This window comes from Aotus nancymaae, unplaced genomic scaffold (genome assembly GCF_030222135.1).
Source record: "Aotus nancymaae isolate 86718 unplaced genomic scaffold, 86718_ANA_hifiasm-v0.15.2.pri h1tg000015l_1, whole genome shotgun sequence".
Lineage (NCBI taxonomy): Eukaryota > Metazoa > Chordata > Mammalia > Primates > Aotidae > Aotus > Aotus nancymaae.
Genome location: NW_026988427.1, coordinates 7,361,882 through 7,503,526, shown reverse-complemented (window position 1 = coordinate 7,503,526; position 141,645 = coordinate 7,361,882). Strand labels below are relative to the sequence as shown.

Sequence of the window (141,645 nt, the reverse complement as noted above, 5' to 3'; positions counted from 1 at the left end):
CAAAAGAACAATTCAACTTCCACTTAGCTGACAGTTACTCCTCACCCATTCCGTGCTGGAGCCCTGAGGAGCTGAACAGGACACAGAGCTGGGTAAGGGGGTACACACGGCTCCTGGGGGTCACGAGTAATTGCACAAGAGGGTGGGGAATACTGTATGATATTCTGGGATACCCCAGAAGTGAGACCTTCCATAAGTGCCTAGGGAAGTGGAGGAAGCAGAGGAGGGCTTCCCAGAGGAGCCCTTATGACTTATGACCTGGACCTTGGAGAATAAATGGATCCAAAAAAGCGCTCTTTAAGACAGGGTTTCACCGTGTTGGCCAGGCTGGTCTTGAACTCCTGACCTCAGGTGATCTGCCCGCCTTGGCCTCCAAAGTGCTTGGATTACAGGTGTGAGCCACCACACCCAGCCCAAAAAAGTGTTCTTTAGAGAGGGAAGCAGGAAGAAAGCATGAGGATGAGGGTGGTGTGTTTGGGAAAGGAGGAAACCAGAATTTAGGGTTTGTGGGATGGGCTGATGAGAAGTGAGTCAGGGATGGGCAGGGCCAGATTGTAGAGATCCTCATGATCCAGGGTTAGATATATTCATCTGGCAAATATTTATTGAGTCCCTGTTACGTGCCAGGGAATGCACCATAGCAGGCTGAGTGAGTGTGCTTAACACTGCTGGAGGAATAGGAAGGGGTGTCCAAGGGGTGGATCTGGGGTATGGTCAGGGAGGCCTTTAATTAGGCAGCATCTAAGCAGAAGCTGAAGGGAGGGAGGGAGCAGCCTTCCAGGCAGAAGGAACAGCACCTGCAAAGTCCCCAAGGCAGGAGCAGGTGTTATAGGCCACTGTGGTCCATGGGAAGTGGATTTCTTTGGGGTTTTTTTTCATGACATTTTGAGTCAGAGGAGAGGCACTGGTAAGTGCATGTTTTACAGACTGTCAGCCCTGGCAGTTGGTTTGAAAGAGGGATGGGAGAGGCTGGAGTCAAGGGGGCCTGTGAATGGGTGAAAGCCATGCATTCATTGTCTTTCTTTCATGCATTTATTTACTTGTTTATTCAAACAAAGAGTTATTGAGCACGTGCAAAGTCACAGGTACCACGCAGGTGTCTGGGAAAGACACAGAGGAGAAGAGAAAGAGACACGGTTATACCTTCCCAGGTGTTTGCCCCTAGCAGGCAAAGCAGTGGTGCAGGCGCAGGGTGGTGAGGGCCTGGCTGGGGCTGAGCTGCAGGAGAGAGTGGAGGCCAACTGTGAATGTCACTGTTGCAGCAGAAGCCCCAGGAATTTGTGACTAATCAAATGTCAGGGAAAGGGACTGGGAGGAGTCACTGCTGAGGGCAAGATTGAATTAATTTTCTGGGAGGGGCACAAAGAGAAAAAATATGCCAGGTGCTGTCTGGTGGCACTGCAACTCCTGCTTACTCAGGAGGAGCAGTTGCTCAAGGCGCCGCAGGGACAGGCAGAGACGCGTAGGCCCCTCTCTTCCTTATCCCATATGGCCCCGCCCTGAGCTTATGGCTGTGAGAGGCTTTGTAAACAGGAATGGGATTGAGCCTAAGTTCAAGTGTGTGTGTATGTGTGTGTGTTTGTGTATATATATATATATATATCCATTATGTCTGTTTGCATGTTGGTCAATATATACATGGGTGTACACAGAGTTTGGCTTGAGGGGCTAATGTAGGATCGTTTCCTGCTTGCTAGAAGCTGAACAGTGAGTAATGCTATCTCCTTGTTCTCTTTCCAGCTGGTTCTGAGGAAATGGGGACCACAGTCAATGGAGATATGTTTCAGGTAAGCAGGGCTCTGTCTCAACTGTGGTGAGGACCAATAGCCCTGGTCTCGGTAGCTTACAGCCTCATCGTTGTAGGCTTATGGCTCCAAGTTCTCCTGTTCATTATGTCTGTTGCATTGGCGTGGGAACATAGAGAAGGGTTTTTGACATGTTTTCTTGTCATGTAGAGGGTGGGGAAGAAGAATAAGGATCACTAGAGATTGAGATTGATGGGGAGTAGCCTCAAGTTGCCCATGGTGATGTCTGGTTTTGGGAGGGAGAGGTAAAGTGGCCCACAGTGGCATGGGACGAAGGCAGCATAAGGCCCTGCCTGACCACACACCACTGCTGGGAGGCTGAACTGAGACCATCTCCACACACAGGAGCATTTTAACTGGGCGAGCCCTTTGATCCAGAGATTGTGCTTCTAGAATTTTCCCAAAGGAAATAATTGGACAAGGCCACCCAGATTCTTTGGAGGATTATTTATAATGGCAGACAAATTGGAGACAACCTCAGTATCCAGCATCGGGGGACTGAATAGATAGATTAGAAAACCATGCTGTTGTTAAAAAGGGTAATCAAGGCTGGGCACGGTAGCTCACGCCTGTAATCCCAGCACTTTGGGAGGCCGAAGCAGGTGGATCATATGAGGTTAGGAGTTCAAGACCAGCTTGGCCAACATAGTGAAACCCCATCTCTACTAAAAATAGAAAAAATTAGCCGGGCATGGTGGCAGGCGCCTGTAATTCTAGCTACTCGGGAGGCTAAGGCAGGAGAATCGCTTGAACCCGGGAGGTAGAGGTTGCAGTGAGCTGAGATTGCACCATTGTACTCCAGCCTGGGTGATAAGAGTGAAACTCCATCTCAAAAAAAAAAAAAAAAAAGCAATCAGTGCCTCCTGTATTGACATGAAAAGATGCCCACAATATATTAAGTGGAAAAAGCAACTTATAGAATATTATGCACAGTATGGTCCTGTTTTCTTTTTTTTAAATATGTCTGCACAATATATCTGAAAGGATGTACATCAGCTGTTAGCAATGGTTAGCCCCCAGGGTGGGGTGGGATGGGGATAACAAAAGGGCATTCACTTTCCCTTGGTTGTTTAAAAACTCTTTAAGTGTTTTTATACTACCAAAAAGGAAGAAAATCCAGCTGGGCACAGTGGCTTACGCCTGTGATCCCAGACTTTTGGAGGCTGAAGTGGGAGGATAGCTTGAGTCCAGGAGTTTGAGGCCAAACTGGGCAACATGGTGAGACCCTGTTTCTGCAAAAAGTGAAAAATTAGCTGGGGCAATAGTGTGTGCCTGTAGTCCCAGCTACTCAGTAGTCTGAGGTGGGAGGATTGCTTGAGCTGGGGAGGTCAAGGCTGCAGTGAACTATGATTACACTCCTACACTTAGCCTGGGTGACAGTCTTTTAAAAAAAAGGAGTAAAACCCTAGTAAGTATATTTCTAGTTAAGACTGCTTCTGTCTGCACCCACCTAACTCTCTTCCCCTTGCATACACACAAATCCATTTGAGTACTTTGAGGGAACTCAGACCACAGAGGGATGGTCCTCACCCCGGTACCCCAACCAGATGCCTGGTGGGGCTAAACCTCTCCTCAGAGAGCATTCATTCCCACTTAGACTGGTCCAAAGGCCCTTCGTCTCAGGGGCTGCGGCTGTGGGATCTTCTGAGTCCCGCCCTGAAGGGGCTGGCTTCTTAAATCCTCTGGGGGAATAAACAGTACTTATTTTCTTACGTAAGAGGGATGGGCTGGTACCTTATGCAGGGAAACCGGCCAAGTCCTGTTTCTGGAAAATTACTCAACTATCAGCAAGCTGGAAAAGTCGATCTCTAGGACTTCAGCAGCTTCATGTCTAGTTGGGCCCCAGAGAGTCAAAGAATGAGGATTTGCTTCTGTACAGTTTGGTAGATCGTTGAGACTTAGGCTACCCAGGCTCTGGGCACATTCAGCAGGACTTTGCTTGACCCTACAGTTCTGTGTCCTAAAGTGGACCTGGAGCTGAAAATGTGCTTGGAACCACAGAAGTACCTAGAACATGGTGGGGTGCAGTGGCTCATGCCTGTAATCCCAGCACTGGGAGGCTGAGTGGGTAGATTGCTTGAGCTCAGGAGTTTGAGACCAGCCTAGCCAACATGGAGAAATGCTGTCTCCACTAAAAATACAAAAATTGGCCAGGCGAGGTGGCGTGCGCCTGTAATCTCAGCTACTTGGGAGGCTGAGGCAGAAGAACTGCCTGAACCCGGAGGGAGAGGTCGCAGTGAGCCGAGATCACACCACTGCACTCCAGCCTGGGTGACAAAGCGAGACTCTGTCTCAAAGAAAAAAAAAAAGTAAGTACCAGCCGGGCATGGTGGCTCACGCCTGTAATTCCAGCACTTCAGGAGGCCGAGGTGGGTGGATCACCTGAGGTCAGGAGTTCAAAACCAGCCTAGCCAATATGATGAAACCCCATCTCTTAAAAAAAAAAAAAGAGAAAGTACCTAGAATACTCTGAGCAGGATAATTTACCTTTTAAAGATTAGCATTGTGAAGCTCAGAGAGGTGAAATGGTGAAGGCAAAGTCACCCAGGAAATCAGCTAGTTCTGGCGTGCACCCTATTTGGCTGACTTGGCCCCCTGCCTTCTCCCTCCCCACCCCTCAGCCTTGGGTGAGCCCTGGGTGAATCTGAGGAGCCCTGGGCCTCCTTTCCAATCTCAGTGAGAACCCTTATCCTTACTGTTACTAAGAATCACTGCAGGTGTGTTTATTTGTAAATGATATCACATCAGTGCCATCCTAGAATCCTTACAAGCAGGGCAGGGTCACAGATGAGCTGAATCACTCAGAAGCTTAGTGGCAAAGCCCCAGCTCGCCTATATCTCTTGACCTCTGACCCAGTATGCTTTGCATTACTGCTCTGTTGCTGGAACTGGCCGGCCACAGCACCTGGGTCACAGGGGAAAAGCCCCAGCTCTTTAGGATTGAGCATAGCAGGTCTGGCCTGCACCTGCAGGGGGAGGAGGAACCTCGGCCTGTGCACGCTTAATATTTTCAAGGATCCTGGACAGACCTTTTGTGCTTCCTTTCTTAGTCCTTCCTACAGCTTGTGTACCACTAGGGGGTCCAGCTATAAACCTGATTGCCAACACGGCCTAAGGACAAGCCTGCCCACACCTATTCCAGCTCCATTTGGCACAGTCAGGGGCAGGGACAGCAGGTCCCTGCAGGATTCCACCTCCCCACCTCTACACAGATTCTCCTTTTCCCCTAATACTCCCATCATCCTCCTTTGAGCTACTTAAAGGAATCAGCAGCTCAGCTTAGCTTAGATTTAGCCGATCAATCCCAAAGAAGGATGTGGCTCAGCCTCTTGGCCATTCCTGGAGTGGCAGCACATGCTTGGCTGGCGTGGGTCCACAGAGGCTCTCATGAGTGGGCCCAGCAGAGAGGTCCCTTGGGAGAGGGATTCTGGGGGGCTAGACTGAGATAAACCTGGCCCTGACTGTTGCCTCCTGCCTTGTGGTCCTGGCCATTCCTGCCCCCTTCTCTCTCCAGAGCTTGAGAGGGGTCAGAGCATTGCTGTAGCCACTGGTGAGCTCTCCTGGTTGCCATCCCTCCTGGCTATGACCTGATCTCCCCACTGAGATGCTCAGGTGATTAAAGGAGAGCCCAGTTGTGGCCCATGACATTCCCTGTCACTAACAGAGGTTGGGGTGGGGGCAAGGTCAGGCAAATAAGTTCTGAGCAGCCCAGAAATAATGAGTGGCCAACTGCTTCTCAGGGCTTTGCCTGCCGGCGTCACCACTGTGCTCTCCTGGCTGTGGTGCACCGAGGCCCAGCAGATATGGGGCAGCGGGCCACAGCAGCCATGCTGTCCCTCACACACACATACCTTCTGTGGGCTGCAGAGTGTGTCCATAGCATCTCATGTGAGCCTCATTTCCCACCTGGAGTAGGATGTTGTCACTCCCTTAACAGTTTCTAAAGCCAAGCTGTGGCCAGGTGTGGTGGTTCACACTTGTAATCCCAGCACTTTGGGAGGGCAAGGCGGGTGGATCACCTGAGGTCAGGAGTTTGAGACCAGCCTGGCCAACCTGGTGAAACCTGTCTCTACTAAAAGTACAAAAATTATATAACTTGATCAAGACAGTTGCAGGTGGAAAAAAAAAAAAAGTACAAAAATTAGCCAGGTGTGGTGGCAGGCACCTGTAATCCCAGCTACTCGGGAGGCTGACGCAGGAGAATCGGTTGAACCCAGGAGGCAGAGGTTGCAGTGAGCTGAGATCATGCCACTTCATTCCAGCCTGGGCGACAGAGCAAAACTCCATCTCAAAAAAAAAAAATGCCAAGCTGCCCAGGGAAGGGACTTCTAAAAGGTCACAAGTCCAGTGAGTGGCAGAAGGGGGATGTAAAGCCCAGCCACTCGTTTATTCATTTGGGTTACACATTTGGTCATTTATTCATTTGGTCAATGCACATTCTTTACGTGCACGCACCGTGCTAGGGCATAAATGGATATGGAGGCAAGTCCACCGGGGAGTTTGTCCCCAGAGAGCGCCCTTCTTTTTCTTTTTTTCTTTTCTTTTCTTTCTTTCTTGCTTTCTTTTCTTTTTTTTGAGAGACAGGGTCTTGCTCTGTAGTTGAGACTGGAGTGCAGTGGTGTGATCATGACTCACTGCAGCCCTGAGCTCTTGGGCTCAAGTGATCCTCCTGCCTCAGCTTCCGAGTACCTGGGACTAAAGGAGGGCTACCATGCCTGGCTAATGTTTAAATTTTTTATAGAGATATAGTCTTGCTACATTGTCCAGGCTGGTCTTGAACTCCTGTGCTCAAACGATCCTCCTGCCTCAGCCTCCCAAAGTGCTGAAATTACAGGTGTGAGCCACTGCACCTGGTCCCAAACTTGCTTCTGATAGAAGACAGGGACCCGGAAAGAAGCAGTGGGAGCCCAGGAGGGTGAGGGCTTGGCTCTGGGGAAGCATTAGGAGCTAACAGATTGAATTCCTCCTCTGTGGAGGCACCGTCCAAGAGCTTTGCATGCTTGATCTTACTGAGTCCTCCCGACTCCCTGTGGTGTTGGTTGTCATTATTCTTGTTTTATACAGAAGGTTTAACAGCTCGCTCGAGTTACATAGCTAGTAAGAGGTAAAACTTGAATCCAGGATGAAGTGCCAGAGCCTACACTAAAGTCAAGGAACTCAACTGTGAGGGGACGCTGGCAGGGGGTTCCGAGGCTGCCTGGGGGGATGTGGGTGGTCTTGGCCAAGGGAACGGCACGCGCAAAGCCACAGAGGGTCAGCCATTCAGTCCGGGGTTCACCTGAGCATGGGACTTACTGCATGAAAGGATGTGCCAGGAGAGCCAGGAGAGAGGCCAAAGGTTTCTGGTGAGCCCTGCACAGCCCCCACCAGAGCGCATCAGTGGGCCCTACAGCTGATGGCAGGTGGCAGAGATGTGGGCCCAGTTTGGCCAGGCTTGGCACCTTGGGTCTGGGGCAGGACACCGTGGGGGCTGAAAGTTTCCTTAAGGCTGTTCCCACCCCCAGACACAAGCAGCAGCGGAGGTTTAGATGGAGTCAGAAGACCTGGACTTCGCTTTCTGCTTTTTCCCAGCTGGCTGGCTGTGGGTAATCACTTAACTGCTCTGAGCCTGGTTTCTCTTTTGTAAAAGGGGAATTAGAGGACCCGCTCCGCTGCCCCACAGGGCTGTGGAGAAAAATGCTCTGCAGCCCTGGACGCCTCTCACAAATTCCTGACCCAGTCCCTCGGTGAGCTGAGGGTGGTGTGTGGGGGTGTGTCCCAGAGGAAGGCTGCATGAGGCATGCGGCAACCCGAGCGGGGGACCGAGTCTCTAGCTTGGGAGGGAGACAAGCAGGCATACAAATGCGTCACAGAAGTGACTTTGGGCCCTATTAGCTACCATGTGGAGAGTCACACCTAGCAATTCAGTTTGAATCCTGGCTCTGCCACTTCCTGGCTGGGCGACCTTGGCTCTTTGGAGATAAAGTTTCACTACCTGTATAATAAAAATAATAAAGCTTGACTGGGCACAGTGGCTCACGCCTGTAATCCCAGCACTTTGGGAGGCTGAGGCAGGTGGATCATTTGAGTTCAGGAGTTTGAAACCAGCCTGGACAACATGGTGAAACCCTGTCCCTACTAAAAATACAAAAATGAACTGGGCATAGTGGCGGGCACCTGTAATCCCAGTTACTTGGGAGGCTGAGGCAGGAGAATGACTGGAGTCTGGGAGGCGGAGGTTGCAGTGAGCCAAGATCAAGTCATTGTATTCCAGCCTGGGTGACAGAGCGAGACTCGGTCTCAGAAAAACAAAGAAACAAACAAACAAAAAACTTGCCATGTAGGGTTGTGAAGATTAAAGAAAGGTGTTTAACTGCAAGTCCTCTGGAGTCTTAATTTAGGGCAGGCTTTATAGAGATGGTGAGCCCTGAAGGATATAGATGAAGAGAGACTCCTGCCCAGGGCCCCTCTCCACCCCTCTCCTCCCACATCTGGGGGCATCTGTGTATCCATTTCCCAAAGGCTCCAGGCCCACGTGATTCTTACACGTGCTGGCTCTTGGCTGGAAATGCCCTTCCCCATCTCTCCTCACTCTACTCTGCCTCCAGGCAAGAATGGTGCCTTCCCTTGCCCACTCTCTTTACCTGACTTGTGTTATAGCTAGGTTGACATTTCCTCAGCCATGGTTCTCAATTGTGAGGGATTCCTTGTCCCAAGCTTCTGGAATCTTCCTGACCCAATCTTGCTTGTCCCTGTCTCCAAGGCTGAACATCTATGAATTCATTCAATATTCTTGAAAGGCTCCTGCAGCCAGGCCCTCCCGGTGCTGGGTGCTGAATGGAAACAGGCAGCCTTTGCCCGCACGGAGCTTGCTTACGTTTTTGAGGGAGGGAAGAGGGAGGACACACACAGATAATAAACATGTAAACAAGCTGAGGCCTCAATCAGGAGGCAGGGGAAGCTCTAGGAAGATGTAGACCCTTGATTCTAGGGGAAGAATGTTCCAGACAGAGCCTCTGAGGGGATATAAGATGAGCTTGCATGAAGGCCAGTATAGCAAGAGTGCTTGGATAGAGGACAGAAATCAGAGGCCCAGGGAGAGACCAGATCACTTAAATTTTGTTCTAGCCATAGTAGGGAGCCTTCAGATATTTTATTTTAATTAATTTATTTATTTTATTTATTTATTTTTTGAGACAGAGTCTCGCTCTGTCACCCAGGCTGGAGTGCAGTGGTACGATCTCCGCTCACTGCAACCTCCGTCTCCTGGATTCAAGTGATTCTCCTGCCTCAGCCTCCGAAAGTGCTAGGATTACAGGTGCGAGCCACCGCACCCGGCTGCCTTCGAATATTTTAAAGTGTGACATGATAAATCGGGTTTAGGCTCTGAACAGGTCATTCAGGCGTTTTGTGGAGATGCGGCTGCAGGAAGCAGAGAGACCAGCAGCGGCCCAGGCCAGGGCGGCGAGGGCCAGAGGGAGAGTTTTAGAGATTGCGATGACAGGCGCTGCTGATGACTCGTACATGGGATGGGAAAGAAGGAGAAATCAAGGCTGAGCATAAGCCTGGGGCCTCAGCACCCTCGGTACATTGTTCAGTGTCCCTAGGCTTTCGTTTTAACATCTGTAACAAAAGTCCAAGAAAGCAAAGGAGGCTTTGTAAAAATGCTGTGCGCTGCAAGGCGAGTGAGTGAGGGGTGACTGGAGAGGGCAGCCCCAGTGCCCTTTCTGACAGACTAAAGGCTGAGGTCTCCATGCCACGTGGGTGTCACCCTAAAGACAACTCTCGGGATACGGCCCTCTCTTCCCCTCCCTCTCCCCCACAAGGGCATTTTGGTGTCTTTTTCTCAGACGGAGGGTAGGGAAAGTTTCAGGAATGAAAAGTCAAGTGACATCCAGGATTCCTGTTAAACGCCCACGTGGGCCGGCTCAGAGAAACGTTCCAGTACATGTGTGCTCAAGGAGTGGGGATTGAGTGGTGGTCAGATGGATGCCTTCGTTGTGTTTTTATTTTCATTTCTAACTTCTCTGACCTTACAAGTCATTTCAGATAGACGTAAGTGCTGGGAAGAAAATCAAATAGGGCACCTGGAGAAACCCATATACACAGGCACAGTGCAGATGGGAGGCTCTGTAGGTCTGGGCAGTGGTGCTGGGGGAGTCCCTGGTAGCCTGGCCTCAGAACAGGGTTGTTCCCAGAAAGGAGCAGCAGTGAGCTTGTGTTCTCCAGATAAGGGCCCCGGAAGGGCCTACTGGGATGTTGGGAGTCTCTGAATTGAAATGCAGTGCTGTGCCTGAGGAGGAGTAAGGGTGGCGCCCAGCTGCCCCGATGATCCCAGGTGCCAGGCTCCACCCCGTCCTGGCCCTGCCCTTCCCTCACTCTCCAGGTGGCTGGAAACAGTAGCCCTGATGTCACATCTATGTGCTCCTCCCCCAGAGCTCCTCCTCTGAACCTTGTGCCTGCTGGCTCCAGGGATCTGTGCTCCTTTAGCCACTGCTTAGGGAGCGCCTGCCAGGCGCTGAGGCTAGGTGGGCGCAGTATGACAGAGGACGTGCCAGACACTCCTGTGGGGAGAAGATGTCAAACAACACAGGCAGTCAGTTTTGCTAAGTGCTTGAAGGAGGCGGGAGGGGAGACAATTGCAGGCCAGCAGCACCAGGAGACAAAGGCGGGGTGACTGGAGTGGGATGCCTGCAGACAGGAATGCAGAGGGTGCGGGTGCCAGAGCGGGTGTGGCTGGACCTGGATCGGAAAGGCTTTGCCAGGCCAGAGGGTGCCACACCCTCGTGGGCTGAGCTCATGGGTCCCCAGCTCTGACAAGCGGTGGGGAGACATGATCAGAGCCCCTGCCTGGGAGTCAGGGACCTGGACTCTAGCCCTGGCTCTGCTACTACATTGTGCTATGTCTCTGGGCCTCAGTTTCCTCCCCTATAAAATGGGAATGAATAATATAATAATAGTAGTAATTTTAGCTACTATTCACTGAGTCATCACTCTAGCCAAGTACTCTTCTAAATGTCTCACAAATATTATAGCATTAAATCACAACAGCTCTTAAAGGTATTCTTAATATTATTCCCTCTTTTTTTTTAGACAGAGTCTCACTCTCATTGCCCAGGCAGTAGTGCAATGGCATGATCTCAGCTCACTACAGCCTCCACCTCCAGAGTTCAACTATTCTCCTGCCTCAGCCTCCCAAGTAGCTGGGATTACAGGCACATGCCACCATGCATGGCTAATTTTGTATTTTTAATAGAGATGGGGTTTCACCATGTTGGTAATGCTGGTCTTGAACTTCTGACCTCATGTGATCCACCTGCCTTGGCCTCCCAAAGTGCTGGGATTACAGGCATGAGCCACTGGGCCCAGCGTATCCCCATTTTTCTTTCCTTTTTTTAGGGGGGTAGGAGGGGACAGAGTCTTGCTCTGTGGCCCAGGCTGGTACAGTGGTGTGATCTCAGCTCATTGCAACCTCTGCCTCCCCTGCTCAAGTGATTCTCCCAAGTCCCAGCTTCCTAAGCAGATACCACGCCCGGCTAATTTTTTGTAGTTTTAGTAGAGATGGGGTTTTGCCACGTTGGCCAGGCTGGTCTTGAACTCCTGGCCTCAAGTGATCTGACTGCTTTGGCTTCCCAACGTGCTGGAATTATAGGCATGAGCCACTGTGCCTGGCCCTTTTTTCCGTAATTAAAATTTTTTTTTTGAAAATAGAGAAGGGGTCTTGCTGTGTTGCCCAGGCTGGTCTTGAACTCCTGGCCTGAAGCGGTCCTCCAGCAAGGGCAGCAGAGACAGCAGGGCAGGTGTGCCGGCTGGGTAGACTGCTGCGTGTTTGTGTTCTAGGAGGCCAGTGGTTCTGCCAACAGCTACACAGTCACTGCCCAGGCTGACAGGCTGACCCAGGAGCCCGAGAGCATCCGCACGTGGTGAGAAGAGCAGAGGAAACTGCTGCAAGAGCTGGGGCCCTTGGCCTCCTGAAGGTGCTGGGATTATAGGCATGAGCTACCATGCCTTGGCCTCCTGAAGGTGCTGGGATTACAGGCATGAGCTACCATGCCTTGGCCTCCTGAAGGTGCTGGGATTACAGGCATGAGCTACCATGCCTTGGCCTCCTGAAGGTGCTGGGATTACAGGCATGAGCTACCATGCCTTGGCCTCCTGAAGGTGCTGGGATTACAGGCATGAGCTACCATGCCTTGGCCTCCTGAAGGTGCTGGGATTACAGGCATGAGCTACCATGCCTGGCCCCATTTTTCAAATGAGAAAACTAAAGTCAGACAAGGTTAAGCAATTTCTCCCAGGCCTTACACACATCTCGTAGTATCAGAGGTGGCATCTGAACCGAGACAGCCAGGCCGCAGAGGCCAGGTTCTTCCCTGTGGTTTGCTCCGAGCTGTGATATGCCACACATCTCAAGACTGCTTCTCTACTCAACAGACATCTACTGAGCATCTGCTGTGCAGGCATCGTGTTGGGCTCTGGGGATGTAGCAGTGAACAGGACAGAGATGATGTTCTGATGGCAGAGACAGACAGATAAACACATTATAAAGTCAGGTCCTCTTAGGCCGGGCGCGGTGGCTCAGGCCTGTAATCCCAGCACTTGTCGGGGGTGGGGGCAGGCAGATCACCTTCGGTCAGGAGTTTGAGACCAGCCTGGCCAACATGGTGAAACCCTATCTCTACTAAAAATACAAAAAATTAGCTGGGTGTCGTGACGGGCCCTGTAATCTCAGCTACTTGGGAGGCTGAGGCAGGAGAATCACTTGAACCTGGGAGGTGGAGGTTGCAGCGAGCTGAGATTGCGCCATCGCACTCCAGCCTGGGCAACAGAGCGAGACTCCGTCTCAAAAAAGAAAAAAAGAAAGGACCTAGAAATAGAGATTCCATTTGACCCAGCAATCCCATTACTGGGTGTATATCCAAAGGATTATAAATCATTCTACTATAAGGACACATGCACACGAACGTTCATTGCAGCACAGTTTCCAATAGCAAAGACCTGGAACCAACCCAAATGCCCATCGATGATAGACTGGACAGGGAAAATGTGGCACATATACACCATGGAATACTATGCAGCCATCAAAAACGATGCGTTCGTGTCCTTTGTAGGGACATGGATGAACCTGGAAACCATCATTCTCAGCAAACTGACACAAGAACAGAAAATCAAACACCGCATGTTCTCACTCATAGGCGGGTGTTGAACAATGGGAACACATGGACACAGGGAGGGGAGCATCTCACACTGGGGTCTGTTGGGCAGAAATAGGGGAGGGACAGCTGGGGGTGGGGAGTTGGGGAGAGAGAGCATGGGGAGAAATGCCAGATATAGGTGAAGGGGAGGAAGGCAGCAAATCACACTGCCATGTGTGTACCTATGCAACAATCTTGCATGTTCTTCACATGTACCCCAAAACCTAAAATGCAATTAAAAAAAGAAAAAGAAAAAATATAAAAATGTAAAAAAAAAATTAAAAGAAAAAGAAAAGATAAAGTGAGGACTAAGTGTTAGGAGTTAACACAACCACAATAGAGAGTGATTTTAATGAGTGTAGAACAAGGGACTCACTATGCCAAGCAGTGTTCTAAGCTCTTTATAATTTTTAACTCATTTATTCCTTATGTCCTCCCTTTGGCGTGCTTACTGTTATTTAGCCCATTTTATGGCAAAGAAAGTGGCTAGCACACGGTTTCTTGAACCTCCTGCTTGGGGGGTATCAAAACCTATGACTGGGCTGAGGGCAATGATCAGGCACAGAGAGGGTGAGTAACTTGCCCGCAGTCACACAGGTGGAGGAGTGTTGCTGGCAGAGGGAACAGCAAGGGCAAAGGGAGGTGTAGTCACCGGAGACAGTGGGCATGAGGTTGTTTGAGGCTGAGTTATCCAGACGTGAGCAGGTCCCCAGCAGGGGCAGCAGAGACACGGGGCGGATGTGCCAGCTGGGTAGACCACTGCGTGTTTGTGTTCTAGGAGGCCAACGGTCCTGCCGACGGCTACGCAGCCATTGCCCAGGCTGACAGGCTGACCCAGGAGCCCGAGAGCATCCGCAAATGGCGAGAAGAGCAGAGGAAACGGCTGCAAGAGCTGGGTGAGGGCAGGGCTGAGGTGGGGTGGGCTGTGTGTGGGGTGAAGTGTGTGAGGAGGCCTTGGAGTGCATGGAACCCTGCATGCCTTAACGTGGGACTGGGCCAGGGTGGCCCTGAGGCACCTGGCAGGGGCCAGGGGAGGAGCAGCCAGGGCGGCCGGGCCTGCGCATCCCAGCTGGAAAGCAGCCACTCATTCTCCTGTGGGGTCCCAGATGCTGCGTCTAAGGTGACAGAACAGGAGTGGCGGGAGAAGGCCAAGAAGGACCTGGAGGAGTGGAACCAGCGCCAGAGTGAACAAGTAGAGAAGAACAAGATCAACAACCGGTGAGAGGGCCGTGGGGACGTGAGAGGAATGGTGGGGACGTGAGGGGGCCAGAGGGACATGAGGGGGCCTTGAGGACATGAGGGGGCCAGCTGTGGGGATGTGAGGAGACCGTGGGGACATGAGAGGGCTGTGGGGACATGAGGAGGCTGTGGAGATGTGAGGGGGCCATGAGGAGGTGAAGTGAGGGGGGCAACTGTGGGGACATGAGGGGGCTGTGGAGATGTGAGGGGGCCGTGGGGAGGTGAGGGGCTGAGGGGATGTAAGGGTGCCATGGGGATGTGAGGGGTCCGTGGGGATATGGGGGGCAGCTGATGGGATGTGAGGGGTCCGTGGGGATATGGGGGGCAGCTGATGGGATGTGAGGGGTCCGTGGGGATATGGGGGGGCAGCTGATGGGATGTGAGGGGTCCGTGGGGATATGGGGGGGCAGCTGATGGGATGTGAGGGGTCCGTGGGGATATGGGGGGGCAGCTGATGGGATGTGAGGGGTCTGTGGGGATATGAGGGGCAGCTGATGGGATGTGAGGGGTCTGTGGGGATATGGGGGGCAGCTGATGGGATGTGAGGGGTCCGTGGGGATATGGGGGGGCAGCTGATGGGATGTGAGGGGTCCGTGGGGATATGGGGGGCAGCTGATGGGATGTGAGGGGTCCGTGGGGATATGGGGGGCAGCTGATGGGATGTGAGGGGTCCGTGGGGATATGGGGGAGAGCTGATGGGATGTGAGGGGTCTGTGGGGATATGGGGGGGCAGCTGATGGGACGTGAGGGGGCTGTGGTATGGGGGATGGTCTGGAGGGGCTGGTTTGGTGATGGGAGCAGGGAAGGAGAGGGGAAACCCCAGCTGCTTCCTCATTTGCTCGTGGAGTTCAGGGCCCCCTGGAGCTGCTCCACCATGGAGGCCTGACCTGCTTTCAAGAGGAAGCTGAGTCTGAGAGGCAGCTAAAGGGGCCCAGGGCCCTGGAATGCCAGCCAGGCTGTCCAGGCCCCAGCAGCCAACAGTGAGGTGTGGCCCTCTGTGGCCAGAGTTAGGGTCAGAGGCAGCACAAGCCGCACTGAGGGTGAAGAGGCGACTTGTGCATGGGATTTTACTGCTGGAGAAATGCCACCCCTAGTGGCTAAAGGATAAAAAAATCACAGGCTGTATAACTACAAAGGCCAGGGTGGGCACTGGGGCGCGAGGGGCCCCAGCGAAGTCCGAAGTCCCTCCACGCTCACTCACCGCGCCCGCTGCCCTTTCCTCCAGCTGTGCTTCACTCTCGGGCCCGCTCCCTGGTGTGGAGGGAAAGATGGCCAGCAGCAACTCCAGGCTTCTGCCCTATTCTCTTGGCAGCCCTAGTGAAAATAGCATCTTGTGCCCCAGAGCTCCAGCTCCGTCCTTGGCCCAACCCTCACTGGCTTGGATCATGCCAGGCCCAGTGACTAGCCGGGGGGCCATAGCCTGGGTGATAGTCCCATTCCTTGGGTTGTGCATAGGGATCAGTCCCACTCAAACCACAGGGACTGAAGCTGGGCAACCTGATCCAGCAGAGGACAGTCAGGGTGCCCTTCCTGGAAGAAGAGGCATGGATGCTGGGCAGGTGAAGACAGCAGATGCCCAGCAGAGAAAACCTTTGTGGAAATGGTCTCAGACTGAATACTGCCCAGTGCTCCCTGCCTTTGAGGCTACCCGCTTCAGGGTCCAAGGTCTTCCAGGATGGGAAAGGCCTGCTCTAGGAAACAGCTACCCTTCTGTCCAGAAAACTGCTGCATGCCAGGCTCTGGGGTAGGCACTAAGGAGATGGAGATAAGGAAGACCCAGTCTTATGTCCTCAAAGGGCGCAGAGAGAAAAACACACGTGTTCAACTGAGTTCAAATACAGTAGGGCCCTCTGCACGAAGGCCATGGAAGCAAGGAAATGGGTCAGGGAGGGACCTCTGTGTCTGGGGACTTGGGCTTTGGAGGATGACTAGGAGGTCATCAGGAAAAAAGGGAAGGGAGTAGGGGAGGGCATTCTAGACCTGGGTACGAAAGAAAAAATGTGATGTATTGGGCAACAGGGGCTGGGGGTGGAGGGAGAGAAGGCAGGAGGCTATGGACTCACATTGTAAGGGCCTCTGCTGATGAGTCAGGCAGTGACGGGCAGTGGGGAGCCTCTGAAGGTGTTTGAGAAGGCGCTGGGGCCAGGGCGGAGGTCCCCATCCTCTTGTTTGGGGCTGTGGATCATTGCTGAGCCTTCCAGAACTATGCTTCCTAACACCTCTGCCACTGGAGGTACTAATGCCGTCTCTCTCTCTCTTTAACCCTCTGCCTGCCTGTCTGTCTTGCCATCTGTCTTTCCCCACCTAACCCCTTCCCTCAACCTTTCCCTCAAGGATCGCTGACAAAGCATTCTACCAGCAGCCAGATGCTGATATCATCGGCTACGTGTACGTGTCTCTTTTGCTTCTCTGTCGGGGGAGCTGGAGAGGGAATGGATGTGGCGGCCACAGTTTCTTGAGTTCCTTGCTTGTGGGATATAAATGAGTATGGCTGGGCTCCGAGCAGTGGTCAGAGCAGGAGGCAAATGCCTTGGCAGGTGCAGGCACCAACCATCTCTTCCCTCCAGCAAACTGGAGGCTGCTTGGCTAAATCAGAGCCCTGCAGGGTAAAGGCAGAGAAGGGAATGCGCTGGCCACTCATTCCCACGTGGGAGGGACAAATGGCAAAGCAGCCCTGACTCCCTCCCTCTGAGATGCCTGTTGTAGGGTGTGTGGGGTGAAGGGTTTTTCTGTTGTTGTTAAGACAAGGGTTCCGCTCTCGTCCCTGACTGGAGTGCAGTGGCGCGATCTCGGCTCACTGCAACCTCCGCCTCCTGTGTTCAGAGATTCTCCTGCCTCAGCCTCCGAGTAGCTGGGGTTATAGGTGTGCGCCACCACGCCCAGGTAATTTTTGTATTTTTAGTGGAGGCAGGGTTTCACCATGTTGACAAGGCTGGTCTCCAAGTCCTGGCCTCAGGTGATCCACCTACCTCGGCCTCTCAAAGTGTTGGGATTACAGGCGTGAGCCACTGTGCCTGGCCGAAGGGGTCTTTAATTGAACAAAACAGACACTAAACATGGGCTGCTGGAGGCATATAAAGGACAAGACCTGCTCCTTCGTGTCATCCATCCCTTCCTCCTGCCCCAGTGCGCTGACTTTGGCCAGCAGCCCCTGCGCAGACCACCACAGGCCCCCTCGCATGTTTCAGGTTTGGGGTCTACTTGGTGTGGTGAGTAATCAAGACCAGGGTTGGCAAACAGGTTTTACCTCATGCCAACCTCAGTTGGTTGGTAGAGACATCCTGGAGGGTGGCGGTGGGAATTCCGGAGCTGAAGAGAAAGTATTTGCCGTTCTTCACTCTAGGTGTGCCCTGGCAGCCTGTGATGTGTCGAGGCTAAGCCTCCTCTCACAGGGCACAGAACACACCAGGGCCTTCGTCTCCTTCCTTACGCTCTCCCGCATTTAGTGCTCATTGGCACTCGCCTGTGCCAGATTGGTAAGACACACACAGGCCTCCTCCCCACCCCCCACGGTGCTTATGGTCTGGAGTGTGTTGTGGTAAGAGCCTCGTGGAAGGGCACAGCAAGCTCTGGAAGCCACTCTCTGCTGGGGGGTCCCGGGCAGACTTCAGAGAAGCAAGGCCTTCAGCTGACCTTAAAGCGTGAGAAGGAGTTTGCTGGATAGGGAGGGTGGGGAGAGAAGGTGGGAGGAGCAGCTGGGGCCAAGGCATCCAGAGAGAAAAGGCCCAGCTGACTGCAGCTGCAGAAGCTCTAGAAGCTCTACGGGGGCTGGGACAGTGGGATGGGTAGGAGCTGAGGCTGGGAAGTGGTTGGCTTAGGGCTGGCTACAAAGCTCCTGTTGTGCCAAGGCTGAGCTCAGACGTGATCCAGAGGCAGTGGGGAGCCACGGGAGGCTTCCACAGGGGATGGGGATGTCAGCTGGGCATGGGTGCTGTGGAATACCACAGGGGGCTTGATGCTTGAAATGGCCCGGAGAGCACCCAGGAGAGCCCTGAAGAGAGTTGGAGTGTAGACCAGGGCTGCTGCTGCTGCTGCTTCTTCTTTTTTTTTTTAAGACAGAGTCTCGCTCTGTCACCCAGGCTGGAGTGCAGTGGCATGATCTTGGCTCACTGCAACCTCCACCTCCTGGGTTCAAGTGACTCTTCTGCCTCAGCCTCCCAAGTAGCTGGAATTACAGGCATCTGCCACCATACCCGGCTAATTTTTTCCATTTTTGGTGGAGATGGGGTTTCACCATGTTGGCCAGACTGGTCTTGAACTCCTGACCTGAAGTGATCCACCCACCTCAGCCTCCCAAAGTGCTGGGATTACAGGTGTGAGCCACTGCGCCCAGGCTCAAACTTTCATGTGCCTACAAATTACCAGGCAGTCTGGTGAAAACCCCAATTCTGACTCAGCAGGACTGTGGGGAGGCCCAAGGGTCCGCATTTCTTTTTTATTTTTTTTATATTTTTTCCTTTTTGTTTGTTTGTTTCTTTGGGTCCGCATTTCTGACAAGCTCTATGGTCACACTGATGCTGTTGGATCATGGACACTTTGAGCTGCAGGGACAGAGAGGAGCCTCTGGACCCTGAAGGGACAGCTCCTAGCATAGCTCCCCTCATCCCCGCTTGCCACCCAGCTCCACGCAGCACTTTCCTTTTTTCCAGGCCTGCTTGCTACCTCATTGAATTCTCAGGCCAGTGAAATTGTTGGTAGGGCAAAGCTATGATCCTTATTTTACAGGCTAGGAAATAGGCATGGAGCCAGCATCGCTAGAGAGGGGCCAGGTCACCTGTTCCCAGGGTCAGCTGTTCCATGGAGAGCTCCTGCCATCAGTCACGTCTGGCATCGGCAGAACTGGTCCTGCTTGAGATGCAGAGGGGGCTTCCAGGAAATTTGAGGGACCCTCGCTGGCCAAACAGGACATAGACCCAGCTCTCCTCACCTAAGAATACCTTATCGTCTCTCTCTTGAGTCCCACGTTTAGATTTTGTCCACTATACTGTATTTACTCGTCTCCCCACTGTCCCTTAGTCAGTGGCTTCTGTAACTGTCACCCTGAACTTCTGATGAGGGGCCGCCAGTTTTCATCCTAACCTGATTTACAGCCAAACTCAGACTCCAGTGGAGCATTCATGCCCCAGGCTGTGGCTCCATAGTGATGATGGTTGTTCGTGACTACAAAGGGCTCTGTAGTCAAATATGCTTGGGATGTGGTGGATTCCATATCGATCACACACCCACCCTGGAGGGTCCCAATGCACACAGCACATTAAAGGCTTTGAAAGTCTTGCTATAAAGATCCTCTTTAGCTGAGTTTTCCATACGCATTTGACCAGTCTTTCTGGAGAATACTTACACAGAACATTCGGGCAATGCTGAGCTAGGTGCTTCTGTTAGGTGGTTAGTCAATATCCTACTTCTGCCAAGTTTTTGGAAATGGTGAAAATAGCTAAGGTGCTGCATTAGGTCCTCCAGGGGTCTTTGGGTGTCAGGAACCCCAGGTTGGGAACTCCTGATGGGGAGGTAATGAACAGAGTGCCTAGGCTGGGAAGACCTTTCTGAGGAGGTGAGGCCTGCACCGAGAACCGAATGACAAGAAGCAGCAAGCCAGGAGCAGGTCTGGGGGAAGCATGTCCCAGGAAGAGGTGATAGCAAGTGCCAAGGTCCTGAGGCAGGACCAAGCTAGGCTTCCTCTTGCACCAAGGCTGCTTTCCTCTGAAGTCAGAGGGGCACAGGGCTGGGGAGGAGACTTCTAGATGAAAGTGCCCCAGAGTAGGCTGGGAAAAGCAGCTTTGCTCAAGGGAGAGGCTGGGGAAAGGCGGGCAGCTATGAAACCCCCTCTCCTATCTCCACCTGCAGGGCATCCGAGGAGGCTTTCGTGAAGGAATCCAAGGAGGAGACCCCAGGCACAGAGTGGGAGAAGGTGGCCCAGCTATGTGACTTCAACCCCAAGAGCAGCAAGCAGTGCAAAGATGTGTCCCGCCTGCGCTCGGTGCTCATGTCCCTGAAGCAGACGCCACTGTCCCGCTAGGTGCCTGCTATAGCATGACCACAGAGCATGGGCGGGGCCTGGGCAGAGGAGGAACAGCTGCTTCGGTCGGTCGGGGCAGAGACTCCCAGCAGCTGCTCCCCACAGCCTATTCCGCTCCTCCCATCTCCAGGGGCTGGGAGGGGACCCTCACGCCTCTCGCCCCTCACTCCCTCCCAGCCCTACGGTCCAGTCCCTCACGCCTCCTCTCAGTTCACTCAATTGTGACTGTCCCTCCTGATGTATTTTTTTCTTGGCTTAAAGGGTGTGTTGTTAACTCTTTTTACACTTATTTATTATCATTCTCATTTCTCTGGAAGCCACAACTGGTGTCAGGGCTCAGTTTGTGCTTAGAACTTTCCCAGCTTCATGGCCTTGAGAGAAGCGTGAGACTGTTTCCCCATTTCCCAGCCAAGTGGGAGCCCCAAGCTGTCTGTGATCCCCAGGAGGAAAGACAGCCTCTCACAGAACGATTTTGTAACCTCGATCCTTAAACAAGTCTGTGAGGTAAATTCTGTTATTCTCATCATCTAGCCAAGGACACCAAGGTTCCCAGAGGGGAAGTGGCTTGTAGTGGGAGGGAGAAAGCAAGACTGGAGGTTCCTGGTGGGAGCTTCCTCCTGAGCCTGGGTAACAGTCTCGAAGACCCACGAGACTCCCTTCCTCAGGGTTGGCTGGGACCCCTCTGGATGTGGAGGCAGAGGGTCCCAGCATATTTTGCTTCCTCCTTCAGCTGGGCCCATTTGTGGATTTGGGATAAACAACCAATGACCACACCTTCTTCCCCTTCAGCAGAGTTTGCAAACAGGACATTCCTGACCTGCATGGTGTTTAAAAAGATTTGAGTAATTGCCAGTAAATATTAGCTTCCCAGGGCTTCTGTAACAAAGTATACAAACTAGCTAGCTTACAACAGAAGTTTATTGTTTCATAGTCCTTGAGGCCAGAAATCTGAAATCAAGGTGTGGCAGGGCCGTGCTCCCTCTGAAGCAGCTGGGGAAGGGTCTGTTCTACTTGCTTCTGGCTTTTGGTAGCCTCAGGCATCCTTTAGCTAGCAGATGCATCACTCCAGTCTTGCCACCATCAGACAGCTGTTTGCACATTACCTTCTATGCATGTCTTTGTGTCCAAATCTTTTTTTTTTTTTTTTTTTTGTGAAACGGTCTCGCTTTGTCACTGAGGCTGGAGTGTGGCGGCACAATCTCGGCTCACTGCAGCCTCAACTTCCTTGGGTTAGGTGATCTTTCCACCTTAGCCTCCCAAGTAGCTGGGACTAGAGCCATGTGCCACCACACCTGGCTAATCTTTGTATTTTTAGTAGAGATGGGGCTTTGCCGTGTCACCTAGGCTGGGCTCAAACTCCTGGGCTCAAGTGATTTACCCACTTTGGCCTCCCAAAGTGCTGGGATTACAGGGATGAGCCACAGCACCCAGCCTACGGTCACATGCCAAGGAAATGAAACGACTTCAGCAGCTTTGGAAGGGGGACACCATGACACCACTTACAAACAGTGGCCATCCTCTTTAAAAGTATCACAGTCCTCACCATTCCACGTCCTTGTATCTGGAGGCCAAGGGTCACCACGGTGTACTGCTCTACATCTACCATCTCTGTCTCACAGTTGAGAGAACGTGGTGGAGGCAAGAAACTTAGCTGGCCCTAGTGTAGCCTCCACTCTGAAATCTAGACTGTCTGGGGGTTCAAGAAGGGGTGTATCTTCACTCCCCCTTTTTCCTTCTGCTAGCTTGAAGCTGGTGTTGAAAACAGTAGAATTACACAAGGGAAAAACCTGGGTCCTCAAATCCAGCATTTGAGGAGAGCTGACCACAGACCAGGAATACATGTGTAAGACTTGACCTGAAGGAGGAACTCACAGGTCACCTGTCTTTTGGAGTTTGCTCAGGTCCTCAACCTCCTCTTCCAAAACCCTAAAACACCACATACACAAATTGCTGGACAGCTTTGGGACTGTGTTCTTCCCACTGTACCAGACTGCTTCTCTGAGCCTGTTTCCCGTTCTGTACTGTGTCAAGAACCAGGATGGTCTAGATCAGTGGTGCCCCATAGGCTCTTGGGAGGTGGTAGCAGGGTGAGGAGCTGGTGCTAAGTGGAAGGCAGAACCCTCTGCCTCTGACCGGACTATGAGAGGTCTCATCTGAAGGAAGGTTGTCCTACTGAAAGTTTCAAAAACTGCTGGCTAGATCAGTATTTTTCAAATAGCATTACTCTAGGCCCACTGAACTAGAATCTCAAGGAGTGACCTGGGAATCTCTACTTTCAAAGTGCCCCAGGTGGCTGTTACTAGGAAAGTTAGGGAATCACTAGATTACAAGATTTTCTAAGTGCCACTCCAGTCTAAAGTCTGTTTCCTCCAAAATCGAAGACCAGAAACCATTGGGGTGAGATTGAATTCACCATACTACAAGTGGATTTTTAAGAGTTTATTAAGCAGACTGGAGGGGAGATGTGGCACAAATAGAAGTATGTAACATTTAAACAACAGAATCTGGGATTTTTGAAAAAATTTTTCAGTTAGGGTTACACAAAGGGTCACTTCCTCCCCCAACGACACAGGGCGCGCTCAAAGGAGAGGAAGGAGTAAGTCCCATGGTAGGGCCAGTGGTTGCTCCTGGATTTTGGAATGATTTCTGCGGAGCTTTCAAGGCCAGACCCTGGGCTCACGGTCGAGACTTCATAGAGGTGACAACTAGACCCACCAAGATGGCTGCGATTGTGAAGCCCTGGGCGGCGATCCGGGTGCGCATCATGAGCTGAGAGCGCCGGCTGTGGCCCTTGTGGAAGCAGTAGAGGCCGTAGCCGAGGGCGGTCGCCGTGGCCAGGCAACCTGAGGAGGGGACAAAGCAACTGGGAAACAGCAGGTCGGGCCCCGCAAGTCATTCCCCGCTTTGGGTCTCTCTTGCCCAAAGCCAAGATCTCTGGACTACAGCGGAGGGAGGGCGGAGAGGGTTGGTCGAGGTAAGGTCCTCCTAGTTAGAGTTCTCCCAGTTTCAGGCCCCAAATCCCGCCCCCTAAACTTGCTGCTCCCGCTCCAATCAGTTTCGCCCGTCACCGCCCCGCCCCCTTGTCACTACTCCCGTCCGTGCTCATTCCGCTCCCCGCTGGCGCCCTGATCCTCCTCTACTTCCTTCCCCCCGACATCACTGTCCTCTCCGTGTGCAGTTCCTACAGCACCCACTTACCTATGGGTACCACCGGGTTCTCGCGGACCTTGCGAATGAACTTTTCCTTGAAACTCTCTGGCTTGCTGTAAAGAGTGGGGCTAAATCCCTCAATGACGGGAGCCTTCGATGGTTCTAAGGAGGCCTCCGAGGTCACAGGGCCGGGAGTCGCCATGACCAGGCCACACAGCTGCAGGAGAAAGTCGGGACTCCGAGCTCCGCCTCCCGGTGAAGGTCATGAAAGGGGCGGGGCAACGACTAGATTGAGCGTTGTACGCAGGCGCAGGTGCTCGTTGCATTCTGGGCGTTGTAGTGCTCACGAAGTGCTACGAAAGGACTACATTTCCCCAAATGCCCGCAAAGCCTTGTGCACGCCCCCCGGAAGGGGTTTGTTACACGAGGTCTAAGAGTGAGAGGCACCGCGTGTGAGCTGCTGGTGGGGTGGTCAGCGCAATGCCCAAGGCCAAGGGCAAGACCCGGAGGCAGAAGTTTGGTTACAATGTCAACCGAAAGCGCCTGAACCGGAATGCTCGACGGAAGGCAGCGCCGCGGATCGAGTGGTGAGGGGACTGGGGTTCCGGGTGGCGGGACGCCTCGGCCGGGACGGCCCGCGAGATGACGGATCCGCGATGTCTCTCTTGCCGGTAGCTCCCACATCCGACATGCCTGGGACCACGCTAAATCGGTGCGGCAGAACCTGGCCGAGATGGGGTTGGCTGTGGACCCCAACAAGGCGGTGCCCCTCCGTAAGAGAAAGGTACTGACATGGCAGGGTCTCGGCCTCTGTCTTCTTTATTCTTCCCCCGCCATACTGACCTGGGTTTCAGAACTTGGTCCTGCCCATTCCTTCCCTCAGGCCCTTCCCGAATTTTCGACTCCCCACAGTCAAAACGCTCAACTGACGGTGATCAAGGGTCTCCTTACGACCTTAGTCACACTCCCTCCCCAGCACACATTCCCCATACTCCCTCCACTCTGTCTTTTTTCTCTGAAATTAACCCGTTGGCATCTCAATGGTATTTTCCATAGTTTATCTTTTTCTACTCGTCACTCTCCTAATTAGTACTCCCTAACAGTTGGCGATCTTTACTTACACCTTTTCTTAGTTATTCAATCATCCTTGGTCTGAGGCTTCCCTGACTGCAACCTCCTCCCTGGGTTCAAGCCATCTCCCCCCTCAGCGTCCCAAGTAGCTGGGATTACAAGCGTGTGCCACCACCCCCGGCTAATTTTTGTGTTTTTAGTAGAGACAGGGTTTCATCATCTTGGCTAGGCTGGTCTCGAACTTCTGGCCTCAAGTGGAGGCTTCAACAACTGTTAAAAGAATCCAGGTTCCCAAAAGGAACACAGGCAAGCAATTAATCTTTCTCTGCCTATGTATAGAATGGGTATAACGCTCCTTGCCTTAGGGACTAACTGTGTGGCTGTAGCCTCACATTTATGCAAGAAATGGTAGTGTCATTTTCCTCTGGCATGAAGGAATAAAAAGAAACTTGCCTAAGGCAATGGGACAGATTCATTCAGCAAGCCCATTTATTAGTTTAACTACTTATTGATAACATGTCACATCCTAAGCACCCTGGGGATTTAGTAGAGAACAAAACACAAAGTCCTTGTCACCAAGATTATGTTGGGGGTAAAAGGCACAGTGGGAGCCATAATTCCAACACTTTGGGAGGCTGAGAGTGGGCAGATCACCTGAGGTTGGGAGTTCAAGACCAGCCTGGCCAATATGGCGAAACCATCTCTACTAAAAAAAAAATACAAAAGGCTGGGCATGGTGGCTCACGCCTGTAATCCCAGCGCTTTGGGGGTCTGAGGCGGGTGGATCACTTGAGGTCGGAAGTTCGAGACCAGCCTGACCAACATGGAGACGCCTCGTCTCTACTAAAAATACAAAAAATTAGCTGGGTGTGGTGGCACACGCCTGTAATCCCAGCTACTCGGGAGGCTGAGGCAGGAGAATCGCTTGAACCCAGGAGGCAGAGGTTACAGTGAGCCAAGGTCGCACCACTGCACTCCAGCCTGGGCAACAGAGCGAGACTCCATCTCAAAAAAAAAAGGCACAGAGGGATCACTTGAGGCCAGGAGTTTGAGACTGGCCTGGCCAACATGGCAAAACACAAAATGTAGCTGGGCACAGTGGCGCACAATTTTAATCCCAGCTACTTGGGAGGCTGAGGCAGAAGATTGCCTGAACCCGGGAGGAGGTTTCAGTCAACCGAGACTGTGCCACTGCATTTGAACCTGGGCAAGAGAATGAGACTCTGTCTCAAAAAGAAAAAAAGAGAGAAAGAAGCTTCCAGGGCATTAGTTCTCATTGTTACCTACTTCTGCCTAACGTTGGGCAGGGATTCTTATGGGTTATGTAGTTGTGTTGGGATAAGCAGGAGTCTATAACTTTCCTTCATCAAAAATCCTTCTGGTCCTGGTCTCAAGGGCTTTGTTCTCTGCAGGTGAAGGTCATGGAGGTGGACATAGAGGAGAGGCCTAAGGAGCTTGTGCGGAAGCCCTATGTGCTGAATGGTGGGTGTGGTCCCTATATTCCTTTAGGTCACTGTCCTGCACTGTTGGAGCTGGGAAGGGCCCTAAGATATCCTCATTTTGCAGATGGAGAAACCAAGGTTAAGAGGGAATAAGTGAGCTGGTCCAAAGTTCACAGAGTTAGGACTGGGTCCCAGCTGGGTCATTTTTCATTCTACTGACTAAACTCTGACCTTACTGTGTGAACTAAGGTCAGAGATGTTCAGGAAGGACGTAGCCAGGTGCCTGGGAGAATAGAAGAGAAACTAGTAAATCAGGCATGTGTACGGCTTCTCATGAATTTAAGGATGAACTGATTTTTAGAGATTCTACCATCTCAATAAATGTTTCCAATGACAAAATCAATTTTATGTATATTAAGGCTACAGAGAGTGGATGCTAAAACAGAGGAGAGTAAACCCTACAGGAAAGTGGGAATACTCTAGAATTCTTCATTCATCCTTCTCCTTACCTGTCAGGGAGTTGACACAGCTCCTGAAGATAAAGGATTTGAATGGCCACACATTTGATACAGAATTCCTTGAGTTCCTGTCTTTATCTCAGTGGTTCTCATAATTACTTGGCCAGGTGTGGTGGCTCATGCCTGTAATCCCAGCACTTTGGGCCAAGGCAGGTAGATCACCCGAGGTCGGGAGTTCAAGACCAGCCTGACCAACATGGAGAAACCCCATCTCTACTAAAAATACAAAATTAGCCAGGTGTGGTGACGCATGCTTGTAATCCCAGCTACTTGGGAGGCTGAGGCAGGAGAATCACTTGAACCCAGGAGGCAGAGGTCACGGTGAGCTGAGATTGTGCCATTGCACTCCAGCTTGGATAACATGATTGAAACTCCGTCTCAAAAAAAAAAAAAAAAAAAAAGGAATTACTGCACAGGATTGTATATAAAAAAAGCCATGTGCACTTACTGTAGTCAAATTGAAACATTTTTTAAAAATAAATTTTAAATTGTGGTTAAAAAATACATGGAAGTTATCATTCTAACCATTTTTAAGTGTACTGTTGAATAAAGTACATTCACTTTGTGGTGCAACAGGTCTCTAAAACCTTTGCATTTTGCAAAACTGATACTATACTTATTAACTCCCCATCTTCCCCTACAGCTAACCCCTGGCAACCATGTCAAAGATAATTTTGACTATACACAATATTAGGACCTAATCCCTGGATATGATTTGATGACTTCATTTTTCTGAGTTAGCTCTTTCTCTTCCTTCCTAGATGAGAAATGGAGTAGGATTTGCCTGCCTATTTTAAAAGCGAAGCCATTAGTTGGCTCCACATCCTGGCTTTCTTTCTCCCATAGAGCACTAGTAAGGTGCTGGGGCCAGCTTCAGGCCCCAGTCCTGGCAGCTCTAAATCTAATTTGTTTAGACTGTCCCATTTCACGGGTTGCAATAATACATCAGGAGCTTCTCTGAGAGACTTATGGCTGGAAGGGAGCCCTGTCCGGTGGGCAGGTATTGCCTTCATTTCTGTCCTGAGACCTACCACTAAGTAGAAGTTATTAATTTGGTACCTTCCTTAAAAACCCACCTGAGACCCAGAGAGAAGTGACTTGCCTTTCAGGAATTTGGCATACTGGTAGATGATTGGGTTATAGGAGACAGAGTCTGAGATCCAAGGGGCTGAAGAAGGTTCCAGCAATGAATTTGGGAATGGGGTGGCAAAGACCCCCAGGTGGTTGGCGTAGTGAGTCTTGTGGCTTGGGAGTGGGTAAAGGGGTGATTGGACAGCTCAAAGAGCGCAGAGAGCAAAGCCTCATTCCCTGTCTCCCCACTTCTGTCATCACTCCAGACCTGGAGGCAGAAGCCAGCCTTCCAGAAAAGAAAGGAAATACTCTGTCTCGGGACCTCATTGATTACGTACGCTACATGGTGGAGAACCACGGGGAGGACTATAAGGTGAGCAGCTCAGGCCACTTGGGCTGGCTGGGAAGGCGCCCTGGACCATTCGCGGCTTGATCTGCTTGTGCAGCAACTGTTTCCTGAAACAGTGCAAAGAAAGGGGGGAAAAGAGACTAGGAAATGGATCCCATTGACAGTGATCAAACTTGAACGAATGGCTTACGGCAAGGATAGACTGAGTGGCCTTGGTTCCTATCTCACTCTCAGATAAATGTTTTGCTTGCATGATGTTTTTTTGGTTTGTTTTTGAGAGTCTCACTCTGTCACCCAGGCTGGAAGTCAGTATTTTTAGCTTCCTTTAACAGTGTAAAGATCCAGCTACACTGGACCCCTGGGCCCAGGTGGGATTAGTTGGCTATGATGGGTCATGAGCCCCTCAGCTGGCCCCAACTCCTCCCTGACCCCCTGGACTCTCAGGCCTCCCTGGTCTTTTTTTGAGACCGAGTCTTGCTTTGTCACCCAGGGTGGAATGCAGTGGTGTGATCATGGCTTACCATAGCCTCAACCTCCTGGGCTGATGAAACAGTCCTCCTGCCTCAGCCTCCCAAGTAGCTGGGACCACAGGATGGTTAATTTATTGTTTTTAGAGAGAGAGGTTGCCCAGGATGCCCTGGAACTCCTGGGCTGATTTGGTGGCGATCCTCCCACCTCTGTCTCCCAGAGTGTTGGGATTATAGGCATGAGCCACTGTGCCTGGTGCACCATAGCATTTGAGGTCAGGATTCTGGACCTCAGGGATAGTTAGCAAATGGCTTGCCCAATTCAGGATGAGCTAGGATCTGAGTCTTTGCCCGTCTAGCCCTCTTTAAAGTAGCCCTTCTCTTTTCTTAGGCCATGGCTCGCGATGAGAAGAATTACTATCAAGATACCCCAAAACAGATTCGGAATAAGATCAATGTCTATAAACGCTTTTACCCAGCAGAGTGGCAAGACTTCCTCGATTCTTTGCAGAAGAATAAGATGGAGGTTGAGTGACTGGTTTACATCACACCTGCCCCAGGCTGAGGCCTCTCCCTGGACCAGGGAAGAGGCCTGAAGCTGGAGCCAGGGTGTAAGGCAAGGAGGGCTGTGTGGCTCCAGAGGGGCTGGCCAGATCCCGTGGCATCAGAAGGTTTTACACACACACACACACACACACACACGAACGCATACTCCCCACTCTGGGGAAGGAACTGTTATCAGAGGCTCTAATTTATATTCTTCTGGGGGTTCATGGAAAAGCCAGAACCTGCTGTTTTCAGGGTGGGTGGTTTATTTGAATATAGTGTGTACATAAGAAAATAAAGATATTTTACTTCTCTGATGATTTTGTATTTTCTGCTCTTAGCCAAACCCTGGGTCTGCCCAGCAAAAACCACCTCTACCGGGGCTGAGAGGCCATCCTGCTTGTCAGCAAGTGCTACATTCACATGCCCTTCTAAGCACAGCCTCTGGCCTCTTCCCAATTGCCCTCTGCCTCTGTTCCCACACAGCAGTTCCTCTCACCCTCTACAGAAGCTCGCTGGGAACCCTGGGCTGCTTGGAAGGGGCCTGCCTTGCCCATGCTAGTCCCACCCCTAGGCTGGGGGCTGGTGGGTCCCTAGCCTGAAGCCTGTGGCTTGACTGGCAGAGGGTAAGGAGCTCAACTCCTGGCCTGCCCTCTGAGTGACCTGCCTTTGCTTTTCTTTGGATTGCTTATGTTGGCCTTGGTCTGAAGTGAATCCGAGGTCCCCAACCTGGCTTCTGGGACTGGTGGGCTGCCGAATCCCACTCTGTTGTGTGCGAAGCACTGGGCTACACATGGCATGGCCATTCTTTGGGGCCAGGCTTGCCTGATTCAGTGGCATGAAGTGATGTCCACAATGTACCAGGATCACAAGCAGGGTATGGAGTGGGCACTGGGCATTTTCTTACGTCCAACTATTAGTCATACAAAAACCTCTCATTCCCAGGATTTCTCAGAATCACCTATAATCTGTCTCTTGTCACTGTTCTTGAAAAGGAGGTCGTGGTTTTTGTGCACAGATCATTTCATGTGAAATCTTATATGGTGCATGGTTTTATCCTCATCTTACGGGTGAGGAAACAGGCTACAAGGTGTCAAAGTGGGGTCTGAAGTCTGTCTGTCTAGGCTTTCTGCTTGTCTTCCCCTTTAAGGACCCCTGAAGGCTGCCCATCAGTCCCATACCATTAAGGCAGGCTGGGAAAGTCTCAGAACCCCCCTTACTGGACCCAGCTGTAGACTCCAGCAGTGACTGGCCCTCGGAAGCACACAGCAGTGTTTGGTCTGCAGCAGAGCTCCTGAGGGCCTATTGGTCCCATCTTATGTCCTCCACAGGATTCCAAATTCAGGCCTTTGACTGGGGTAGCCCCTTAAGATGTGTCTTTACCCAGCTGAGGGAAGAATTTTAGGAAGCCTTCCCTACCACTATCCTCCACCCCCAGGCTATGTGAGTGTTCTGTAGGTATTTTGAGACAAGGTCTTGCTCTTGCATCCAGGCTGGAGTACAATGGCAGGATCATGGCTCACTGCAGAGGCAACCTCAACCTTCTGGGCTCAAGTGATCCCCCCTCCTCAACCCATCCCAGGAAGCCATCTCTGGTGGCCGCTCTTCGAAGGGATGGTAATAGGTCAGAGAACGGAAAATGAGAAGCCACAGCTTTATCTGAGTTACTTAAGAACAAAAGCCCCCAGTGCCAGGTGAGTGACCAGGCACAGGTTCAACAAGTAAGTGTAATGAAGACTTCTATGAGAGGAGTGGACACTCGGCATGGTCTGTGCCACCCACTCCCTCAGGTCCACAGCCTTCCCTCCATCCATCTTTGTTGGAACATGAGGACTGCCCAAACATTTAACTCTGTTCCCAAGCTCAGCTAGGTTGGCAGCTGTTGGGTTGAGGCTGTGGGGGGAACACAGTATCACCCAGGCTAGATCATTCTGAGATGAGCAGCTCCAGGTAACTGGACTGGTTCCCAAGAGCAGGTGATCTTGGCTCCTGAATCACAAGCAGGTGGCTAAGAGCACCACAAAGCCAGGCAGTTAGGTGAGGTTCGTAAGGCCTTTTCACCCACTTTGCCCAGTCTACATGTGGTAGAAACCAAAGCAGATGAGCACCATGGCACTGTGACTGAGGGACAGGCCAGCAGCCCCACCACAGGAGCGCAGCTGTTGACCACCAACCCACAGGCTCTAGGACGCTTACATTCTGTACCAGTATTGGAGAGCAGTGGCACGCTGGACCTTTAGTGCCCTCAGTGTGCTGCTGGGACCTGAAGTTTTGAGAGTGGTCTTGATAAAAGCAGCTCAAGTTGACATAATGAAACTTTATTCTTCAAGTTCACCTCACACAATTGACTTTAAAAACTGTTCTACATAAAAATATTCATTAGACACAGGCAGGTCTTAATTGGGTAAAAAAGGACCCCCTCAACAATTAATGCTGGTTCCAAAGGTGACCTTTGTTAAATTGAATTAAGTCTGGTCTAAAGCTGCCTCTGTACATAGTAAATTATAACCTAACTTAATGTGTAAACATCCTGCAACCTAATCTAACAGTATACTCTTGTAATAAGTAGCCAATTCTTAGCCAATCATAGGCTGAAGGCTGCCAAAACATTTCCAAAGAAGGAAAATGCCAGCCTGCAGCCAATCAGGCTATCTCTATGTCTTTTCCATTTCTTTGCCTATAAATATAGCCTGTACATGTTCTGAACCACTGCTCTTGGTCCTGAGTGCTACCTGGTTCGTGAACCCTTTTCTGTTCAATTAAACTGTTAACTTGTCCATAAAATTTTTCTTTTAACAAATTGGTGTCAGAAGTGAGATCCAAAGTAGAACTTCAGTGACCTCCAGGAGCAGTGAGTGACCACATAGAGGTATCTGCCAGGGCCTATTGTGCTCACTGATCCCTCACAGCAACTGGAGGTCATAGTGAGTTCTTTCTAGGATTCTGAGCTCCATGAATTTGTGTTTTGAGCTCTCCAAGTTTATCTGAGCAATTTTTACTGGACTGGGTCCTGGATTGGACTGAATCCCTTAGTTAACTGGATGGATACAGTTAGAGGCATTAATCTTTTTATAATGGGCTTGTTTCAATCCAAGAAGTCTGGGACTCCACCTTCTGGGACTCCAGCTAATTTTATATATAAAAATTATGGGGTTGGTTGTGGTGGCTCATGCCTGTAATCCCAGCACTTTTGGAGGCCGAGGCAGGAAGATCTCTTGAGCTCACAAATTTGAGACCAGCCTGGGCAACATGGCAAAATCCCATCCCTACAAAAAAAATACAAAAATTAGTTGGGCATGGTGGTATGTGCCTGTAGTCCCAGCTACTTGAGAGGCTGAGGTGGGAGGATCTCTTGAGCCCAGGAGGCTGAGGTTGCAGTGAGCCGATATCGCACCACTGCACTCCAGCCTGGGTGACAGAGCAACACTCTATCTCAAAAAACAAAACAAGGCCAGGCGTGGTGGCTCACACCTATAATCCCAACGCTTTGGGAGGCCGAGGCGGGCAGAACACCTCACCTGCCTGGCCAACGTGGCGAAACCCCCTCTACTAAAAATACAAAAATTAGCTGGGCGTGGTGGTGCACACCTGTGATTGCAGCTACTCAGGAGGCTGAGGCATGAGAATTGCTTGAACCTGGGGGTGGTGGCAGAGTAAGACTGTTAAAAAAAAAGAGAGGGGGGAAGGAAGGAAGGTAGGGAGGGAGGGAGGGGAAAGAAAAGAAAATAAAAAGAAAGAAAAAAAGATCCTCATTGAGGCATGAGAATTGCTTGAACCTGGGGGTGGTGACAGAGTAAGACTCTAAAAAAAAAGAGAGGAAGGAAGGGAGGGAGGGAGGGAGGGAAAAGAAAGAAAAAAGATTCCCAAAATTATGAACCCAGAACTTGTTTTTAGAAAAACGGGCTAACCTTACTAGAAACAACTTAGAATTAAAATGGCCACAATGAGGAAATTTTAATTTAAATAAAACTGTTTATTTGTGGGGCACATTAGAAAAGAAAGGATCCAAAACTCCACAAAAGCAGTGGGATGCATTTTAAATTGGTATGCAGAGGCATCTAAAAGATTATACAAATCTAAAACTGCCTCCCTAAAAGATTCTTTACAAAACGCAAATCAAAGGCTCATGCAGAGCACTAACCCCAGCTGCTCCTTCTCTTTCTCTTCTTTACCCTTTTGCTCAATTACCTTTTCTCCTTGAGGCTAATGAAAAAGGGGAAGTTGGTAAATGCCTTACAAAGTGAGATTCTCTAGTCAAGGAGACCTGCCTGCTGTAACCACTTTTACTCCAAGGTCTATAAAGCTGAGCTTAGAGCCATCATAAAGACTTAACTAATCCAAGAGAAAATACTCAAAAAACGTACGGAGAAATTGAGAATCCTCATAGGAGCTTATGATCCAGGACTCCCTAATCTTTACCAATTTCTTCACATGATACTGGGACCTGGTGAAGCTCGAAAATGGATGGCAGGAGCAGAATGGAAACAAGCTGAGGATATTAAAGACCACTCCAAAACCTCAGAGGAGGGCCAAAAGGAACTAGAAGAATTGCTGAAAATCTTTTTAATTCAATCCGTAAGGTTTTTCCACAAAAAATGGATTGGTCAATCACATAATCTTGCGAGCGAAAGAAAGATGAAGCAGTTTCAGATTATAGAGCTCATTTACAAACACTCCTTGTGAAAACCTGCAGGGACAGAAATGGCAGTAACTGCTCTATTTAAAAAGGACTTCATTCAGAACTTCGTAGTTTAATTAAGAAACATAAACCAGGATGGAAAGTAACAGATACGGTTGCTCTAGGATTTCCAAATTATACTGAACCCTCCACCTTGTTTGTTCATAAACAATCAGGCATTAGGAGTTCTTACTCAACAACCAAGTTGGCCCAGCACTTTGGGAGGCCAAGGCAGGCGGATCGCCTGAGGTCAGGAGTTTGAGATCGGCCTGACCAACATGGTGAAACCCCATCTCTACTAAACACCAAAAACTATCTCGGCATGGTGGCAAACGTCTAATCCCAGCTATGTGGGAAGCTGAGGCAGGAGAATCACTTGAACCCGGGAGGTGGAGATCGCAGCGAGCTGAGATTGCACCATTGGACTCCAGCTTGGGCAACAAGAGCAAAACTCCACCCCCACCAAAAAAAAAAAAAAAAAAAAGAACATAGCTGGGAAAACATAGGCACATCACATATTATGGCCTGCAATAGCTAAGGCATATCCTAATTGTTTAAAGGCAGTGGCAGCAACCACCAGATTGGCAAAGGGTTCATTTGAGCTGGTTTTAGAGAATGAACTTTTTTCTCCAAGTTCCACATTTTGTGGAAAGTCCACTAAATTCCAGTCAAACCCAGCATTTTTCAGCAAGTAGACTAACATCATTTGAAATTATTCTTTGGCAAGATATGTCATTACCACCCAAAGTGAGTTAATAAAAAAGCGGACTCTTCCCAGTTTAAGTCTGCTCCAACTGCAGAGCTATTGCTCTCGCCTGGGCTTGTCATACAGCTGAAGGGAAATCAGTAAATGTTATTTACATAGCAGATACGCCTTTGGAGCAGTCCACAGTTGTGGCATGTTATGGAAGCAAAGAGGGTTTCTCACTTCTAGTGGAGCCTCCATTAAAAACAGACTCAATTGGATGAACCCGCTACTATCCTGTTGCCATCACAAATTGCTCTAAGTTCCAAGCTATCTTGAATAAAGGTGAAAAATAATAAATAACAAATTCTTCTAAGATTGAAGCCCATACCTGCAAAGCTGAACCTGAATCTCAAGGGAATGCCCTGGCAGATTTTCATGCTAAATCAGACAGTGCTGAAACAGGATGTGCAATGATAACACCATTAGACTGAGGACCTTTTTGATGACCCATCTAACAGTGCAATGCACCTGATCTGGAAAACCAAAATTGTTGTCTGACAGATGTAAACATAATGTTAAGTGTGAACTCATGGAGAGCCCAGATGGCTCCCTGGTCCTTCCTGAGCCTTTGAAACTTCCACTGTTAAAAGCTTTGCACTTGGCCAGACGTAGTGGCTCATCCCTATAATCCCAGCACTTTGGCAAGCTGAGCTGGACAGATGGCTTGAGCCCAGGAGTTCAAGACCTCCTGGGCAAGAGGGTAGAACTCTCTCTACAAAAATTAGCTGGGGATGGTGGTGCACACCGGTAGTCCCAGCTACTCAGGAGGCTGAGGTGGGAGGACTGCTTGAGCCCTGGAGGTGGAGGTTGCAGTGAGCCATGATTGCACCACTGCATTCCAGCCTGGGTGACAGAGTAAGACCCTGTGTCCAAAAAAAAAAAAAAAAAAAAAACAACTGCACTTCACAATTCCTCATGAAATGAGCAAAATGATTCAAATTATAAAACATATTGGTAGTGTGACTACTCTAAATTGCTAAAATGGGTTATAACCAGTATTTAGTTTGTCAAACTCATAATCCTGGGAAGATAATAAAAATTCCAAGTGGTATATTTCCACCACCACCTGATGTACCATTTGAACATTTACAGATGGACTTCATTCAACTGCCACCCTCAGTGTCAGTATGTTCTTGTAGCCACCCTCAGTGTCAGTATGTTCTTGTAACAGCTGGTGTGTTTTCTGGTTGGATAGACGCTTTCCTGTGTAAGAAAGCTGATGCTATGACAGTAGCTAAGGAGTTATAAGAAAATGTGTTTCCTGGCTGGGCTCAGTGGCTCACACCTGTAATCCCAGCACTTTGGGAGGCTGAGGCAGGCAGATCACAAGGTAAGGAATTCAAGACCAGCCTGTCCAATATGGTGAAACCCCGTCTCTACTAAAAACTACAAAAATTAGCCGGTGCGGTGGTGTGTGCCTGTAGTACCAGCTACTTGGGAGGCGGAAGGTGCAGTGAGCCAAGATCACACCACTGCACTTCAGCCTGGGTGACAGAGTGAGACTCTGTCTCAAAAAAAAAAAAAAAAGAAAATGTGTTTCCTTTATGGGGCATCTCTAGAAGAATCTCCAGTGACAGAGGAACTCATTTGACTGGAAAAACTATAAAGCAGCTAAATAAAGTGATAGAAACACAATGACACTACCATTGTCCCTTTCACCCTTAGTCTTCTGGAAAGGACAGTAACATTTTAAAATTAAAATTGGCAAAATTAACTGAATCGATTATATTATCTTGGCCAAAGGTACTACCATTGGCTTTGAATTTAATTTTTATTTTTCTGATCTCTTAAAAAGAAAGTTAATCATTGGCTTTGATCAGCAGATCAGAGCTGCTCCTACAAGAGACAGATGGAGGCCTTATGAAATAGTTACTGAAAAGTTTGTACTCCTAATAGAACTTTATGTAGTTCCTACTCTCCTAAATGCTGACATGACTAAATACTACTAAGCTATAATGCATTATGTCACACTGTATTTTGACAAAATAAACTTCCCATGACCCACAGAGTATAATCAAACCCTTCACAATCTGGAACCTGAGACTGGATCTTCTTGAGATGACATCAGAGAAGTGTCCTTAAACCTCATTCAAAGATACACCAAGTTCTTTCATTCCCCACACTGTGGTAACACTTCAGGGCTTCAAACCTTGGGTCCACATCCCACAACTCAAAAGGACCTCTCCAGACTCCTGGAACTACATGGACGCTATTCGGTAAAGCCAAGCAGGGAAGTTTTTCCCCAGAAGCAAATGACATCCTAGACATGAACAGCTTTCCCTGGATTGTGGATCAGGACTTCACTGCAATAATAAAAAATCATCTTTTCCCCTCTCTTTCCTATTTTCTGCCACCCAAATCCTTTCCCTCTCTTTATGGGAAAATCCATGGGACCATAATCTGGGGCTGGCTTTAGCAAAGGCTAATGCTCTAGCAAGAAACTGGAGTAACTGTTGAGTTTGCGAGTCAATGTCCAAATCAGGAAACGATTCCATTAATGCCAGTATCTCTTTCCCAATGAGTCACCCTGAAACCCCAAAGGAAGAGTGGAATGCTAACCTTGATATTGTAAACACCACTCCTACTTGCTTCCCTATACTCACTGGAAGTGGTACCCTGACCTTTACAATTAATAACTAAGAAATGCTAATTTATTACTTACAGTTATTACCTGTCCAGGTGATGCCTATGCAAGGAATACTGCCTATGCCTATGCTTCCAGGCATCACATATTCAAGACCTGGAAACTACCTATGTGAGTCCAAGCGATTGCTTATATAATGTCACTGGGTTACATCCAGTAGGATCCCTTTTCACTGGCTGTGGTTATGCACCCTTACAGCGTGCTATAACAGGACCACATAAAAACAAATTCCCCATTGGACCTTGTTTAGGAGCTATGCAGACTTATGGGGGAACATTAAGTGACCCCTGCTGAAACGCTACCAGGTGGCCCTGCCTTTCCAGCTTCAGAGGGTATATATTAGGTCTCTGGATAATTTGATTACTCTGTCCTGACTTCAGATCTTGCTGTTTGGTCTGATTCACACTTGCCTTATGAACACCTTTCCCTGAAAGTCCCCATAATCACAGGTCAAGGACTAAAATGAATACCTACCCTCAAACGGATGATTAGTTTCCACTGACCAAATGTCCCAGTGGGGTTCCTGGAGACTCAGTTTTGGCAGTAGTGGGGTGCCAACTGTATGGAATTAAAATTAATGCTAAATTGAACAAAATTTTGTAGCACATAGATTCACACGAGTAGAAGCCACAGATGGATGGATGAGGCCATCTGTGTTCAACAGAAACACTTAATGGAACTTCATGTAGCTTTAGATTTCCTTTGCCCAGCTAGGAGCTTGTGTATGGTGCTGAACAAAACTGGATGCTGTGCTTACCTTTCCCCTGATTCTACTAATAAGGAGAGCTTAAAGGTGGTGGTGGGGCCAGGCGCACTGGCTCACACCTGTAATCCTAGCACTTTGGGAGGCCGAGGAAGGTGGATCACTTGAGATCAGGAGTTCAAGACCAGCCTGGCCAACATGGTAAAACCCCATCTCTACTAAAAAATACAAAATAATTAGCCAGGTGTGGTGGTGGGCGCCTGTAATCCCAACTACTCGGCAGGCTGAGGCATGAGAATCGCTTGAACCCAGGAGGCAGAGTTTGCAGCGAGCTGAGATCATGCCATTGCACTTCAGCCTGGGGGACAAAAGTGAAACTCTGTCTCAAAAAAAAAAAAAAAGGCAGTGGTGACTGTCACTTCTGTAGATACTGCTACCAAACACATCAAGGACATTTCTCAAGAAAAAGGAACACATAATGTGTTTGCAGGAACAGAGAGTGGTTGGTTTGTAGGCATCCTCAATGGTAGATAGCAAGCTTAACTGTTCAAGGTTTTCTAATATTTATATTTCTTTTTAGTGGCTATCCCAATAACTATGACTTTTGTTACCAAGCTAACTAAAAAATCAAACTTTAAAATTAAGCTACTTCATAGTGAACTATGTCCTTAGTGGCCATTATGCCCTGAACAAAGACTATGAACAACAGAGCTTGAATGCCACTGAACTATTTTTATCATCTGAACTTGAGCTGTTTGATTCTGATCAGTTTGCTTTGTGGAGACTCATATTAAGGAATGCATTGCAGTTTCTTGGTATGATGCTCCTGATAGCCATCCTAAGGTCCTCACTGATGTGCTATAGTCTTAAATACACCAATGCAGCCATCCTTTGTACCTCAAACGGTCTCATTACGATTAGAGTAACAAAAACATGAAGACACGAAGAATCCTCTAACATTATAAACTGTGAATTCCATAATGAGATCAAACAAGTCTCTCATGACGGTGCTAGAAGGTAGTCAGTGCCTGGAATTATCAATCTCTCAAAATTAAGAGGCTGACCAAAATGGGGGAAATTGTTAAGCCGAATTAAGTCTGGCCTAAAGCTGCCTTTGTACACAGTGAATTGTAATTTAAAGTGTAAACAACTCCTAACCTAACCTAAAAGTATGTTCTAACAAGTAGCCGAATTTTAGCCAATCACAGCAGTCAAACCTTCAGTTAATCATAGGCTGAAGGCTGCTAAAATGTCTAAATAAGGCAAATGCCAGACTGTAGCCAGTCAGACAATCTAAGTCATTTTCATTTCTCTGGCTATAAATATGGCCTACACACACTGAACATTCTGAACTGCTTTCCAACCTAGGTACCACCCTGTTAATGAATCTTTTTTCTTCAAAAACAGAACAGTTTTTCAACTCTGTTAAAGTTGTCTAAGGTTTTTTTTTTGTTAACACCTTCAAGCACTGAAGAATAAGGAGTTCATAGAGCAAAGGAGAAAAGTCTCTTACCCTTCCAATGACAAAATGGAAAGCTGACAGCAAAGTTTCAAAGACTACTATAAAACCCAAGTCATTCCTTAAAATTTTATATAAGAGCACATAAATCACTTCTTACTGCAGAAAGTGAACCAGCACTTTAAAGAACAGTGATTCTACTCTGATGTGTACGGAGCCCAAGGGCACGGCAGCCACTCTTCCAATGATCACACTCACTTCTGGACTTCAGTATTTCCCACCTTCCTTACTGCCTGTTGAACTATTTTTATCATAGTTCCTCTTCTTGCACTGGTCACAGTGTGGAACTGAGGCATGCTGGGTAAATGTCAAATGAAATGAAGGCACACATCTCTATTCTCAACTAGACAGCAAATTGAGTTGGACAACTTTCCTTAAAAAAAAAAAAAATCCATTTGTGGTTGTTGATTATTTAGTGGTCCCTAACAGACAACAGGCTCCTCTTTCCCTGTACCAACAATAAATGTCAGTACAGAGCCAGTCCTTAAACTGGACTGATCACCAAGTGCTGGAGAACCACAGAATGTGCACTGATGAGAAGTCTAGAAATTCAGTCCAACTTGGCTTTCACTGGGGAAAAAATGAGTCCAGAAAGACTGAGTGATGTACCCAAGGCCATCCTGTTGGCTGGTCTGCTATTCCTATCCTTAGGATCGCATAATACAATTTTTTTTCCATCTTTTTACCTAATTCACATAATGGAGATCCTCTCCCAGAGTCATTTGTTATCTACCCAGAAGGAGTTTGCAGGCTTTCAACATCCTGGGCCAAGTGGTAGAGTTTCAGTTCATGTGAATCCACGTAAAGTACTACGATATCAACGATAGCCTCAAAGGCCAGGTGGTAGGAGGAAGCCTACAACTCTGTCTCCATTGACATCTGTATGTTATCTCTCATTGTCATTCATGATTCCAGCTATTTTCCTAAGTTCTACATTTTCTATCACTATCATCTGGGGTTTTGATAACAGCACCTAGAAACAGAGCCTAGAATTCTGGCCTGTTTCTCTTAGAAATTAATAAATAAAATGCAGTTCTGAGGTCAACACCTAGCTCCAGTTGACTGTCTTCCCAGGGACACAGGCTCGTTCCTTCCCCTGACTTCTGTAAACATGGGCATTGGCACAGTTAGTACAAGAGCAGCAGCTTGTCGCCAGATTAGTCGGGAAAAATCCCAGGCTTCACTTTTTCTGTTTGGTTGGTGAATATCAGTTATTCTGTAGTCAAGAGAGGCTGGCAGACCAGGCCTGGGCTCAGGGAAAAGCAGGGAGGTCTTCAGAAAGCTCCTTGCTAGGATGGCCAGGTTCATCCTAGCACTTCACACTTCCATGGCTAGGAAAGGCATCTCCGAATTAGGAAACCACCTCCCTTTAAAAATAATGGCCCTGGGGCCAGAGAGGCAGAGATTGCACAAGGCCACAAGTCATTTACGTAGAGCTGGGGCTGTACAATGCAGGACTGGGAGCAAAGGCTTGCTGTGTTACCGCTCAGAAGCTGCCCACGTGAGAAGGGCATGACATCACCAGGAGGGAACAGTCTAGACTGGGAGACCTTGAGGCTCTAGGAAAGTTTCTGACACCTGCACTAGTTCCTCAGCTGCTGGGACTGTAAGGAGGGAAGGATTGAGCCCACTGAGCATCTCACTGTACAGGTAAGAGAAGGGAAAGCTGGATCCACATTCCAGCCTGGAATGAGCCAGACATTATCCTCCCCACCCTCTCTCACCCACCTCCCTGCTTCAGCTTCACGGTCACCTCACCATGAAGGCTTCTGCATGGTTCTTGGCCTTACCCAGGCCCTGCTCTCGAGAGGGAAAGGAGGGGAGGAGGGAAATGCTCTCCATGTGGCTCTTGTCCCAGGCCCAGTCTGGCAATGAAGCAGCAGCAGTACAACTGTGATCTTCACAGGCAGGCGGTGAGCAGGAGAGCTCCAGCCTAGGAGAGAAGCTCCAAGAGCAGTTTCCAGATGTGCACGGTGCCAGGCTCTTCAGAGCTGGGTCCTGTAGGGGCAATGCTGGCCGCCAAGAGGAAAACCTCCCGCTGGCTATCGACAGCCTGCAGGCCCAGCTCCCGCTGCATCTCCACCATACTCATGGCCTCGCTCAGGTCCTGGGTGAGACAGAGAAATCAGAACACAGCTGGCAGCATTTCCTAACATACTCATGCCCTTGTCATTCGTGAAATAAACTGTTTTAGGCTACACCCAGGAATATCAGGCCCCAAGTTCCCAGAAGTAGCCTCTGGACCCCTTGGTCTAAACTCAATGCTCTCTCCCTCGCCCTGGGCTCTCCTTTGTACCAACCTCTTTTCATTGCGTCATCAACCACTGTGGCAAGAAATACACCACTTTCTATATGTCAAGCATTGTAGACAAGGCCTTTATATACCTAGCTTATTTAATTTTCACAGTCTACACTTAATTGATTTGAAAATTAGCTCAGGAAGGTGAAATCATTGACCTAAGGTAACAGTGATAAGTTCCAGAGCCAGGTTCCAACTCAGGTTGGTTTGATAACCAAGGGTCTTCAACTCAGTCATGGACAGATGATACAGCAGGATCACTTCCTGACAAGATCTCTAGAAACTAGCTGGAGGAAAACAAGAGACCACTACACAGCATGGCTGGTGATGGTACATTGTAATTTCAACCCTGGCCCAAGATTTAAATGATTCTTCCTGGAGCAATTCATAGACTGCTGGGACCTTAGATGTTGTCTCCTACAGATTCAAAACTGCTATAAACTAGTTTATAAATAGGATATGATGTGATTCCTAGTCCAAACTGGGGTAGTCTGAGGCTCAGAGTGGGCACTACTAATAGTACCAGAACAACAGTGGTAAATGGAAATTGTCTTGGACAGGACATACAGTCACCTGTTTATAAACAATTGTCAAATGTTTCCTAATAGGTGGGGGAATCTGAGGTCAAAGACATACAGCCAGCCGGGTGCGGTGGCTCACACCTCCGATCCTAGCACTTTGAGAGGCTGAAGCGGGCGGATCATGAAGTCAGGAGTTCAAGACCAGCCAACACAGTGAAACCCCATTTCTACTAAAAATACAAAAATCAGCCAAGTGTGGTGGCACACGCCTGTAGTCCCAGCTACTCAGGAGGCTGAGGCAGGAGAATCACTTGTACCTAGGGGGTGGAGGTTGTGGAGACTGCAGTGAGCCAAGACCACACCATTGTACTCCAGCCTGGGTGACAGAATGAGACTCTGTCTTAAAAAAAAAAAAAAAGACATACAGCCTCTCTCCAAGTCAGGTTGGAAACAAATCCTACAGCTCTCAGAGGCACCTGAGTTTAGGCCACAGGAAATATGATCAGATTCTGTACTCTGGCAGTTTCACCTGATACTGAGAATGGGACCCAAGTCTGTGATACTGCAGGTTCCTGGGCCCAAGGTGACTCTGGCACTCAAGAGAGTACAGCATACTGGTTAAGAGCAGGAACTCTGAAGAAGATCTGAGTTTGAGTTTGGGCTTTGCCACATGCCAGCTGTAACTTCAGGTATTTAGTGGTAATGACAGGGCCTATCATGGGGTTTTTGCAGGGCTGAAGTAAGGTCATGATTGTCAGGTGCTGACCACATGTATGGTACACTGTAAGCACACAATAAATGTTAGCTGTTATTGTTATTATTTAACCTGTTTTACCTCTAATCAGTTACCAACTTCAGTTCTCTGATCTAGAGCCAGAAGTTGCAAGGGCATAGCAGAGTAGAAAAGGTACAGCTTTAGAGTTAGTCATCCCAATTCCACTGCTTTTTTTTTTTGAGACAGGGTCTTGCTGTGTCACCCAGGCTGGAGTACAGTGGTGTGATCACAGCTCACTGCAGCCTTGACCTCCTGGGTTCAAGTGATCTTTCTGCCTCAGCCTCCCAAGTAGCTGGGACTATAGGCACGCACCACCATGCCCAGCTACTTTTTTTTGCATTTTTTTGTAGAGACAGAGTTTCACCATGTTTCCCAGGCTGGTCTCAAACTCCTGGAATCAAAGAAACCACCCTCCTCAGCCTCTGTTGGGATTACAGGCATGAGCCACCATGCCTGGACCAATTCTGTTACTCAAAATGTACAGCCTTGGAAAGTTACAAAACTTGGCTCATCTATAAGATGGGAACAGTATCCCATACTTTATAGGGTCAACAGAAGCATAAGAAGAAATGTTATTCAAAACCACACCTGGGGGCCGGACAATGTGGCTTACACCTACAATTCCAGCACTTTGGGAAGCTGAGGTGGTCGGTTCAACTTGAGGTCAGGAGTTTGAGACCAGCCTGGCCAACATCATGAAACCCCACCTCAAGCCGGGCGTGGTGGCTCACACCTGTAATCCTAGCACTTTGGGAGGCTGAGGTGGGTGGATCACCTGAGGTCAGGAGTTCAAGACCGGCCTGGCCATCATGGTGAAACTCCCATCTTTAAAAAAAAAAAAGAAACCACACCTCTACTAAAAATACAAAAATTAGCTAGGTGCGGTGCCACATGCCTGTAATTCCAGCTACTTGGAAAGCCGAGGCACAAGAATTGCTTGAACCAGGGAGCGGGAGGTTGCAGTGAGCCGAGATCATGCTACTGTACTCCAGCCTGGGCAACAGACTCCGTCTCAAAAAACAAAAACAAAATACCACGCCTGGCATATAGCAAGCACTTAATTATTATTTTTCTCATCTCTCCAGGGTGCAAGATGATAGGGAGGCAAAGAGGAAGGAAGACAGAGGCAGGGATGAGGACAGAGCAAAGGTAGAAGAAGTGGGGGCAGCATCTCAGCCACCCTCTCTAGGCCATGGGCCCAGGCAGCGCTCCCTGCCCCTACCCAAGCATCTCTAAGTGGATATCCACTGGCCTGAGCTGGCCTCCCACAGCCCTCACCTGCTTGTTGGCCACCACGACGACAGGCAGGTCAGGGTCCTTGTCTAGCAGCTTGTGCAGCTCCTGTCGGGCCCAGGGCAGCCGCAGTCGGTCAGCTGAGTCCACCACAAACACCAGCACATCCACCTCATTCACAAACTCCTTCCAGTAGAAGCGCAGGTTCTGGCTGCCACCAACTGAGGAGAGGCCAGGGGCCAGCTCAGAGCCTCCTGGGCCCTGGCTCAATGCTCACAGCCCCACCGCACCCTACTTCTAGCTTTGCGAGCTTCCACCAGCCAGGGGCAAGGAAAAGGCTGCAGGTTCCACAGCTTCTCAGACTGCATTTGGCTCTAGCTCATACAGGTGGGTCTCTCGAGGCAAGTCCATAGCTTTAAGCACCTAAGCACCAGACTCCTCACTGAACTTTCCTAAGAGGCTGCAGTAAATCCCAGAAGTACCATGTACAATGTACCTTTCACAGGACTGACACACAGGTGCTCAATAAATGGCACTCTTCAGTTCTCCCCACTTGGCTGTCTTGCTTTGCCTCTTGCCAATTTCTAGCTTTCTCCTATAGGTTCAAAACGGTCAGTGATGGCTGTGATAGGAGCCAGGAGTCCTACTGTCTAGAAAACTCAGGACCCCCTGCCCTGACTATACACAGCCATTCTTCATTCAGTTTCCCCTGTTCAGTTTCACCATGCCCTTCTTTTCCTTGGAAATGCCATATTTCATCCTAAGAACACATGGTTGCCAACAGTCCCCAGTCTGGGTCACCTTTCTGTCCCTCTGTCCCTCTGCACACTCCCATTGATCACCCTGCACCCTGGTGTTTCTGGTTATGCTTCTCTGACCCTTATGGATCCCAAGCTATGAGAGTCAGAGGCGCTTATCTCTGGATCCCCACAAAGCCCTCAGCACAATGCCTGACACACAGCAGACACTCAACAAGTATTTACTGAGCGCAATTGGAGAGGCCTGATCATGAAGGGCCCTAAATGTGAGAGTACAGAGCTTGGACTGAAACCGGTGCCCAAGAAAGGGGTGGGAAGGATTCCTACAGGGGAAAGTGCTGCTTAGACATGCATTTTGGAAGCCTCCTTCCCTGCGGAGAATCCAGGACTGGTAAAGTAGAGGAAATGAGGAGATGGGGTAGGGTGTCCGCTCACTTTCTAGCAGGTCCACCTCGAAGTCCTTGGTGGGCAGCCGCACGGAGTTGAAGCCCCACGTGGGGATGTGTCCTTCCAGCGGTGGCTTCCCCGACAGGACGCGCAAGAACGTGCTCTTGCCCGCGCCATCCAGCCCCAGCACCAGCACCTCGCGCTGCTCCAGCTCCTCTAGCGCTGGCTCCTCGTCCTCCTCGTCCTCGGGCTGCGGGGAAGCGGAGGTCGGGCTGCGGCCGGCAGCCTCCCGGCGGACCCTTCCCAAAGGAAGACCGAAGGCACCAGAGCGCCCCGGCCTGCCCTCCACTCGTCCTGGGACAGACAGGCATGGCCTGGAGGAGGGGGACGAGAGCTGCCTTGGGAGTCCTGAATTCCAAACCCCAGACTTGTGGCTTTCCCTAGCTGCCTCGGGCGAATTCCTCGGGCTCGCGCGCCAGCTTCCTCTGCCAGGCTCGGAGTCCCAGCCGCGAGCGGGAGGGGCGGGGCTTCTCCCGGCATGCCCCGGGGCAGGGCGCACTGCGCAGGGGCGGGAAGGGCGCGAGCCGACCCAGCAGCGTCCTGGGATGCTCTCGAGCCGCACCCTCCAAACTGCGGCCCCCGCGGGAACGACCAAGTCCCACAGCGTGGTGCTGCGGTGCCGCACACACCCAGTGACGCCCACCCATTCCTCGGTTACCGGATTCTGATCGCCCACCCGCGCGGAGCCTTTGCATTGCTGAGGCCAAGCCCCTGACACCGCCCCCCCAACCAAGTTCCCGGCGCCTGCAGGGCCGCGGTCCCACCCCTCGGCCACATGCGCGGAGGCGCAGTCCCGGCCTGCCCATCCTCCGCAGGCCTCGGCCCGGCACTCACGTCCCACTCGTCCCACTCCGGGAGGCGGGGAGCCTCCGCGCCCCACCAGGCCTCGCCCCGGTCCCAGCGCCGCTCCCGGCCGCGGCCGAAGTAGGTCTTCCAAAGGATGAAGAGCACCGAGCCCAGCACCGCCGCGGCGCCGCCCAGCGCCAGCACCAGGGGGCCCAGCGGCCGCGGCGCCATCGGGCCGGGCGAGGGGCACAGTTGCGGGCTGCACAGTCCGAGCCCGCTCGCCCGCCGAAGATGGCCCCGCTGCGACTGCCTCGGCCGCGCCCACCCACCCAACCCCAGTCCCGCACTACAAACCCCACAATGCACCGCCGCTGTCACGGCTTGCCGCCCAGGATCCGGCGGCGCGGTGGGAGGCGCTGGCTGGCCCTCGGGGACCTCCGCTCCCCCTGTCAGTTGCGTGCCGGGGAGATTGAGAGGCTATGCCTGAGGAGGACGGGAGACGGCAGTGCTTGCTAGCATCCACCTGGGGTTAGCTCACGGCGTTTCTCGGTTACCCTTACAACGATACCACGCAGAAGGGGAAACTGAGGCCCAGGAGCTCAGTAACCCGCCCAACTCCGCATCGTAGTGCTTTGGTGTAGCCTGCGTTCAAACCCAAGCGTTTTTTCTCCTAGGCATCCCTCAAGACCTTGGGGAGGAAACTGAAGCAAGACGCTGGAGATTAAACGGCTATGGGGTGGCAGAGGCAGGAAGAGAACCCAAGTTCCTGACTCCCCGCCGCCTCTAGCCTCCTTTCGCTGCTTCCCGGACCCCGGGGGTTTTGCTGTCTTGGGCTCCTGATCAGGCTGAATTAAGCAGTGTCAGGAGTTCAGAATGTTTAGAGCTGACTGCCAAGGCTTCTAGGTGTGTAGCACGAGGAGGAAGAGCAGGAGAAACGCCCCGAGTACGGCAGTCGGGTTCTTTTGGCTCTCTGGAGGGGTCTCCATGTACAGCTGTAGGGTACCTGGGTCAAGAGATCGCCTATGGCTCTCAGGACCCAGCAGGGCTACAGCTTCCCTTGTACATTGTCTCAACTCTTCACCTCTTTTTAGTTCCCGATTCCTCTGTATCCCTGGGTCCCAGCCCCTTTCCTTCTGATTTGGCCCCCTTTCCCTTTGGCTACATACCTATGCTCCTCTCCTCCCAGATAGTGATGTTTTAGCTATATCTTATTTCTTCCAGCATTGATTCTTTTGAAAAATTTATATCTGGCTCGGTGCGATTGCTTATGCCTGTAATCCCAGCACTTTGGGAGGCCAAGGCGGGTGGATCACCTGAGGTCAGGAGTTTGAGACAAGCCTGGACAACATGATGAAATCCCGTCTCTACTATTGCTACAAAAATTAGCCTGGCGTGGTGGTGGGCGCCTGTAATCCCAGCTACTAGGGAGGCTGAGGCAGGACAATGACTTGAACTCCGGAGGCAGACGTTGCAGTGAGACAAGATCGCACCATTGCACTCCAGCCTGGGCGACAAGAGTGAAACTCCCTCGCAAAAAAAAAAAAAGAAAAGAAAGAAAGAGAAAAATTTATTTATGTATTAACACTTTTGGAGGACTGTGCACTTATTTGGGAGGCTATGTCTGGAGGCAGGAGAAGGATATGGGGAGAGTAGCACAGGGAAGAAAGAAAGGAGGTCACTGTCAGGGTGCACCATAAAGGCTCTGCTGTGGACCTTCTGGGCCGAACCCCACTGGGACTTCTAAGGGCACTAAATGCCTCTCAGAAGTAAGAGAGGTTGGCGCGTTTAGTACCAGCTCCAGTTTCCCATTGGTTAATGATTGCCCCTGGTGTGTGTATTGACATTGATTTCAGGATGTGGTTTCATTGTTAGCCACTCCATGCCATTTGTACAGCGCGGGGACTAACTTATAAATAAATTTGCCCACTACCCCTTCTCACTCCTTGCCTCCCATCCTGCCCCCTGCTCTTTTCTAGCAACCCACGCACTATACTCAGATTCCTTCCATTTCAGAAAACTGGCTTCCCTGGTTATTACCTCTTGTTCTTGTCCATTTCAGCCCCACTTCTGAGTAATTTGTGCTTCCTATGCCTTGCCCCATTGACCCAATGAAACTGTTTTCACCTGTGTCCCCAACAAATCCCTTGTTGGAAAACCCATCGAGAACAAATTAACCCTTATCTTGCTGGAACTCCTGGAACTATTTAACATTGCTAAATGTTATAGGATAATAAATAACACTTCTTCTCCCCAAGTTTAGAACTAATTGAGAAGATGCAGGAGACAGCCAAATGGAGAGAAAAATGTCACCTGCTGATGCTACAGAGCCAGACTCCACCCCAGGAAGCAGGGAGCATCCTGACCCATTCTCTTCGCAGATGGGCAGGGCTGGGAGGGGAGCTCAGAAGCAGCCAGTTTGAGCATGCCTCCCGCCTTCTAAAATCCCCATCCAAATAAATCAAGCCTGTAGGGGACAGTGAGTGAGGGTTGAGGAGAGAGCCCAAGAGTATGACTCCAGTGCTGGGGTTCAAACTGGTTCAGGACTATTAGGGAGTTGTGAAATTAATTTAGGGGTTGCTACATAACTTTAAATTAGAAAATGAAGTAGAAGGCTGGACACGGTGTCTCACGCCTGTAATCCCAACACTTTGGGAGTCTGAGCTGGGTGGATTGCTTGAGGCCAGGAGTTTGAGACCAGCCTGGCCAACGTGGTGAAACCTTGTCTCTACTAAAAATACAAAAATTAGCCGAACATGCTGACACACACCCGTAATCCTAGTTACTCGGAAGGCTGAGGCATGATAATCTCTTGAACCCGAGAGGTGGAGGTTGAAGTGATTCAAGATCATGCCACTGCACTCCAGCCTGGGCAACAGAGTGAGACTCTGTCTCAAAGAAAGAAAAAAGAATAGAATGGAAAACATCAGCATTTTATGAATTTTGTGAATGTGTGTTTGTACTGGGGCACCATGTAAAAAAGTATTTCTTACTTTGGGATGTGGTAATAAAAAAGTAGTTTGAAAGTCTCCTTTTTGGCTCTCAGCTCAGAGGAGGCCAAGGTGCAATTTTCTTCGGTTGTCCTGAATCCGGGTTCATCCAACACCAGCCGCCTCCACCACATTGCTGAAGTTCGATGTGAGCGAGATCAAAGTTGTATAATTGAGATGCACTGGGGGTGAAGTCAGTGTCACGTCTGTGCTGGCCCTCAAGATTGGCCCCCTGAGTCTGTCTCCAAAAAGGGTTGGTGATGACATTGCCAAGGCAACGAGTGACTGGAAAGGCCTGAGGATTATAGTGAAACTGACCATTCAGAATAGACAGACCCAGACTGAGGTGGTGCCTTCTGCCTCTACCCTGATCATCAAAGCCCTCAAGGAACCACCAATAGACAGAAAAAAACAGAATAACATTAAACACAGTGGGACTATCACTTTTGATGAGATTGTCAACATTGCTCAACAGGTGTAGCACCGATCTTCAGCCAGAGAACTCTCTGGAAACATTAAAGAGATCCTGGGGGGCTGGGCACGGTGGCTCACGCCTATAATCCCAGCACTTTGGGAGGCCGAGGCGGGTGGATCACGAGGTCAAGAGATCGAGACCATCCTGGTCAACATGGTGAAACCCCGTCTCTACTAAAAATACAAAAAATTAGCTGGACATGGTGGCGCGTGCCTGTAATTCCAGCTACTCAGGAGGCTGAGGCAGGAGAATTGCCTGAATCTGGGAGGCGGAGGTTGCGGTGAGCCGAGATCGCGCCATTGCACTCCAGCCTGGGTAACAAGAGTGAAACTCTGTCTCAAAAAAAAAAAAAAGAGATCCTGGGAACTTCCCAGTCTGTGGACTGTAATGTTGATGGCCTCCACCCTCATAACATCATAGATGACATCAACAGTGGTGCTGTGGAATGCTCAGCTTAAGAAACACAAAAGAAAATATTTCAATAAAGAATCATTTGAGAACTGGTGGGGAAAAAAAGTCCCTATTCTAGCATAAGTAGAATACACTATGAGGAAACTGGAGTCAGGGGAGGTGTGCAGGCCCCCTCCGCACCTACAAACCCCGATCAGTTCTTTTGCTTGAAACTTGTTTTCACCACCTGTATACCTGGGGAGCTTCTAGATGGCTTTCAACTCCTGGTGGAGGCAGCAGCTCAGTCCTTGGGGGATCAGCTCCTTGGCAAGACGGGAGCCCAAGGCCTCCAAAGAGAAAAATTTAGCACTGGTGAATTTATCTAGTACTTTGCTGTCAGAAATTAAAATGCAAGCCAGGTGTGTGGTGGCATGGGCCTGTAGTCACAGCTACTCAGGAAGCTGAGCAGGGAGGATTGCTTGAGCCTAGGAGTTTGAGACCAGCCTGGGCAACATAGTCCCTTAAAGAAAAACAGGCCTGGCCGGGTGTGGTGGCTCACGCCTGTAATCCCAGCACTTTGGGAGGTTGAGGCGGGCAGATCACCTGAGGTCAGGAGTTTGAGACCAGCCTGGCCAACATGGCGAAATCCCGTCTCTATTGAAAATATAAAAATTAGCCGGGCATGGTGGTGTACGCCTGTAATCTCAGCCACTCGGGAGGCTGAGGAAGAATTGCTTGAACCCGGGAGGTGGAGGTTGCAGTGAGCCGAGATCTTGCCACTGCACTCCAGCCTGTGTGATGGGAGAGAGACTCCATCTCAAAAAAACAAAAAGAGAGAGAAAGAATAACAGGCCAAACTTAGCCTGTAGTGCCAGTGATTTAGGAGGCTGAGGTGAGAAGATCGTTTGAGGCCAGGAGTTTGAGAGCAGCTTAGGCAACATAAGGAAACGCTGTCTCTACAAAAAATAAAAAATTAGCTGGGTGTGGTGGTGTGTACCTGTAATTATAGCTACTGGGGAGGTTGAGGCAGGAGGATTGCTCGAGCACAGGGGTTAGAGGCTGCAGTGAGCTGTGTTCATGCCACTACACTCCAGCCTGGGTAACAGAATGAGATCCTGTCTCTAAAAAAAGAGAGAGAGAAACAATCCTCACAGGGATTTAATCTTGGCATTCATGTACATTTTATGTCATTTCAAGGAAAAGCACCTTGATCCCTTAAGAACTGAAGGCTCAGCTGGGCGCGGTGGCTCACGCCTGTAATCCCAGCACTTTGGGAGGCTGAGGCAGGTGGATCACGAGGTCAAGAGATCAAGACCATCTTGGCCAACATGGTGAAACCCCGTCTCTACTAAAAATACAAAAATTAGCTGGGTGTGGTGGTGTGTGCCTGTAATCCGGCTACTTGGGAAGCTGAGGGAGGAGAATTGCTTGAACCCGGGAGGCAGAGGTTGCAGTGAGCCGAGATCGCACCGCTGCACTCCAGCCTGGTGCCTGGCAACTGAGTGAGACTCTGTCTCAGAAAAAAAAAAAAAAGAACCGAAGGCTCCTCAGGGTCTAATTTGAAGACCTCGAGGTCTAATCTAGCCTTGTGTCACCTTTCCTGCCCCGGAGTGAGTAACCATCCTCATATGTCTCAGCTGGAGTCTTGTCACCCTGTCTCTCTGTCCCCTTACCTTTTCTTTTCTTTCTTTTTTGAGATGGAGTCTGTCCCTCAGGCTGGTGTGCAGTGGAACAATCTCGGCTGCAACCTCTACCTCCCAGGTTCAAGCGACTCTCCTACCTCAGCCTCCTGAGTAGCTGAGATTGCAGGAGTGTGCCACCACATCCAGTTTATTTTTGTATTTTTAGTAGAGACGGTGTTTTGCTGTGTTGGCCAGACTGGTCTCAAACTTCTGGCCTCAGGTGATCCACCCGCCTCGGTCTCCCAAAGTGTTGGGATTACAGGTGTGAGCCATTGTGCTGGCCAGGAGGGACCCTTCTTAAGTCTTGTGATTCAGTCGTGACTTAACCCTCCCTAGCTGGTATAGGAAGCCTACGAAACTAAATCATTTAGCAAAACAGTTTACTTGAAGAAGGCTTGCAAGGGAGTCTAGGCATTAAAATAATTAGTTCCTCCTTGGGCCGTGCGTGGTGGCACACACCTTCGGCACTCTAACGTTCTCAGACTGTATGGTGATTTCCATGATGCCACCAGAGTCTACCTAAGTCTGGAATATGCACCACTTGGAACAGTCTATAGAGAGCTTCAGAAACTTTCAAAGTTTGATGAGCAGAGAACTGCTACTTATATCACAGAACTGGCAAATGCCCTGTCTTACTGTCATTCGAAGAGAGTTATTCATAGACACATTAAGCCAGAGAACTTACTTCTCGGATCAGCTGGAGAGCTTAAAAAGCAGATTTTGGGTGGTCAGTACATGCTCCATCTTCCAGGAGGACCACTCTCTGCGGCATCCTGGACTACCTGCCTCCCGAAAGGATTGAAGGTCGGATGCATGAGAAGGTGCATCTCTGGAGCCTTGGAGTTCTTTGCTATGAATTTTTAGTTGGGAAGCCTCTGTTTGAGACAAACACATACCAAGAGACCTACAAAAGAATATCATGGGTTGAATTCACATTCCCTGACTTTGTAACAGAGGGAGCCAGGGACTTCATTTCAAGACTGTTGAAGCATAATCCCAGCCAGAGGCCAATGCTCAGAGAAGTACTTGAACACCCTGGATCACAGCAAATTCATCAAAACCATCAAATTGCCAAAACAAAGAATCAACTAGCAAACAGTCTTAGGAACTGTGCAGGGGGAGAAATCCTTGAGCCCAGGGCTGCTGTACAACCTGTCAGGAACATGCCCTGGCATTTATCTTACTGTTGACTGCTGCCCTCAATTTAGGACGCTACAAGAAATATTTGTTTTACTAAGCAGGTGTGCCTTAACCTTCCTATTCAGAAAGCCCCACATCAGTAAACATGACACTCTGAAGTGAAAGTAGTCACAAGAATTGTGCTACTTACACTGGTTTGTAATCTGGAGGGCAAGGTTTGACTGCAGCCGCCCCCTCAGCCTGTGCCAGGCATAGTGTCCTCACAGGAGACAAATCCAGAGTCTGGCCGTGGGGAAAGTGACCACTTTGCCCTGACTCGATCAATCAAGGAGCTGTGCAATAACCTTCCACGTACCTGAGTGAGTGTGTAACTTATTGGGTTGGCCAAGCCTGGTAAAGCTGTTAGAATGAGTATGTGATTCTTTTTAAGTGTGAAAATAAAGATATTTGTACAGACTTGTATTTTTTCTCTGGTGGCATTTCCTTAGGAATGCTGTGTGTGTCCAGCACTCCGGAAGGCCTGGTTGGGTTTCTAGTCCTCCTTAACCACTTATCTCCCATAAGAGAGTATGTAAAATAGGAACACGTGCTCTACCTCCATTTAGGAACTTGCCTGGGATACAGAAGAGGCCATGTGTCTCAGAGCTGTTAAGGGCTTATTTTAAGTTGTTAAGGGCTTATTAAGTGGCTCACACCTGTAATCCCAACACTTTGAGAGGCTGAGGTGGGCGGATCACCTGAAGTCAGGAGTTCGAGACCAGCCTGGACAGCATGGCGAAACTGTGTCTCTACTAAAAATACAAAATCAGCCAGGCATGGTGGCAGACGCCTGTAATCCCAGCACTTTGGGAGGCCGAGAGGCAGATCACTTGAGGCTAGGAGTTCGAGAATAGCCTGGCTAACATGGTGAAACCCCATCTCTACAAAAATTAGCCGGGCATGGTTGCACGTGCCTGTAATCCCAGTGACTCAGGAGGCTGAGGCAGAAGAATCGCTTGAATCTGGGAGGCGGAGGTTGCAGTGAGCCGAGATCGTGCCACTGTACTCCAGCATAAGCAACAGAGTGAGACTCCGTCTAAAAAAAAAAATTAGCTCCTCCTGAAAAATAACACCCATGTAGAGGGGAAAACCCACAAAATTGCTAAGATTAAAAGTTTAGTTAGGCTGGGTGTGGCGGTGCACGCCTGTAATCTCATCACTTTGGGAGGCTGAGGTAGGGGGATCACGATCACTTGAGCCCAGGAGTTTTCGACTAGCCTGGGCAACATGGCAAAATGCCAACTCTACAAAAAGAAAAGTTGGGCATGGTGGAGTACACTTGTAATTTCAGCTACTCGAGAGGCTGAGGTGGGAGGTTTGCTTGAGCCTGGGAGGTCAAGGCTTCAGTGAGCCATGATTGTGTCACTGAATTCCAGCCTGGGCAACAGAGTGAGACCCTGTGTCAAAAAAAAAAAAAAAAAGTTTATATAGGTGCTATCCACCAAGACCATGACAGCTTCAGACATTGGTACCACAAATAACAGGGATAAAGGTTTTTTTTTTTTTTTTTTTGAGACGGAGTCACTCTGTAGCTCAGGCTGAAGTGCAGTAGTGTGATCTCAGCTCACTGCCGCCTCTGCCTCCCTGGTTCAAGTGATTCTCCTGCTTCAGCCTCCCAAGTAGCTGGGATTACAGGTGTCTGCCACCATGCCTGGCTGATTTTGTATTTTTAGTAGAGACACGGTTTTGCCATGCTGTTCAGGCTGGTCTTGAACTCCTGACTTCAGGTGATCCACCCACCTCAGCCTCTCAAAGTGTTGGGATTACAGGCGTGAGCTACTGTGCCCAGACAAAGTTGTTTTAATCAGAGTCAGTAGCTTCCAGGAAAGTCTTAAGTTTTCATACATTTGTGGCTAAGAAATAAATGAGATGATCCCACCTTATGATCTATATAAAAGTGCAAGGTGCTATTTCTTCCTTTTCTTACTGAGATGTGATATACATCCCTTACTGTGGTGGATAAGGAGCAAGGTGCCAACGTTGCTTCCACAGAAGTTAAAAATATGGCATATTTTAAAAGCTCGAAATTGACAAAAGTACACCTTTGACACACACACACACACACAATCATGCTGCAATATAATTGTGCTATTCCTAAGCTAATTATATAATTCATTAAAGACTTTAATTTGTAGTGCACTCAAGCACCCTGGTCTGGAAACAGCTTAAACAGTTTAAAGTTGTATTAGCAAGGCCTCTCAGTTCTGCCAGTATGCCTGGAAGCCTCAAATGCTGAAATCTAAATGTCATATCCACCCCTCACCACCACTCATAGCCCTCCTGAGATGAGTCTTGACGGCAAGCTTTGGACTGGGGTAGAAACCTGGATAGATTTTTGCAACTTCTGCTTTAACTTAGTGGCTTTGTCTTCTCTGTGAACCCTTTAGGGATAAGAGCAGTCCTCCTTCAGGATGTTACTGACGCCTTAGCTGGTGCCTCTAAGCCTCACTTTCCTTAGTGTAATAGAGAAATGATATTAGGATCGCCTTTCCTAGGGGAGGCAGGTGAGGTCGGTTCCCCTTTTTGGTTCAGTTACTAGTATGAACCCTGCCTATCCCCGCTGTTTTTGGAAGACAGTCCGTGCTCACTACACCGCTTATTAATCAAAGTGACTTTTCATCTCTCCCAGTCTCAGCTTCACCTCCGTGAAGTGGAAAAAATAGGATGACAAGTGCTGGCACTTGGCAGCCCTTTTTGAGCCTTGAGGGATTAGGTTTGTGGGTGTCATTTTACTATGCCATCTCTGTCTTCCCTTAGCTTGTCACGGACCCAGGCACAGCACAGGGGCAGAGGAAGTGGTGGTGAAGGGTGGTGTTTCCTTTCGGGGCTGGAGGATTCCACACTGAGAGCTGCGGCTAGGCAACCCGCTGGGTAGCGAAGGGCGTGGGGTCTCGTGATGGTGGACTACAACTCCCAGTATGCCCCGAGCGCATGTCGGCCAAGTCTCGCGCGAGATTCCGCGGTCTCCGGAGGCTTTATCACAGGGGCTGCCTGCCTGCCCGGCGGGCAGTGCTTCCTGGTAGGTCCCGGAGACCTTCTCTGTCGCCGCCGCTCTCACCATGGCTTGGGTCCAGACTGCGCCACAGCCTCTCGGGAGACGTGGGCCCTCGGAACCTTTTTAGTGCTGGATTCCGGGCCGCAGGCAGCCCCGCGGCAGCAGGATAACAGGTGAACTGATGGCGGGCCTGGGCCCTCCCTAGGGCTGCGTTCTCTGCGGATCGGGAGGGACGCTTCCGGCGATGCCCGGTCTCGGGGCCCCTCCAAGCCGCTCACCTCTGCCCCACCCCTTAACCCTTCAGCCCGGCTTCGAGCTCGGCCGGGCTGCCCCCTGGTTCCGCTGTCTGGGGTCCCCGCAATGGTGCTTCTCTCCGGGGATACCCTGCAGCTCCCGTACAGGCTTCCCCTCCGCTTCCTGGGACCAGCCCAGCCCGCTGCTTGTCCTCAGCCTCATCTCCCAAGCCCTCGCCTTGCCCCACCCTCGGGAGCCTCAGGCTAGGGTCCTGGCCCTAATCTTGGCCTGGAGGGGTGGGAAAAGCAGCCGGCCTTTCAAATCCTGGCGGCACCGTCTAGTATCTTGTGAAGTAGACGCAGAGGAGCGGTGAGCTGGGGGCTGGGGGCACAGGGAAAGGGAAAAGGTAAGGGGATATGTCTGGGGCGGGAATGCTCTCTGGATAGGGAGGATTGCTGAACTCGGCCTTTGCGACATTCTTAATGAACTGTCAATAACTGGTTTGCTCTCTCTGAGCCCTATCAGAATAGAGGGACAGTATAGCAAGCTGAAAAATAGTAGAATAACTTTCTCAGGCTCTCGTTTTAACTACCGTGTAAACTGGGCATGAAACTACCTGCCTTGCAAATGGGCCACTTATCTGTGACCGTGGACAAATTTACTTAACTCCTCAGATTTTAAGTTTCCTTCTCCTTATTTTTAAAATTTAAATTTTTTTTATTTTTGGGACCGAGTCTCACTCTGTTGCCCAGGCTGGAGTGCAGTGGCGTGATCTCGACTCACTGCAACCTCCGCCTCCCGGGTTCAAGCGATTCTCCTGCCCCAGCCTTTCGAGTAACTGGGATTACAGGCGCCCGCCACCACACCCAGCTAATTTTTGTATTTTTAGTAGAGGCGGGGTTTCACCATGTTGACCAGGCTAGTCTTGAACTCCTGACCTCAAGTGATCTGCCCTCCTGGGTCCAGTTTCCTTCTCTTTAAATTTCGGCTATCCTTCATGTAAGAGATAGCTTATTAAAAAAAAAAAATTAGGATTGGGATAAATAATGTCTGCTTTGTCATCTTTCTGCAAGGATTAAAAGACAAGACAAACGCTATAAATAGTTTATAGTGTTAGCAATAAAGAGTGAATTTCCCTACTGTGGTATCTGGCCGCTTGCTGTGAGTTAAGAAAATGAAATGAGTGTAATAGACCTTGCAGAGTTGTTGTGGGGAATAAACAAGTGTCAGACTCCGATGGGCTTTTCCAATGCTGGCTGTTTGTTGTTATTAGAACCTCTGGATGGACTCTTCCTGGGAAGCTTTGCTAATTTGCAGCAGCTGGACCATGTTCCTCATTAACATCTGTCTGTCAGCTTAGTCGTCACATCATTTCACTGTGGTAAGGTGACTTTTTCACCATGTATGACGTCTTAGCTCTGTCATCTCACAGGTGTTCAGATCAGCCACGAGAGTGGTGAGAACTTTGACTTTATCCTTTTTTCATTGCCATCTTTGTCACCCATTGGCTCTTGTATGTGTGTTTCAACCTTGTCAGCCATAAAATTCTATGTGCCTGTCGGAAGAACAGCATTTGCACTATTCTTTGGTATTCACCATAAGAAAATGCCCTTTGTTATTTTATTAGGTGGCAGGGACTCAGCTCGGAATTCTATATAGAAAAAGCAACTGGATCCCAGTCTTTCAATGGCTTCAAGACAACCAGAAGTGCCTGGTAAACCTAATTCTTTTTGGTAAAATCGTGTTTTGCCCTTATTAATGTTTTAAGCTAGACAGAAACCATTTTATCTGAATTACATATTTATTAATGGTTAATCTCTGCCACTAGGCGAGTATTGAGACTTAATAGATTGGCTTATTTTATTATTTTATTTATTTATTTTTGAGACGGAGTCTTGCTCTGTAGCCCAGGCTGGAGTGCAGTGGCATGATCAGCTATTTTTGTATTTTTAGTGGAGACGGATTTCACCATATTGGCCAGGCTGGTCTCTAATGGCTGACCTTGTGATCCGCCTGCCTCAGCCTCCCAAAGTGCTGGGATTACAGGTGTGAGACACTGAACCTGGCCAGTTTTATTTTATTTTTGAGACGGAGTCTCACTTTGTTGCCCAGGCTGGAATCTAGTGGCGTGATCTCAGCTCACTGCAACTTCTGCCTCCTGAGCTCAAGTGATTCTCCTGCCTCAGCCTCCTGAGTAGCTGGGATTGCAGGTGTCTGCCACCACACCCAACTAATTTTTATATTTTTAATATAGATGGTGTTTCTCCATGTTCGTCAGGCTGGTCATGAACTGCTGACCTCAGGTGATCCACTCTCCTCAGCCTCCCAAAGTGCTGGGATTATAGGCGTGAGCCACTGTGCCCAGCCTTAGATTGGCATCATTTAAATATTTTATTAGCAGCTCAGCCGTAGTATGAAACTTTAACCTAACTTAAAGAGAACAGCCACTTCATTTAAGGGTATTATGTTAAATTTATTACTTTACTACAGTTATCAAGTAAGAATTCAGAGTAAGTTGTGCAGTTCTTGTAGTATGTACCAAAGTGATTAAACTCACCTTTTTGGTGGTGGTGGGGAGGTGAGATGGAAGTCTTGGTAAAAAGGCACCAGCCTGCTTAAATGGCAGATTGAACTTAATCATGAAAATGCTCACAGCAACCCTTAATGAGTCAATGTCTGGGTTACTGACACCATCAGTCACTCCTTGAATTGTTTCATGAGTAGGGAAAGTGAGTTTTAATTAAGCTTGAGTCACTCAATTTCTGATTCTTAGTAAAGTATTATGATAAAGAAAGATGATGGTTCCTATCTCTTAGGATTGTGAAAGATTAAACAAAATATGTAAAAATGGGAGTTAAAAATTAGTGATAAATATGCGTTTACTACCCAGAATGCATTTGGTCTCTTTTTATAGGAACATATTTTCTAGTAAGTATTAGCCAACTTTATTACTTTTAGGATGGCTGTTCAGTGGGAGTCTAAGATTTTTTTGAAATTGCTCCCCAAATAGGTGGATTAATAGAAGTCTCCTGTATTCCCTAATATAGATCTATTGCTAGTCTTAACATCATCAGCTCTGTTTTAGTTTGTCTTCCATTGTTGCTGTGATTACCGTAAACTCTGTGTAGCCATCATGAGCTGTAGGGTTGTGCCCATTTGGCGAATGCTTTGTAGTGTGTTGCATGCAGTGTGCGCGCACTGGCCTAGGTCTGTGTTCCAGTTCCCAGCGCACTCTTTCGAGCTGGGTGATATTGGGCAAGTTGATCGCAACAATGGGAAATTGGAAAATGGGAAGAACATCTGCTTAATGAGGATTAGATAAGACGAGGGATGTAATTGTCTAGCCAGGAGGAAGACTTAGTAATTATTATTTGCTTGTATGTTTGAGATGCTATGCACATACCATAAAATTCACCCATTGAAAGTGAACGATGTTGTGATTTTTAGTATATTCACAGGGTTGTGCAAACAACACTACAATCTAATTACAGCATATTTTCTTTTCTTTTTTTTTTTGAGATGGAGTTTCGCTCTGTTGCCCAGGTTGGAATGCAGTGGCGTGGTCTCAGCTCACTGCAACTTCTGCCTCCCAGGTTCAAGCAATTCTCCTGCCTCAGCCTCCCAAGTAGCTGGTACTACAGGCACATGCCACCACGCTTGGCTATTTTTTTGTATTTTGAGTAGAGATGGGATTTTGCCATATTGGCCAGGCTGGAACTGCTGACCTCAGGTGATCTGCCCACGTCAGCCTCACAAAATGCTGGGATTATAGGCGTGAGCCACCACACCTGGCCAAATTACAGTACATTTTCATCACCTCCAGAGGAAAACCTCATACCGTTAGCAGTCATATCCTCATTCCCCGCCCCCAGCAACCACTAATCCTCTTTTTATTTCTATGCTTTTGTTAATTATTATTGGGAGCAATAGTAATAATAATGGTAGCTGCTTGGTCCCCTTGCCATTTATATGAAATCTTTTGTGGTTTTGGACTTATTGTCAGGCAGGTTAATGTCTTAGAGAGTATGATTATGTTGATTTTAGCAACAGGAAAATTTCACCTTTAAGGTAGGCTCTTGATATTAGTTCTGATATGGAAGGATTAGCAAACCAAATACAATGAACTTGGCTCCCTGGCCTGGCACAGCTGAGAGTGTCCTTGAATGGGGTGGCTGCATCACAGCCAGACACGCTGGGGATCAGTTCCAGTAGACAGGAATGGCAGGATGAGCTGGTGGTGGTTTGCGAGACTGGTTGTCAGTAATTTCTATGATGGAAAGTGACTCTATTGTTTAAATAAGTCATACAGAATATTTGAAACTACAGATGATGCCAGACAACATTTTTTATAGTGCTTTTGTTTTCTTTGGTGAGGAAAGGAAGGTAGAGGATTCACAGACTTTGGTTGAGTCCCAGGTGGCCATTTTTGAATGAACTTGGGCTGCTCACTTTACCCCTAGGCCCTATTTTCCTCATCTATGAAATGGGAATGAGAACTTCGTATCCTCTGTCATTTCATGTCCTCAGTCTTGCATGAATTGAGAGCCTTAGTATTGCAGTAGAGGATGGCTTCTGTGGCATAAAGGACACAGCTTTGAAATCAGATGGTTTTGGGGTTTGATTCCAAACTGTACTTTGAAGTTGTGGCCAAGTACATTTAAATGGAACTTCAGGTTTCCTAATCCATGAAAATTAGCGGGACGTGGTGGCACATGCCTATAAGAATCCCAGCTACTCACTAGACTGAGGCACTTGAGCCCAGGAGGTTGAGCCTGCAGTGAGCCGTGATGGTGCTTCCGCACTCCAGCCTGGGCAACGTAGACTGTGTGTCTAAACAAATAAAAAAAAAAGGGTGAGGATGCCCGAGTGGGTAGGTGGACCACCCAAAGTGTCAGGCATAGAGGAAGGGATTGGCCTTTCCTGGTTGGGATTAGCTGCTCCAGAACAAGCTATTTTTGCTCTGTCTGAGAACAAGAGTATTTCAGAACTTTCCTTCCTGCAGATTAATTTAAAGCTACTGGTATGTCCAGTTGCTGAACCTGTCTTGACAGGTGTCTCTGTTCTTAGCTCTTGAGGCTAGTGGGCCTCTAGGCAAGATGTCCCTGCCCATCGGGATATACCGCCGGGCACTCAGCTATGATGATACCCTCGAGGACCCTGCGCCCATGACTCCTCCTCCATCGGACATGGGCAGTGTCCCCTGGAAGCCAGTGATTCCAGAGCGCAAGTATCAGCACCTCGCCAAGGTATCTGACCCTGCTGGCCACTTCCGGCAAATGCAACCCCTTTGTCCTTCCTCTGCTCCAGAAGCCTTCAGCGGCTCTCTGTGCCCATGGAATCGGGCGGCAACCACCCCTGTATGTGTTTTCTGTGCCTCAGTTATAGTTGATGTCTTTTTTACTTTTTTAAAGATTTCATTTATTTCATTAAAAAAAAAATTCAATAGCTTTAGGATTACCTGTGGTTTTGTTCACATGGATGAATTGTGTAGTGGTGAAGTCTGGGCTTTTAGTGCACCTGTCACCTGAATAGTGTACACTGTACCCAGTAGATGGTTTTTAAAATTAATTCCTCCTCCTTTTCTTTTCTTTCTTTCTTTTTGTTTTTTTTTGAGACGGAGTCTTGCTCTGTCGCCAGGTTGGAGTGCAATGGCACAATCTCGGCTCACTGCAACCTCCGCCTCCCAGGTTCAAGCAATTCTCCTGTCTCAGCCTCCTGAGTAGCTGGGACTACAGGTGCCCACCACCATGCCTGGCTAATTTTTTGTATTTTAGTAGAGATGGGGTTTCACCATGTTGGCCAGGATGGTCTTGATTCCCTGACCTTGTGATCTGCCTGCCTCGGCCTCCCAAAGTGCTGGGATGACAGGCATGAGCCACTACGCCTGGCCAGGTTTTTTTTCTTTTTAATTCAAAACTAGAATGGCCCTGTCTGCCCCTGACCCTTCCATATTCCCCTTCCCATTCCCTGCAGAGCTAAATCCAGACTCAGCCACGTTCCATGTGATCTAAGTCCTGCCTGCCTCTCCCCAGCTCTCCTGCCCAGTGCTTGAACCGTGCAAGTTACCTACAATTCTTGCACTTAGCAGCATATTTTCTGTCTCTCAGTCTTTGGCTCACACTTCCCTGATTGTTTAAGATATTTACCATCCGCATCCTGTTCTCTCACCCCTTCTCCCACTCCATTTGCCTGAAAAATGGTATCCTTAAAGTCTAAACTCAAAAGACTCTTCCGTGACAGTTTTTCTGACGTCTCCATCCTCCTGATAAGGCCATCACTTCTCCCTTTGAGCTCTCCACGGTATCATGGTCCCTGTTACCATCCCTGCATTGCTTTCTCACCCTCCATTAGCTTCCTGAGGACAGGGGCCATGTCTAGGTTTGTACTCTATCTGCAGGATCCAGCAGAGGGCCTGGCAGAGATTCCCCAAAGATGCTCATTTTGTGATTGGGGAAAAAAATTGGCCCTGTCTTGAACACGTGCTGTGCCTCTCTTCATGCTGTTTCTCCAGCCTCAGCTGCATTTTGCCATGGCCGTCCTCTGTAACTCTCCTTCCTCAGGCCCTTCCTAATACACCTCACAGTCCTTTGTGCAGTCCAGTTTCGTAGGTTCGCTTTTTTGGAGCCTGTGCTTCCTGACCTCAGGGACATTTCTCACCTCTGACTCTCCAGCCACCAGTAATACAAAAAAGGTTATACTGTTGCCTGGATAAAGTAGGCCTGCCAAGTTCACATAGGGTGTTTACCCTGTAGCTCCACTTTCTCTGAACTTTGAGCCATATGATAGCTCAGGGCCTGACAGGCAGTACACAGTAAGGGTCCACTGAAATAGACCTTGGCGTGAATCCCAAGTGGTCTGTCCTAGCAACGCCCTGGGCACACAACTTTACCCGGAGCCCCAGTGTCTCCCTTTAAGAGTTGGGGTGTCGTAGAGGTGTTTTGGGGATTAAATAAAGGGGATGCAAAGGCTTGTCACGTTCTCTTTGTAGAGCCATATTTGATTCTTTCTAATGACTGGTTTTTTCCCCACCCTCCAATATACTCTCAGGGCAGAAAGCTCCTTTCTAGGAAAGTGCCTCTACAGCTCTGGGGAATATTCCCTGTATCAGTTATCTACTGAGAGTCAGTTGTTCAGGAGAGAATATTCCATGTAACAAGTAGCAAAAGTGCAAGGAGCGACATCAGAGCAGTGGGCTTTAGGTCCAGAGCAGGAGGTGACAGGGCTTCTGGCGGCACTTCCCAGGCCACACACCCTGCTGATGGCTCCACAAGGCAAGGGATAAGCAGGCTTCTAGGTTTCTGTGGGGCCTCAGCCGAAACAGCTGACAACTTGGAACAGCTGCTCTAAAGGAGACCGCCGCTTGACTCGGTGCATGCAGTCTTTTATTTGCCCTAACTCTTCCCATGTTAGGAATCAACCATCTTCCCAGTAAGGAAACATAGGCTCAGGTTTTACTCAAGGTCACAGCTTAAAGGTATAAATTCCATTTTTTAGTAAGGATACAACATTTTCAGTACTTTTTATCTGTCTCCCCTTTGCAACCATCTTATCAGTTCTTCCAGATAAGCATAAAATAAAGAGTAAGCCTTATTCTTTCCTCCCTGCTAGGCTTGAGCAAGGTATCAGGTGTTTCAGTTGCAGAAGGTGGAGGCTCCCAGCTCTTGCATGTTAAAAATTAGGAGCTAAGTAGATTTTTTTATTTGTTTCAAAAGACCGTTACTTGAACCTTGGGAGCAGTGGTCCTCAAGTTGTGGTCTTGGGATCCACAGCATCAGCATCACCTGGGAATTCATTAGAAACAAATTATTGAACTCCACCCCAGAACAACCGGGACCTACTGAATCAAACTGAGGTGGAGCCCAGCAGCCTGTTCAACAAGCCTCCAGGTGATTCTAATGCTTGTCACAGGCTGAAAAACAGCCAGTGCTCTCATTAATTAAGACCTAGCACAGTGCCTGCTATGTGGTCACTGCTTCGTAATAGGCTTTTCTTCTGCACTGGCACAGTGCTGTAGTGTATTGGAAGGTCATAGTCTAGGGAGGTAGTGGACCTCAGAGCTTCAAATTCTGGCTTTCCCACTTTTGTAAATGTGGACTATTCACATAATGTCTTTGTTGTCACTATGGATAACACCTATCTAGCTGGATGGAGATGACCAACTCCTCCCTTCAACTGTTACCTCACTTACCAGATTAATGTGATTTCAGTAACATCCTCCCCAGAGGAGTGAGTTTAGGTGTGTGACTCCCCTGCCCTGCTTAAGTGCTCTGTGCTGTACCTCTCTTGAACAGGTGGAGGAAGGAGAGGCCAGTCTACCCTCCCCTGCCGTGACGCTGTCATCAGCCATTGACAGTGTGGACAAGGCCCCAGTGGTGAAGGCTAAGGCTACTCATGTCATCATGAATTCTCTGATCACAAGTAAGCACTCTTCACCCTCTGCGTAGAGTGCCACCGGGGCGGGGAGGAGTTGAGGCTCCCTACAAGCCGACTGTAGATGATTCTGCAATATGCCCACCTTGCCTTGTCCTGACAAATGTCAGTTTGGCTGCTGAGTCATGTCAGTACTGAAGCTCCATTAGGTGGAAGATTTGTCAAATGTTAAGCATCTCATCTGATTTAGGTGCATTCCTGCTGCTTTGTTGATTCAATCTCATTTTTTCTTAGATCTGTCACTGTGGACTTGGGCAAGTTACTTAACTATAGGGTCTATTTGCCCTGCTTTAAAATCGGGAATTTAATTGGCAGGTTGAGGTTGAGGTGAGGACCGGACGGCCCAGTGCTCGGTGGCTGGCAGCTGCTGCTGTTACTGTTTCGAGCTCTGCTGGAGAAGGCAAAACATTGAGGCATTTCCCACTTGCCCCAGTTTTTTTTTTTTTAATTAAACAGCTCAAAGTTGGTCTCCCAGGAAGAGGACCAGGTCCACTTAGTGCCTTTCGTCTTAAGAATGTATGATTGGTCGTCCTGATGAACCCTGATAGGCGAGCTTGCATTTTTTTAACCTTATAACACGTTAGCTAAACTTCTTCCTCTGGAGGGTTTCTCAGGTTGCTGGGGGAAGTTAACAATTAGATACATGGCTCTGCTTGTCAGCAGTAGTGCCTCTACCAGGGTAAGGTACGTAGAGGTTCTCCTTGGTTGACTCATTTCTGAAGTCAGAAGCCCTTGTTTATCTTCTCCAGGAGGGCATCAGTTTGTCTCGCACAATTCCTAGTGAATTTACCAAGAACCAAAAGTCCAAACTCTTACTTTGGTTTTCTCTCTCTCTTTTTTTTTTTTTTGAGATAGAGTCTCACTTTGTCCCCCAGGCTGGAGTGCATTGGTGTGGTATCTGCTCTTTGCAACCTCTGCCTCGGGGTTCAAGCGATTCTCCTGCCTTAGCCTCCCAAGTAGCTGGGACTACAGGTGCCACCACCCCTGACTAATTTTTGTATTAGGAGAGACAGGGTTTCACTATGTTGGCCAGGCTGATCTCGAACTCCTGACCTTGTGATCTGCCCACCTCGGCCTCCCAGAGTGCTGGGATTATAGGTGTGAGCCACCGCACCTGGCCTATACTTTGGTTTTCTCTTATTCACACCTGTTGAACCAGCAACACTACTTTTATTTTACAAGCTTGAGAATGTGTTCTAGCCATGTTACAAAACTTAGTCATTGTTCTAAGAAACAAATTTAACTTTAATGAAACTAGTTTACCAACTGGGCATGGTAGCTCAGGCCTGTAATCATAGCACTTGGGGAGGCCGAGGCAGGAGAAACGCTTGAGCCCAGGAGTTTGAGAACCAACCTGAGCAACACAGTGAGACCCTGGTGGTGCACACCTGTAGTCCTAGCTACACGGGAGGCTGAGGCAGGAGAATCGCTTGAACCGGGGAGGTGGAGGTTGCAGTGAGCTGAGATCATGCCACTGCACTCCAGCTGAGGTGACAGAGTGAGACTCTATCTCAAAAAAAGAAAATTCGTGGTATTGGTATACTGTAATTCATGAAATCCCTTCTTTTTAGATTTTCAAGTGACTACCTGGTAAGTCTGGAGAATATCCTTATGCACTTAGTTTTTCTTTGCTTCTATTTCTGATGGAAATACCTCCTTAGAAGAGGAATGACTTAAGTCGTAAAATGTATCTGATATCCGGACTTGAGGTCCACAGCTGCCACAAGCTGTATATAAGAGTGTATTCTGTAGTTTGTGTACAGATTAAGCAGAAAGTCAGCCGTTATTCATTCCACAGCAGAACACTTATTTATTCTGAGATAATCAAGTCAGACTGAAGGAGTGTTGAGTATGTCAGCTGTGCCAGGCACCAGGAAGGGCCTTTTCACACAGGAGAAACGTGGAGTCAGTAGACTCTGGCTAATTCAAGGCAGGCCGTTTGAATCTGAATGGTACCTTGGTGCCATCTAGCCTGGATGTGGTCAGTTTCTCTTTGGCAAAAGTTTTTGTGTGGGTGATGAGGGTGGTGCATCTCTCTTAGAAAGTTTTATATTCGGAGAATTTTTACTGTGTTGGGATATCAGCCGCCTTGTCCATGCTGCGTTTCTTTTTTGTTGTTGTTGAGACAGAGTCTGTTGCCCAGGCTGGAGTGCAATGGCACTATCCCGGCTCACTACAACCTCAGCCTCCCGGGTTAAAGTGATTCTTCTGCCTCAGCCTCCCAAATAACTAGGATTACAGGCACACACCACCACGCTCAGCTAATTTATATATTTTTGGTAGAGATGTATTTTGCCATCTTGGCCAGGCTGGTCTTGAACTCCTGACCTCAAGTGATTCCATGTTGTATTTCTTTTCTTTTTTTTTTTTTTTTGAGATGGGACTTTGGTCTTGGCACTCAGGCTGAAGAGCAATGGTGCAATCTTGGCTCACTGTAACCTCTGCCTCCCAGGTTCAAGCGATTCTCATGTCTCAGCCTCCCAAAAGTTGCTAGGATTATAGGTGCCTGCTACCATGCATGGCTAATTTTTGTGTATTTGTGTTTTTTTTTTTTTTTGAGACAGAGTTTCGCTCTTGTTGCCCAGGCTGGAGTGCAGTGGCATGATCTCGGCTCATCACAACCTCCACTTCCTGGGTTCAAGCAGTTCTCCTGCCTCAGCCTCCCAAGTAGCTGGGATTACAGGCATGTGCCATCATGCCCAGCTGATTTTGTATTTTTAATAGAGATGAGGTTTCTCCATGTTGGTCAAGCTGGTCTAAACTCCTGACCTCAGGTGATCCGCCCACCTCAGCCTCCCAAAAGTGCTGGGATTACAGGCATGAGCCACTGCCCCTGGCCTAATATTTGCATTTTTTTTTTTTTTTTTTTTTTTTTACTAGAGACAGGGTTTCTCCATGTTGGCCAGGCTGGTCTTGAACTCCTGACCTCAGGTGATCCGCCTGCCTTGGCCTCCCAAGGTGCTGGGATTACAGGCGTGAGCCACCACGCCCAGCCCCATGTTGCATTTCTCAATACAAAGAAAATGTCACCGTGTATAATTAAGAGGAGTGTGCGAGTATTGACCTCAAGTTTCTTCAGCTATCCCTTTAGGAATAACCTCTTCAGCTTGGTGTGAGGGAAGGCTTCCTTCTGGCTAGAGAACCTTTGTGTGAGGTTCAGAATTACTGCTACGGTGCCTCTCTGGGGGAACTCTCCTCTTCTCTGGATTGTCATTGTGGTCTCTTGCTTCTGGGGAGAACAGCAGATATCCATGTTGTCTTCCCTATTTTGTGATGGGAGAGGGGAATGGGTGTGACTATCATCTCCTCTGTTCCCAGAACAGACCCAGGAAAGCATTCAGCATTTTGGGCGACAGGCAGGGCTGAGAGATGCTGGCTACACACCCCACAAGGGCCTCACCACCGAGGAGACCAAGTACCTTCGAGTGGCAGAAGCACTCCACGTAAGCTCTTAGGAACTTTCAAAAAACAAAACCTTCAGTGTTCATGGCTTGAAATGTGGCTGTGGTTTCGAAGTTACCAGCTCAGTTAGTTGGGGGCGTGGAGTTAGTCTCGCCCCAGAGCTCTTAGCTTTGTAGTTTTTGCTTATCCACCTATACAGTGGGGGTCTGTTTTGCTACTTCTGGTTAGCAGGATCAAGTGAGAGTCTCAGCTTCCGTATACAGATGGGCACTTTATGAACCATAAAGCAAATGTGGAGTATCTTGGGGAGAACTGGGCAGCCCCAACAGAGGTAACAGTTTAACTGGAAAGGAACATCCTGCTCTGCATTTAATTCTTAAGGAGTTAAAATCAAATGTGGAGTTGGAATGTTTTTGCTATTTTCATTTCTATAAATGAAGAATTTTGGTAAGGGTTAATTTAGTGGTAGCCAGATATTTGAATGAATAGTTTCAAATGACTTTCTGTCAGAGAAGGCCACTCATACTGGATGGCGCTCTGTGATTTGTGAAGCACTTGCATTCATTTCATCCTCACAATCACCTTTTGGGGCAGATGCTCTTCTCCATATTTTGTAAATGAGGAGATTGGGATTCAAGGTCATCTCTTCAGCCACTCATAGTACCCGAACCCAAGTCTCCTGATGCCTTACTTCCTGTTGGCTTTTTCCTCCTTATTCCAAAGCAGCTTGGAAATCTGGCTCCTGAAGGGGCTCATAAGGGAGTCAGGGGCAGATTGTGAAGGGACACAATTACAGTTAAGAAACTTGGGCTGGCTTATGTAGGCAAGGGTGAGTCAGAATCCAGGCTTGTCCCAAGCTTTAAGAGTTCTGAACAGGGTATATGATGAGGGCATGATGAGGAGAGCACAAGAGGCAGGAAAGGATCATGGTGTACAGTATATGGAAGGAGGAATAACATGGATCTGGTGGTCTGTGGGTGGGGATATAAAACATTGTGGCCTGTTTGCAGTCACCTGGGCTGGAGTGCTGTGTTGAGATCTTGGCTAACTGCAACCTCCGCCTCCTGGGTTCAAGCGATCCTCCCACCTCAGCCTTCCAAGTAGTTAGGGTTACAGGCATGTGCCACCATGCCCGGCTAATTTTTAGTAGAGATGGGATTTCACCCTGTTGGCCAGGCTGGTCTAGAACTCCTGACCTCATGTGACCTACCTGCCTCAGCCTCCTAAGTGCTGGGATTACACGTGTGAGCCACCGCGCCTGGCCCTGTTTGCATTTCGTAGTGAGCATTCCAGATGATTCTTCTGCAGGCTAGGTTTCAAACTACTGCTATAGGAAATCAGGGTTGGGCTGGTGGCCAGTTTAAGCTTTCTAACAAGACAGATGCTTCCAGAGAGGGGCACCATCAGCCTTTGACACTTAACAGAACTTTCCAGGATAGGTCAGTGAGAATTCTATTTGAGCAATTCACCTTATATAATGGTAGGATTGACTTTGGTTGACCCGTTTTCTGTGTCTTGCCCGTAAATGCTAGCTGTAACTTACATCTTGTAACAGATTGTCAACTTATTGAGTGTTTGAGAAAATTCAAACGTGATCATTGTTTGGAATGCAGCTTGGGCTAAGCAGTGGCAGGCAGGCCTGGAGGGAGGAGACAACATGGGAGCCTTGCTCTAGAAGAGCTGAGATGACCTGTCTCTCCCTGCTAGACTGCAAGTCAGTTAGAGGAATGCTCACGGTGCTGAGGGAACCCAGGGTGGCTGACCGTGGGAGGTAAGGAGAGAATGAAGCTTCCTCAGAGGAAGCATTTACTGAAGAGAAGCAGCATGCCTGAGTCTTGGCTTGGAGAGACTGGGAATAGCAGGGCATGTACATGGTAAGAGCAGCAGTGAGACAAGAGCCTAAGCCCTGCTTAAGAGGCCAAGAAGGCTGGCAGCTTGAGTTCTGGCTCTTGCATTTTACTGGCTGGGTGAATGTGGAGAAACTGCTTCACTTTTCTGAAAGTAAAAGTTGTAGTGTAGACAGGGATATTTGCGATATAGTGTAGAATGAACACATTTTTTAGGGAGATGGAGTTCCATCTAGTACGGCAAGAACAAAGGACTGTGTCAGATAATCCAAAATCATTCCGCCTGTAGATGTCTTGTGCCTAAAGTTGGAATGCAAACCAAATTGTTTGTATCCAGACGTAGCTGTTTTGAATTTGCTTTCATTTTTAAAGTCTCTCTTCTTACCCATCGGAGCAGAAACTAAAGCTACAGAGTGGAGAGCTAACAAAAGAAGAGAGGCAGCCTGCATCAGCCCAGTCCACCCCCAGCACCAGTCCTCACTCTTCACCTAAGCAGAGGCCAAGGTGAGCCCTTCCTGTGACCCTTCTGAGGACCTGTGTGCTTTAGGAAAGCTAGGGTGGCGGACGAGGTTGTATTTAAGCCTGTGGTTTCTGAGGGAGAAGGGATAGTTCAAATTCTGTTCTTTTGGTGTGAGACATTTCTAGGGGTGAAGGAAGAGGTATTATTTAGGATATGTTTTATTCTTTCTCTTCCAGGGGCTGGTTCACTTCTGGTTCTTCCACAGCCTTACCTGCCCCAAATCCTAGCACCATGGACTCTGGAAGTGGAGATAAGGACAGAAACTTGTCAGATAAGTGGAGCCTCTTTGGACCGAGATCCCTTCAGAAGTATGATTCTGGTAAGGCAGCGCTTTCAAAAAAGAAAGCAGCATGGCAGGCATCTTACCATGTTGTAATTCAGGAGCTGCCTACTGATTTTGAAATCATTTGCACTCTGGTTCACTTTGTAGGAAGTTTTGCCACCCAGGCCTACCGAGGAGCCCAGAAGCCCTCTCCAATGGAACTGATCCGTGCCCAGGCTAACCGAATGGCTGAAGATCCAGCAGCCTTGAAGCCGCCCAAGATGGACGTCCCAGTGATGGAAGGGAAGAAACAGCCACCACGGGCCCATAATCTCAAACCCCGTGACTTGAATGTGCTCACACCCACTGGCTTCTAGAGACCTTTCTCTCCAGGGATTCTGGTGAAGAGGGTTTCTTGCACCCCACTCCCCTTTTACCTTGGTTCTGACATAGGAAAGATATATTTAAAAACTGTCAATCAGCTGGGTGCAGTGGCTCACACCTGTTATCCCAGCACTTTGAGTGGCCAAGATAGGTAGATCACCTGAGGTCAGGAGTTCAAGACCAGCCTGGCCAACGTGGTGAAACCCCGTCTCTACTAAAATGTGCGCCTGTAATCCCAGCTACTCGGGAGGCTGAGACACAAGAATTGCTTGAACCCTAGGAGGTAGAGGTTGTAGTGAGCCAAGATCATGCCATTGCACTCCAGCCTGGGCGACAGAGCGAGACTCCATCTCAAAAAAATAAAAATAAAAATAAAAAATAAAGTAAAAAACCTGTTAAACTGAGGCCAGAGCTGGAGACATAATTGGTTTTTGAGAAACATTAGTGCAAAGCTTGCCCTTGTATGGAAGAAGCCATTTTGTATCACTTTAAAGTTAGACTAAATATTCTCAGCAGTGCTCAATGGGGACCTCGTTACCTATTTTTTCATCATTTACCCTAGGTAAGAACTTTGATCACTGCTTACTAGGTAAAGAATGTATGTGCTGTTCCAAAGCCCAGGCTTCTTGATTCCTTTATCACTATCCGTGTGAGCATTGACAAATCATAGCTTAGAGTTGCTCACTGATTTGCTAAGATGACTCTGGCCCTGTTGATGGCTGATGCTGTGCTCCAGTCTTACCTGTTAGGGGACCCAGGATTTGTTTGGGACCTGGGTACAGGTAAAAGCCAGACTTGCAGGGATCCCTCTTTCTAGGCTGAACCTTGAGTCCCCCTGCTTTTTGGTAGATGTAATGGATCACTGTCCTGCAGCCAGTTCTTCATGTGGGGCCTCAGGCCAGTGCTGCGGGAGGCGTGCTCCTCTTTCTATGCCACAGGACAAACACTAGGCTATCAGAGCCTTTCTTGCACTTTAAAGTGAGATTAATTTAACTCCAATTTGGTTAAAAACTTGCTAAGACAGAACGTTCAGTCTACTGATTTGGTATAGGTAAATGGACATTAAACTTTTTTAAAGTAAAGGATATGGTAGGTACAGTTAGATTATATTCTTGAGGTTCATGTGAAGCCAGTGGTGTTACCTTATTTTGATTTCCTTGTTCAGGTCAGGGACTGGAACGTCTGTCGGGGGAGGTGAATGAATTCAAAATTTTCTGTATGGAAGCATTTTTCACCAAAATGAGCCTCATCCCTTTATGCAACACATAACCTTACTGAGGGAGGGAAACAGCGAAACCACCTTTTAATTTCTCCTCACCGTGTACAAGTTCAGTCATTGTCTTGAACACTGTCTCAAATACCCGTTTTTTGTTTTGGATAGTACCCTGTCTGTATAAGAAGCTGACCTTTCCATAGAGAGGCCCTAGAGTCTGATTTATTTGTGTCTTCTAGTATGATCTCTTGTTTTGACAATAAAAATCCTTACTACTTTCTCAAATGTGGCTATTTTTTTTGTCCTTTAACAATAGCTCTTCCACTCTGCCTACCCAGAGTCACAGTGAACTTGGTATTTTGAAAAACCATTGCCTTTTTATTGTATCCTTTTAACATCAAATGTTTTGTAACACACTTGATCCTTTTGTTTCTTACCCCCCCTCATTACAAAGTCAAATTAATAGGCAATATAACAGGTCTAACATAGAATGCTTATATTTCATTAGGGAAAAATGAGCGTCTCTCTCCAGAAACAGGTCGTTGGTACCTTGAATGGCATAATATTGGTGTACAGAGTGGGTTCAGCAGAGGCATTTTTTCACATCTTGAATGAAAATGTTAAACATGTAGTGCACATAGTATTAACCTGTTTCAAAAAAGTATAGATAAATAATTTATTAAAAAATATATATACCTTGTATATTTAAGTCATATTTGAGAACAGGCTAGGACAGGATTATTTAACAAAAAAAGATATTTACTAGAGTTAGAAATTATAACCTACTGATTAGATAATATAGGTTTGGTCCTGTAAGATTTTTAGCCACTTTTCATACTTTCAGAGCGTCTAAGTAGCTGGAGATAGAGTTCAGGAGGTATTCTTGGCATTCAGTGCTTGGAAGGCCTTCAGGAGCTGCTCCAGCCCTTTTGAGAGGGCTCTGCGTCAGGGTTCAAGTCTGCAGCATAGAAGAGCAGGAGCTTCAACAAGTGCACTTTGTCTTGGAGTTGGGGGACAAGAGGCTCCCCCAGCATGTGGATCAGGCGGCTGCGGAAGGCCTCGATGTGCTTCTCCACGTCTACCACTGTGATGTCATCTCCTTGCTGGGGTTTGGGCTTAATCCTTTTGATTATTAAGTCCTTCCGGTCGATCACGGAACTCCTTAAGTGTTCTGTAAGAGGGAAACAGTCAGTTGGATGCTCTGAACTGCTTTTTATTCGTTTTTTAAGAAGAAGTCTAATTTTGGTAGGTGGGGTGTTGGCAAAGACTTGTTGACTAGCTACAGGGATACAAGTCAAAGGCTGTGTGAGTGCCTGCAGTAACTCTACTTCCAAAAGGCCCTTTGTTCTTGGCTCTCTAGGGTCCTTAAGAAGTTTTACATTAAAAAAAGTGATATGGTTTGGATCTGTCATTTTTTATGATTACATAAAAAATGGTCTAAAAAATGAAAATACTGAGGAAACAATTAGACATCTTCATCTAATCCATGTTCTAGCAAATAGTATTTAACGTGAGTGCGATCATGGGTAAACAATTAGATAATCTCAAATTGTAATCCCTAATATTGGAGGTGGGGCCTGGTGGAAGGTGGTTGGATCATGGGGGTGATTTCTCAGGAATGGTTCAGCACCATCTGCTTGGTGCCATTCTAGTGATAGTTGTTATTGTGAGGTCTGGTGGTTTCAAAGTGTGTATGTAGCACCTCCTCACTCTTCTGCTCTGGCCACATAAGACATGTCTGCTTCCCCCTCAGCCATGACTGTGTTTCCTGAGGCCTCACTAGAAGCAAAAGCTGCTACGCCTTATGCCTATAGAACCGTGAGCCAATTAAACCTCTTTTCTTTATAAATTACCCAGTCTCAGGGGTGTATGTGTGTGTGTGTGTAGCATATACACACTCCTGACCTCAAGCGATCCACCTGCCTCGACCTCCCAAAGTGTTGGGATTACAGGTGTGAGGCACCAAGCCACCACGCCTGGTCTATTCCATGCTCTTGTCAATAGTATTTAACATGAGTGTGCTCATGAGTAAGCAATTAGGTAATCCCAATTATGGGACATTCTACAAAATAACTGGCCTAGACTCTTAAAAAATTATTATGAAAGACAAGTAAAAGCTGGGAACTGTGCTGGACTAAAGGAGACCAAGGAGTATGCCCGCTAAGTCCAATGCTTCATATTTGACTGTATCCTGGCTCAATCCAAAGTCAACCACCTACAAAGGATATTATTGGGACACTATTGGATAATCTATCAAGAATAAGTTTCATGGCTGGCTGTGGTGGATCATGCCTGTCATCCTAACACGTTAGGAGGCTGAGGTGGATGGATCACCTAAGGTCAGGAGTTCAAGAGCAGCCTGGCCAACATGGTGAAACCCTGTCTCTATTAAAAATACAAAAAAATTAGCCAGGCATGGTGGTGCATGCTTATAATCCCAGCTACTCGGAAGGCTGAGGTAGGAGACTCGCTTAAACCTGGGAGGTGGAGGTTGCAGTGAGCCAAGATCGCACCAGTGTACTCCAGCCTGGGCAACAGAGCTAGACTCTGTCAGGAAAAAGAAAAAAAAAAAAAAAAAGAACAAGTTTCATGAGTGTAATAATGCATAGTGGTATGAAGTATAATATCCTTCTGCTTAGGAGATACATGCTGAAGTACTTAATAGAATTATGATGGTACAACTTAACTGTTTCAGAAAAAATGGCACATAAATGGATGAATAGATAAAGCAAATGTGTCAAAATCTTAGCAGCTAATGAATCAAGGTAAATGCTTTATATATGGGCATTCATTGTATTATTCTTTCAACTTTTCCATAGGTCTAAAAATGAAAATACTCAGGGAAACAAAAGTTATAAAGGTATCTCATCCCAAATCCACAGGCCAGCCCCAGTAGGTTCTAGAATTGTGTGGAATTGAGGCAAATGAGCACAAGGTCACATCAGGCATTGAGAGAGTTCTGGGGACTTGATGACTTCCAGTTGCACATAAGTACACCATCATTTCTCAGTCTCCTCATTTCTTAAATGGGGATGATGGCACTTTCACTAACAGTTATTAAAAGGACTGAACTATACTGTGTCCAGATTTAGTACACAGAATAAATTAAGCGGTATATCAGGTTACATTTTCAAGTAATACATTCGATATGTTTTTTCTCAACCTTTAGATGAAATGACTGAAAAGTAAAATCCCTCTAAAGTCTGTAATCTGCGAGGCAGTACAATGAGTGTACAATAGCATGTTCAAAAAGTCTGGAAACACAGGAAACAAAGCTGCCTTCAGATGAAGTGCAAGGCCCTTTCAACATTCAAACAGCACAGATTTACTGAGCACCTACTGCATATCTGGAACTGGGCTAAAGTTTGGGGACTCAGTGGAATCAGAGACTTGGGACCAGTCCTTGTGGACTGATATGTTAGTTACAGGAAGGCTGACAAGTTAGCCAACAATATTATAGCTTGTGGCAAATGCAATCAAAGAAATAAATCAGATGCTGTGATTAAACAGTAACACTGGGGGAATAAGGGAAGCAGCCCACTCCAGCCAGGGAGGCCTCTGAGCTGAGTACCAAAGGATGAAGAGGCAACCATGCAAAGGTCAAAGGGAAAAGCAGTCCAGGGAGAACAGCAAGTGCAATTGCCCTGAGGAAAAGCATGCTTTGAGAACTAGAGAGAAAACCAGGGTAGTAAGCCTTCTGCCACGGGAGGACACAGCAAGGCCTTCCCTGGGTGCAGTCCCTCAACCTTGGACTTCCCAGCCTCCGGAACTGTGCAGAAGCACTGGGGATGCATATGCACATGTTAATGGCATCCATGGAAAGCAATGAAAATTACATTTGATACTGAAAGTGTTTCAGCTAACATAAGGTAATGACTTTATAAATTGAGAAACTTAAAAAAAATCAGAGTAATAAAAGGGAGAGTAGTACTAGATGAGATTGGAAGGTGGGGTAGGCCCCGTTATAACGTGGAGTTTGGCCTTTGAGAGCAAACAGGTTATCTATAGATGTAGAGGGTTGTAAATAGGGAAATATGATCTGTTTCATTTGCAACTTGTTAAGAGCAGTCTTAGGAGGAAAACAGCCTTTTTGTAGACTTTGATTTTCTTAAGGCATGTGCCACTCTGAAAAATATAAAAAATCCATTTTGAAAGAAGTGGAAAAACAGTTGACTGAATTGGGTGGAATCGGGGAAACTTAGGGGCAAGAAGAATTTGGAGTTTATTAAATCATGCATGAAAGTTAAAGCAGGAGATGTTAGCAGTGCCCATCTCAGCACTGTCCACGGGGGAGGAAACCGTGGCCAGTGGACTTCAGCCCTGTTAGTCCAGTCAGCAAGGCCTTGGATTTTATGCTTCGGTAGGGATGAGAGTTGTTATGTCAGAGGTTGCTGATCACTGTATGAGGACATGTAGCATTGAAAAGGGTTTGGCATAATGCCTGGCTCAAGACATTTCAGGTGATAGTATTGTTAGTAGTTTTGGATCAATATGAGACTTAGCTATTATTTTATCATCATCATCATCATCATCACTATAGGAATCTCCTACCTAACACGTCAAACCTGATCTCTTGATCTGCCCTGCAGATCTTTCTCCATGTCAGTAATGGCAGAACCTTGGGAGTCATCCTTCAGACTTAGTCACTTAAGCCCTGTCAAAGTTATCTTCAAAGTACTTCTGTCCCATCCACTGCCTTCTCCACTGTCCTTGCCACACCCCTGTCACCATTACCCCCTCTGGCCCTCTGCCAAATGATTCGCTACACACAGGTACAGCAGCCTTTTACATCTGCAGATCTGATCACGACACTACTTACTTGGAACCACTTTGATGGCTTCACTCCATTCTTAGAACCAGCTGAATTTCCTTAGTATGGCCAAGATGGCCCCTCACAACCTGTCTCATCGACTATTCTACTCTCATTTTGTGTTATTCTCCCCTTGCTCACTACATCCTTGCCCTGCTAGCTTGTTCTATGTTCCTTGAACTCACTAAGCATCTTTTTGCCTCAAGGCCCTTGGACGTGCTGTTCCTTCTTTCTGGAAAACTCCTGTCTCCCCATTTGCCTGGCTAACACCATTACTTCATGTCTCTTATTTTATTTAGTTATTTTTTTGAGACAGAGTCTTTCTCTGCCACCCAGGCTGGAGTGCAGTGGCACGATCTCAGCTCACTACAACTTCTGCCTCCTGGGTTCAACCGATCTTGTGTGATTATTCATTTAGGATCAATTTCTCCACTAAACAGTAATCTTTATGAGGACAGGGACCACACTGGTCTTATTCATTAAAGTTTTCCCAATGAGCCAGGCACAGAGAGGACATTCAGTAGATATCTGTTGCCTGGATAAATATATGAATTGAACTGATCCTACCTGCTTCTGCTTTCCCCCGTCTGTGGACAGGGTTCCTTGCAGAAAGACTGTGTGTGTTGCTGTCCTCAGAATGACTGTGGCTGACTTCTGTGGGCTATGCTGGCCAGCTGAGTGGGATTCAGGTAAAGCATGCATTTGTTCATTTAAATATTATATGTTCAAATCCCTAGAATTCATACTCACAATCTCCCTGACAGACAGCACTTTGTAATTTTGCTGAGGCTGAAACTTGAGCCACATGGCTATGCAACTGGGGCGTGGGGGATTGATTTTCTAAACCAAAGAACAAGAACACAGGCCCAACCGACAGCCCAGAATCCATGTCTCTGACAGACCTGTTTGAATCCTGGCTCTGCATGTACTTTTCTCTTAGCCTTTGTTTTCCCGTCTGTAACGGCAGGGTGGCGGGGGATGGGGGGATACCTTCACAAGGTTATTGGATTATATAAGCCAGTGCAGGTGAATTTACCTAATCTCTTTTCCTCTCTTCCTCCATGCTGAGAGTTCCCCTAAACAAAAGGCAAGCTTGGGCTCTCTAATCCCGTCCCTTCTTTGGAGTCAGACAACTCAGACTGATCTCAAAATGCCCCAACAACATCTGCAGACCACTCTCAGAAGGCAGAGATGACTAAGGGGCCCTCACAGTAAGATGCTTACTGACCGGCAAGGACGCTGACTATTGCAGGGTACCATTCAGCTGTGCTCCTTGCAGAACAATGTTTTCAAACTACTAGTGTTAATTTTCCTCCTTCCTAACTCTTGGACCCCAAAGAAGCTGGAACGAACATTAAAGATAAAACAGCACTGGAACACACTTCATTTATTCTTGGTCAATATATACTGGTCTGAGGCCCTTCTCTCCCTTATCAAAACATAAAAAATACTCTGTAATAAAAGTAGATTCCATTTCCATCTTAAGTCATTATTGTCCATGATAGGTGTATTCCCTGGGAATCAAAATAGAAAGGAACAAGAAATGTTAAAGGTGTACTTTAAAACAAGCTATTTAATATTAACCGTTCTGGTAGAGCTCCAAAACAATTATATAAGCCTCAGTGAGGCTAAAAACACATGGAACTTGCCTTTGGGGCTTTGTTCTGAGAAGGACACGCACCTTTCTTTGAGGGCACTACAAAATGCACAAACCACGACCACATATCATGGACTGGACAATGGACTCTTTTAAGTGTTAGTTACAAGAGTCTAAAACAGAGAAAACCCTTAGCCCACTTCTGGTCAGGAACACAGGAAGACAGATTCAATGAACATTGAACACTTATTACTTTTTTCTCATACTCATCAATAATCAATCCTTGCAAGTTACATACTATCATCCCCATTCTATAGAATAAAGAAACTGTTAGCTGTCCAACATAGAGTAAGTGGTGAAGTTGGGATTTAAACACAGACCTTCTGTCTAAAACCCAGTGCTTTTTTTTTTTTTAAACTGTCTCTACAACAGCTTTCTCAGTTCCTGGCCTGAGGGCTATTTTACCTTCCCAAGTGCCATTACTGAGTTTAAATCAACCTCAACCTCAACACGATCATGCGCAGGTGCATTTCACTTACATACTTTTTCCCTTCACTATTTGGGAGTAAGTCGCAGACACTGTGCCCCTCTACCCCTCAATACTTCAGAATGGGTTTCCTAAGGCCAAGGACATTTACTAGCATAATCAAGTATGATTATCAAAAATAGGGAATTTAATGTTGACACAATACTGTTATCTAATCTATTCAAGTTTTACCAATTGTCCGAATAATGTATTACAGCCTTGCTTGTTCTATGTTCCTTGGACTCACACTAAGCAACTTCTTGCCTCAAGGCTCTAGGACATGGGGTTTCTTCTTTCTGGAACATTGTCTCCCCATTTATGACTTATTTTCTCCTGTTCAGGATCCAGCCTAGGGTCATACATTGCATTTATTATTCATGCGGTTTAGTTTCTTTTAAATCTTGAACAGTAACTCAGTCTTTGTTTTTAAGACACTGGCACTTTAAAAAAGTACAGGTCAGTTATTTGGAAAAGGTCACTCACTCTGGTTTTGTCTGAAGTGTCCTGCCATTAGATCGAGGTCATGAACTTTTGGCAAGAACATATATACATGAGGATGCATCTTTCTCCGTCAATCGCATCCAGGAAGACTGCCACGTTTCTCCCCTAGCAGCGTTACTCTAGTAATTAATAGTTCATCAGTTCTTCAGTTTTCCCACAGGCCTCATTAATCCTTGGCTAATAAAATGATTCCCATTTGAAGCAGCTATTCCATCATTATCCTGGGCAACATTTGCCTTCTGAGGATTACCTGGTCTAATTCTCCTATATCGTCATTGATCACTGGCTTTGCTGTGACCTGAGCAGCTCTGAAGAGCCACTTTCATAGACTTAGGGTATCTTACATCTTCTGCAAGATGTACATGTTCACCTTGCTCCTGATTTGCTCTGTACTTGCATTGTGTTGACAGGTGTTTACAATGTTTAGTGTCCACGGTCAGTGAGCAAAGGTGCCGTGGCACAGGCTAAGGGAGGATGCCAGGGCTCTTTAGATCATTCCTGAGTCCTTCTCAGGTTCTGATGATTTCTTTTTTTTTTTTTTCTTGAGACAGGGTCTCACTCTGTCACCCAGGCTGGAATGCAGTGGCACGATCTTGGCTCACTGCAACCTCCGCCTCCTGGGTTCAAGCGATTCTCCTGCCTCAACTCCTGAGTAGCTGGGAGTACAAGTGTGCACCCCCACACCTGGCTAATTTTTATATTTTTAGTAGAGACAGGGTTTTACCATGTTGGCCAGTCTGGAGGTTCTGATGACTTCTGCTTACCTACACAATCTTACAACTATGAGGACCACGTGTTGTCAGCCATAACAAGAATATGTGAATTCTTTTTCATAGTGGTGACTCTGGTTATGTCATTTCTTATCTCTTATAATAAGTTACCTACAACCAAGGAACAATGTCAACAAATTAGAATCCCCTGTGTAACTATGATTAATACAAATGTTCATTGAGACCTCCTACAACTCTACTTATGAACAAACGCTGCTTACCTCTTAAAACATGTTGATAACTGGACAACAGAAACTGCAGATGCTCAACCAGTTCGTCCCAAGTCTGCCACTGGGTTTTATCTGACTGCAGAGATAGTAAAAGTGATAATAAATGCCTTCCCCAGTTAAAATTTTGGTACAGTTTTCAATTCACCTTTACAGAATGCTCAAATAGTTGGCTTTTTTTGTTTTAGATGGAATTTCACTCTTGTTGCCCAGGCTGGAATGCAATGCATGATGTTAGCTCACTGCAACCTCTGCCTCCTAGGTTCAAGCGATTCTCCGGCCTCAGCCTCCCAAGTTGCTGGGATTACAGGTGCCTGTTACCACGCCCAGCTAATTGTTGTTATTTTTAGTAGAGATGGGGTTTCGCCATGTTGGCTAGGCTGGTCTCGAACTCCTGACTTCAGGTGATTCACCTGCCTCGGCCTCCCAAAGTGCTGGGATTACAGGCATGAGCCACTGTGCCTGGCCCAAACAGTTGTGTTTTAAGCTGAAATCCTATGGGAAGGATTTGGGCCTAGAGCAAGGAAAGGTGCTCTAGGCCTGGAATTGGGCAGGAAGAAATATACCTGACACTTGAGCAGTGACGTAGAATTGTTCAGGAAGTAGAGGGCCTGGGCCAGAGACAGGGGCAGGCGGGTGGGTGTCTCGCAGCTGTGGAGGAATATGATTTCTAACACTTTGCAGCGCAGAAGGTGGCTTTCCATGGTAGTAAAGAACATCTCTCTGTGTAGATAAGAGGAAGAGGGAGTTAACCACAAGTATACTTCAAAGAACATAAGCCACAATTCACCCTGAATGTTCAACATTTGCCCTAAAAAAGACAATTAAGAAGGAATACCATGGAGGCCTACAGAATCACAAAACCTGTGGACAGGGCAAAAATGGATTTGTCCATGGATTAACAACTGCTAGAATGAGGAAAAAGTCTTTAACTTTTGAAAAATACAAGTTTAGAAGACATTAAAAATAATACACTGTAACTATGCAAATCATGGGAATATTTCTGAATGCCTATGATGTGCCAAATACTATTTGGCATAACAAGGAATATTAAGATCAATTAAGGAGGGAACCACTCTCAAAAAGCTGATAGTTGAACAGGGGGAAGGGGTATGCAACAGGAACTTAAAGAAAGTGCAGGGCAAGCGTACTTGTACAGAGTGCTAGTGGTGCTCCAGAGATAAACAGAAGAGAGAGCACATGTGGTCAGGGGCGTGGAAGTGCCTTCCTGTGGAGGCAGCAGCACTGGTGAGGGTGCTCTAGGAGGGGTGAAAAAACCTCAAGAGGTATTTCTCTTTCTTTCCTTCCTTCTCGGTCTTTCTCTCCCCACCTTCATCCTCACCCCCCTCTTTCTGACAGGGTCTTACTCTGTCACGTAGGCTGTAGTGCAGTGGCATGATCATCACTCACTGCAGACTCAACTTCTTGGGCTCAAAGTGATCCTCCGACCTTAGCCTCCCAAGTAGCTGGAACTACAGGAATGTTCCACTGTCCCTGGCTAATTATTTTTTTGTAGAGATGGGATCTGGCTATGTTATCAGGGCTGGTCTCGAACTCCTGGGCTCAAGCAATCTTCCCACCCTGGACTCCCAAATTGTTGGGATTATAGGCATGAGCCACTGTGTCTGGCCATAATAATTTTTTTTATTTGAAACTATTTTCTCTTCTGATTTTTATGCCAGGGCTTGCTTTATAATCTATAGATGGTAAACTCAGAGATCTACAAAGGACAAGAACGTAATTTCAATATATGGAACGCAGTAGGAACTGTAGGTGGAATTAAAAATTTAAAAACAAGGTACATTGAAAGGCCAACGTCTAGATCCAGCCTCAACACAGTAACTGGTATCAGACTTTCACTTCTGTCATAATCAATGATAAAACCAGAGAAAATATAGGAAACAACCATCTTCAGGCATTGGAGAACTTACTACAAAGGACTGTGATTCTTTTTTTTTTTTTTTTGGGATGGAGTTTCACTCTTGCCCAGGCTGGAGTGAAGTGGTGTGATCTCAGCTCACTGCAACCTCTGCCCCCTGGATTCAAGTGATTCTCCTACCTCAGCCTTCGAAGTAGCTGGGATTATAGGTGCCCACCACCATGCCCAGCTAATTTTTGTATTTTCAGTAGAGATAGGGTTTCACCATGTTGGCCAGGCTGGTCTCGAACTCCTGACCTTAGGTGATCCACTTGCCTTGGCCTCCCAAAGTGCTAGAAGTATAGGTGTGAGCCACTGAGCCGGGCAGGACTGTGATTCTTAAGAGAAGGGAAACAAAGGTGGTAAACTTCATCTACCCCAGATTTCTTGCTGGGGGCATTTTCTAATTAAGGCAGAGGAAGGTGTGGGTCCAAAATAGAAGAGAGTGGGGTTCTTAGGCAGACAAAACAGAGGCTGGAGTTTAGGACAGCTGAGGTGTCTGGAATTCGTGTCAGAGAAGAGGGTGCTCAGGAAATGTATGAAAGGGAACCTGTTGGCACATGTGTAGGGGAAGCTCCAAGAGCCTGGTGGAGAACAGCTACTGGGGGGCTGCAAGCTGAGTGGGAATTCTGGAGATCTCAGGGTGCTGAAACATACTGGTGTTTCAAGGAGTCAGTGTGGAGAGATCTCACTGAATATCCTGGACATTCAGCTGAAACCCCAGAAAGACCAAGCCTCAAGACTGTAGCTCCTTAATAAGGGCTGCTGTAGAACCATCCTCACAAATCCTAGACAAGCCGCAACAGGAAAAAGCTAATCTGGCAGCAAATTAACTGCCTGCCAGAGCCAGGGCAATCAGGCAAGAAAAAGAAATAAATCGTATTCGATTAGAAAAACAGTAAGTCAAGTTGTCTTCATTTGTAGATGACATGATTGTATATTTAGAAGACCCTATCATCTCAGCCCAAAATTTCCTTAAACTGATAAGCAACTTCAGCAAAGTCTCAGGATACAAAATCGATGTGCAGAAATTGCAACCATTTCTATACACCAATAACAGACTAACAGAGAGCCAAATCATGAGCAAACTCCCATTCACAATTGCTACAAAGAGAATAAAATACCTAGGAATACAACTAACAAAGGATGTAAAGGACCTCTTCAAGGAGAGCTACAAACCACTGCTTGAGGAAATAAGAGAGGACACAAACAGATGGAGAAACATCCCATGCTCATGGTTAGGAAGAATCAATATTGTGAAAATGGCCATACTGCCCAAAGTATGTATAGATTCAATGCTATCCCTATCAAGCTATCATTGACTTTCTTCACAGAATTGGAAAAAAACCACCTTAAATTTCATATGGAACCCACCTAGCCAAGGCAATCCTAAGCAAAAACAAACAAACAAACAAACAAACAAACAAAAACCAAAGGCTGGAGGCATCATGCTACCTGACTTCAAACTATATTACAAGGCTACAGTAATCAAAACAGCATGGTACTGGTACTAAAACAGAGATGCAGACCAATGGAACAGAACTGAGGTCTCAGAAATAATGTCACTTATCTACAACCATCTGATATTTGACAAATCTGACAAAAACAAGCAATGGGGAAATGATTCCCTATTTAATAAATGGTGAGAAAACTGGCTAGTCATTTGCAGAAAGCTGAAACTGGATCCCTTTCTTACACCTTATACAAAAATTAACTCAAGATAGATTAAAGATTTAAACATAAGACCTAACGCCATAAAAACCCTAGAAGAAAACCTAGGCAATACCATTCAGGACACAGGCATGGGAAAAGATTTCATGACTAAAACACCAAAAGCAATAGCAACAAAAGCCCAAATAGAAACATGGGATCTAATGAAACTAAAGCGCTTCTGCACAGCAAAAGAAACTATCATTAGAGTGAACCAGCAACCAACAGATGGGAAAAATTTTTTGCAATCTACCCATCTGACAAAGGGCTAATATCCAGAATCTACAAAGAACTTAAACAAATTTAAAAGAAAGAAACAAACAACCCCATCAAAAAGTAGGCAAAGGATATGAACAGACATTTCTTGAAAGAAGACATTTATGTAGTCACAAACATATAAAAAAAGCTCATTATCACTGGTCATTAGAGAAATGCAGATCAAAACCACATTGAGATACCATCTCACACCAGTTAGAATGGCAATCAGTAAAAACTCAAGAGACAACAGATGCTGGAGAGGATGTGGAGAAATAGGAACACTTTTACACTGTTGGTGGGAATGTAAATTAGTTCAACCATTGTGGAAGACAGCGTGGCGATTCCTCAAAGATCTAGAACTAGAAATACCATTTGACACAGCAATCCCATTACTGGGTATATATCCAAAGGATTTTTTTTTTTTTTGAATTCAGTTCCTTGTATAATGTTCCTTGTAAAAACGAAACAGAATAAAAACAAACCGAAAAAGAGGGGCAGGGTAAAATGTTTTTTTTAAAAAAAGGAAAGAGAGGAAAAGGAAATAAAATAAGATGATTTATTGCTTCTCCTCAGCATCCTCCTTGGTCTCCTCCTTCACTGAGAGAGCTTCTAGCTTTTCTGCCACTTTTTCAGCATGATCGTTTTTGCCTGATCTTGCTTTCTTTTCTCTCTCTTCAATCTCTATCCTGCATTCTTCAAACTTTGTTTTGAATTTCTGTGCATTCTCAGCATTCGGGAAGCGGATGGCCAGCAGCTCCGGCTTGGGGCACTCGTTGGCAAAGTCGGCATGGGTGTTCTAGACCTAGGCATGGCTGCTACCTACGTTGGGCTTCAGCTCCATCATTGGTGTGGTGTAGTGGGTGGCACAGATCTTCAGGGTCTTCTCTCTCCGCATGAGGAGGCGGAGGGTCCCTTTCTCCTTGTGCTTCAGGAGCTTGATGTCCCCGGTGCCTCGCTCTTTCCATTCTGGGAGATCGTTCTCTGAGGCAAATTGAAAGTTTCCCCCGCACTTTCTTACTCAGAAAGAGAAACTATTGGCTCAAACTGAGGGTCATGGTTAGACTCGTCTGCATTCTCAGTGGAAGTATTGTGGTCCTCAGGAGTATCCTTGGCGGTGGCGGCTCGGCTGCGTCGGTGGTCGCTGGCTCCGCGGCCTCTCAGTGGCTACTCGTAGCTCTTTCCCTTAGCGTCTGGAGCCGGCGCCTCCCCGCCCAACCGCTCTTCCCTCTGCCCTGCCACCAGAACTTCGACCCCGACCCTGGAGGCGGAAAATGCGCCCATTCAAAACCAGTACAGCTTTATTGGCTCAGGCGGTGGACACTCTCATCGTCCGGCCTGCCCCGCGCTTCCTGCCAAAATGCCCTTGGCGCCCATCAGCCAGAGGTACCCAAAGGATTATAAATCATTTTATTATAAAGACATATGCACACCTATGTTTATTGCATATGTTCACAATAGTAAAGACTTGGAACCAAACCAAATGCCCATCAATGATAGACTGGATAAAGAAAATATGGCACATATACACCATGGAATACTATGCAGCCATAAAAAAGGATGAGTTCTAGCAAAGACCTGGAACCAACCCAAATGCCCATTGATGATAGACTGGACAGGGAAAATGTGGCACATATACACCATGGAATATTATGCAGCCATCAAAAACAATGAGTTCGTGTCCTTTGTAGGGACATGGATGAAGCTGGAAACCATCATTCTCAGCAAACTGACACAAGAACAGAAAATCAAACACCACATGTTCTCACTCATAGGTGGGTGTTGAACAATGAAAACGCATGGACACAGGGAGGGGAGCATCACACACTGGGGTCTGTTGGGGGGGAAATAGGGGAGGGACAGCTAGGGGTGGGGAGTTGGGGAGAGATAGCATGGGGGGAAATGCTAGATATAGGTGATGGGGAGGAAGGCAGCATATCACACTGCCATGTGTGGTACCTACGCAACAATCTTGCATGTCCTTCACATGTACCCCCAAACCTAAAATGCAATAATAATAATAAAAAAAGCATGAGTTCATGTCCTTTGCAGGAACATGGATGAAGCTGGAAACCATCATTCTCAGCAAACTGACACAAGAACAGTGCATGTTCTCATTCATAAGTGGGAGTTGAACAATGAGAACACATAGACACACGGAGGGGAACATCAAACATAGCAGCCTGTGGCGGGGGGGACTAGGGGAGGGGTGGGGGGGTGCAGTTATAGGGGAGGGATAGCATTAGGAGAAATACCTAATGTGGATGACGGGGTGATGAATGCAGCAAACCACCATGGCATGTGTATACCTATGTAAAAAACCTGCACGTTCTACACATGCACCCCAGAACTTAAAGTATAATTAAAAAAAAAAATAAAGACAGCAAAATCCAGACTCTCAACAATGTAGTGCCCACAATGTCCAGCACACAATAAAAATGACCAGACAAGTAAAGAAAGCAGGAAGATGTAATCCATAACCAGGAGCAAATGCCTATAGAAACAGACCAAGAGGTGACACACATGTTGGAATTAGTTGCGAGGGACTTTTAGACAGCTATTATAAATCTGTTCAAGATTTTCAAAAGCAAGCAAGTAAATTAAGATGTACATGAGTGACTAGATGAAGACTTGCAGCAAAGAGAATAAAAATGAACCAAATGTCAACTCTAGATCTTAAAAATACAATAATAGGCTTAACAGCAGATTAGGCACTAAGGGAATAAAAAGAATAGGGATTTTAAAGACTATCCAGAGAGAGAGAGAAAGAGAGAGAGAGAGAAAAAAAAAATCAGATGAAACAAAACAGCAATAGAAAACACAGAGCCTCAGTGATCTGTGGAATGGATCTGTATGTACACTTGGATTCTCAGAAGATGAGAGAGGTTGGGGCAAAAAGATATTAAAAATATATATTTAGGCCAGGTGCGGTGGTTCACACCTGTAATCCCTGTACTTTGGGAGGCTGAGGTGGGCAAATCACCTGTGGTCAGGAGTTCGAGAACAGCCTGGCCAACCAACATGGTGAAACCCTGTCTCTACTAAAAATACAAAAAAAAAAAAAAAAAAAAAAAAAAAATTAACTAGGTGTGGTGGCACATGCCTGTAGTCCCAGCTACTCAGGAGGCAGAGGCAGGAGAACTGCTTGAACCTGGGAGGCAGAGGTTGCAGTGAGCCAAGACTACACCACTGCACTCCAGCCTGAGTGGGTGACAGAGTGAGACTGCATCTCAAAATATATATTTGACCAATATAAAAAATAATGGTCAAAATGTTTCACAATTTGATGGCAAATAACCCACAGATTCAAAAAACTCCATAAACCCCAAGCAGGATAAAAATAAAGAAAACCAAATGTAGATTATTATAATGAAAATGATAAAAATAAAAAATAAAGCAGCCAGAAAAAAAAAAAAAAGACATCATATACAGGGGAACAACAGTAAGAAATTCTAATGGCTTCTCGTGAGACATTGCAAGCAGAAGAAAGTGGCACATCTTAAAAATAAATAAGAAACAACACCCATTAATCCAGAATTACATGAAGCAAAAACACCCTCATAAATGAAGGTGAAATTAAAGAAAATTTCCAGATAAACAAAAATAGAGACAATTAGTTACCTGCCCTACATAAATAATTTTAAAAAGTAAGTTCTTTGGGTAAAAGAGAAATGATATCAAATGATATCAATGCTATCATTTGGATTTTCCAGAAGGAAGGAAGAATATCAGAAATGGTAAATATGTGGGTAAATATAACCCCCCATCTCTTAATTTAATAGTTTATTTTTTTACCCCTTCCTCCTCCACGTTTATTGAAATATTTGTTTTTTAATTCTTTTTTCCTCTTAATTTATTGAAAAAACAATTTTCCAGGCATGGTGGCTCATGCCTGTAATCTTAGCACTTTGGGAGGCTGAAGTGGGAGGATTGCTTGAGGTTAGAAGTTCAAGAACAGCCTGGGCAACACTTGAGACCCCATCGCTACAAAAAATTTAAGAGAAGTAGCCCCTCAGGGTATGAAATAAAAATTAAAAAAAAATTAGCTGGGTGTGGTGGTGTGTGCCTGTAGTCCCAGCTACTCAGGAGGCTGAGGAAGGAGGACTGCTTGAGCCCAAGTCGAGGCTGCAGTGAGCCAAGATTACGCCATTACACTCCAGCCTGGGTAACAGAGCAAGACTGTCTCAATAAAACACCCCAAAGCTGGGCGCAGTGGCTCACGCCTGTAATCCCAGTACTTTGGGAGGCCAAATGGGAGGATCACAAGGTCAGGAGATCAAGACCATTCTGGCCAAAATGGTGAAACCCCGTCTCTACTAAATACAAAAAAATTAGCTGGGTGTGGTGGCACGTGCCTGCAGTCCCAGCTACTTAGGAGGCTGAGGCAGGAGAATCGCTTGAACCTGGGTGGCAGAGGTTGCAGTGAGCTGAGATCATGCCAGTACACTCCAGCTGGGCTACAGAGCAAGATTCCGTCTTAAAAAAAAAAAAACAACCCCAAAACCAAAAAATTTAATAATAAAAAGCAACTAAACATTTAAAGCAAAAATAATAACATTTCATCCTGGAGTTTATAGCAAATGTGGAAATAAAATGTATGACAGTAATAGCACAAAAGATGGGAATGGGTGAATGAAAGTATACAGTTTAAGATTTTTATATGTTAAGGATTATAAGATTAATTCAAAGCAGACTGTAGTAAGTTATGGCTATATAATATTACAATTCCAAGAGCAATCATTAAAAAAATATTTTCAGGAAAAACATTTGATAAAACTCAATACCTCTTCCTGATAAAAATTTTCAAAAAACTAGGAAGAGGAGGGAAGTTCTTCAAGTTGTTAATGAACATCTACAAAAAACAGCATCATAATTAATGGTAAACTGATACATTAATTAATGGACTGAATGCTTTCCCTGTAGATCAAGAACAAAGTAAATATGTACATTCTCACCTCTTCTAGTTATATAGTACTGGAAGTTCCAGCCTTAACAGTAAGGCAAGAAAAGAAAATAAAAGACATACAGATTGGAAGGGAAGAAATAAAATTATCCCTATTAGAGATGACATGACGATCTACATAAAAAATCCCAAGGACTCTGGTAAAAAAGCATGATCCATAACAGGAAAAGTTAAGTTGGACTTCATCAAAAATTTTGCTCTGTGGAAAACCTTGCTAAGAGGATGAAAAGACAAAATACAGAGTAGGAGAAAATATTTGCTAACCACAGATCTGACAAAGACTGGTATCTAGAATATACAATGTCACTAAAAACTCAACAATAAAAAAGCAAACAATCCATTTAGAACATGAAAAAATAGGTATTTCATTAAAGAAGTTGTACAGATGGCAAGTAAGCTCATGAAACAATGTTCAACATCATTAGCCATTAGAGAAATGAAAATGAAAACCACAATGAGACATCACTACACAAATGTCAGAATGGCTAAAATAAAAAAAGTGACATCAAATGCTGGCCAGGATGCAGAGAAACTAGATCACTCATCCATTGCTGGTGGGAATGTAAAATGGTGTAGAGACTTAAGGAAACAGTTTGGTAGTTTCTTAAAAACTAAACATGCATACTGTCACATCACGAGGTCCTGTTGAAAACACACATACACAACTAAACGTGCAACCATCATGACACATTGTACTGCTGGGCATTTACTTCAGATAAGGGAATACTTATGTTCACACAAAAATTTGTACATGAATGTTTATAATGATTATAACCCCATAATAGCCCCAAACTGTAAACAGCACAGATATACTTCAGTGGATAAACGGTTAGAAAACCAAACTGTGATATACCATGGAATACTACTGAGCAATAAAAAGACATGAACTATTAAAATACACAACCTGGATGAACCACCAGGGAATCATGCTGAGTGAAAAAAGCCAGTCCCAAAAGGTTACATACCACATGATTCCATTTATAGAATTTTTTTTTTTTTTTTTTTTTTGAGACAGAGTCTTGCCCAGGCTGGAGTACAGTGGTGTGATCTTGGCTCACTGCAAGCTCTGTCTCCCAGGTTCAAGTGATTCTCCTGCCTCAGCCTCTCAAGCAGCTGGGATTACAGGTGTGCCATGGCGCCAGGCTTTGCTTCTTGTTTTGTTTTTGAGATGGAGTCTTATTCTGTTGCCCAGGCTGGAGTGCAATCTCAGCTCACTGCAACTTCCGCCTCCTGGGTTCAAGCAATTCTCCTGCCTCAGCCTCCCGAGTAGCTGGGATTACAGGTGCGTGCCACCACACCTAGCTAATTTTTTATTTTTAGTAGAGACAGGGTTTTACCATGTTGGCCAGGCTGGTCTCGAACTCCTGACCTCAGGTGATCTGCCTGCCTCGGCCTCCAAAGTGCTGGGATTACAGGCATGAGCCACTGTGCCCGGATAATTTTTATATTTTTAGTAGAGATGGAGTTTCGTCATGTTGGCCAGGCTGGTCTTGAACTCCTGACCTCAACTGATCTGCCTGGCTTGGCCTCATAAAGTGCTGGGATTACAAGCATAAGCCACCACAGCTTGCCCTGGTTTCCTTTCGTGTAAACTGGAATTACAAAACAAACTGAGGTATGCTCACTGCTACTAAGATATAACTGCTTCTATGCTCTCTCAGTGGGCAGAGGTACATATGTATGAATACATACATACGTATGTGTACATATATGTAAATAAGCCCTCACACATCTACATCTATTCCTGTATCTCTCTATATTTATTAGAAACCACAAGTTCATATTGATACCTCCAATTCCAGTCCAGTACCACAGGGTTCCTTCTATCCTTCCCCCTTTTCATATCTGTAACTCTTTTCTCTGACAGTGAGAAACTTGGCTCTCACTATCCACAATACATTTATTTGTTTAATCCTAGAATACACATAAAATAGTTTTTGAATTGTTAATCTATTCTCTGTGAAAAAGAAACCTACTAACTAGAGTTCAGTTTATTTTGTCTTTACCATTATGGCAATTAATCCAAATACTGTGTTTTAAGTTACTTTGACACAGATGGAGAACAGATTAGTGTTTGCTGGGAGCTGGGGAGAATGGGTAATTGTAGCTATAAAGGGGTAGCACAAGGAATCCTTGTGATGATGCAACAGTTATGCATCTTGACTGTGATGATGGTTACATAAATCTACATGTGTGAAAAAACTGCAAAGAGCTACACACAAATAAGTGCATGTAAAATGGGCAGAACTGAATAAAGTACTGGATTATACCAATGTAAATTTCCTATTTGTGATACTGTACTATACAGTTCCCCTTGTATCTGGGAGAAAACAGGGTAAAGGATACACAATACTTCTAATAGGTTTTGTAATTTCCTGCGAATCTACAATTATTTAAAAAAAAATAAAGAGTTAAAAAAAGTTACTTGGGTTTGTCCCGCCACCCCTGCCCTCATTTTTATTGATTAATTAATTACCAACAGGATTTGCTGTGTTGCCCAGGCCGGCCTCATACTCCTGGGCTCAAATGATCCTCTTACCTGAGCCTCCTGAGTAGTTGGGACTATGAGTGCATGCCACCATGCTAGCTCCCCTTTATTTTATTAAAGTACAGTTAGGTTAACTTGTTCCTGTTTGTATTCCATTTTTGGCACCCCATGAACTTGATTTTTTTATGTAAAACATTAAATGTATGCCAAGTGTTCCATTATTGGGACACTACTCTGGTGGGAGTTTATATCCTACTGCTCAAGATCATTGCCAAGGTCTGATTTTTTTTTTTGCACACAAAAAATTTGCAAACGCAGGCATAAATGGGTTAACATGTCTCTAAAAAATGTTTATATCCACACAAAAAGGCATTCTCAGGGAAGTGTTTACCAACACCACTACTGCCACCATTACCACCCAGCCCAGTACCTTTCCTCCTTTTACCCCATTCCCACCCACTCTCTGTATATAAGCAATTTTATTAGTCTGTGGCTTACTTAACTTTGTTTCTCTTTTAAACAAATGATCAGAATCATGTTTATTTTTAATTTCTTTTTTTTTTTTTTTTACAAAAAGATATGTATATTTACTATACATACTCTTTTGTATTTTGGTTTTTAAACTTATCTTAGAATTCAGTTCATAGAAGGCCGAGTGTGGTGGCTCATGCCTGTAAGCCCAGCACTTTGGGAAGCTGAGGTGGGCAGATCACCTGAGGTCAGGAGTTTGAGACCAGCCTGGCCAACACCGTAAAACCTCGTCTCTACTAAAACTACAAAAATTAGCTGAGTGTGGTGGCACGTGCTGTAATCCCAGTTATTCGGGATGCTGAGGCAGGAGAATCACTTGAACCTGGGAGGTGGCGGTTGCAGTGAGCAGAGATCATGCCATTGCACTGCAGCCTGAGCAACAAGAGTGAAACTTCAACTCAACAACAACAACAAAATAAAGAATTCAGTTCATAGAAATATTTCTCTTATTTTTAATTTTAATCTTTTTATAGCTGTGTAATACTCCATCATAGATATACCACAGATACTCACCACTTTCCTATTGATAGGCATTTGGGTTGTTTCCAGTATTTTGTAATTACAAACCATGCTGCAGTTGTATACATATTTTTGTATGCACAGAAGTGAGATTGCTGGGTCAAGAGGTAAACACACATTTAGCTTTGTTAGATATTGCAAAATTATCCTCCATAAGGCTTGTACCATTTTTGCATTCTCATCACCAATGTATGAGTACCTGCTTTCTCAAAGTCTCACCAATGAACTATAATATTGTTAAATGTTTTACTACCGGATAGGTAAAATATGGTATCTCAGTGTAGTTTTAACTTACCTTTCTTTAAACATGCATAAGGAAACATTAAACATTATAGGAAAATAAAATTACAGATCAGTATCTCTTGTAAATATCAATGCAAAAACCCTTAACAAAATATTAGCAACTTGGAATCCATCAATATATGAGAAGGATAACAACACAACGAAGTAGGGTTTTTATTCCAGGAATGCAAAGTTGGTTTAACATGATTAAATTAATTAGTTAATACACCACATCAACAGAATAAAGGAGAAAAATTATGATTATCTCAATAGAGGGAGACAATATATTTGTCAAATTTCAATATCTATTCTTCATTAAAAATAATAAACTAGAAGTGGAAAGAAGCTGCCCCAATCTGACAAAGGGTACCTATGAAACATTTGTAGCTAACATCACACTTAACAGTCAAAGACTGTTTTCACCTAAGATCAGGAATGAGGCAACAACGTCTATCCTTACTACTTCTCCGACATTTTCCTGGAGATACTAGCCTATGCAACAAAGGAAGAAAAAGAAAGTAAAAGGCATACACAGATTGGGAAGGATAATGTTAAACTGTATTTTTAGATAACATGATTGTATATGTAGAAAATTCTAAGGAAAACAAACAAAAATCCTACTAGAATAAGTTAATTTATTAAGGTTGCAGGGTTTCTATAGACTACTAACGAGCATTGGAAAATGATAGGTCAAGCAGGTATATGCATTTGTCAAGACTCACTGGATGGTATGTATGCAAATTAGTTAATTTAATTGTATGTAAATTATACTTAAACTTTAGAAAATTAAAATAAATCAAGGTGAAGGCCAAGCAAAGTATATTTCAGTATAATCTGGTAAGTGGCCAATTTGCCCCTTCTGAGAGAATTTTAAAGTAGGGCCAGGTTTTGTATCAATCACGTTTGTCTGTTTTAATTCCAAATTTGTTTTTGTTACCCATTCCTTAGTTTTCCCATTTCTTACTGGCATCTGGGCTTATATAAATGAATGGTAGGGGAGTTGGACCCAAATGAAACACTCCTAACAAAGTGTTAGAGCAAGCATGGTATTCATGTGCACTTTATTCTGTCTGACCATTAAAACATACTGCCTCCTTTGAATACCAAATTTGGGATTAAGTGGCCCTGGGTTTAAATTTGGATTCTGAACCTGATTAGCTACATAAATGTAGGCTAACTCCAACACCTTGAGAACTTTTCTTATTCATTAAATAGAGATAACATTACCAGGCGAGGTGGTTTATGCCGGTAATCCCAGAACTTTGGGAGACTGAGGCAGGAGGATTGCTTGAGCCCAGGAGTTCGAAATTAGCCCGGGCAACATAGCAAGACCCTGTTTCTAAATGAAAAAAAAGAAAAAAAGAAAAAAAGAAAAACAAAACAAATGAGATAATTAATGTGACAATGACAGGCACATTGTACGGACTCAGTAAATGTCTTAATCTTACCAAAGTATTTTAATTAAGTCCTATTACAGTACTATTTGGCATGAGATTTTCTTGTAATAGAGGAAACCAGAGCTGCACAATAGTGTCTTGGTTGTCAGCTGGGAGTTTAGGGATGGGAATGGGAAGGACGCATGGAGCCGATGGAGATCCCTGCAGACAAACATACACCATAATCTCCCCAAGGGGCGCCACGACACAATGACTCTTTATAGTTATTTCCTGTACCAGCAGGTGTTCGTGAATTCATATTCATTCTAGTTTATTTTTCTTCTTGTGGATTTTAAAATTACTGGTTCAAGAAAGGAATCATTGGTTTTAGCCAAAAACCATTTCTTTATCCCTTCCTAATGAAACACTTCACTAATTCATGCTTAGAGAAACTGAATTCCTAATCCTTACTATCTGGGCTCATTCTATAGGTCCAACTCTTTTCATTCTTGGGTCACATCTAGTTCCTTTAATATTGGATATGTCTATTTCATTCACTTACCAAGTCTTTAATGAACACTTATGCCAGGCCTATGGATAAAGATCAGAGAAGGCAGGGCTTAACAGTTAAATTTTTTATTTTTATTTTTTTTGAGACAGTCTCACTCTGTCACCCAGGCTAGAGTGCAGTGACACTCTAACAGCTCACTGCAACTTCCGCCTCCTGGTTCAAGTGATTCTTGTGCCTCAGCCTCCTGGGTAGCTGGGATTACAGGCACCCACCACCACGCCCAGATAATTTTTGTATTTTTAGTAGAGATAGGGTTTCACCATGTTGGCTAGGCTGGTCTTGAACTCCTGACCTCAGGTGATGTGCCCACCTAGACCTCCCAAAGTGCTGGGATTACAGGCATGAGTCACCACATCTGGTCTTAACAGTTAAATCTTGAAAGAAGGGTAAAATTGTTAGGCAAATTGATAAGGTTGGAAAATTTAGGCTCCATTTAGGGTACTGTGCCTCTTCCCAAGAAATTATATCTCAGTTGTAAATGATAATAATTAGTTGAGAACCTCCTTTCCAAAAGTCAAAAATATGGGAATAATCCTTCTAGTATTTTCTTCCTATTTTAATTAGTTTGGAATTTTCTCTCACAAAATTCTGTTCTGACAGGTAACATAAAGAGAAAAGTTAATTTAGTAAAAATGATTTCTAAGAGTTTTTTTTTTTTTTTTTTTTTTTTTAAATAACCACTCTGCCCAACAAAACTAAGACTCACCTCTGGCTCCTCTCAGGAATGTCCAGCACAAACCCAAACATCATCTCAGCAATTTTATTGGAGCTGCAGGTGGGGGTCCTGTCCACCTCTACGGCTATGGAGAGCATCCTCTGAAGCTGGCACACAATCCTGAGTCCAGAACATAGTACACAGATGAATGGGAGGGTCTGGCAAGGAGCCACTCTGTGGCTGGGAGGAGGTCCCCACTAGTGTACATTGAGAGTAGATACTACTAAAGGATCTTATAAAGCACACACAAGGTCAGGGAGAACTGCTCAAGCCATCGGCATGCTTTTATTTGCAATTTCACCTACCTGGATCCCTTTTGCCAGATCATACTATCTGAACCTCTCATAACCTGGGGTTGAGCTGTAAAAGCAAGCTGCTTTTAAATTCAAAAATAGAACCACACAACCTTAAGGATCTAGAGAACTATAAGGATCATCTAATCTATAGCTTCCCTATTTTATAGATGAAAAAACAGGTCCAAAGTGACTCAAAATGATTTAAATTTCTTTGATACAGGAGAAAATATGTATTTGCCATATAGTTTTCTCCTGCTACTGTTTGCTTTACAATAGTTTCTTACTAAGTTCAGTCTCAGAACCTCCCCTGGTGGAACCTGACTTTCTCTCCTATTAGATCTAACTGTGGGAGAGAGCCAGACTGATGTGGCATTAGGAGTCTGGGCAACCTCTCAGAAAGGTGAGCCTGGCCTGACATCAGCCTTTTCTAACATGTGTTATTTGTGATGGAAGAAACGCTTTACTTTCAGAAAATCTGCAGTTAGTAACACAACAGTTGGGCCAGATCAGGAGCTCTGGCATCAGATTCTGGCTCTACAATGATAAGCTGTTCAACCTTCAACAAGTTACTAAACTGCTCTGTGTTCAAGTGTTCTCGGCTATCAAAAGGATGAGCAATAATATCATCTACTTTGTAAACCTGTGAGTGATATATAAAATATCTCACAGATAGGGACTGTCTAGTGATAAGTGGTAGCGGTCTATTATTGTTGATAAGATCATGACAAAATTGACTTTTAGGGGGCCCTATTGTTATTTCTACTAACTTGTATTTATAAATGTTTATTATGATAATTATTATGTGATATTAGCTTCCATGGAAGGAACAGTGTCCACCTGCCTCTTGAGTCTGCATGTGGCACCTGTGGGAGATGCCACTTTAGAGCCTTCCTCAATCTACCCAAATGCTTCATTGTTCCAAAACATTCCCCTTTAGATATAAAATTGTTTCCTAAATTAGTTATAATTAGTTTATAATTTAGGAAACAATCTAAACTTGTAGGCCTTACATAAAAATCAGGTTGGTTCAACAAGATTGTAATATAACATTGTGAATTCAGACAAAAATGCTATATTTGAAATGTCCAGTGTGACTGGCTTTTAACAGTATGATTGACATACAATATTGAGTTGTTTGTACAAGGGTAGCCCTAGCCCCTAAAATCCTGGCATCTCTCAAAAAATGCCAAAGCCACTCAACCCCATAAAAGAAATGCCAGGAATTTCTTTCTGGAGCAGTCTGTGGTAATGAGGCCTGCCTTGGTGTGTTGGAACCTGCAGGCTGAACTGCTATTTTTCTCCCAAGACATGGGGAGAGAAACCCAGGTCCTTGAGGACGCAAGGTTGACAAAACTCATACTACACACCACTCCTTCTCTATGGCAATGGAAACCTGAAGTGACGAGAAGCTGTAACCCTTTACTTATCCTGAAATGCAGGAAACAAAGGGCAGTGTCCTCTAGTGTTTGTTTCATGTCTGTGTTGTGACTTCGTATTCACTTAGTGAAGTCCTAATCATTTTAGGGGTAAAAGCACCTGGTTTTGTTTTACCTTTGGAATTAGAAATTTAGCCTTTAGTTAAGTCTTGAATAAGCATCAGCCTATGTTCTAAGATCTTGTTAATTTGGGGGAAGCTGCTCTTAGGGATTGGTGCTGTTCTCTAAAATACTAAATCCCAAGAGCCCCAGGAAAGATAATTGCCTGCCCCTTACAGCTGATTGGTGTTCTTTGTCCTGTTGGACTGGGAAGAAGGGTGGCTACTGCCGGCTTTCGAGATTCCTGTTCCTGAAGACATTTGATTTCTGTTTGGGGGCTGAGTGAATCCATCTTCAGTTACTGCTTTGACCAGCCACTTGATAACATCCCTGAAATGGAAAAAAGAAAGAAAAGGTTTATTCTTTCTTTTCCTGTACAGAAAAAAAAAAAAAAAAAAGGTTAAAATGCCTGTTGTATTTTTGGTACTCAGAATTACAGCCTTAACCTGGGTCCCCAGATCCCTGGATTTCCCTACAAGCAACAAAAGAGTCCTTCGGTATTTTCAATAATTAAACAAGTCTAATATAAACATCACATTTAACTGCAGTAAGGCTATAAAAGTCAACTAAAGGCTAGGCATGGTGGCTGATGCTTGTAATCCCAGCACTTTGGGAAGGTGAGGTGGGAGGATCTTTTGACACCAGGAGTTTGAGACCAGCCTAAGCAACATAGCAAGAACCCATCTCTCCAAAAAAAAAAAAAAAAAAAAAAAAAAAAAAAAAAAAAAAAGCGAACTAAAATATTAATGTTTTTCTTTGAGTTATAAGTAAGTACTCAAAGGTAACTCTAGGGTCAAACAGTACTATCTGTGTCTTCCTGACCAGGGACATTGCTTAACCAAGTGGAAAGTTGGACTGGATGACCACAGAAATCCTTGCAAGTTCTATATTATTGTCATCTATTAATGTTAACAACTAAGGTTTAGAGTGTGTACAGTGGAATCATACTTTATACAGGGCTGAGGCTCTCTACAAGTTAGTAAGGTAAAAACATCTCATACACTCAAAATTATTTTTAATGATCACTTAGGTAACCTATGTAAAAACAGTAGATTGAATATACACACCTAATTTTGTTCCCTCCTAAAACCCCACTAATATTATAATAAATAACTTTTGAAAAATATCCACAAGGAAGAAGAGAAGAGGAGAGAAGATGATGGCAGTGAAATTTTGAAAGATGGGAGGCAAATGAAGGATACTCACAGAATATTACATAGTAGTCAACATGAATAAACTACATGGACAAATTTTGGTACTATAAAATAGTAAGTGAAAAATAAAATTCTCAACAGATTACATATAGCACGATACCTTTTAATATAATGCTAAAGGAACTAAAGTTAAAATATGTATTTAATAGGAATATATGTATATGCAATAAAACTACATAGAAACAAAAGAAATGAAATAATGACCATGCAGAACGATGATCACCTCAGGTGCAAGGTGGGTGATGAGGGGTGGAGACGGGTTCTTGCTACATTGCTCAGGCTGATGGATGAGGGGTGAGGTAATTGTCAAGTGAGGTAATTGCCTAGTCTTTAATTTGGGAGTAGGCTGAGAGATGCTGATTACAAAATTAAAGGCAACCTTAACTAAGCAAATAAAGCCACTGTATCATGTTTTAAGATGATGTTTAATCCAAGCCTATGACTTAGGCAAAGGAATATGTTTTAACTGACATAGTGGAATTGAGAAACCTAAATCCTAAGCCAGCAGCAGGGAAGACTTATCTTATTTAATCCCATTTACTTAAAATACAAAAAAACAAAACCAAACAAAACAAAACAAACTTCAGTAAACTCTGCAAGCCATAGCACTAGGTTTCTTTGAAGTGAGGGTGAAAGACGGGTAAACTGAAATAAGTAGGAGGTGGGGCATGGTGGCTCATTCTTGTAATCCTAGCACTTTGGGAAGCTCAGGTGGGTAGATTGCTTGAGTCCAAGAGTTTGAGATCAGCTTGGGCAACATGGTGCAACCCAGTCTCTACTAAAAATACAAAAAATTAGCAGGGCATGGTGGCACATGCCAGTAGTCCCACCTACCCAAGAGCCTGAGGTGGGAGGATCACCTGAGCCCAGGGAGGTCAAGGCTGCAGTGAGCTGTGATTGAGCTGCTGCACTCCAGCCTGGGCAACCAGAGTGAGACCTTGCCTGAAAAAAAAAAAAAAAAAGCATGGCTTGAAAAAATTTTTTAGACCTCTAGATCTTCCCCAATCCTGTAGACTACAAGTTAACTTTGTGGAGAGGTAAAATAGAGGGTCTCTGACTGGGATACCAGGCACGGCTTGGAGGCAGACACTGGAGCAAACGGGACACTAAATGAACATATGCATGCTGAATGTAGAGACCCTTGCCATCTTCTCACACGTCTTCCAAAACCCTGGTATCCTGTCTTCATCCTTCATGTAAGAGGTTGAATGTCTTCTCTGTAAAACTGAACCAGCCCAAGTTAAAACCTTGACTTAAGAAATCTTCTTAGAAATGAGAAATCAGTTCCACTTATAGGGAAGTGTAGAAATGACAAGTCCTCCCATGTCTTCAGAGCTTCCATTATCTTTTGAGTCTCGGACCTTTAAATATGGATAGACTATAGACTACCAAGGTTTACCAGACATCTATCGAAAGCTTCTAACGTAAGAGATAGAGGCCGAAATAGCCCCTCCTTCCTTGCAAAAAAGCAAAGTGGAAAAGACAGATATTATGTAGAAGAGAATCAGAGAATAAACAAAAATGAAAATCCCGATTAGCAAAATCAAAGATGTGAGATGATATGGATCCAGGAAAGAAGGAAATAAGAATAGAATACAGTTTATAGTATTATTTTTTTGCAGAGTCAGGCTCTTGCTATGTTGCCCAGGCTGGTCTTGAACTCCTGGCCTCAAGCAATCTTTCCACTCTGGCCCCTGAAAGTGCTAGGATTACAAGCCTAAGCCACTGTGCCCAGCCTATTTGGTGTCATCATAGCTCCATATAGTCTTGAACTCCCAAGCTCAAGTGATCCTTCTGCCTCAGCCTTTCCAATAGCTGAGACTCCATGCACATGCCACCATGCCTGGCTTATTTATTAATTTTAATAAGGAAGAAGCAGAGAAAAAATAAAAGAGCTCTTGGAAATTAGAAAGATAGTAACAAAAGTGAAAAACCCTGTTTATTAGAAATAAAGGATATTTTTCCAGACTGAAATGGCCCACTGAATGCCCAGCACAATGGATGAATATAAACCTAGGACAGGCACATTTGGCAAAAAGAGAACTTTACGAACTTCCAGATGGAAAAACCAGGGCACATACAAAGAATCAGTAATCAAGGTAGCTTATGACTTCTTTTTTCTTCTCCCCTAGACAGGGTCTTGCTCTGTTGCCCAGGCTGGAGTGCAGTGGTGCAGTCCTAGCTCACTGTAACCTCTGCCTACCAGGTTCCAACGATTCTCATGCCTCAGCCTCCTGAGTAGCTGGGATTACAGAAGTGCACCACCATGCCTGGCTATTTTTGTATTTTTAGTAGAGATGGGGTTTTGAGGCCAGGCTGGTCTCAAACTTCTGGTCTCATGTGATCTACCCACCCTGGTCTCCCAAAGTGCTGGGATTACAGGCCTCAGCCACCATGCCTGGCCTAAAATGCCTTTATTTATTTATGAGACGGAGTTTCCCCTCTTGTTGCCCAGGCTGCGGTGCAATGGCGCAATCTCGGCTCACTGCAACCTCCATCTCCTGGGTTTAAGCAATTCTCCTGCCTCAGCCTCTGAAGTAGTGGGATTACAGATGCCTGCCACTATGCCTAGAGATGGGGTTTCACCATGTTGGCTAGGCTGGTGTCAAACTCCTGACCTCAAGTGATACCCACCTCAGCCTCCCAAAGTGCTGGGATTACAGGTATGAGCCACTGCGCCTGGCCTTAAATGCCTGTCTTTAATCCCAAGAGACACCCTGTACAGTGAGAGACTCATACCACAAGAGGTGAAAATGAAAGCAACCAAGAGAACAGTGCCTCGTGTATCCCACTCACTCTAATGCCTAGGCTCGCAAAGCATAATGGTAGATGGACTTGTTCTCATTACATAAATTAGTTTTCACTTTTTAAAATTTAGTTTTTATTTGCTTTTGAGACAGAGTCTCGCTCTGTCACCCAGGCTAAAGTGCAGTGGTGTGATCTCTGCTTACTGCAACCTCTGCCTCCCAGGTTCAACAATTCTCCTGCCTCAATCTCCCAAGTAGCTGGGATTACAGGCGCATGCCACCACGCCCGGTTAATTTTTGTATTTTTAGTAGAGATGAGATTTTACCATGTTGGCCGGGCTGGTCTTGAACTCTTGAGCTCAGGTGATCTGCCCACCCTGGCCTCCTAAAGTGCTGAGATTACAGGCGTGACCCACCGTCCCTGGCCAACTTTTCACTTTAAAATTCAACTATACTGTCTTGTGCTCTTTGTCAATTCTCTACTTACTAATTTTGTACCCCTAAAATTATTACCATTTAATCTTTAGATAAAATACCACATATAGGGAAATGAATATGGACATGCAAACCAAGGGGGTGGGAAAGCTGACCAATACCCAAAACATAACAAAATGTCCTCCTTTTTATTAGAGGATTTATCATAGTCAATGACCCATGTTGACCTGTGAATACTACTTTCAACAAATGTGTAAGAACACATGAGAACATAAATATGACTGGAAGGCATTTAATGCATCCAATCTACTGAACATCGTAGCTTAGCCCAGCCTTCAATGCTGCTCTGAACAAAGAGATGCTGGTACGCCCTTTTAGTAAAAGCCATTTCCAAAAAAGCAAGGGATGTTCAGATGCTCCTCAACCTACAATGGGGTTACATCTGGATAAACCCATCTGATATAGTTTGGATATTTGTCCCCTCCAAATCTCATGTTGATGTGATCCCCAGTGTTGGAGATGGGGCCTAGCAGAAGATGTTTGGGTCATGGAGACAGATCCTTCATAAAAGTCTTGATGCTGTACTCATGGTAACAACTGAGTTCTCACTCTATTAGTTCACTTGAGAGCCAGTTGTTTGAAAGAGGTTGGCACTATCCCCCTGCCCCCTGTCTTCCTTCCTCCCTTGCCAGGTGATACTCCAGCTCTCCTTCACCTTGTGCCATGAGTGGAAGCTTCCTGAAGCCCTCACCAGAAGCAGATGCTGGAGCCATGCTTCTTGTACAGTTTGCAGAATTGAGAGCCAAATAAACCTCTTTTCTTTATAAATCACCCACCCTCAGGCATTCCTTTATGGCAACACAAAGGGACTAAGACACCATCATAAGTTGAAAATATTATAAGTTGAAAAGGCATTTAATGCACCCAATCTACTGAACATTGTAGCTTAGTCCAGCCTACCTTAAATGTGATCAGGACACTGACAGCTTACACTTTGGGCAAAATCATCAAACACAAAGCCTATTTTATAATGAAGTGTTGAATATTTTATGTAATTTATTGAGTACTATACTGAAAATGAAAAACAGAGTGTTTGTTGGGTACTTGAGGCATGGTTTCTACTGAATGGGTATTACTTCTGTATCAATGTAAAGCCAAAAAAAATCCTAAGTCAAACCCTCAAGAGTCAGGACTGTCTGTAGTTCCAAAAGGAAAATTCCAGCCTAAAATCCCTACCCTAAAGATCATATTTTCCCCTCTTGGTATAAGCATAGTAGTTCCATGCTTCCAGAAGCTCTGATTCTGCAAAAAAAGAACATATGCTTACTATCTATTGTACCTTACTGTCAGTCACATGACCTATTGTTATGAATATTACTTTTCAGAAACTAATAGTGACAAATGAGATTTATAGTGAGGTTCATCAGGAGGATAGAAACAAATGTACATTAATAAAAATGAAAAAGTTTTATGTAAGTTAGGGTTTCCCCCTGGATCTCATAACATTGTGGACAGTATCGAAATAGACCAAAGAAAGTCTGTTGGTCTTGAGAGAAAAATCACTCAAGCTATGTGGAAACTGCCACGCTGTTGGTTTCTTTTATGATTATCAGGAGGGGTTTCTTTTATGATTATCTATAGTTTTATTTTTTAAAATTAATTAGTTTTTTTTGAGACAGAGTCTTGCTGTCACCCAGGCTGGAATGCAGTGGCATATTCTCAGCTCACTGCAACCTCCACCTCCTGGGTTCAAGTGATTCTCCCACTTCAGCCTCCCAAGTAGCTGGAATTACAGGCATGCGCCAATACGCCCTGCTAATTTTTGTATTTTTGTAGAGACACGGTTTTGCCATGTTGTCTAGGCTGGTTTCGAACTCCTGACCACGAGTGATTCGCCCGACCTGGCCTCCCAAGGTCCTGGGATTACAGGTGTGAAGCACTGCACCCGGCCTATCTATAGTTTTAATAATTAGCCCTATTTACACTATCTACTGACTAGAAAACCTCTTCCAGCTGATATTCTCTAGCCTTCAGCAGCTGCCCACCTATATCCCTTACCTCTTCTCATCTCAGGGCTCAGGTGGCTGCTTACCTGACATTGTGGGGTTGCTTGTCACAGGACAGCACCATGTTTGCAATGGACTGCTGCAGGTGCTGCCGTTGCCTCCTCAGGGTCTGCTGGAAGTCATCTTCCAGGGTCTGAACTACGTAACGCAGGAAAAGGACTCGCCCAGGCAGAGTTTGTCCCTGTAGGAAAAAGAATGAGAAGTCAGTCTTTCTTCTCAGTCTCCTGGATGACAGTCAACATGGGGCTCTCATAAATAGCAAGTCCAAGAGAAGGCCATGCATCAGCAAGTATGCCTGTGCTTAAAAGAGAGGCTCCTAGAGATGGCAGGTAGTCTGGGTCATTATGAGAGAGGTCAAATAGGGTGACTGCTGAAAGAATCATACCTTATAAGATTTCAGAAACCATTTAAAAAAAAATTTTCAAGTATTATTACTTATTTGAAAGATCTAGGCATCTGCTGATACTCATAATTTTCTAACACCTGAGCTGCAACCAGATAACTACTGGAATCCTAGGATTGTAGATCATTTGATTTAAAAGACAGCCATGGGAAGTCAATCTCTCCCTCTCACGGAACCTATCAACCTCAGGATAACCCAAAACTATGGATGGCAAAACAGAGAAAGAGAAACTGGTTCTTTAATGACTGCTGTGCTGCTAGATCAAACTGCCATGATGTCCACTCTACTGATGAACTTCCAGTCATGTGTGCTGATTGAGCCACGGCTATTGACTTGGCTTAACTTGACGGCTGGGCCAAGCCTCAGTTCGGTATTCCGTTACAGGTGAAATGATCCTGACAAACAGTTAAAGAGCAAGGGCTTTAGAGGCATGAAGCATTCAGTTTTCGTTGCTGTTTGTTTTAGACCTAGCTCTGTCTCTTATTAACCCCTCTAGGTCTTAGTGTCCTTGTAGTTTACATGGGGATAATTCTAACCTTACCAAAGACAGCATAAGTACTTGTCACACAGTAGGCAGGCATGCACAATTTGTTGGTTCCCCTTTACTAGGAGACAAGTGCTGAGAGCTTAGGCTTCAAACTTGAAAGAATAAGAAGGCACCAGACTATTTCTGGACTATGTGGAAACCTCCGAACTCAAGGGAATAGGTATATTTTCCCAGAACATAAACCAAGGGACCAGAATATGATTCAGTCAGTAGGAAACGGAGTGACCATTCTAAGTACATATCATTTCTTTATTTTTTGGGAGGAGGTAACAATATCTTTGTCTTCCAAATGTGTTTATTTTTCTCTAATCCTTGATACCTGATGCAAATGCTTTTTTAAAAAATCAAGTAATTGTGCTAGACTTTTGATAAAAAGAAAGTCTTCTACTGACACCACTCTCCACCACCACTTGTCTCCTCCAGTATCCTAGAATAATTTTTAACTCAATCTTCTAGAAGTCACCATAAACATCTCTAAGGAAATAGGCTTTTATTATGATTTTTTGATTTATCAACTGTAGACATTACCTATTGGTTTCTGTTACGCTAGATAAGAATTTAACTTACTTAAGCCAATCCCTCACCTCTTCTCTTTCTAAAATAAATGTATCTCCATCATCTATAGACGGTATCTCTTGACTCCCCATTTTGGAAGATATGAATGTTATGCCAGCCCTACTATTTTCAGAGGTCCTGTACCTTTTCATCTCTCAACCTTTATCTTCTATACTTCCATTTTACATTGCCAAGGCTAATAAAATTATCTCCTATGCTTTGTATATAAATTGATTCTAAATATTACAACTAGTGTTTACAATATCAGGATTATGTTAAAAGTATTTACTAAACACTTTTACTAAATACTTTTAGTAAATCCTTACAGTATACTAAGAAAATCATCCCTTTCTTGTGAAGTATTTTTGTTTTCCCCACTCCTTTAACTATTTCTCATTATAATATACCTCTTTCAACTCCTCAAGAATAGTGCTGAATCTTGAGAATACCCTTTTTTCCCCAAATGATTCTTTTTTTATTTTTAAAAATCATGTCGGCTGAACATAGTCACTCATGCCTGTAATCCCAGAACTCTGGGAGGCTGAGGCGGGAGGATCATCTGAGGCCAGGAGTTTAAGACCAGCCCAGGAAACATAGCAAGACCCCATCTCTACAAAAATAAAAATAAAAAAATTAGTCAGGCATGATAGCATGTGCCTGTAGTCCTAGCTACTTAAGAAGCTGAGGCAGGAGGGATCACTTGAGCTCAGGAGGTCATGGCTGCAGTGAGTTATGATCATGCCACTGCACTCCAGCCTGGGTGACACAGCAAGAGACCCTGTTTCAAAACTACATGAAATAAAACAACTTTATTAACATACCATAAAATTCAGCTATTTTAAAAGTACAATTAAATGATTTGTAGTAAACCTACTGAGTTGTGCAAACGTTACCATTATCTACTTTTTAGAACATTTCCATCACCCCAGAAGATGGCCTCATGGGCACTTAAGTTCCCTTTCCAATCACCAGGCCAAGGCAACCACTCATCTGCTTTCTGTCTCTCTAGATTTGCCTTTCCTGGACATTTCTTATAAATAGAATTATATAATATGTAATATTTTGCATGTGGTTTCTTTCACTTAGCTTAATTTTTTTTAGGTTTTCCCATATTGTAGTATGCATCAATAGGTCACTGGTTTTTATTACTGAATAGTATTTCATTTTGTTCATCCGTTCACCAGCTGATGAACATTTGGGTTATTTTCACATTTTGGCTATCATGCCTAACACTACTATGAACATTCGCATGTAAGTCTTTGGTTGACAGGGGTTTTCATTTTTGTTGGGTCTATATCTAGAATTGGAATAGATAGGGTGAATGATAAATTTGTATTCAATTTTTACAGAAACTGTCAAAACGTTTTCCAAAGTGCCTGTACTATTTACATTCTGACCAGCAATGTATGAGACTTACTGTTCTTCACATTCTTGGCAATGTTTGTTATTGTCTGTTTTCTTTTCTTTAAACAATGTTTAAAAATTGTGATAAAAACCACATTAGCATTAAATTTACTATCTTAAACACTTTTAAGTGTACATTTCAGTAGTGTTAAGTATATTCACAGTCCTATAACAGATCCCCACAACTATCTTGCAAAACTGAAAGAAACTCTATAACCATTGAACAACTTCCCATTTCACACTTTCTCATGCTGTTTTCCATAGCAGTTGCACCACTTTACAATCCCACCAAGAGTGCGCAAAGGTTCTAATTTCTCCAAATCATTGCCCACACTTATTTTTGTTTTTTAAAAAATAGTGGCCATTCTAATGGGTATGAGGTGACATTGCATTGTGATTTTGATTTGCATACCTCTACTGACTAGTTATAGAGTATCTTTTCAGAAGTTTGCTGGCCATTTGTATATCATCTTTGGAGAAATGTCTATATAAGTGCTCTGCCCATTTTTAAACTGGGTTATTCATTTGTTGTTGAGTTGCTGGAGTTCTTTACATATTCTGGATATTAACCCTCATCAGATATATGATTTACAAATATTTTCTCCCATCGCATCGGCTGTCTTTTCACTGTATTTTTCTATTTTCTATTTTTATTGCTCACTCTGTTGATGCATAGAAGTTCTGAAGTTCAATGTAGTACTATTTGTCTATTTTTGCTGCCTGTGCTTTCGGTGTCATATTCAAGAAATCAATTGCCAAATCCAATGTCATGATCCCTTCTCCCAAGCTTTCTTCAATGAATTTTATAGATTTGAGTCTTATATTCAGGTCTTTAATGTTTAGAGTCCAACTTCATTCTTTTGCAAGTGGATATCCACTTTTTCCTATGACACTAAAAGACTGTAAGAGACTGTCTTTTCACCACTGAGTAGTCTTGGCACCCTTAATGAAGATCACTTGACCATGTACTCAGAGGTCTTTATTCCGTATGTCTGGGCTCTTTATTCCATATGTCTATCTTTTTGCTTGTACCACACGGTTTTGATTACTGTAGCTTTATGTTTTACAGTCAAGAAGTGTGAGAACTCCAACTTTGTTCTTTTTATTTCAAGATTGCTTTGGCTATTTGGTATCCTTTGCAAGATACGAACTGTTTTTTTTTTTTTTTTAAAGACAGAGTCTTACTCTGTCACCCAGGTTGGAGTGCAGTGGTGTGGTCTCAGCTCACTGCAACCTCTGCCTCCTGGGTTCAAGCAATTCTCCTGCCTCAGCCTCCTGAGTAGCTGAGATTACAGGTGCCCACCATCACGTCTGGCTAAAGACACCAATTCCTGAAAGACTAAAAGTTGGTGTCCCAATAAAATTCATATTGAACCCCCTTAGGATTCAGTATGAATTTTAGGATGGATTTTTCTATTTCTCCAAAAAAAAAAAAAAAAAATGCTGTTGGGATTTTGATGAGAATTTTGTTGAACCTATAGATCACTCTGGGTAGTACTTACATCTTAACTATATTAAGTCTTCCACTCCATGAATATAGGAAGCCTTACCATTTATTGGTGTCTCATTTCTTTCAACAACATTTTGTAGTTTTCAGCGTACAAACTTTCACCTCCAGATTTATGTCATTCTAGTTAAAAAACTTCAATTGCACACAAAAACCTCTACTTAATTTGCCTCAAGTTCTCTTTAATTTCTCGTGAGATTTTTTTTCTCTGAACCACTGTTGTGTGTTGTCTAGTTGCCACATATTTGTGGGTTTTCCAGATTTCATTCTGCTATTGATTTCTAGTTTCATTCCATTGCGATTGGAAGATAATTGGTATAATGTCAATGTTTTTTATATTTTGTAAGTCTTGTTTGGTGGTCCAACATGTGGTTTAACTGGAAAAAATTCCATGTACGCTTCAGAAGAATGTGTGTTCTGCTATTGTTGGGTGAAATGTTTTGCAAGTGTCTATGTTTAAGTGGCTTATAGTATTGTTCAAGTCCTTTGTTTCCTTATTGATTTTTTGTTTGGCTATTTTATCCATTATTGAAAGTGGGGTATTGAATCTCCTACTATTATTGTGTTATTTATTCTTTCAATTCTGTCAATGTTTGTTTTATATATTTAGGAGGTCTGATGTTTGGCACATATATATTTGTAATTGTTATATTTCTTGGTGAATTGACTCTTTTATTATATAATGTCCTTCTTTGCCGCTTGTAACAGTTTTTGACTTAAAGTCTTTTTGTGTTGTATTATTATAGCCACTCTTGCTCTCTTTGGGTTACCTTTGTGAGGAATATCTTTTCTCATCCTTTCACTTTCAGTAAGTCTTTCTTTCTTTCCTTTCCTTTTCTTTCTCTCGCTCTGTTACCCAACTAGAGTGCAGTGGCACTTTGATAGCCTACAGTCACCCGACTGGAGTACAATGGCACTATGATAGCCTACTGTAGCCTAAAACTCCTGGGTTCCAGGGATCCTCCCACCTCAACCTCCACAGTACCTGGGACAACAGGTATGTGCTACCATGCCTACCAATTAAAAGAATTTTTTTTAAGAGATAGAGTCTTTCTATGTTGTCTAGACTGGTCTTGATCTCCTCTCCTCAAGCAATCCTCTATGTTGGTCTCCCAAAGTGCTGGAATTACAGGCATGAGCCATTACAACTGGCCATAAGAATTTGGTATTTGAAAAGATATAAAGTGAGACTCTTGTATATAGCATATAGTTGGATGCTGGTTTTTAGTCCATTCAGTTAATCTCTGTCTTTTAATTGGGGACTTTAATCTATTTGCATTTAAAATAATTACTGACAGGGAAGAACTTACTATTGCCATATTAATTATTTCCTATATGTCTTGTAGCCTTTTCAGGCCTCCTTTCCTTTCTTATTGCCTTTCTTTCTTTCTTTTTTTTTTTTTGAGACAGAGTTTCGCTCTTGTTACCCAGGCTGGAGTGCAATGGCGCGATCTCGGCTCACCGCAACCTCCGCCTCCTGGGTTCAGGCAATTCTCCTGCCTCATCCTCCTGAGTAGCTGGGATTACAGGCACGCGCCACCATGCCCAGCTAATTTTTTGTATTTTTAATAGAGACGGGGTTTCACCATGTTGACCAGGATGGTCTCGATCTCTTGACCTCGTGATCCACCCGCCTCGGCCTCCCAAAGTGCTGGGATTACAGGCGTGAGCCACCGTGTCTTATTGCCTTTCTTCATTTTTCATCGATTTTTTTGTAGTGACATGCTTTGATTTCTTTCTCATTTCCTTTTGGGTATATTCTATAGAGGTCTTACTTGAAGTTACCATTAAGATTACATAACATATCTTAAAGTTATAACAATCTAGTTTAACAACTTCAGTTGCACACAAAAACCTCTACTTCTTTACTACTCCATCCCAATTTATGTTATCAGTGTTATAAGTTACATCTTTATATGCTATATACCCATAACTTATTTTATTTTTTGAGATGGAGTCTTGCTCTGTCACCCAAGCTGGAGTGCAGTGGCATGATTTTGGCTCACTGTAAACTCCGCCTCCTGGGTTCAAGCAATTTCGTGCCTCAGCCTCCCAAGTAGCTGAGACTGCAGGCATGTGCTACCATGCCCGGCTAATTTTTGTATTTTTAGTAGAGACAGGGTTTCACCATGTTGGCTGAACTGGTCTCGACCTCCTGACCTCAGGTGATACACCCACCTTGGCCTTCCACTCCAGGCCAGGTGCGGTGGCTCATGCCTGTAATTCCAGCACTTTGGGAGGTCGAGGTGGGCGGACAAGCCAGGCAGCCTCCAGACAAGCTAGTACATTGCATGCATGGTCCACTCTTTTGTTTCTGGCCCAAAGAAGGTGCCAAGGTATGGGAGGTTTTCTCTTGGTTGAACCATGCTATGCCAGGAAGGGAGAGGGATGTGGGCATGGAAAATGCTACAGACTTTCCTAGCACTTTTGATAGAGTACATTCGTAGTTATGCATTGGCCTGGGCACTGAAGCTCCTTAATTCAGCTACAGAGTTCTCACAACGATATTATGGTTTATATATTGTTAATTCAGTGACTCCATGGAGTAACAAGGGCCTGGGGCTTCCGAGTCTACCATCTTGCTGATGTCTCCCAGATCGTTAATACTTAAAGCCCTCTGTTACTGCACTCCAACCTGGACTAATTGCTCCCTAGTTCTGCTATTCATTGTCATCTTGGGACTTCTCTTCAATACTCTCCTAGATTAAATCTGATGTTCCCTGGATCCCATGCCTCCCCACTTTTTTTGATTACTTCTTCATTCTTTTGATATACTACCTCAGGTAACCTCCTAAGAAACAAGGTGTGGGGATATATTTTCAAATTCCTGCATAGCTGGAAATGTCTTAATTCTACCCTCACACTTAACTGATAGTTTGGCTAAGTACAGAATTCTAAGTTGAAAGTAATTTGTTTTAGCCAATTGCTTTAGGTGAGCAGACAAAAAGTTGGCAATTAAACTTGGGGAGCCCTAAAGGTCAGAATGTGGAAGACCTTTTTCCTGTAGCACCAACTCTGTACCAGCTGTCTTTGTTTATTACAGATGGTTCATTCAACTTTTTTAGACAATAAATTCTCTGACTTTTTGCGGGAAGGTAGGTAACCTGGCTACTGAACCTTCTGTCCTCATCAATGAAGAGGAGGTTGGCTGTTCCATCCACAAACTTTCAATAAATATCCATTTACAGCCCACATCTGACTCCTGCCCTCTATTGGATATTGTGTTTCTAAGTCCAAGACCTATCTGGTGCTCTAAAGGGAATATTGTCCTTCCTTGGCTGTAGCCTCTCTACATGTGTGTGGCTTTCTCTGCCCAGCTTCATCAGTTATCACTCTTAAATTCTCTGTAGGTCTCCCTAAGCTTCATTCACGTCTACTATCCTTCCCCTTTTTTCACAGCCATGAATTTATAACTGTCTCTATTCATTTACTGTTACTTCTTAATGGAATCTCAACAAGAGGGACAAGTAAATGTACTAAATCTTGAACTGGAAGATAGCACATACCATTTCAATAGGAATTTTTTGGCAGGGGTGGGAATATCAGGAGGGAATAATGATGTAGACTTTATTACCAGATTTGCTGTTACTTTTCTTTTTTCTTAAAGACAGAGTCATGCTCTGTCACCCAGGCTGGAGTGCAGTGTTGTGATCATGGATTACTGTAGCCTCGACCTCCTAGGCTCAAGCAGTCCTCTTCCCTTAGCCTCAGCCTCGCATGTAGCTGGGACTACAGGAATATATCACCAGGCCTGGCTAAGTTTTTGATTTTTTTTTTTTTTTTTTTTGTAGTGATAGGGTCTCACTTTGTTGCCCAGGCTGAACTCCTGGGCTCAAACTGTCCTGCTTCAGCCTCCCAAAATGCTGGGATTAAAGGTGTGAGCCATGGTACCTGGTATCACCTTTCTTTATAAGCTTCCCCTGCAGAAGACATAACCTCATAATGGTTGTTACCTCTTCCTCCATGACATAGGTGAGCAGTTTCCAGTCCCACTCCACTGTCTTGGCATTGGCTGGATGTAGCCTGAAATTCAAGTGAAATTAATTAGAATTATGGAGAATTTACTAGGAGAAGGGATGGAATCTGGAAGGTGATAGAAGGAAGAAACCTCCTCTTATCTGCCATGCTCTTGCCCACCCTCTAGTATCATACCATGTCAGTCTGAGAGTAATGGAACTTCATTGTTTTTTGCCAGCCAGTGTCCACTCCCCTTTTGGAAAGCATTAATATATAATTTTGTCTTAAGAAGCCAATTCTTCACTACTCTTAGCCAGCTAGTTTTACCTACCAGAACCCCAAAATGAAGTATGTGACATTTTTAGCCAATCATGCTATTCTGTCCCTCAATTCACAGTGATTGGCTCAAAGATATGGTCCTGTCTCTCATTAGGCCAATTAAATCCTAAAAGACTCAATTTCAGAACTCTTGTGTGACTATAAGGGTAACAGACACTCTCTCCCACTGGGAGTGTCAAAAAGCCTGAGGCTGAGAGGGCTACCACATGCAGTCCCCAGACAGAACCAAAGTAGAGCTGAAAAATGAATCCTAGTAGCCATTTTTTGTATACTGAATCAAGTCACATCTTATTCTTAGGTTTCTAGAAACATGAGCCATTAAATTCTCTTTTACCAGTAGTTAAGGCCTGTTTGGATTGGGTTTCCTATCATCTGCAATTCAAATAACACCAATATACTAAGTCACCCTCTGTAAGGTTAGGTTAAAAAAGCCTGTCAAGAGAAAGCTATGCCTGAGTCCAAGATCCCTAGAAGATTCGCCAACAGCCAGAGGTTACGGTTCATACTGTTGAATTTTCATCAGAAGCATGTAGGCCTCCTTTAGGACATCCACAGTTTCAGAGTCACTGAGCAAGATTTTCTGGATGATGTGAGCCACAATTTCTCTTGGTGGGTAATGCTGGGGTGACACAAAGTCCATCAAAAACTGCACAGTCCCCAGGGGAAAATTCTCTTCAATGGTATTTGCTACCATTCTTAGTCTTCGATGAGGGATGGGTTCTAATTTTTGACCCTTGTTCTGGAGAGATAAGAAGAAAATTAGGAGGGATTTCTATAATATACAAAAACAAGAGGTTCTAGAATAGGTTGAAGATAGCAAAGTTTTCCAGGCATTTGAAATATTTCATAATTAAAAAAATAAGAGGCTGGGTGCAGTGGCCTATAATCCCAGCACTCTGGGAAGCCAAGGCAGGCAGATTGCTTGACATCAGGAGTTTGAGAGCAGCCTAGCCAACATGGTGAAATCCCATCTCTACTAAAAATGCAACTATGAGCCAGGTGTGGTGGCATGCATCTATAGTCCCAGCTACTCGAAAGGCTGAGACACGAGAACTGCTTGAACCCGGAAGGCGGAAGTTGCAGTGAGCCGAGATGGCATTACTGTACTCCAGCCTGGGTGACAGAGCAAGACTCTGTCTCAAAACAGACAGACAAAAAAGAGCTTTATCTAAAAAACTTTTAATAACACGGGAAAAAGCTTACATAAAGTTAAAAAATAAGAATTCAAAATTCTACATATAACACGATTTAACCCATGTTAAAATATAGCATAGACAGAAAAATACAAAAGGTTCAAGAGGTAGCCTAGCTTGATTTTGGGGTGAGGGTAACTAGAGACTTAGGGGTAGCTGTGATACTATCTCAGCTAATGAAATAGAGAGATAAGAAAGCAGTTTTAAATTTGGTTGTTAGGAGAAGAATTCCATTTTTTTGTGTGTGAGAACAGTAAATATTAAGTTGCTTCTTCCCCCAAAAAATATGTATATAAAGACTGAGAGAGAATATGTGAAAAGTAATTTTCTATTATGTGGGTGGTAGAATTAGGGGTTGTTTTTCGTCTATGTGCTCTTCCATATTTTTCAATTTTTCCATAATGGACACTTAATACTCTTATAATTAGAAGAAAACAATTTTAAAGTTTGATTGATATGAGGATTTAATAACAATAAATTTTGAACTTTTTTTTAAGAGAAAAAAGAAAGAAAGAAAGAAAAAGAGAAAAGAAAGAAAGCAAGAAGGAAAGAAAAAAAGAATGAAAGAGAGAAAGAAAGAGGAAGAGAAAGAGGGAGAGAGAACGGGAATCTTGCTCTATTGCCCAGGCTAGAATGCAGTAAAAAAATGGGTATTAAAAACCTCTTTTATGCCAATAATTGTGCTTAACAATGGAGACAGGAAGGAATAAGGGAGGAAAATAACAAACAAACAGCCAACCAATATTTCATTTAAACCTATGAAATGCTATGCAATTGCTGAGGAGTGATTTACTTCCAATTATGTGGTCACTTTTAGAATAGGTGTGATGTGATACTGAGAAGAATGTATGTTTTGTGGATTTGGGGTGGAGAGTTCTGTAAATGTTTATTAAGTTTACTTGTTCCAGGTCTGAGTTCAAGTCCTGGATATCCTTGTTAATTTTCTATCTCGTTGATCTGTCTAATATTGACAATGTGGTGTTAAAGTCTCCTACTATTATTGTGTGGGAGTCTAAGTCTCTTTGTAAGTCATTAAGAACTTGCCTTATGTATCTGGGTGCTCCTGTATATAAATTTTGAACTCTCATTTTTATTTTTTTTGAGACAAAGTCTGGCTCTGTCACCCAGGCTGGAGTTCAGTGGCATGATCATGGCTCACTGCAACCTCTGCCTCCCAGGCTCAAGCTGTCCTCCCACCTCAGCCTCCTGAGTAGCTGGGACTACGGGTGCATGCCACCCATGCCCAGCTAGTATTTTGTATTTTTAGTAGAGGTGGGGTTTCGCCATGTTGTCTAGGCTGGTCTCGAGCTCGTGAGCTCAAGCGATCAACCTATCTTGGCCTTCCAAAGTGCTGGGATTACAGATGTGAGCCATTGTATCTGGCCTTAAGCAATTAATATTTTTTTGAGACAGGGTCTTGCTTTGCCTCCCAGGCTGGAGTGTAGTGGTGCGATCTTGGCTCACTGCAACCTCTGCCTCCCAGGCTCAAACAATCTTCCTGCCTTGGTCTCCCAAGTACCTAGGACACAGGCGTGTGTCACCAAGTTTGGCTAATTTTTAAATTTTTTATAGAGGGGGTTTCACCATGTTGCCCAGGCTGGTCTCAAACTCCTGGGCTCAAGCAATCCGCCTACCATGGCCTCCCAAAATGCTGGGATTACAGGCGTGAGCCACCGCGCCCAGCAATGAACACTTAATTTATTCTCAACTAGTTCTTACAACAATCTTAGGAAATACATATCATTTTTATTCCTATTTTATAAATAAAGAAACTGAGATTTGGAGGGTAAGCATTTGTCATGAAACAAATGGCAGAAGCTGGTTTCAAACACAGGTGGCATAAACTTCAGAGCCATTCTTTCAACCCCTTCTCCCCATAAACAACAAAAATAGTAAGTGTATATGTTAAAAATCCCAATTATTAAACTATGTAAAATGCCTATGTATAAAAAGGCAACTGGAAAGGAATACATCAAGTTATTCACAATAATAAATACTGTCTGGGTCGGGCATGTTGGCTCACACCTGTAATTCCAGGCTGCCTCCCAGGCACAAGTCCAGCACTTTGGGAGGCTGAGATGGGCAGATCACCTGAGAACAGGAGTTCAAGACCAGCTTGGCCAATATGGCGAAACCCCGTCTCTGTTAAAAATACAAAAAATTAGCTGGGTGTGGTGGCATACACCTGTAATCCCAGCTACTCAGGAAGCTGAGGCAGGAGAATTGCTTGAACCTGGGAGGTGGAAATTGCAGTGAGCTGAGATCACACCACTGCACTCCAGCCTGGGTGACAGAGTGAGACTCTGTTTCAAAAAAAAAGAATGAGCTAGTGGTCAGGCAGAGGCATTCAGAAGGAGGACATAACACATATTAGAATACATAATAATTTAAAAAAAGAGTAAAAAATCATTCTCTAAGCTCAAATCAGTGTGAATGCTTGGCTCCTGCCTACTTGGATCACTGCTTGAATGAGGAGAGTTTTGACTTTGACATTGAACTGTTTCAATCTGGTTTTCTTAATATGAGGGATGGGATGTATACCACTAAAAAACACTTCATGCTGTGGAACTTAGCCACAATTATTTTCCCTTACACATCTAGTTTATTTCTCACAAATCAATGATGACCAATGGAAAGTAGCATTCCCACTAATGTCTAAAATTGAATTTCCTCCCCCAAAGTCAGCGTGTAATAATTTTGGAGGCCCTCAAGTGATACAGTATTATTATCTCTGTGATATGGAAGCTGTAATAAGGGCATCAGGAAGGGAAAGACATAATTGTTGAAGATATTTATTTATTTTTTTGAGACAGAGTCCTGCTCTGTGGCCCAGGTTGGAGTGTAGTGGCACAGTCTCAGCTCACTGCAACCTCTGCCTCCTAGATTCTAGTGATTCTCCTGCCTCAGCCTCCTGAGTAGCTGGGATTACAGGTGCATGCCACCATGCCCAGCTAGAAGAGAAGAATTTACATAGGGTGTGAGATGAGCCTGACACACTGGCACTTTACATATATGACCCTGTGAGGTATGTTATTATCTCCACTTTACAGATAGAAAAGCTAAGGCTCAAAAGGTTAAGTGCCAGTTTTTAAGTGTGGGGCTAAAATTTAAACCCAGATCTGAGCCTCTACACTGAATGGGTCTTCACAAGTGGAAGAAAGATAAAAAATTTCATTTATGCTTGACCTGTCCTCTCATGCATGGACTCTAGTCACACTGACTTTCTCCCAGGCTTAGGGAAAGGACACCTAATCCCTAGGGGAAGATGTTAACTCACCTCTCTTGTGTCTTTATCCGGTATTAGTGTCTGGAAGAAGAGGTGATGAACTGGAGGTCGTAAGAAGTACTTCAGTCTATGCAGGCATGGTCTGTTGTACAACCCACCTTGTGGTGTTCGTGCGTGTACATGGGAAGACCCGGGTTTGGAAGGCTCTGACAATGATATTCCTTTTCTGGCTGGGGTTTCCATGACAGAGAGCCAAGGAACTTTCTCTAAGGAAGTTTCAGACTGTGGGGACTGTGGGCTGGGAGAGCAACTTGGAGAGGACGGAGCTGAGATATCCATAGGCATGTCCCGGTTCTGTATATTATTCTGGGTAGAGTCAGGCCTGTCTCCTGGAAAGTGAGGCATGTTTTGAGGTGAGTGTGGCATGTCCCTTGATGAATGTGGCATGTTTCCAGGTGAATGTAATACATCTCCTGTTAAGTGTGGCATACCCCCTGGTGACTGTGGTGCATCTGGTGATGGTGGAGCATCACCTGGTGACTGTGGCACATCTCCTGGTGACCCTAGCATGTCTCCTGGTGACTGTGGTACATCTGGTGATTGTGGCATATCTCCTGGTGTCCGTGGCACATCTTCTGGTGACTGTGGCATGTCTTGCAGGTATGTCACATCTTGTGGATGTAATATCCTTTGAGGTGGGCCTGGTTGAGGTGGGCTTGGTGAGTGCTGAGGATGCCATAATGAGTCTTGAGGTGGGCTTAGCATATTTTGCTGAGGGTATGACACTTCTTGAGGTGGGTGAGTTAGAGCTAGCACTTGGCACTGCATGGTTTGTGATGGGCATGTCAAGGCTCGTGGTGGGCAAGAGGAGGCTCGTGGTGGACATGGTGAGGTTCTCAGTGGGCATGGCAAAGCTCGCAGGGGGCATGGCAAGGCTTGTGGTGGGCGAGGCACATCTTGCTGTGGGCATAGCAAAGGTGCCCTTTGATTGCTGCTGCTGCTGCTGCTATTATTGCTTGTTGGGGAGAGGGAGCTAACATCTGAAGACAGCTGTAGGCTTGTCAAGAAGCTGAGGTTACCTGTGAATGTAGCTGAGCTACAATTAGGCTCCGTTGGATAAACAGAGCCTCCACTGATGAATGTAGTGGGTGGGGGACCTACAAAGTTTTCTTCCACTAGGTCCAAATGTACAGGATGACTGTTAATGATTCTTTGTGCCATAGGCTGAGAGCTTCTGTCCACCTGCCCTTCCAACACCTTTTTGCCAGAGAGGCTGGCACATGTCTGAAGACTGGTTGGCTCCTTCTGGGAAGGAGTGACAGGTTCTAAAGTTAAGTCAAGAGTGGCAATAGGTCTATTTTCTTCCTCAGCTCTTGTCAGGTCAATCACACAAAGTCCATTGCGATCTTTTGGTCTTGGTCTGGTCTCTCTAGTTAAGTCAATGAAGTCCTGTAGAAGGATTGTGAGAAGAGAAGAGGCCAAGATGTGAGTATTAGCTTTATCTGAGATGACTTAAGTCTTAGCTTTTAAGGATAAGCATTACTTTACCTTTTCACCTCACCGATAAGTTACACATCTTGTATAACATAAACAATAGTTTATTTCCTTTGGTGAACATTTTGGTATTGCCAAAGCTGTCAATTTCTTTCTTTCTTTTTTTTTTTTTAGACGGAGTTTCGCTCTTGTTGTCCAGGCTGGAGTGCAATGGTGTGATCTCAGATCACTGCAAGCTCCACCTTCTGGGTTCAAGTGATTCTCCTGCCTCAGCCTCCCAAGTAGGTGGGATTACAGGCATGTACCACCAGGCCCAGCTAATTTTGTATTTTTAGTAAAGACAGGATTTCTCCAAGTTGGTCATGCTGGTCTTGAACTCCTGACCTCAGGTAATCCACCCTCCTCGGCCTCCCAAAGTGCTGGGATTACAGGCATTAGCCACCGTGCCAGGCCCAAAGCTGTCAATTTCTATACCTTCTTAAATTCTCCAAATGCCACATGCAGATGACTAGCATCATAGTGGGATTTTTTTTTCTGGTCCAAGGAGGACAGGGAGTAGTAGGAGATATTCTAACCTTAAGTCACAAAGCAAAAAGCAACCTTTGTTTGCAAAGTCAGATACACAGGATAACCTACAACAAAAGCTAAATAAGAATTGTAGCAAATGTAAGAGAATCTATGAGCTAAGAACAAGTTCAGTATTTTCATGTATCTTTAATTTTCACAATGACCTGAAAGGTAGGCATTATCAATCCATCATACGGACGGGGAAACTAGAGTTTAGAGGGGTTACTTTATCTACCTTAAGATTATACAGCTAAGTAGCAGAGACAGACATTCAAACACAGATCTGTCTCCTTTTATCCCTGTGAAGGCCTAGAAATGCGCAACTTGATTCAATATATAATCAGTAACATTTTTAAAATCCCTGATCAATCTAGCTAGATATTTATCAACTTTATTGATCTTTTTCATCTGTTTCCTATTTCACTTATTTGTTTTCTTTATTATTTCCTTCTTTCTACTTTGGATTTAATCTGCTCTTTTTCTAGCTCCTTAAATGGAAGCTTAGGTTTAGACCTTTTTCTTTTCTAACATTAATATTTAAAACTAAAAATTTCACTGTAATGACTACTTTGGCTTCATACCACAATTTTAAAAAGCATGTGATTTTCCTGCAGGACACAATTTTTAATATGTAGTCATTTTATTATCATGTAGTTCAAATTTACTTTCATTATAGTCAGAAAATATACTCTGTAAGATTTTAATCTTTTGAAATACACTGAGACTTAAGTCCTAACACACAGCCTACCTTGGTGAATCTTCCTTGTGTACTTAGGGAGAAAAAGTGTAGTCTGTATTTGTTAGTTACAGTTCTATAAATATCAATCAGGTCATGGTAGTTAATAGTGTTTTTCAGAGAGAGAGATCCAAGATGGCTGATCACTAGCAGCTCGGGCTCGTAGTTCCCAGTGAAAGCGCAGAGAACGAGAGGACGCCACACTTTCAGATGAATATTTGTTGCTCACGGACCAGGAGATTCCCAGCAGAGGAGCCCCACGTGTCACCAGGGCGACTCTTGTGGCCAGCGCGGTGGTTTTGCTGGTGCCTTAGCGCGCCAGTTTTTGGTGCAGAGTCCGGAGATTCCTGGGCAGAAAAGCACCTTCAATCTTAACACCGCTGTTTTGGCCAGCGCAGTGGATTGCTCAGATTTCGGCGCTGAGAATCAACAAGTTGGACGTCAGCTCGGAGACCTAGTTGGAAGGTCAGTAATTACAAAGACGACAGACGGATAAATATATAATGAAGGGAAGAAACCAGCGTAAAAAGGCAGAGAATACTCAAAATCAGAATGCCTCTCCCTCTACAGGGGATCGCAATTCCTCATCAGTAACGGAACAAGGCTTAATAGATTACGAGTGTGTTCCAATAACAGAAGCAGGTTTCAAAACGTGGGTGATAAGAAACTTATGTGAATTAAAAGAACTTGTTCTAACCCAATGCAAAGAAACTAAGAACCTTAAAAAAAGGTTTGACGAAATGCTAACGAGAATGGACAATTTAGAGAGGAATATAAGTGAATTGATGGAGCTGAAAAGCACAACACGAGAACTTTGTGAAGCATGCACAAGCTTAAACAGTCGAATTGATCAAGCAGAAGAAAGGATATCAGAAGTCGAGGACCAGCTCAGTGAAATGAAACGAGAAGACAAGATTGGAGAAAAAAGGATAAAAAGGAATGAGCAAAGTCTCCAGGAAATATGGGACTATGTGAAAAGACCTAATCTACGTTTGATAGGTGTACCTGAATGTGATGAAGAGAATGAATCCAAGTTGGAAAATAACTCTTCAGGATATCATTCAGGAAAACTTTCCCAACCTGGCAAGGCAGGGTAATATTCAACTCCAGGTAATACAGAGAACACCACAAAGATATTCTTCAAGAAGACCAACTCCAAGGCACATAATTGCCAGATTTATTAGGGTTGAAATGAAGGAGAAAATACTAAGGGCAGCCAGAGAGAAAGGTCAGGTTGCCCATAAAGGGAAACCTATCAGACTTACAGCAGACCTCTCAGCAGAAACCCTACAAGCCAGAAAAGAGTGGGGACCAATATTTAACATCCTTAAAGAAAAGAACTTTCAACCCAGAATTTCCTATCCAGCCAAACTAAGCTTTATAATCGAAGGAAAAATTAAATCCTTTGCGAACAAACAAGTACTTAGAGAGTTCACCACCACCAGGCCTGCTTTACAAGAGCTTCTGAAGGAAGCACTATACATATAAATGAACAACCAATATCAGCCTTTCCAAAAATATATCAAAAAGAAAAGAACATTAACACTACGAAAAATTTACACTAACTAATGGGCAAAACAGCCAGCTAGCATCAAATGCCAGTATTAAAGTTATATATATTCTAATCGGATAAAAAGCCAAAACCCATTGGTATGCTGCATCCAGACCCATCTCACATGCAACGACACACAAAGACTCAAAACAAAGAGAAGGAGGAAGATTTATCAACCAATCAGAGAGTAAAAATAAACAAATAAATAAAAAGCAGGAGATGCAATTCTCGCCTCTGATAAAGTAGACTTTAAAGCAACAAAGAGCAAAAGAGGCAAAGAAGGACATTACATAATGGCAAAAGGATCAATGTAACAAGAAGAGCTAACGATTTTATAGATCAATGAGACAGAAAATTAACAAGGACATCCAGGAATTGAACTCAGACCCGGAACAAGTAAACTTAATAAACATTTGTAGAGCTCTCCACTTCAAATATATAAAACATACATTACCACCTCACACCTATTCCATAAGTGACTACATAATTGGAAGTAAATCACTCCTCAGTAATCGCATAGCATTTCATGGGTTTAAATGAAATATTGGTTGGCTGCTCGTTTGTTATTTTCTTCCCTTATTCCTTCCTGTTTACATCAAGTATAATTGTTGGTATAAAAGAGGTTTTCAATACCCATTACTAAAATGCATTCTAGCCTGGGCAAGAAAGCAATATTTCCATTCTCTCTCTCTCTTTCTCTTCCTTTTTCCTCCTCTTCTTTATTCTTTTTCTTTCTTTCTTTCAAAAAAAAAAAATAGTGTTTTTCAGATCTTTGATTTCTTTACTTTGGTGGGGGAGTATACAGTTGCATTACTAATTACTGAGTGAGAAGTATCCAACTATGGCTGTGGCTTTGACTGTTTTCCCTCTTAGTTCAGTTGTTTGCTTCATGTATTTTGCAACTATATTTATTAGGTACATATACATATATAATTCTTATAACTTCCTAATGTATTAACTCTTTTATCATTATAGATAGCACGTACTTGGTTCTTGCTTTTTTTTGGGTCTAGTCAGACAATCTCTGCCTTTTGTTTAGAATTTTGGTCCATTTACACTTAGTTATTTACATGTTTACTTTTAAATCTACAATCATGCCATCTCTTTCCTATTTATTCTGTCCATTAATTATTTCTCTGTCCCTCTTTTCCTACCTCTTTTTATGCTAGTCATATAATTTTTGGCATTCCATTTTAATCCCTCTATTGGTTTTCTATCTATATCTCTTTTCATTATATTTTTAGTGGTTGCCCTTGGGACTACAGTGTACAAGTTCAATTTATTCCAGTGTACTTAGAAAATTTATTGAATAACTTGGCATGGCATAGTGGCTCATGCTTGTAGTCCTAGCACTTTGGGAGGCCAAGGTGGGTAGATTGCTTGAGCTCAGGAGTTGGAGACCAGCTTTGGCAACATGGTGAAACCCCATCTCTACAAAACAATTAGCTTGGCATGGTGGTGCACGCCTGTAGTCTCAGCTACTTGGAAGGCTGAGGCAAGAGGATTGCTCGAACCTGGGTAGTTGAGGGCTGCAGGGAGCCAAGATTACACCACTGCACTCAAGCCTGGGGGACAAAATGTAAAAAAAAAAAAAAAAAGAAAGAGAAAAAAGAAGAGAAAATTTATTGAATTACTAAAGGTAAAACTATAGAAAATTTACAAAATATTCCATTTACCTGTGCCTTATCCTGTATTTTTGTTGTCCTGTGTATTATCTGTACATATCGTAAACATATCAATATAGTAGTACTATATTTGTTTACAGTCACTTGTCCTTTAAAGATATTAGGAAACAACAAAAAATCATTATTTTTGTTTTACACACAGATTTATAATTTCTTGTGCTCTTCACTCATTGTGTAGATCCAAATATCCATTTAGGTATCATTTCCCTTCAGCCAAAATGTCTTACAGTGCAAGGTCTACTAGTGAAAAATTCTCTCATCTCTGTTTATCCAAAAATGTCTTTATTTTCCCCTTATTTTTGAAGGGTAATTTTGCCACATGCAGAATTCTTGGCTGAAAGGTTTCTTTCTTCCAACATTTGAATATGTTGGTCCAATGTCTTTTGACCTCCACAGATTCTGATAAGAAGTGAAATGTTAATTGCACTGCTGTTCCCTATATACAACATATCATTTTTCTCTGGACAGTCAATAAATGGTTTTCTTTGTGATTATCTTGCTTTAGTCTGTTGTATTTTTTGGATTTGTAAGTTAATTTTTTCCCACCAAATTTGAGAAAATTCCAGTCATTATTTATTCAAAAATTTTCTACAATCTGCTGCCCCTCCTTCTAAGACTCTAATTATATATATTATGGGTTGTTGTTTGATACTGCCCTACATATCTCTGTTCAACTTTATTCCATCTTTTTCTCCCCTGTTTCTCAAAATTGGGTGACTTCTATTGATTTAGCTTGAATTTCACAGCTTCTTTTGCCAATCTGCTTTCTTTTCCAATCACTGTTAAAGCTATTCAGACTTTTTAAAAATTTCAGTTACTGTATTTTTCTTTTCTTTTCTTTTTTTTTTTGAGAAAGAGAGAGAGAGAATGGGGAGGAGGAAAAAGGAAGAGAAAGAGGGAGAGAGAATGGGAGTATTGCTTTCTTGCCCAGGCTAGAATGCAATTTAGTAATGGGTATTGAAAACCTCTTGTATACTGATAATTATACTTAATGATGTAGTCAGGAAGAATAAGGGAAGAAGATAACAAACAGCCAACCAATATTTCATTTAAACCTATGAAATGCTATGCGATTACTGAGGAGTGATTTACTTCCAATTATATAGTCACTTTTGGAATAGGTGTGAGGTGGTAATGTATGTTTTGTGTATTTGAAGTGGAGAGTTCTATAATGTTTATTAAGTTTACTTGTTCCGGGTCTGAGTTCAAATCCTGAATATCCTTGTTAATTTTCTATCTCGTTGATCTATAGAATCGTTAGATATTTTTGTTACATTGATCCTTTTATCATTATGTAATGTCCTTCTTTGCCTCTTTTGCTCTTTGTTGCTTTAAAGTCTACTTTATCAGAGGCGAGAATTGCATCTCCTGCTTTTTGTTTATTTGTTTATTTTTACTCTCTGGTTGGTAAATCTTCCTCCTTCTCTTTGAGTCTTTGTATATTGTTGCATGTAAGATGGGTCTGGATGCAACATACTGATGGGTTTTGGCTTTTTATCCAATTGAAATATATATAAGTTTAATACTGGCGTTTGATGCTAGCTGGCTGTTTTGCCCATTAGTTGATGTAAATTTTTCCTTGTATTAATGTTCTTTGCTTTTTGATATATTTTTGGAAAGGCTGATATTGGTTGTTCCTTTATATGTATAGTGCTTCTTTCAGAAGCTCTTGTAAAGCAGGCCTGGTGGTGGTGAACTCTCTTAAGTACTTGTTTGTTCGCAAAAGATTTAATTTTTCCTTCGCTCATAAAGCTTAGTTTGGCTGGATAGGAAATTCTGGGTTGAAAGTTCTTTTCTTTAAGGATGTTAAATATTGGTCCCCACTCTTTTCTGGCTTGTAGGGTTTCTGCTGAGAGATCTGCTGTGAGTCTGATAGATTTCCCTTTGTGGGTAACCTGACCTTTCTCTCTGGCTGCCCTTAGTATTTTCTCCTTCATTTCAACCCTAATAAATCTGGCAATTATGTGCCTTGGAGTTGGTCTTCTTGAAGAATATCTTTGTGGTGTTCTCTGTATTACCTGGAGTTGAATATTACCCTGCCTTGCCAGGTTGGGAAAGTTTTCCTGAATGATATCCTGAAGAGTATTTTCCAGCTTGGATTCATTCTCTTCATCACATTCAGGTACACCTATCAAACGTAGATTAGGTCTTTTCACATAGTCCCATATTTCCTGGAGACTTTGCTCATTCCTTTTTATCCTTTTTTCTCCAATCTTGTCTTCTCGTTTCATTTCACTGAGCTGGTCCTCGACTTCTGATATCCTTTCTTCTGCTTGATCAATTCGACTGTTTAAGCTTGTGCATGCTTCACAAAGTTCTCGTGTTGTGCTTTTCAGCTCCATCAATTCACTTATATTCCTCTCTAAATTGTCCATTCTCGTTAGCATTTCGTCAAACCTTTTTTTAAGGTTCTTAGTTTCTTTGCATTGGGTTAGAACAAGTTCTTTTAATTCACAGAAGTTTCTCATCACCCACATTTTGAAACCTGCTTCTGTTATTGGAACACACTCGTTCTCCATTAAGCCTTGTTCCGTTACTGATGAGGAATTGCGATCCCCTGTAGAGGGAGAGGCATTCTGATTTTGAGTATTCTCTGCCTTTTTAGGCTGCTTTCTTCCCTTGATTATATATTTATCCATCTGTCGTCTTTGTAATTACCGACTTTCTAACTAGGTCTCTGAGTGGACGTCCAACTTTTTGATTCCCAGCACCGAAATCTGAGCAATCCACTGCGCCGGCCAAGACAGCGGTGTTAAGGTTGATGGTGCCTTTCTGCCCAGGAATCTCTGGACTCTGCACCAAGAACTGCCGCTTTAAGGCGCCAGCGAAACCGCCGCGCCGGCCACAAGAGTCGCTCTGGCGACCCGTGGAGCTCCTCTGCTGGGAATCTCCTGGTCCGTGAGCTACAAATATTCGTCTGAAAGTGTGGCGTCCTCTCGTTCTCTGCACTTTCACTGGGAGCTACGAGCCCGAGCTGCTAGTGATCAGCCATCTTGGATCTCTCTCCATGTATTTTTCAACTCTCAAATTTTCATTTTTATAGTTTCCATTTCTTGGTTGAGATTTTCCACCCACTCATTGATGTCATATTTTCTTTAACTCATTGAACACACCTATAATAACTGCTTTGAAGTTTTTGTTAAATCTAGCAACTAGGCTCACTCAGTCAGTTTCTACTGACTGCCCTTTTCCCCTCCTTGAGTAGGGGTTACACTTCTGTTTCTTTGCATGCCTAGACACTGGGTTTAACTGTGTTCTTCTAAGAATTGTTATAGGGTTTTTGTTGTTGTTCTAGTAGATATTAATACTTAATTTGCCAAGATTCAAACTGTAAACTTTGTCTCCTTGTACAATACAGGTACTGATATCTTTGTTCTTATGGTTTCCAGCCACTGCTGTTTTAACCTGGCCCCTTGAGGCAGGGAGTTTCTCTGCTGTGCCTACATAACTTGGCTGTCAGCCAAGCACCTGAGCAGACATTATACTAAAATTTTGGGATTCACCCTTCCTATGATTTTTCTTGTTTGCAGAGATTCCTCTGTAATTTCTTGCTCTGCCAGCTTGACCTCTGTCCCCTGACATTTAGTCTATAAAATTACAGCTTTCTGCCACCCAAGTTGCAAATGATTGGGGAATGCAATCAGTTAAAAAGCCACAAAGTCACAGATATCACCCTATGCAGCTATCTTATAAGAACAGATTCCTCTCTGGTATCTGCCTGATTTTTCACTGGGTCCTCAGAGAGTACTTTAACAGGTATGGTTAAAGTTTCATAGATTGGAAGTAGAATCCAACTGTACTGCTCTTCAAACCTTGGAGAGAGTTAGTTGCTCCCCTTTTTGATGATTCCATAGCACACTGTACATACTAATATTACTTTAGCACATATCATGAGGCATTTTGCAGGGCACTTAGTTATCTTCTCTTCCATTTAAGAATAACCTCTTTTTGTTTACGGTCATACCACCCTGAATGCGCCTGATCTTGTCTGATCTCGGAAGCTAAGCAGGTCGGGCCTGGTTAGTACTTGAATGGGAGACTGTGTGGGAATACCGGTTGCTGCAGGCTAAAAAAAAAAAAAAAAAAAAAGAATAACCTCTTTTTGTATCCTGTATCCTTGGTAGCTATAAGGTACTTGGATCCAACATATGATTAATAAATAAATTTAATCTAACAATATTTGTTAATTTATTCTCATTTCATTGTTCTCTCATATTCTCAACTCCTAATTAAGTATTTTGCATTTCTAGTACATATTGTTCCGGTTAAGCTTTCACAAATAACAAATTCTCTTTCTAATTTTAATAGTTGTATTGCCAGAGGGAGGAGAAACACAGATTACTAAAGCTCCCCGATATCTGGCATCTGCAGAGTGAAACTAGGAAATAACTCCTTCAGGCCTCCTAATTAGCCCTATTTTCAGACCTTGTGAGGTGAATATTATTCATATTTAGAGCAAAACAAAGAAAGCTCAGAAACCAGAACACTTCTCTTTTGGGGGTTTGAACTTACTAAATTGGAAGTGTCAGATTCACCTATACCAGCAAACTGCTGACCCAAGGCTTATCACCCACTTATGGTATTGATAATGGGATTTGCTGCCTACCACTCTAGTTTCTGCTCATGGTTTTTAGTTAATTTTATCTTTGGAAACTTCTGTTAATTCTCGTCAGCCTGGCTAGCAGGAAAAATTAGTGTCGGTAAGAATCCTGTTTTTTTTTAAGTGGAGAGTCCTTCTAAGTTGGCTATACTCCTGAAGGAAAAAGTTTCTGGTCAAGGCTTGTGTTGAATTTGTATCCAGTGACCTTGTTAAACTCACTCAATTAGGTTCTAGAATTTTTGTTGTTGTTGTTGTTGGGGGTGGGTATCCTTGAGATCTTCTGCATAGACAATCATGTCATCTGGAAATAGAGACAGTTTCATTTCTTTTTTCCAATCTGTATGCATTTTATTCCCCTTTTGTATTTTATTTTTTTGTAGAAATGGTATCTCTCTATGTTGCTCAGGCTGGGCTTGAACCCCTGGGCCCAAGTGATCTTCCTTTCTTGGTCTCCCAAAGTGCTGGGATTACAGGCATGAGCCACCATGCCTGGCCTATTTCCTTTTCTTAACCAATTGCACCAGCTAAGACTTTCAGCAGCATTTGAATAGGAGTGGTGAAAGCAGACATCATTGCTTTGTTCTAAATCTTACAGTCCACAATCAAATGTGGGAGCAAAGGGCTGATCTAAGGTTTGAACTTAAAATTAAAAGAAAAGCAGAGTGTAAAAGTCTGGAAAATTTGCAGCCCATTCCTGTGGTAGAGAAGGAACAAGCATTTTTAGGAGAGAAATCCAAAGGGGCTGAAGAATAACAACTTGCAAAAGAAATTAGCAAGACAATGAGAAAAAGGCCTAGAGGCCTAGGAGGCCAGAATTATCTAAGGAGCCCAGTCCAAATTCAGGTCGTTCAGGTTCGAGTCAGGGCTCAAAACGCTCCAGACATAGCTCAGGGTGTCAATTGGAGGCCCTGGCAGCTTCCATGTGGTGTTAAGTCTGCAGACACACAGAACGCAAGAGTGCATTCTGGCAGCTTCCACCTAGATTTCAAAGGTATCAGAAAGTCTGGGTACCCAGGCAGCAGCCTGCCACAGGGGTAGCACCCTCACAGAGAGACTACTGGGCAGTGCTAAAGGGAAATGTGGGGTTGGAGCCCCCACAGAGGTACTCCTTAGTAGAGTCATGGAAACAAGGCTGCTGCCCTCCAGAGCCCAGAGTGGTAGAGCCACCAGCAGGTTGTACTTTCTCTATTTTTTTGTTTTTTTGAGACAGAGTCTTGCTTTGTCACCCAGGCTGGAGTGTAATAGCATGATCTTGGCTCACTGCAACCTCTGCCTCCTGGGTTCAAACAATTCTCCTGCCTCAGCCTCCCGTGTAGCTGGGATTACAGATGCATGCCACCACACCTGGCTAATTTTGTATTTTTAGTAGAGATGGGGTTTCACCAAATTGGCCAGGCTGGTCTTGAACTCCTGACCTTGTGATCTACCTGCCTTGGCCTCCCAAAGTGCTGGAATTATAGGCGTGAGCCACTGTGCACAGCCAGCAGTTGTACTTTCAGCCTGGAAAAGCCAAAGGTACAACTCCAACCTGTGAGAGTAGCCATATGGGCTGTGCCCCAGTAAAGCCATGGGGTTGGGCTGCCCAAGGCCTTAGGAGCCCACCTCTTGCACCAGTATGTCCAGGATGCAGGACATGGAGTTAAGGGAGATTATTTTGGAGCTTTAAGATTTAATGTCTACCCTGTTGAGTTTTAAACTTGCATGAGGCCTATTACCCCTTTCTTTTGGCCAATTCTTCCCTTCTGGAATGGGAATGATTACCCTATGCCTGTACAAACATCATATCTTAGAAGTCAATAACTTGCTTTCCATCTTACAGGTTAACAGCTGGAGGAAATTAGCCTTCAGTCTCAGATGAGATTTTGCATTTTTTAATTGATAGCAGAATGAGTTAAGACGTTTGGAAACTATTGGGAAGGGTTGATTATATTTTGTTATGTGAGAAGGATATGACACTTGGGGGGCCAGAGAAAGAATAATACAGTTTGGATATTTGGTCCTTCCAAGTGTCAGGTTAAAATTGGATCCCCAATGTTGGAGGGAGGACCTGGTGGAATCATAGGGATGGATCCCTCATAAATGTCATGGTGCCATTCTCAAGGGATTGAGCCAGTTCTCACTCATAGTTCCTGTGAAATCTGATTGTTCTCTTTTCTCTTCCTCCTTCTCTCACCATGAGACATGCCTGCTCCTCATTCACCTCTGCCATGATTGGAAGCTTCCTGAGGTCCTTACCAGAAGCAGATGCTGGTGTCATGCTTCTTGTTCAGCCTGCAGAATTGTGAGCCAAATAAACCTCTTTTCTTTATAAATTTACTCAGCCTCAGGTATTCCCTTATAGCAATGCAAAATGGACGAAGACAGCTATTCTGAATCTTTTGTCTTTCCATATAAACATTATAATCAGTTTGTTGACGTTCACAGAACAAATTGCTGAGATTTTGATTGGGATTGCATTGAATCTACCAATTTAGTCAGGAAGAACTGACATCTTGATAACATTGAGTTTTCCTATTCACAAACATGAAATGTTTCTCCATTTATGTAGTTCTTCTTTGATAACCACCATCACAATTTTGTAGTTTTCCTTATAAAGATCTTGAAAATATTTTGTTATATTTATACCTATTTGTTCAAGTTTTGGGAGTGCTAATGTAAATGGTAATATATTTTTCATTTTAAATTCCACTTTTTCATCATTGGTATATAGGAAAGCGACTGAATTTTGTATGTTAACCTGGTGTTCTGCAAACTCACTATAATTGCTTCTTAGTTCCAAGAGGTATTTTTCTTGATTCTTTGAGATTTTCTATATAGACAAATCATGTCTTTAGTGAACAAAAACAATTTTATTTCTTCCTTCCCAATCTGTATATCTTTTCTCTTTTTGAGACAGAGTCTCACTCTGTTGCCCAGGCTGGAGCGTAGTGGCGCAATCAAAGCTCATTGCAACCTCTGCTTCCTGGGTTCAAGTGATTCTTCTGCCTCAGCCTCCCGAGTAGCTAGGATTACAGGTGCTCACCACCATGCCTGATTAATTTGTATATTTTTAGTAAAGACAGGGTTTCACCATGTTGGCCAGGCTTGTCTCGAACTCCTGGCCTTAAGTGAACTGCCTGCCTTGGTCTCCCAAAGTGCTTAGATTACAGGTGTGATCTACCATGCCCAGCCCTGTATCTCTTTTCTTTTCTTTCCTTTTTTCTTTTCTCTTCTCTTTTTACTCTTCTCCCCTCCCTCCCCTCCTCTGGTTGCATTAGCTAGGACTTCCAGTATAATGCTGAAAAGGAGTGGTGGTGAGAAGACATCCTTGCCATATCCCTGATCTTAGTAGGAATGCTTTAAGTTTTTCACCATTAGGTATGATGTTAGTAGCAGTTTTTTTGTAGATATTCTGAAGTAGAGGAAGTTCCCCTCTATTCTTAGTTTGCTGGAAGGTTTTATCATGAATAGATATTAAATGCTTTTTTGGCATCTATTGAAGGGATCATGTGATTTTTCTTCTTTAGCCTACTGATGTGGTGAATTGCATTAATGGATTTAATTGATTTTCAAATGTTGAATCGACCTTGTATACCTGGGAGAAATCCTACTTGGTCACGACGTATAATTCTTTTTGAGCATTGTTGGATCTGATTTGCTAATACTTTGTTGAGGATTTTTGCATCTGTGCTCATCAGAGATATTGGTCTGTAGTTTTCTCTTATAATTTCTTTTCTTGTTTTGGTATTAGTGTAATGCTGGTCTCATAGAGTTAGTTAGGGAGTAGTTCCTCTGCTTCTATTCTCTGAATTCATTATTGAGAATTTATATCATTTCTTCCTTAAATGTTTCTTGGAATTCACTCACCAACCCATCTGGGCCTGGAGCTTTCTGTTTTGGAAGATTATTAATAATTATTGATTCTATTTCTTTATTGGATAAAGGCCTACTTAAATTATCTACTCAGAAACCCTTTTTTCCTTTTTTTTTTTTTTGAGACAGGGCCTTTCTCTGTATCCCAGGCTGGAGTGCAGTGGTATGATCTTGGCCCATTCCAACTTCCACCTTTCAGGTTCAAGAGATCCTCCTGCCTCAGCCTCCAGAATAGCTGGGATTACAGGTGTGTGCCACCACACCTGGCTAATTTCTGTATTTTTTAGCAGAGATGGGTTTCACCATGTTGGCCAGGCTGGTCTCAAACTCCCAGCCTCAAGTGATCCATGCACCTCGGCCTTCCAAAGTGTTGGGATTACAGGTATGAGCCACTGCGCTCAGCCATCATACACTTTTTACAACAATTAAAAAGCATTTGTTCTACCCAAATGGTCTATAAGCTTAATAATTACAAACAAAATTCCAATGGGATTTAAAAAGTAACAGATAAGATGATTCATAAGTTCATTTGAAATAGAAAAAGCAGCTAGGTGCTAAATAACTGTAGCTATCTACAATAGAAATGACAGGGGCAGGTTCTTATGTAAGAATTTCTTACCTCTATTTATAATTTATTATTATTATTATTTTTTGAGACAGTCTTGCACTGTTGCCCAGGCTGGAGTGCAGTGGTGCGATCTCAGTTCACTGCAATCTCCATCTCCAAGGTTCAAGTGATTCTCATGCCATAGCCGCCAGAGTAGCTGGGACTACAGGCCTGTGCCACCACTACTCCCAGCTAATTTTTGTATTTTTAGTAGAAACGGGGTTTTGCCATGTTGGCCAGGCTGGCCTGCAATTCCTGGCCTCAAGTGAATCTCCCATCGCCCCCTCCCAAAGTGTTGGGATTATAGGCGTAAGTCACCATGCCCTGTCTATTTACAATTTAAAAATAACGTTTATAATTTTTTTTTGAGATGGATTTTCACTCTTTCACCCAGGCTAGAGTGCAGTGGACAATCTTGGCTCACTGCAACCTCTGCCTCCCAGGTTCAAGCGATTCTCGTTCCTCAGCCTCCCAGGTAGCTGGACTACCATGCCTGGCTTAATTTTTTTGTATTAGTAGAGATGGAGTTTTACCATATTGGGCAGGCTGGTCTTGAACTCCTCACCTCAAGTGATCTGCCCACCTCAGCCTCCCAAAGTGCTGAGATTAACAAAGTGAGCCACCATGCCCGGCCTAATGTTTATAATTTAAAATGGGAAAAATTTATTTTTCGAATGATATGATTATGTACCTTTAAAACATAAACAAACCAGAGAACCCATTGGAGGGTACAGGGTTTCCTTCTAGAGTGAAGTAAATGTTCTAAAATTAGATGGTAGTGATGTCTGCATAACTCAGAGAATTTTATGGTATGGTATGGAATTATACCTCAATAAAGTTGTTATAAAAGGACCCACTGGAATAAAGTATCATTTTACAAGTTAGCTAATATGAAAATACAAAACTAAATCCCTCTCAGACAAAGGAAAACACTTTGTCTTCATGGGTAGCCAAACTCACCAACCTCCCAAAGATAGCCCGGATCAAATGAGGGATGTTGGAAGCAATCTGCGGTAGTGAATATTATATTAATAAGTTCACTAATTTATATTTGGGGGAAGGGGTTGAGAAAGAGAAGGTAATTTTTTTTTTTTTTGAGATGGAGTCTCCCTCTGTTGCCAGGCTGGAGTGCAGTGGTGTGACCTCGGCTCACTGCAACCTCAGACTCCCTGATTCAAGCAATTCTCCTGCTTCAGCCTCCCAAGTAGCTGGGATTACAGGCAAATGCCACCACACCCAGACAATTTTTGTATTTTTAGTAGAGACTGGGTTTCACCATGTTGGCCAGGATGGTCTCCATCTCCTGACCTTTTGATCCGCCCCCCTTAGCCTCCCAAAGTGCTGGGACTACAGGTGCGAGCCACTGCACCTGGCCCAAAGAGAAGGTAATTTTTAGAAGCACCTGATAAGAGTTAAAAATATATATATATAGCCGGGTGTGGTGGTGCACATCTGTAATCCCAGCTACTCAGGAGGCTGAGGCAGGAGAGTCACTTGAACATGGGAAGTAGAGTTTGCAGTGAGCCGAGATTACATCACTGTACTCCAGCCTGGGTGACAGAGTGCAACTGTCTCAAAAAAAAAAAAAAAAAAAAAAAAGGAGTTTTAAAAAACAGGTTGGACTCAGTGGCTCACGCCTGTAATCCCAGCACTTTGGGAGGCCAAGGCAGGTGGATCATGAGGTCAGAAGATTGAGACCATCCTGGCCAACATGGTGAAACCCCGTCTCTACTAAAAATGCTAAAAAAAAAATCAGCTGGGTGTGGTGGCGCATGCCTGCAGTCCCAGCTACTCAGGAGGCTGAGGCAGGAGAATTGCTTGCACTCATGAGGTGACTGCAGTGAGCCGAGACTGGGCCACTGCACTACAGCCTGGGTGACAGTGTGAGACTCCGTCTCAAAAAAAAAACAACCAAAAAATAATTTTTGGATTAAAAAAACTCTTGTGGGTCTATTTTTTCAGAACTACACAATTAAAAAATAGAATTATATTTTGACTTGCTTTTTTCCACTTAATCATTTACTTCTAGTATCTCCACTTGATGTTCCCTTGGAAACCTGGTATGAGGTTTGAAAGTTTGCCCCAGGATCTTAAAGATGGAGACAAGTGATGATAAACCTGCTCTACTAGTTAGCATCTGGTTGAACCTATTTAGTTTCCTCATTTACCAAACCGGGATAATAATACTACCTACCTCGTGGGGATGCAGTGAAGATTATGAGTTAACCCAAGTAAAGCACTTGACATGGGGCCTGACATAAATGCCAGCTATTCTTACTATGCAATGCTTACTATGATTGATATGTTCAACCCTACATAGCACAGTCATTCAGAATCAAAACACCAGCTCCACAATAAGGCACCAAACCCAAGGAAGTCTTGTAGTTTTACTAATCACCAAGGAGCAAACCTCATAAAATGAAAGTTACAGTGTACTTCTGCTTAGAAAGACAATATTATAAAGATACTAATTCTCCTTTAATTATTTATAAAACTACTGTAGTGGTTCTGAACTGGTGCAATTTTACCCCTCATCCAGGAGCTATCTGGCAATGCCTGGAGATATTTTTGGTTGTCAAGAGTTGAGGGGTTATCTAGCAGGTAGAGGTCAGAGATGCTATTAAATATCCTACAGGACAACCCCATCAACAAAGAATTAATTGGCCCAAAGAAACAATCTAATGCAGTCTTTGACAAAGTTATTCTAAAATTCATTTGGGGGAATAAATGGGCACAAAAAACCAAGAAATTTTTTGGGGAAAAATAGTAACGAGACACATACACACATATGTATGTATTCCCCATATGTTGAATTGTAATCCTCAAGGTTGGAGGTGGGGCCTGGTGGGAGGTATTTGGGTCATGGGGGCAGATCCCTCAAGGTTTGGTGTTGTCTTTACAATAATGAGTTATTGCGAGATCTGGTTGTTTCAGTCTGTGGCACCTTTGCACTCCCACTCTCACTCTCTCGCTCTCGCCATGTGATGCGCCAGCTCCCATTTTGCCTTCCATTAGGATTGTATCCTGAAGTCTCATCTTCAGGATAGAAGGTAAGCAGATGCCCGGCACCATGCATCCTGTACAGCCTTTGGAACTGTGAGCTCTTTTTTTTATCAACTACCCAGTCTCAAGTATTTCCTTTTTAAAAAAATTTTAAAATGTGTAAGTTTTTGATCCATCTTGAATTAATTTTTCACATAAGATGAGAGATGAGGATTCTCAGGTACATCTTTGTAGCGATGCAAGAACAACCTAACACACCCATAATGCTTTATGAAATCCCAAAAGATACATCAAACTATAAAACAGGAAAGTTATGGCACTGAATAAAGAAATCAATGAAACGTAATCAAAAACCCAGAAACACAAGGAAATAAAATAATTTGGTATAAAAATGTGACACAGGCCAGGTGTGGTGGCTCACACCTGTAATCCCAGTGCTTTAGGAGGCCAGTGTGGGTGGACCACTTGAGGCAAGGCGTTTGAGACCAATGTGGGCAACCAATGTGAGATCCTGTCTCTGACAAAAAATAAATTAATTAATTTAAAAAAATTAGCCAGGCATGGTGGTGCATGCCTACAGTCCTGCCTACTCCGGAGACTCGAGGCAGGAGATCACTTGAGCACAGGAGTTCAAGTCTGCAATGAGCTATGACTGCCACTGCACTCCAGGCTGGGTAACAGAGTGAGATTCTGCCTCAAAAAAAAAGGAAAAAAAAGTGTTATAAATAATTGGAGAAAAAATAATTGTTTTAAAATGATTGACACAATTGATAACATATTTTATAATCTAATATCTGGAATGTTTCCATAAAACATATATAACCAGGATATATCCTATAATTAATGTGTTTATTTCATATGGTAGTGTTTCTTTTTAGAAAAGCTGTTCTATCTTGAAGGCCTAGAAAAGTTATGTTTTCCTTCAGTATAACCTGATTCTATACCCTCTCCCCTCCCCTTTCCTTTCTTTCTTAAAGACAGTCTCACTATGTTGCCCAGGCTGGAGTGCAGTGGTGCGATCTCAGCTCACCACAACTTCTACTTTCTGTGTTCAAGCGATTCTTCTGCCTCAGCCTCCCAAGTAGCTGGGATTACAGGCATGCACCACCACACTTGGCTAATTTTATATTTTTAGTTGAGATGGGGTTTCTCCATGTTGGTCAGGCTGGTCTCAAACTCCCAACCTCAGGTGATCCGCCTGCCTCAGCCTCCTAAAATGCTGGGATCACAGGTGTGAGCCACAGTGCATGGCCCTGAAGATAACGTTTTTATGACTTTTATTTGAAACATTATTGGTTCTTTTTTTTTTTTTGAGGTGGAGTCTTGCTGTATCACTCAGGCTGGAGTGCAATCGTTCTATCTCAGCTCACTGCAACCTCAGCCTCTGGAACAGCTGGGATTACAGGCACCCACCACCATGCCAGCTAATTTTTGTATTTTTAGTAGAGATGGGATTTCACCACGTTGGCCAGGCTGGTCTCAAACCCCTGACCTCTGGTGATCCGCCTGCCTTGGCATCCCAAAGTGCTGGGATTATAGGCATGACCCACCATGTCTGGCCAGGTTCTTTATTTAAATATGTTGTTTTCTAGATTTAAGGAAACGTTTTCTCTTTAAGCTACTTATAGTTTATAGTAATTTAGTATGCTTTTGTGAACAAAAGTGGAAACATTTTTTTCTCCCTATTTGATTCCTCTAAAATTCAGAAACTATCCATGAATATTCTTATTTTTTTATGGCAAGAGTTATTTACATAAGTTTATTAAAAATTTGCTCTCGCTAACAGGATGCAGTTGGAAACACTGGTTATATTACTAAGGCTTTGACTAGAGCATCGTATTTGAGAGTGTGCATAGAATGCCTGGCTTCAAGGGTTCCCAGGCTTACAGGGAGTGAGTAAGGCTGTCAAATACATTTGTTCTTAGATTATAGACCCGTGCATTGTCTTTGAGTTCCTGTTATATACCCGTAGACAGAACTAAATTCTTCTAGAGTCCTCCAATCTTACTTTCTTCCATGAAATTACTAAAAACAGGAACTGCTCTGTTCCTGAAATCTTAAAAGCTAAAACTAGAAACATTTTTGTTTGTTCATTTTTGAGATTAAGTCTTAGTGTGTCACTAAGCTGGAATAGAGTGGTTCAATCCTGGCTCACTGCAACCTCTGCCTCCCGGGTCGCTAGGCTGGAGTACAGTGGTGCAATCTTGGCTCACTGCAACCTCCGCCTCCCGGGTTCAAGCAATTCTCTTGCCTCAGCAGTCCCAAGACTGCTGGGACTACGGGTGTGCGCCACCACACCTGGCTAATATTTTTTCTATTTTAGTAGATACAGGGTTTCACCATGTTGACCAGGATGGTCTCAATCTCCTGACCTCGTGATCTGCCTGCCTCGGCCTCCCAAAGTTCTGGCATTACAGGTGTGAGCCACCGTGCCCAGCCTAACTAGATACATTTTTAAGGGGCAAGTCTCATGGTTGATGATGGGTCACACAGAAAGTTCACTAAACCATCCAGTGCCATAACCAGAGACATTCAAAACTGCAAACCAGGACAATAAGTTGACATTTTCATGCTGCAGACAGCTTTTCCCTAGACGTTAGAATAAGACTAGATATCATAATCAGACTCCTACTCCTCTTAATCCTATCTTTTCCACTTGGCAGGATAACAGTGTAACTGAAATTTCACAATCAGCAGCTTCTGCTGGTAACTTGACAGAAACTGGTCCAAGGGATCCTTTAGTCCATCTAGTGGGTGACTTTGGCAACATCCCTAATACAACTGCTGCTCTCTCTGTTTTAATTCCACCCAGTTACGGGATCCTAGATGATAAAATTGCTCTATATTATCTATTGGTTAAATAAAGATATTTCTGTGTTATTGCTAATAATTTATTCTGTACCTAGATAAAGCCATCTGGGAAAGTTGAGATTCATATATGCAAAATAAGAAAACAGGCCACATGGTTGCAAAAGGTGTCATCTAATTCTCCATGGTCATTTGATTTATTCAATTGATTCAAAGATTCAATTGAACCTTGAAGCCTAGGTTCATGGCTCAAAACTATTATGCAAACTGAGATTATCATTTTACTTTGTATTTTTCTTTTTAAACTTTGTACCTGTTACTTAAAATCCTCCCAAACTACAACTCCTAATAATGCTGGCCCAGCACTTTGAAGTGATAGGAAACACCTATGGAACTGATAAAATTAAACTTAATAATAAACTCCAGGTAAACTTAGCTTAAGAGCCACTCCCTCCCAACCTCCCTTGTTGCTCAAAAGTGGCTAAAAGAGTTTTGATGCTGACTCCTAGTTCTCAATGACTCCCTCCAACATGGAACCAGACCAACAATCCAAGATAGTTCTATCCTGGCACAGAGGGATATCAAAACTAAACTACTGACAGGTGCAGTGGCTCACGCCTGTATTCCCAGAACTTTGGGAGGCCGAGGTGGGTGGATCACTTGAGGTCAGGAGGTCGAGACGAGCCTGGCCAACATTGTGAAACCCTGTCTCTACTAAAAATACAAAAAAATTAGCTAGGCATGATAGTGCATGCCTGTAATCCCAGCTACTCGGGAGGCTGAGTGGGAGAATTGCTTGTACCCAGGAGGTGGAGGTTCCAGTGAGCTGAGATCACTCTGCTTATGTGACAGTGAGACTCCATCTCAAAAAAAAAAAAAGAATAAGAAAAACAAAAGAACCCTGAACTATTATACAAGCTGATTGATTGGTAATGTTTTTGGGAAAACATCTTGATCAAAAGAGGGAAATGTGAAAGTATTCGGAATGAAAATGGAGTCGCTTGTGTTAAAAAAAAAAAACCTTGACAAATAGAGCTAGGGAAGGCCATGAAGGGAGGCTTATTATGCACGAAGACTCTGCAAAAACCACAACCTTACACAAAAAAATACTTCCATAAGGACGTCTGCCCAGCAACGGCCTGCCTGACCTTGGACTGGAGCCACGCTTGTTGTTAATCCTTGTAGTCAAGGATGATTATCTCAAAACAATTATGTAATCCTCTTCATTTTTCTTAAAAAGCTTTTGCCTTCCTTTACCTCTCTGAATATGCACATAGTTTATTAAGGCTCACATATTCCTGTTTCAATGTCATTCCTGAATAAATATCACTTTCTTTTAGAGAGTCTCTGTTATTTAGGTTGACATGGAGTGGTAGGGCCGGGCATGGTGGCTCACACCTGTAATCCCATCACTCTGGGAGGCTGAGGCAGGTGGATGGCCTGAGGTCAGGAGTTCGAGATTAGCCTGACCAACATAGTGAAACCCCATCTCTACAAAAATACAAAAAATTAGCTGGACATGGTGTCGAGTGCCTGTAATCCCAGCTATTCAGGAGGCTGAGGTAGGAGAATCACTTGAACCCTGGAGGCAGAGGTTGCAGTGAGCCAAGATCATGCCATTGCTCTCCAGCCTGGGCAATAAGAGCGAGACTCAGTCTCAAAAAACCAAAAAAAAAGAAAAAGAGTGGTAGAATTGACTACATAAAAATGTAAGACTTCTGTAATAAAAAAACAAAAAAAAAATCAAAAGTGGAACGAAAACTATAACAAGTACAACAGGAGGCTATATTAGTTTCCTAGTAAAAATTACCACAAACTAGGTGGATTTAAGTAACAGAAATTTATCCTCTCACAATTCTGGAGACTAAGGCCTGAAATCAAGGGGTCTACAAAGCCATGTTCTCTTGAAGGTTCTAGGGAAGAATCTGTTTCATGCCTTTTTCTTAGCTCCTGATGTTGCCAGCAGTCCTTGGTGTTCCTTGGCTTGCAGCTGCATAATTTCAATTTCTGCTTCCACTGTCACATGGCATTCTTCTCCTGTGTCTTCACATGTTCTTCCCACAAGGACAGCAGTCATGTTGGATTAAGGGTTCACCTGACTCAGCATAACCTCATCTTCACTGATTATATCTGCCAATGACCCTATTTCCAAATAAGGTCACAATCTGAGGTAGTGGGGGTTAGACTTCAGCATATCTTTTTGGGAGATACAATTCCACCAATACCAGTCTTTAATATATAAGTAGATTTTACAAATGAGTAAGAAATGTTGGCCAGGCGCAGTGGCTCATGGGTTGTAATCCCAGCACTTTGGAGGCCGAGGCAGGTGGAGCACTTGAGGTCAGGAGTTTGAAACCAGCCTGACCAACATGGTAAAACCCCAGCTCTACTAACAATACAAAGTTAGCTGGGCATGGTGGTGAATGCCCGTAATCCCAGCTACTTGGGAGGCTGAGGCAGGAGAATTGCTTGAGCCAGGGAGGGGGAGGTTGCAGTGAGCAACCTCCAAACAAAAAACAAACAAACAAACAAAAGAAACAAAAGAAAAGTTATAACACCCCAGCAGAAAAATGGGCAAAGGACAAGCATAGGGAATTTGCACACACACTCTACATGTTTCCAATGAACATAAGCAAGATGTCTGGCTCTACTATGTGAGCACATTCCCTTATCTCCAACCTCACTAGTTGTCTTCCTTCCTTGGGCTATGCACTATGGTGTTCCCTTGGGCTAGGTCCTGGATGCTCTTCCTCTTGTTGCCTCAACCAAGATAATTTTATCCAGGCCACAAGACTAAATTTGTATCTCTAGTCAGGACTTTTCCTTTGAGCTCTAAACTCAGTACAAATGTCATACTTGGCATCTCCAGTTGGCTATCCCACAGATATCATAAGTTTTATACCTTCAAAACAGAACTCTTGAATCTTTCCTCTAGCCCTGTTCCTCCCAAGTCTGCTTCATTTCAATGCATGACACCAACATGCATTCAGTTCAGGTCAGACTCAGGGCATCCTTCTAATTCCTTCCTTTCCCCTTGCTATCCACATCCAAGTTATCAGGACCTGTTGATTTATTTACTAAATATCTACATCCCTCCACTCTCCCAGTCTGTACCACCACTCTAGTCCAAGCTACAATGATCTCTGGCCTGGACTACTACAGCCAACTTTCTAACTGATCTCCCTAATTTCACTCTTCTCCTCTTACAGTAGGGTAACTACACTTTTGGTTTGTTTGGGACAGTTCTAGTTTTCATCTGTTGCTTGACATCCTGGTCCAGTTAGCATCCCCTTTCATTTGCAAAACATTCCCATTTGGATGATAAATTATATGGTCTCCTTATCTTACCATCTTTTCTTTTAACAGTAGCTAAAGTCAGCTCTTAAAAATATAAATGAAATCATGTTACTGTCCTGCTTAAACCTTCAAGGATTTCTTACTGTATTACAATAAAATCCAAATTCCTTACTTTGGTCTCCAAAGCCCTATAACCGAACCTACCTACTTCTCATCTCTTCCAACTCTGTCTATCAGTCGTTACATTCCAGCCTCACTGGCTTTCCATTCTTCCAGTAAGTCATGCTTATTCCCACCTCCAA

At 44.8% G+C, this 141,645-nt stretch overlaps 6 protein-coding genes and 4 pseudogenes across 12 annotated transcripts in view; 6 read left to right on the top strand and 4 right to left on the bottom strand.

Annotated features, from left to right (window-relative positions):
• CLTB (clathrin light chain B) overlaps positions 1-20,513 on the top strand; it is a 24,390-nt gene extending 3,877 nt beyond the window's left edge. The window contains exons 2-6 of one of the 2 annotated variants that reach the window (XM_012466357.3): positions 1,741-1,787; positions 13,758-13,875; positions 14,086-14,197; positions 16,553-16,606; positions 20,063-20,513. In XM_012466357.3, the coding sequence (XP_012321780.1) occupies positions 1,741-1,787; positions 13,758-13,875; positions 14,086-14,197; positions 16,553-16,606; positions 20,063-20,234 (503 nt within the window). In that variant the 3' untranslated portion in view covers positions 20,235-20,513. The remainder of the gene's footprint in view (positions 1-1,740; positions 1,788-13,757; positions 13,876-14,085; positions 14,198-16,552; positions 16,607-20,062) is intronic. The other variant, XM_012466358.3, reaches the window with a different exon arrangement.
• A 2,145-nt stretch (positions 20,514-22,658) lies between these two features.
• HIGD2A (HIG1 hypoxia inducible domain family member 2A) lies at positions 22,659-23,657 on the bottom strand. The gene is made up of 2 exons (XM_012466356.3): positions 23,433-23,657; positions 22,659-23,077 (listed from the first exon to the last, which is right to left on the bottom strand). Exons 1-2 carry the CDS (start codon positions 23,584-23,586, stop codon positions 22,911-22,913), a joined length of 321 nt encoding a protein of 106 aa, XP_012321779.2. The 5' UTR covers positions 23,587-23,657; the 3' UTR covers positions 22,659-22,910.
• A 64-nt stretch (positions 23,658-23,721) lies between these two features.
• Positions 23,722-29,165, top strand: NOP16 (NOP16 nucleolar protein). Its single transcript, XM_021673395.2, has 5 exons — positions 23,722-23,971; positions 24,060-24,168; positions 25,868-25,937; positions 27,753-27,859; positions 28,694-29,165. Exons 1-5 carry the CDS (start codon positions 23,865-23,867, stop codon positions 28,835-28,837), a joined length of 537 nt encoding a protein of 178 aa, XP_021529070.1. The 5' UTR covers positions 23,722-23,864; the 3' UTR covers positions 28,838-29,165.
• A 3,631-nt stretch (positions 29,166-32,796) lies between these two features.
• On the bottom strand, positions 32,797-46,190 carry ARL10 (ADP ribosylation factor like GTPase 10). The gene is made up of 4 exons (XM_012466354.3): positions 46,008-46,190; positions 45,162-45,363; positions 44,014-44,189; positions 32,797-41,247 (listed from the first exon to the last, which is right to left on the bottom strand). The coding sequence occupies exons 1-4, from the start codon at positions 46,188-46,190 to the stop codon at positions 41,074-41,076; spliced, it is 735 nt and encodes a 244-aa protein (XP_012321777.1). The 3' UTR covers positions 32,797-41,073.
• A 2,043-nt stretch (positions 46,191-48,233) lies between these two features.
• On the top strand, positions 48,234-49,879 carry LOC105726792 (large ribosomal subunit protein uL11-like; annotated as a pseudogene).
• A 202-nt stretch (positions 49,880-50,081) lies between these two features.
• LOC135275152 (aurora kinase A-like) lies at positions 50,082-52,598 on the top strand (annotated as a pseudogene).
• Positions 52,599-55,657: 3,059 nt separating this feature from the next.
• KIAA1191 (KIAA1191 ortholog) lies at positions 55,658-73,175 on the top strand. Of its 6 annotated transcripts, XM_012466344.3 has the most exons (9): positions 55,658-55,840; positions 57,175-57,282; positions 57,529-57,615; positions 60,969-61,147; positions 64,193-64,319; positions 67,650-67,774; positions 69,978-70,084; positions 70,277-70,419; positions 70,531-73,175. In XM_012466344.3, exons 3-9 carry the CDS (start codon positions 57,588-57,590, stop codon positions 70,737-70,739), a joined length of 918 nt encoding a protein of 305 aa, XP_012321767.1. In that variant the 5' UTR covers positions 55,658-55,840; positions 57,175-57,282; positions 57,529-57,587; the 3' UTR covers positions 70,740-73,175. The 6 variants fall into 6 exon arrangements, with proteins under 6 accessions (XP_012321767.1, XP_012321769.1, XP_012321771.1 ...); XM_012466346.3 differs by lacking the exon at positions 57,175-57,282; XM_012466348.3 differs by lacking the exon at positions 57,529-57,615.
• On the bottom strand, positions 72,439-119,890 carry SIMC1 (SUMO interacting motifs containing 1). Its single transcript, XM_021673423.2, has 9 exons — positions 117,194-119,890; positions 113,230-113,462; positions 112,381-112,450; positions 104,038-104,192; positions 97,727-97,879; positions 95,710-95,838; positions 80,957-81,113; positions 80,385-80,469; positions 72,439-73,130 (listed from the first exon to the last, which is right to left on the bottom strand). Exons 1-9 carry the CDS (start codon positions 118,361-118,363, stop codon positions 72,868-72,870), a joined length of 2,415 nt encoding a protein of 804 aa, XP_021529098.2. The 5' UTR covers positions 118,364-119,890; the 3' UTR covers positions 72,439-72,867.
• On the bottom strand, positions 83,724-93,530 carry LOC135275179 (ran-specific GTPase-activating protein-like; annotated as a pseudogene).
• Positions 119,891-127,126: 7,236 nt separating the features above from the next.
• LOC135275201 (5S ribosomal RNA) lies at positions 127,127-127,244 on the top strand (annotated as a pseudogene).
• Positions 127,245-141,645: the final 14,401 nt, after the last annotated feature.

Coding starts and splice junctions, on each gene's coding strand:
- HIGD2A (XM_012466356.3), bottom strand. CDS start 23,586: ATGGCGACTCCCGGCCCTGTGACCTCGGAGGCCTCCTTAGAACCATCG. Junction 23,078..23,432: donor GAACCCGGTGGTACCCATAG/GTAAGTGGGTGC, acceptor TCCCCTCCTCAG/GTTGCCTGGCCACGGCGACC.
- NOP16 (XM_021673395.2), top strand. CDS start 23,865: ATGCCCAAGGCCAAGGGCAAGACCCGGAGGCAGAAGTTTGGTTACAAT. Junction 23,972..24,059: donor GCAGCGCCGCGGATCGAGTG/GTGAGGGGACTG, acceptor TCTTGCCGGTAG/CTCCCACATCCGACATGCCT. Junction 27,860..28,693: donor ACCACGGGGAGGACTATAAG/GTGAGCAGCTCA, acceptor CTCTTTTCTTAG/GCCATGGCTCGCGATGAGAA.
- ARL10 (XM_012466354.3), bottom strand. CDS start 46,190: ATGGCGCCGCGGCCGCTGGGCCCCCTGGTGCTGGCGCTGGGCGGCGCC. Junction 45,364..46,007: donor CGGAGTGGGACGAGTGGGAC/GTGAGTGCCGGG, acceptor GCTTCCCCGCAG/CCCGAGGACGAGGAGGACGA. Junction 44,190..45,161: donor CGAGGTGGACCTGCTAGAAA/GTGAGCGGACAC, acceptor GCCTCTCCTCAG/TTGGTGGCAGCCAGAACCTG.
- KIAA1191 (XM_012466346.3), top strand. CDS start 57,588: ATGGCTTCAAGACAACCAGAAGTGCCTG. Junction 57,616..60,968: donor AAGACAACCAGAAGTGCCTG/GTAAACCTAATT, acceptor CTCTGTTCTTAG/CTCTTGAGGCTAGTGGGCCT. Junction 70,420..70,530: donor CCTTCAGAAGTATGATTCTG/GTAAGGCAGCGC, acceptor TTCACTTTGTAG/GAAGTTTTGCCACCCAGGCC.
- SIMC1 (XM_021673423.2), bottom strand. CDS start 118,363: ATGGCACAAAGAATCATTAACAGTCATCCTGTACATTTGGACCTAGTG. Junction 104,193..112,380: donor CCTATGTCATGGAGGAAGAG/GTAACAACCATT, acceptor TTTTTCCTACAG/GGACAAACTCTGCCTGGGCG. Junction 95,839..97,726: donor ACAAAGAACACCAATCAGCT/GTAAGGGGCAGG, acceptor TTCTGGACTCAG/GATTGTGTGCCAGCTTCAGA.